This window comes from Lonchura striata, chromosome 19, assembly GCF_046129695.1.
Source record: "Lonchura striata isolate bLonStr1 chromosome 19, bLonStr1.mat, whole genome shotgun sequence".
Taxonomy (NCBI): domain Eukaryota; kingdom Metazoa; phylum Chordata; class Aves; order Passeriformes; family Estrildidae; genus Lonchura; species Lonchura striata.
The window spans coordinates 9,621,959-9,739,931 of NC_134621.1; the positions used below are offsets into that span (position 1 = coordinate 9,621,959).

General features: G+C 46.4%; 3 protein-coding genes across 4 annotated transcripts; all 3 read right to left on the reverse strand.

Moving 5' to 3' along the window:
- Window positions 1-320: 320 nt before the first annotated feature.
- LOC110474453 (ATP-binding cassette sub-family A member 10) lies at window positions 321-26,606 on the reverse strand. Its single transcript, XM_031506377.2, has 39 exons — window positions 26,029-26,606; window positions 23,909-24,018; window positions 23,294-23,510; window positions 22,707-22,865; window positions 22,387-22,487; window positions 21,939-22,165; window positions 21,339-21,477; window positions 20,795-20,980; window positions 19,718-19,865; window positions 19,084-19,255; window positions 18,479-18,537; window positions 17,963-18,073; window positions 16,899-17,074; window positions 16,494-16,613; window positions 15,619-15,757; window positions 15,416-15,506; window positions 14,978-15,117; window positions 14,287-14,406; window positions 14,004-14,193; window positions 12,375-12,541; window positions 11,548-11,675; window positions 11,047-11,184; window positions 10,433-10,546; window positions 9,895-10,065; window positions 9,437-9,547; window positions 8,670-8,804; window positions 7,361-7,429; window positions 6,896-6,987; window positions 6,336-6,456; window positions 5,903-6,020; window positions 5,346-5,437; window positions 3,947-4,119; window positions 3,346-3,421; window positions 2,998-3,092; window positions 2,162-2,281; window positions 1,860-2,000; window positions 1,536-1,615; window positions 1,400-1,455; window positions 321-853 (listed from the first exon to the last, which is right to left on the reverse strand). The coding sequence occupies exons 2-39, from the start codon at window positions 24,008-24,010 to the stop codon at window positions 755-757; spliced, it is 4,893 nt and encodes a 1,630-aa protein (XP_031362237.2). The 5' UTR covers window positions 24,011-24,018; window positions 26,029-26,606; the 3' UTR covers window positions 321-754.
- A 1,726-nt stretch (window positions 26,607-28,332) lies between these two features.
- LOC110474452 (ATP-binding cassette sub-family A member 9-like) lies at window positions 28,333-59,416 on the reverse strand. Its single transcript, XM_031506402.2, is given in 40 exon segments — window positions 28,333-28,422; window positions 28,548-28,603; window positions 28,696-28,775; window positions 28,942-29,082; window positions 30,338-30,457; window positions 31,675-31,769; window positions 32,256-32,331; window positions 33,417-33,562; window positions 34,310-34,401; window positions 34,660-34,774; window positions 35,484-35,604; window positions 37,271-37,362; window positions 37,916-37,984; window positions 38,563-38,670; window positions 38,861-38,974; window positions 39,135-39,305; window positions 39,810-39,923; window positions 40,777-40,914; window positions 42,149-42,276; window positions 42,696-42,862; window positions 43,107-43,266; window positions 43,823-43,942; window positions 44,404-44,543; window positions 45,100-45,190; window positions 45,735-45,873; window positions 47,143-47,262; window positions 47,576-47,751; window positions 48,168-48,278; window positions 49,236-49,294; window positions 49,983-50,148; window positions 50,542-50,674; window positions 51,219-51,404; window positions 51,847-51,985; window positions 52,800-53,023; window positions 53,511-53,611; window positions 54,139-54,297; window positions 55,016-55,226; window positions 56,071-56,183; window positions 59,309-59,380; window positions 59,383-59,416. Coding segments are annotated over 40 exon segments (4,887 nt in total).
- A 2,052-nt stretch (window positions 59,417-61,468) lies between these two features.
- ABCA5 (ATP binding cassette subfamily A member 5) lies at window positions 61,469-104,952 on the reverse strand. 2 transcript variants are annotated; one of them, XM_077787396.1, is made up of 41 exons: window positions 104,869-104,952; window positions 101,424-101,566; window positions 99,415-99,533; window positions 98,002-98,206; window positions 97,656-97,814; window positions 95,296-95,393; window positions 92,628-92,857; window positions 91,393-91,534; window positions 90,163-90,351; window positions 89,717-89,864; window positions 88,327-88,495; window positions 87,266-87,324; window positions 86,718-86,828; window positions 85,446-85,621; window positions 84,958-85,077; window positions 84,036-84,174; window positions 83,833-83,923; window positions 83,047-83,186; window positions 81,479-81,598; window positions 78,779-78,980; window positions 78,370-78,539; window positions 77,200-77,333; window positions 76,174-76,311; window positions 75,418-75,531; window positions 74,454-74,624; window positions 73,004-73,117; window positions 72,622-72,759; window positions 71,819-71,893; window positions 70,438-70,529; window positions 69,323-69,449; window positions 69,113-69,230; window positions 68,917-69,008; window positions 68,585-68,760; window positions 67,956-68,031; window positions 67,783-67,877; window positions 66,894-67,013; window positions 66,560-66,709; window positions 65,522-65,601; window positions 65,257-65,312; window positions 64,369-64,491; window positions 61,469-63,894 (listed from the first exon to the last, which is right to left on the reverse strand). In XM_077787396.1, the coding sequence occupies exons 3-40, from the start codon at window positions 99,517-99,519 to the stop codon at window positions 64,384-64,386; spliced, it is 4,947 nt and encodes a 1,648-aa protein (XP_077643522.1). In that variant the 5' UTR covers window positions 99,520-99,533; window positions 101,424-101,566; window positions 104,869-104,952; the 3' UTR covers window positions 61,469-63,894; window positions 64,369-64,383. The 2 variants fall into 2 exon arrangements, with proteins under 2 accessions (XP_077643522.1, XP_077643521.1); XM_077787395.1 differs by having other exon boundaries at window positions 61,469-64,491.
- Window positions 104,953-117,973: the final 13,021 nt, after the last annotated feature.

The following is a 117,973-nucleotide window of genomic DNA, read 5'->3' on the forward strand; positions in this document are numbered from 1 at the left end:
AATCTAAAGCTGCTCTCTGTCTGCTTGAAACCATCCCCCCTTGTCCTATCACTCCATGCCCTTGTAAAAAGTCCCTCTCCAGCTCTCTTTAGCTACTGGAAGGGGCTCTTGGGAATCCCTGGAACCTTCTCTTCTCCACCTGGGTGGTTTCCAAGGAAAGGACCAACAGTTACTGGTCCCAGAGTGCAGGGAGGGCAGGGCTGAGCATTTGCTGAGCCAGGTAAACATCTCCCTGCCCTCTGCAGCATCCCCATCCCCAGGGGAGGGAGCTGGAGCTGTTCCTCGGGGTCCCCAGCAATGATGACAGATGAGGATGGAACTGCAGTTTCTATAGAGATATTTATTGGAAGGGCATAAAAATGGAGTGCAAATTCCAGCAAGAACACGTCGTAGGCAGGCAGACCCAGACATGAGTGGGAGAGGAACACAGGAGGGCAGAGCATGTCCAGATTCCCTGCTGCACCCAGATCCAGAGAGATTTCATCCCCAGAGATGGATTAGGACCTTTCTTTCTGCAAAGCTTTCAGTCCTTCTGCTTCACCCTGCCTGGCTTGACAAGAGCTCTCCCCAGAGCAGGCACTGTTGGATCAGCCAGCCTTTGGAAGTGCAGGTTGGAGCAGGGCAGAGAGCCCTGCAGAGTGCAGGTGAAACACCTTCTGCTCAGAGAGGAGCCTGTTCCCCCCTCCGTGGTACACTGAGAGTGGCAGTAAATATGTGCAGTTTGGTTAATACTGAGCAATGCATACATGAGTGTTTAACAGTCCTCCTGCTGCAGCTGTTTCCAGTCAAAAGTGCCATCCAAAGTCAGATCAAAATTATCCTTTTCCTGCTCTCGGCAGAGCTCCAGAAACACCTGGAATGGGCAAGGTAAAGCCTGGGTTATTTCTCTGGGATGCTCCTTTGCAGGAGGCACAGCTCTGCAGCCCTGGGAGAGGTGTGGAGAGGCTTTTTGGGGGGAGCAGGAGCTGAGCCTCCTGTGCTCTCTGGAGTAACCAGACAGGCATCCCCTGCCTGTAGGTATTTCCATACAGGTTTTCCCCACCAAAGGATTGACTTAAACATTCCTCAGCTTTGCCACCAGCCATGTACAAGCAGCAATAAATAATCTGCTGTTTCCAGGGCACCCAGAGGGGCTGGGAAAGCTCCATCCTTGGGTGTGCTGTGAGCCTTTCTCGACCAAGTGGGGTCTGAGACTTCAGCCAGACTTGTTCCCACCATGAAAAATCCCAGCAGTAAAAAAACCAAACCATTTTCCACCACTTTGCCAGTAGAGGACCCCTCACCCACCACCCTCAGGCATTTTTTTGGTGGAACTGCCTTTTGCCACTGCACCAGCCTGGGTTTGGCTGCAGCTTTTGTCCCTGCTCCTGCCTTTACAGCATGAATAAAAATCACCTGCCTGAGTCAGAGTATTCAAGGAGAAGCTGTACTCCTCGAGGCTGCAGCTTCGTTTGGCTGTGGAGAAATGGGAAGAGGGTTAAAAGCAAGCAGTTGTTGTTCTGCCTTTTCAAAAAGTCACCTGGTTTTGCTCTTACCTTCCTCCAGCTTGGAGAAGGACTGGGACAGGGGCAGGGCATCTTTCATTGGGATCTTGTAGACAAGCAAAGAGGGGCACCTTGAGGAAACAGAAGAAAAGGTGATTCTTGCTCTGTGTTGAGCTCTTAGGTCAAAACTTTATGGATGTCCTGCTGCTGGGATCACAGGAGGGCTGGATGTGGTGACATTGTGAAATCAGATCCCCCTGCAGGGAGCTGTTCATCCCTCTCCAGCTGAGCTCCTGTGTCTGGCCAGCCCACCAGGGATGGTTTCAGGGATGAGGCAGTGCTGGAACCGCTCCTCATCCCATATTTTACAGTTACCTCTCCTGGCGGGCTGCACCTGGGAAGATCTTCAGAATCTCAGCGTGCAGAGCATCAGTGCTCTCTGCATCCTTGACCTTGATTTCCAGGAGATATCCTTTGCCAAACTTGTTCTTCAGGTACTGGATGGAGCCAATGCACCTGCAGGGCAGGGAGGCAAGGAGGTGACAGTGAAATCATTGTCACCTCAGCACCTGCTCCTTCCTGAGAAGGAAACCATGGCACACTGCACAAAAACCATGGCAGGTGAGGCTGGAGGAGTGGCTGGGTGAGTTCCAGCTCAGCCAGGGGCTGTCACCCACCGGAGCTGCCCAGACACCAGGATGGCCACACGGTCACACACGGCCTCTGCCTCCTCCATGTACTGCGTGCTCAGGAGGGCTCCTGACTCCTTGCTTTTCAGGGCATCCTGGATTGTTTTCCTGGGCATCAGAGTGAAAAAAAAATACATATATAAAAGAAAATCTAACTCTCCCCAGAAATACCATTGTTCTTTGTCCAATCCAAATGCCTTTCCCCTAAAATAAGAATAAAATTTTCACATGCAGCAACTTGATTAATGAGCACATGGTAATGCTTTGAAATAGTGACAAAAATACTTTTGGCTTGAGTTTCTTTATGAATTCTCCCAAATCCCATTTAGGATTGTCCTGAACTTGCTAAAAGGATGAAGGTAAAATAGTTTTTCTCTCTCCTTGCTCATCCCTGAGTTAGAGATAGACAAGAAACGTATTTCCCAACAGAACCATTGCAACGTGAGGGACAGCACCATCTGTGGATGGGGTAAAACCCTTTTCATGTAACTCCAAGCATCTCCTTTTGGCTTCCCGTCCCTTTCCCATGGGGGTGGCCCTGTGCCCACCAATTCCATGTAGTGGTTTTGGTTTGCTAATTGGAGATTTCTCCAATTTTGAGATTTTTCTGGCTAGTGTGCTAATGAGTGTGGTGGGTTCAGTGCTGCCTAATTACTAATGCACTCACTTCCTGCAGTGAGGTAGGATTAGAAAGGCAAAGTAGCCTCAAAACTTTTAAAGTGTACAGAGAAAAATGTATGAACAGTAAGTAAATGAAAGAGTAATAAGAATCAGGATAAAGCTCTCAGAAGGCTGATTTCCTCTCTGTAGTTTCTGCTGCTCACCAGACACAGCGCTGCCCGTTGGGATCCATGCCGGTGGAGGGCTCGTCCAGGAGCAGCACGGAGGGATTGCCCAGCAAGGACAGTGCCACGCACAGCTGTGACATGGAGAAGGGACTCAGCCAAAGCCCCCGGCACTGTCCCCACGCAGAGCTGTGGACAGCACCTCCTCATTGATGGGAGTTGTGATTTATGAAATGCGGGTTTGGGAAAGGCTCATTTCCACCACCCCGCCCAACACGAGGCTCTCCCGGGTGGCTCAGGGCATAGCCTGGTCCCTCCACTCAGAAAGGGGAGTTTTAATTAGTGTTTGAGCATTGCAGTGCTCATTGTAGGTGACCCAAAACACACCTTTCTGGTTATGCCAGCAGGTAATTTTCTGACTTTTTTGTTTAAGTAGTCTTGAAGCTGCAGAGCGTTCACAATTCTTTGGGGAAAATGAAAAAAGAACATTTTTATTGCTCCAAATCAATACTCTCATCAAGCATTCCCAAAATGACAAGAAAAAGGAACTTTTCTCCCCTTGCTCTTGATTCCTGCTTGTTTTCATTAAACATTTATTGTATTACTAAAAGGCAGTGACTATTTGAAGCAGAGTGCACTGAAGAAGCCACACGCTCTTTTCTAAACCCATCACCAATGTCAACAGCATTACAAATCCATTCCCATTTGCCAGTGTCAGCTCAGCACCCTTTCTTGTGGTGCCAAAGAGATTTCAGAAAAGCTGCCTAGAGATAACATTAAGAGGGCATTAGTGGTAAATTTATCCCCACCAAACACACTTAGGAAAATCGGCGGTTTTCTCAACCCACTCACTAAATCACAGCACAAAAGCATATTGCAGCTGGATTTCCTGCTTTTCCTTCAGGTTTCCTCTGTGAATTTAGACTCTCTGGTGCCCTCCCCATGAGTGAGGGGTGGAACACGGAGCATCCCAGCCCTCCATCTGTACCTGTGGACAGCAGCAGCCGCGTCCTCCTGCTGCAGCCCCTTGACGGCCGCGTAGACCCTGAGGTGCTGCTGCGGGGTGAGGTCCAGCCAGAGCGGGTTCTCCTGGGGGCAGTATCCCAGGAAGGCAGGAGCCTGCTCCAGGGAGCCTCCTCCATCTCCCCTCGTCATCAGCACCTGCACAACCAGGCTGGGCATTGGCCTCTCACACAGCCTTGCTCAGCACAAGGGTGTCTTGGGGTTTTTCAGGATCAGGATGGGTGTCACAGTGAGCTCATGGGCACTCTGTTTCCCCTTCCCCATTCCCTGTGACTCTGATCAGATAACCCTGGACCCCTCCTTCCTGCCCCAACAGGGTTGGTGAAGAGCCAGGGAAGCCCACCCTGTCCAAAGTCTGTACAGACCCCTGACATTTCCTGTTCGTTCTCTTTTACCCCTCTCTCCCCTTGGACACCACAGAACAAAGAGAGCTGAACCAACATATATTGGGGTAAGAGCCTCTTTTGGAAATCTTTCCCATCTCCTGATATTCCTCCCCTCACAGCCTAGCACCTCTGAGCTAGCCTGACATTCAGGGGGCTGTGCAAGGGGGGGAACATCAGGTGGGAATACTGGGATAAGCCCCTTCAGCTTTTATGGCAGCATCAGCCTCATTACGTGGCTGAGACAATTGGAAGATGGCAAAGCTCATGTACAGCCAGCAGCAGCCAAAGATTTCTTTGTTACAGAGCATTTAAAAAACTTTCTAGCCAATAGCACATTGCTGAAGCTTACAGACAATTGTTCTAGCCAGTCACTAAAAGCACGTGTACACCTGCTTCACACAATGCTGGCTTGTCTTCTTTCTATTACAACACACAATACTTCATTATTAAACTTAAAACCTTCTGCCCTCTTGCTAGGAATATTTTTCTGCACTCTTAAGGTCGATCTTGGCCAAGCCTAAAACTCAAACCATTGTTTGCTGTCCTTGCTTGCTGTACCATTGTAACTTTTCTACTTTCAGACTCTGCAGCTGCAGCTAGCTCTGAGCTCTTTTGCTCTCTCTGTTTCTGAGCCTGCTGTCACAGGTTTCTGAACTTCTTAATTTTACTATTTTTCCCACCCAAGGGGTGGTTCATTGGAAAATTATGGGGTTTAAGTGAGGAAACTCACTGGGTGGGAGTGATTTCACACTGTTCTTAAATGTAAACATGGCAATTAGGGCAGATGCAACAGCTTATCGAAATTAGAAGTAGCTCACCATCGCCTTATTAATACATTACTTAATAATAGCACGATAAACTCAGTTAAAACCCTGATCACTAACAATGCTCTGACAAAACTGCAACCTTAATAAAAATGACAGCATAGCCTGGGTGCAAGGTTTGGACTTTTGTCCCTTGTCTCCAGGTGTCCCCTACCTGCCCAGCAGTCAGGGTTGTCTCTCCAGTGATCATTTTGATAGCTGTGCTTTTCCCAGCTCCGTTGGGCCCCAGAAGTCCTAACACTTCTCCTGCAATAATACACAGAATTTCTTATGCCTATTCCTCATTCAAGAAATGTATCATATATATACAAGAATAATCATAAATATACAAGAAATATATCAATATATACAGTCCCACAAAAGAAAAAATAGAAATGGCAGCATACTAATATCAAAGATCATATAAAATAAATTGTTTTATTGTATAAAATACACACTTGGAGAGCTCTTAAGATTTCAACTTAAACTGATGCTGTGAATTGCTCCCAGGAGCCACTGCTAAAGTGGTCCTCTCTCCCCAGGATCTTTATTTTATCTTTATTTTCGATAATGGACAGTCACAGGTCATTAATAGGATGCACCATTAACACATCAAGCCCAGACTGAAGGTGCTTTAACAACAGAACAAAATAATTTAACCTTTCTGTCCTTGCTCAGGTAACTGAGAATTAACTTGGGGTTCCACACAGATTGGGCAGTCCCAGTTCTCACCTTTTTTAACACAGAAGGAAAGGTTTTTGGTGGCTGTTTTCTTCTTCTTCTTAAAAAGTGAGCCAGCTTTCTTTATTTTATATTCCTTGCACAGATTGCTGACTATAATGGCTGATTTCTGAAAGTGAGGAGGAAGGAGCAAGATTAAATTATTATCCTGGGTAGCATCAATCTTTCAGTTATTTTTTTCCATTAAAAAGGCAGAAAACCTCCTGAAGATCTTTGTTTTATAGTTCACCACAAATATGAGGTGTGACAGGACACTTTATTGTCCGGGTTCCTCTTAAGAGCTTTCTTCTCCTGAGGGAACCCAGACTTTCGGAATTTTGATTTTCTCAGTGAGATCAGCACAGCCAGAGCACTGACCTGCACTGGTTTGTGTTTTACCAGGTAGAAAATCAAACAAAACAAGAAGGACAACACTCAGGGGTACCTCCTCCTGACTGGGAGCCACCACAGCATTTCTCACTGCTTCCCTTTCAGCTCTGACATCTTCATCTTCCTCCTCGAGCTCCTTGGGGTGCTGCTGGCTGCTTTCTTTTCTTGGGGAAATCCTGCAAACCCACCAGGTTTATCTTAGGATTTTGCTCTTTACCTCTGCTCTCCACTAGTTCATTTTGGATAAACCAAGAGGGAATTTCCCTGGGATTGAATTTATACAATATTATAATGATTACTATTATAATCATCATCATTATTGCTATTGTTGGGGATGATGATGATAATGATGACATTTATAATCTTTGTTTTGTTCCAGAAGAGAAGCTGGTACATCCCACAGCACAGGCAATATCCTGTGGAGGCACTACATAGCTTAAAAGCTGTTTTATATTATCACACCACTGCAGTATTTAAGGGGCTATTAAAGTCATCAAAAGATCACCAGTATTAAAAAAAAAATATTTAAAAATAGGGACACAAATGCAATGCATTCAAGAAGAAGCAGTGGGGCAGGAGTTTAGATCTCATTTGTGCATGTGTGTTCATACAAACCTAAATATGGGGTCCTGTCTCAGCACTGCTTTTCCATATTTTAACTCCAGAAAGCGAAGAAGAAGAATGAACACCACAGAATGGATGTAAGGCTGAAAACCAGAGGTTGCCACATTAACAGCCTTGCCTTGCCTCCCACCACAGCTGGCACTGAGGTGGTGGCAGTGCTGTAAAATATGTGGGGGAAACAGAACTTGTGAAAACGGCTTAAACTCAGGGTAATCAACACTGCAGAAAGCACTAAGGGCAGAAAAAACCCCGATTCATAAAATAACAGGACAGCATGAGGTGATCTGGGCTTACTTCATTTTGCTTTTCCTGTTTCAAAGGCGTGAAATTATTCTAGCACAATGGGTAAAATGTTATCCAGACCCACCCAGATCCTCCTCCTGCTTCCTCATACCTGAGGAGGGGCTTTAGGAGACCCACAGTCCTAAATAAAAGCAACGTTAAATGTTTTCTTACTGCAAAGACAGCAATCAGTATATGACTGCCTGAAGCTGCACCAAATGACTCACTGTCCTGCATAAAATTCTGTAAGAATAAAAGAAAATACTCAATAAGGACATGCAATTCTATAGTATCATTCTGGTTAATGCAGTAACACTCAAAACTACTTTGAAAATCTGCAGAACTTCTGATTTTCCCCAGACATTCAGCATACAGATGAACAGATACAGATGTTTGGCTTTGGGAGCCATGGTCCTACAGCAGAACATGTCACAGCTCTCAGTACATGGACCAGACTCTCCTTCCAGATGTTCTGTCCCAGGAAAACCTCTCTGCTTTGGGTCCCAGTGGAGAAGAGGTGGGTGGGACAGGACAGAGGAGACTTCACCCTGCAGTAATTTATAATTTATCAACAGTCCTGCACATAGCTGGGGGGTTTTGTTAAATTCTCAGCTGACTTCCCATCACCCCTGTAGGCTGACATGGAGTGAAGCCTCTTGTGAGTATTCTAAATTTTAACTTGCATTTTTTTTTTTTTTTTCCATGCAAAGACAGATCCATGGCTTCAGATTTTCTCTTAGGATTGGTCAAGCCAAGTTGATTGACTTTGTGGCTGCTCCATCCTTGGCATTGGGCAATACCAGCATGGATGTGGCTTGGAGCAACCTGGTCTAGTGGAAGGTGTCCCCTCACATGGCGGGGGGTGGAACGAGATGAGCTTTAAGGTCCCTTCCAAACCAAACCACTCCATGATTCCATTCTATGACTCTGCATGGAAAGAATTGAGAGTTTTTACCTAATCTGCTGTCACAACTGCACAAGAAGTCACCTCCAGCCCTAATGGACAGCTGGGAAAATGAGATCTGAGCTGAAAGAGTCACTTAACAATGCACTCTGGAAAATCCCACCCAGGATGAGCCTTCCCAGACTGCAGCGTGCAGTTACCACCAGATCTTGGGGCAATTACCACCAGACTTTGGGACAGTTACCCCCAGATTTTGAGGCAGCTACCACCAGATTTTGGGGCAGTTACCACCAGACTTTGAGGCAGTTACCACCAGGCTTTGGTGCAGTTACCTCAAGATTTTGGTGTAGTTACCACCAGGCTTTGGGGCAGTTACCCCAAGATTTTGGTGCAGTTACTGCCAGGCTTTGGTGCAGTTACCCCAAGATTTTGGTGTAGTTACCGCCAGACTTTGGGGCAGTTACCCCAAGATTTTGGTGCAGTTACCGCCAGATTTTGGGGCAGTTTAGCACCAGACTTTGGTCACGAGGACCCAGGGGTTGTGTTTTAGGCCTCTCCTTGCCCAGAAGCAGCACTCACGTGGGAGTCAAACACAAGATGGATCGCAAAACCCATCAGGGGGTACACAGGAACCAAGAGGGACAAAGTGTAGAGGGAGGTGAGGGTTCCCAGGTTGTTGATGATTCTGCTGATGAAAAGAGAAATAAAGCACACCTGAAAATAAAACAAGAGGGTAACTCAGTTGATGGGAAAGGTTACTTGCTGCGCCTTACAACTGTGTGGGTCTAGCTCTGCAATTCCCTGTTGGATTTATAAAAATGAACAAAAAATTGAGAAAGATGAGAGACAGAGAAGGCTCAGGAGATCCTCAGCTGTCTCTGTGTGAGGGTTGGCTGCTGCTTTGGGCCAGCTGAGGAGACTTCTTCCCAGGACAGGGCTGCCTCAGGCAGAAAAGTCAAACATGGGATCCCATCCTGTTCATTCCCATCCCAGTCCATGCCAATAATCCACCTCCTTCCAGGTGAGGCTTGGATTATCAGTGTCCAGCCTGATGGCTCCTGTCCCAACACTTTACAACTCTTGGATGTGGGGTGTAAGCAGAGTGCTAAATTCATTTTTTGTCTCCATTCCTGCACCAGTTCATGTTGGATCCAGGTATTCCCCCAAGTCACAGCAGGATTGTGGCAACAGAACACGGTGATACAAATTTAATACAGAATTGGCCGCTATGAATCACACCCAGATTTATGCTCCACATCTCTGCTTGGTGTTTAGACATCTAACTCATCCTCAAGATCTCAGAATGTCTGCAATCCCTGTAGTGCATTATCCAACAATGTGCTCACCACTATCAGGATAAAAGACCAAAGATCACAGCTCCATTCTTTGCGAGAGTTGAAGGAGATCACGTAGATTAAGAGAACGAGGGAAATTCCATAACCCAACATCCCCGTGACCTACAGGGAAAAATGGCTTTTGTTGGAGGAAATGGAGTGAGGTACACCACCAGAAACCCATCTATAGCAACGGGCAGCAGTGGAAATGATCACAGAGTAAGATCAGGGCATTTAGAAATTGCCACAATTTTACTCTGAGGTGTAAAGGAATACATTAAGGCAAGATTTATTGCCTTTTATTTCCAGCTGGAGAAACCCAAAGGACAGGAGGTGAAACAAGAAGGTCAGTAAGAGGACCAAGAGTGTTCCAGCACCATCTGCACCCACAGTGTCTCAGCTGCCCCCACACAAAATATTTTCCCTCAATCCCTTCCAAGTAAACCAGTAAGGACCAGAATGGGATGTACCAGCAAGAGGGTGACGCTGGCATTGCCAGAAATCATGTTGCTCATGGCAAACTGGAGCCCAAGCATGGAGAAGAGCAGGATCCAGCAGAGAGGGATGTCCACCAGAGCCTGGCCACACCAGTAGGCTGAGGGAAAGAGCCCTGAGACCCGCAGCTGGGCACGAGCTCCCACCTGGGAAAACAGTTTTAAAGGGTGGTTTATTGTCCCTGCCTGGTTGGCCAACTGCACCCATGGGAATGGCCCCAGGGAATGAAAAGGGAATAACATCTGACGCTGTTGTGGGTAAAATGTGATCTCATGGGATAAAATCACTAGGGTAAAATCTGGCTTCCTTTTGTCTTTCAATATTTTGTGCTGGCTGCAAAGTTTCTCATGGATCAAAACACCCCAAGCTGCCAATCACAGGGCTGGGCCCAGTTACCTCAGAGGTATTTTCCAGCCTAAATGATTCCATTATTCTGTACTCAAACATCCTTCTGGCAATGCAGTTGTGATCCCTTCTGCCCACCCCAAACCTGCTCCATTCCAAGAAATTTACCTTGCAATCCTGTGTGTAACCCATTGCGAAGTGAGGAGGAAAACCAGGGAGTAACAGCAGCATATAAATGAGGTAAAAGGACATAATATAATCCCAGTATCCTGGATTGACCAGCTGAAAACAGAGGAAGAGAACATTTGTGGAAAATGCCTACAATTCATTTTATCATTAATTTTACTGTATTTCTCGTGGATTACAGGGCAGTATGAACAAAAAAGAGGGATTTGAAACCAAATTTGTGAAGATTTCCCCAAAGCAGAGCCTTGAAAAATGCTTGCTGGTGAGGAGAGATGGGTGGTGCAGGTCCCACTCCTCCATCCCAGATTTATGGGGAGCTCTCTCTTCCATCAACTGACAGGCCAAAGCTTGAATAACGTGCTGGAGAGAATAAGGAACCTCCTGGAGAAATCCTCCCAGCCACCCTCTCCACCCACCAGCCCTTGAGACCCACATGGGAAAAATCTGGTTTTCCTGAAGTCAAATGTGGTGGCTCCAGAGGCGCCATGAAGGAAGGTGGATTTACATGTTCAGACAGCCCTACAGGGCTCCCCACTAAAATCTGCTTAATTAGTGAGACCTTAAATGGTTTTCTGACAGCTTCTGGCTTCACTTACAGAGAAGAAGGGGTGGCTCCAGACCTGGATGTGCCTGGTGGAGTTGAGGGATCTCAGCAGGCCGTTGCTGATGACGTTCACCAGCACTGGGAAGCAGTTGATAGCTTCCAAGTGGCACAGCACAGTGAACCTGTAGCTCTTCAAAGAGCAGGAAAAGAAGGTGAGAGCTCCTGGCTTTTCTCATGTGCAGGGAAGCAGTAGAAAAGGAGCATGCCAGGAAAATCCAGGCCTGAAATAGATTTGCTTATGCCTTGTTTGCTAAAAAAACAAATTATGAGGTATTGGAAGTCTGTATTGCTGTCTAAAAATGTACATTTTGAAGTGGAAGGTCAGGGAGATAAGGCCTCCTCTAGCATGGACTTTACTGCTCAAAACACTTTCTAATTCTTGTACCTTACAAAAAGTCAGCAGGGCCATCCCATGGAGAGAGCTGATGGAGGTACCTTGCTGAATTATCCAATTGTTGTGAGGAGACTGGAGGGAGAGGAGAACAATCCTCACCTGACCTTCACGGAACAGTACGATGGCACCGTTGTGTTCCAGCTCCTCTGTGATATTTTCCTCCTTTGCTATTTCCACTGCAATATCCTGGCTCTGCAGCACATGGATGAAGTCGTCAACGTCTGTGCCTGGTGTGAGGACCAAAAACAGAGGAATCATAACACTGGAAAACAAAAGAGTCTTTGACAATTTTATTTTTATTTTTAAATCCATGGCCACCAAGCAAAAACAGAAGAAATCTAATAACCGTGGGGATCAGCCAGCACATGTGTGCTGGATTGCTGCACTTTAGTTTTCAGGAAGTTAATGGATTTCAGACTGAATTTTTGCATTGTCCTTTTCTTCCCCTAACCTCTTCTGATGTGCTATAAAATGAATTTTCTTTTGGGACCGTCTGATGAAGATACCAGTGTCATTCTCTGGCTGAATAACATGAAATATCATCCACTCATGGGAATGTTGAAGGTGAAACTCCGGAAGCAGCTCATTAATTTGACTCAGCACGAGAGAGCCTGGAGTGTGGTGCCTCCTTTGAAAATCTGAAATTGCTTGGATAGAAACCTGGATTTGTGGCAGAGAGAGAACCCTGTCCCCACCTTATCTCACCTGCTCTGATATCCTTTTGCACATCTCTCATCAGGGTCTCACCAGCTGCTGAAGCCACAGTAGATGTCCCTCACAACCCTCTAAAGACAATCCCTCCTCCCTCCTTAAAGCCTTCATCCCCCTTGTATCCTCTACATCTACACCCATCTGCTCTGTCCTGCATTTCCTTTGGAGCAGCAAGAACCCAGAACTGGGAAGGAGGAGAAGCTTCTTCCCCTCACCTGTGTGGTTGTAGACCAGGAGGGTGGTGGTCTCCAGGTAGGATCTCCTCCCCAGGGGCAAGAAGTACCGTGCAGGAGAGAGCTGCCAGGCGCTCACACTCTGCCAGCCAGCTACCATGCACACTTGCAACACCAGAGGAAGCAGAAAAACCACATAGAGCAGCAAACTGTGTTAAGAAAGAGATGAATAAACACTCTGAAAAGAGATATTCAGCAGAAGTGTGTTCAGAATGCATTTGTGTGCTGGAAATGGTGGATGATATTCAGATTACTCAATGCTCTGTTAAAAACCTTTGGCAATTTTCACAGAATATCCTGAATATTTCACAGAATATGCTGACTTGGAAGGGACCCACAATGAACCAACTCATGGCCCTGACAACCCAACAGTCCCACCCTGGGCATCCCTGGCAGTGCTGTCCAAGCACTCCTGAGCTCTGGCAGCTCCTGGGCTGTGCCCATTCCCTGGGAACCTGGGCAGTGCCCAGCACCCTCTGGGGGAAGAATCTTTTAAAATCCAACCTAACCCTCCCTGGCACAGCTCCAGCCGTTCCCTCAGGTCTTGTCACCAATGACCAGAGAGAATTTTATTTCCAGAAACCTCAAACCTTGATCATTCACCAAATGACTCAAAATGTAGCAGGGAGAGAACCTCAGATCCAGACTGCTCAGCTTTTCAGGGCCATGAAATTCCTTTCAGATTTCCATTAGCTACAAGGTTTTCATAAATTAGCACCTTCTAAATATTTTAGCACCATGAAATGCCTTTCAGACTTCCCAGGACCTCCAGCTTGAACACCAGCGGGGCCAAATGAGTTCAAACATTGGCAACATGAGAGAATTAAAAAGAAAAAAAGCAGAGGAAGCCTGAAAGTACTCTCTGTACACACTGATTTATTTTAAAGCTTCCCCCATTTGCCAAAAAGTATTTCTAAATGATGCTTTTATTGGGAAAGAAAATGGATTTCTCTTGCATAAATGATTCAGCATAGAAATGAAAATGCACAAAGGGGAGATTTTGTGTTACTGGCGCTGCAAAGCAAAAAACTTTCCCCTTCTCTGGGTCCAGATGACCAAGATCATTCCTAGCCAAGACCTCATACCAATTAATCCAAACTCTTCAAAACAGGGGTGTGGATATCGTCCCCCCTGGTGTGACCGGGTCCACTTCCAGACCTCCAGGAGAGAGCCCTGTAGCTGTGGGTTTGAACAGCCTGGGCTTTGGCATGCTCCAGCCAAACAATTTTTGGTTGTTCTTGTCAGAACCCTCTGGAATTCGTCAAGGGATATAAATTGGGACATAAATTGGGACATACTGGGGCATAAATTGTGCTAAATTAAGAAAGAAGAGGCTGAGAAACAAAACGCCAAGACCACAAGAACTAGATAAAGGCCGTGAAAAATGTGAAAGTCCGTGAAGCACTGGACTGTAACCAGCCACATATCCTGAAAAGTGTGTGCAGAACCTGTGGACAAGATAGAGGCACCAATCAAGAAATGCGTGATGGCGTGTGCAGTCGTGTTAGGGTGTATAAACAGAGCACAATGTGAACAATAAAGCGGCTTCTGCTTAGTCACATTGATTAGCCCAGGAGTCCTGCTCGCCCACAGAGCCCCTTGGGCACTTACATGGACCGCAGGTTCTTCACCGAGCTCCTGAGCTTCAGGAAGTGCACGCGTGCCGTGGCAGAGACCTGCTGCCTCCAGAGGGCCAGGCCCTGCAGCGAGGACGTGCCGGTGTCCGAGAGCAGCAGGGAGCCTGGCCTGGCCTCCTCAGGGCTTCCTGCTGCTCCCCACTCCTCCCCAGGGACGGGCTCACCTGCAGAGAGTTTCCATGTTCACATTATGTCTCAGACCAGCTTCTAGGTGGGGATTCATGGAAGGTCAAGGGGCTGTGGATTGTGAATTTTACCTTCCTGATCAGCCATGGCTTCTCCCTCCAGCCGCAGGAACACGTCCTCCAGGGTTGTCATGCTGACTCCATAGTTGACGATTCCCTGCTCAGAGCAGCTGTCGAGGCCACTGAACAGATCTGGAGGACAGAGATAAAATAAAGGTGTAAGCACAGATATCCAAACCACTCTGCCTCAGCTGAGCCAACCTGACTGGAGCATCTCCAGTGACAGAGAATGCAGCAAAGCAATGAACTTCCAGGACACAAAGGTGTGGAGGAACACAAAACTGCCAGAGCTATCCCTCATGGAAGGTGTTCTTCTGCTTAGCATTAACATTTCAGACTGTTTTCACCCTTCGTGGGATGGTCAGGCTGAAGTGATGGGTACGGTGGGTGAGAAATGGGCACGGAGCAGTGCAGGTTGTGTGGAGTTTTCTCTTATCTCTCTCTTTTCATTTATCAGAAAGAGAACTGAACTCTCAGTAACATACATGGCCCAGTTTAGCCTGCAGGGTTTGTCACTACAAAGAGTAGAAAAGCATTTGTTGCAGAGTTTACTCTTAAATGTATGGTAAAATTGTGGGGAAAACCCAAACTGCAATGGTTTTGACTCCTGTAAAAAAAATCTCCGTTTGCATTTCTCCTTCAACACATTTATCATTATTTTTTCCCCCTATGAATAATCCTCAATTATTTTCATATAAATTACCTGGGAATTTATTCACATTTTCTAAAGGCAGTTTATATCTCAGTTCATACTGGGTGTGTCCTGAGAACGTGGCATTGGGGATGTACCCTTTCACCAGGGATGTCACATTCTCCAGGTCACAAGATTCACTGACATGGATCCTGTTGTGTGGGAAAAAAAACAGATGCTTAGGTTTGGAATAAAAACAACTCAAACCCACCCTGACAAACAACATCCACCATTTTATGGATGCATAAAAAGGAAACTTCAGTTTTCTTCATTCATTCCCCACTCTGGATTAACTAACCCTAACCCTAAATCTTACTGCTGTTTTAGTTAATGGAGCTGGATTTTAATGGAGGTAATTTGTTTTGATGACATCTGCTCTGGCCTTTCATTAATTCTGGTGTCCCCTTGTACTTGCATGTTGCCAGGTATTGTTGGGGCTTAAGGAGATACCTTAAATGATAGCAAATCCCCCATTTTTTCTTCAGGAACAGAGAAGAGCCGACACACTTCAGCCTCCCGTGCGAGATGAAAGCCTTGCGGTCTGGAGAAAGGAAAAGCCAAAGGAATTTGCAGCGCAGAGCAGTCGGTGCCATCTTTTGGGGCTTTGTGCTGTGGGCTTTTCCCGCGGGGATGCCCCAGCAGGGCCCGCTCACCCGCCAGGATGTCGGCCTCTTCCATCAGCTGGGTGCTGAACAGGACCACCCGCCCCGCCCGCTGCTCCCGCAGGACGCTCCACACCCGGTGCCTGGAGAGAGGATCCAGCCCCGCCGTGGGCTCGTCCAGGAACAGAACCTGCAGGAAGGTGGGATCAGACGTCCGCCGCCGCCGGAGCAGTTGAGCGGTTTTGGAAATGCAGGCGAGCACGGTGGGAAGAAATGCTGATGTCTGACTCCAGGTCAGAAGGCTGAATGATTTCCTTATTATAACTATACTAAAATACATTAATATACAATTTAAAGGAGATACTAAAACTACAAACCTACTTTTTCTAACTACCATATATAACTCCTCCCAACTCATGACCCTGTTCTCAAGAGTCCAGCCCCAGGTGGGTTGGATTGGCCACCAGGCCCAAACAATCCTCACCAGAATCCAACTGAGCAATCACCCCAGGGAAACAATTCTCCAACCACATTCTACGTGGGAAAAACAAGGAGCAGAAATAGAAAAAATTTTCTCTTTCTTTCCTCTGTGGTCCTCTATGAAAAATCCTGAAAGAGAGAAGAATGTGCCTGCCACAGCGCATCTTTGGGGTTTGGTGTTCTAAAGGCAAGAGAGCCAGGGCATGTTTCAGACAAGGGCAGCTAGTCTGGGGGCTGTGAGAGCTCAGGGAGCTCTGCCTGCTTCAAAACCTGGCTGGCAAGGTGGGTTAGGAATTTAAAAAATGAAAGAAATTATGAAATTTATTCATTCTAATTATAAGCACTTTAAAGAAGTCTGAAATCCTAGGGCCAAATACATGGCCAAGGTTTTAATTATGCTGGACCTGAGTCCTTCCTACATCATGGAACCATGCCTGCTGCTTTACCTGGGGGTTTCCAAGCATGGCTATTCCAATGGATAACTTCCTTTTCTGTCCACCACTCAGTTTTTCAGCTTGTGTGTCTTGAATGTTGCTGATATCCAGCAGCTCCAGAATGTTTTGCACCTAGAACAGCACAAGGATATCCATTCTCAGCAGCCATTGTCCTTCCATTCTTTATTAGGTAGATTTAGATTTAAATTAGCCATCAGAAGGAAATTATTCCCTGTGAGGGGGGTGAGGTGCTGGTGAGGTGCCCAGAGAAGCTGTGGCTGCCCCTAGATCCCTGGAAGTGTCCAAGGCCAGGCTGGACGGGGCTTGGAGCTTCAATTTTCAGAAGACCCAGGGGGATTCTTTGAGCTTCCTAGTGCAAAAGGAGACTCTGTGGAATGGTGGGGAGCACACACTCACCTCTCGCTCCACCTCTTTGGACTTGATGCCCTTGATTTCCGCAAAAGTTTTCAGGTTTTCTTTCACCGTCAGGACCTCAAACTGCGGGTTGAACTGTGGGCAAATCCCGATCATGCTCCTGATCTCCTCCCTGTCTCCCATTTCAGAGAGTTTGTAGTTGTAAATGGTAGCAGAGCCTGTTCACGGGGATAAATGGGTGTCTTAGGTTGGAAATGCAAGATGTGGCTGGGGGTAGCAATAGTCTGGCCATATTCTATTGCCATCTGTCAGAGGTGGGGCAGGTCTCTGCTGTTCACTGGGCAGTTTTCTTCATCTCTGCCACAGCCAATCCTCCCTCCAGGAGATCTCTTCTGTTAATGGGCTATTAATTATTAATTATCTCCTGTTCATGGGCCAGTGAGTGTCCCTGCATGGCTGAGAAAATTCCATCATCCATGAGAGATTCTCTGCCTGGGGAGGAGCCAAACATTCCTACCTGGATACAATCTGACCTGGGAACAGCACAGCAGCCTTTGCCCCCTGCATTCCCAGAGGAGCAGCTTCCTTCCCCCTGCATTCCCAGAGGAGCAGCTTTCTTCCCCCTGCATTCCCAGAGGAGCCCAGGCCCATCTCCCCCAGCCCTGGAGCTCCAAGGAAAACTCCCCCCTTGTGCAGGATCCTGCTCCAGCAGAAGCACAGCTGGCACTGCAGGAGGGCTGAGCCCCCCTGGGATGGGGCTCAGCCACCTCCCTTACCCATGGGGGACAGGGCATTTCTGACTCTGTCTGTGATTTGTTTTCTTTTTTTTTTTTGTACTATTGCATTTTTATTTTTATATTTTCTTTTAATTTATTTTTTCCTAATAAAGAACTGTTATTCCTATTCCCTTATCTTTGCCTAATAGCCCCTTAATTTCAAAATTAGAATAATTTGGAGGAAGAGGGTTTCCATTTTCCATTTCAAGGGAGGCTCCTCCCTTCCTCAGCAGACACCTGGCTTTTCCAACCAAGACATTGGGATGAGGGGGAATGAATTGATCTTTAGAGCTTTTGGCTCAAGGCCACCGCACCCCAGCCTGCTCCTACCTGCTGAAGGGAAGCTGAGCCCACTGAGCACGTTCAGCAGCGTTGTCTTTCCAGCCCCACTGTGGCCCAGCAAGGCGGTGATCTGACCCTCATAAACATTTAAAGACAGACCTAGAACAAAAATAACATCAAGTCTGGGAAGAAAGGAGGTTTGAATTGCCCTCCCTCACTGTCAAAGGCAGGAGAAGGCAAAAAGTCCAAGAATTAAGTGATAATAATCAGCCAAAAGAGTATTGAGTGGGGCAAAGCTCTGCAAACCTTTAACTAAAGGCATAAGGAGTTGGTCTGTGTTTAGCAGAAAAGACAGAAATAAAACAATTTTAAAAATTAAAATCTTTCTTCTCTTTAGTCTTATAAAAAACAGCAAATCACTAAAAACTGAGCAAAATAGTGATCAGTCACATCAATTAATATTTGACATGAATTTTCAAGCAAGTGTTTTTTTTTCATTGACTGCCTGTTTGCACAACGGTGTTTCCTTGTCTTTAGCAGGAATAAATCTCACAGCTTTCATACCTCTTAAAGCTTCTGTCTTCTCGTCCTTCTTCTTATAGGCTTTTTTAATATTGTGAAGCCTAAAAGGAAGATAAGGAGGTTATTATTGGGGAATTTCTGTAAATGCTTTTCCCTGCTGCCCTTTGACATTTTTATGGACCTTAAGTTACAATGACAGAAATGGCATGGAGAAAATAAAAGGTGCTAAGAATCAGAGCTGAGATGTACAGGTTTGACAGGCTCTGTGCCCAGGTGTGAACATCCCAGCCTGGCACCAAAAATGGGGCACCAGGACTGGCAAAGACAAAGCCAAGCTCATTGCAACACTTTTACAATGGGTTACCCTCTTCATTCTCCCTTTTGTCCTTAAAGGACATTGAAAGACCACAACAACCAAAAAAAAAAAAAAATCCCAAAAAACACAGTTGTTTCTAAATCTAAATTTACCTAAAATTCACCTTTAGCGACCAGTCTGAATTATTTTTTTATCTCTAATTTTTCTCCGTGAAACAAAATGTTTTGCAAGAGCCTCAGGAGCATGAAAACTGCCTAGAAAACTCCAACCCAAGCTGATGTTAGGAGTGGGGAGCACTAAACCAGACACAAGCAATGCCTTCTCTCTGGACCTGATGGCCTCTTTCCCCAGGAATTTGGGGGGCACAGGCTCCACATCATCCCCAAGGAGCTCCTCAGGGTTTTCTGTGGCTCTGGGCTCGTCCCTGCTGGAGCGTCTCCTGCTCCTCATCCAGTACGAGGCCTTCAGGAAGAACAAAGGAGGGTCTGGGATCCCATATTTGCCTGCCAGGAAAGCAAAAAGATGGCCTGACATCAACCAAAGGCACAGCCAAGACACCATCCTAGGCTAAACTTTTAGGAGTTTAAATTAAGTACAAAATTGGAACTTTTTTCCTGTCAACCCCCTGCCAGGTTTGGAGCAGAAGTAGAGGAGACAAGAAGGGTGGTTTCAGGGAATTATGTAATGAATTCAGTGTTTTTTGTAATGAATTGAAGTATTATCCTACACTATTACACTATAATCTCCTAATTAGAAAGAAAAAGTATTAAATAAAAAATGTTAAATACTTTGTTGTCATTGATTCTCTGAATCTGGTGTGTGCCAAAAACAGAAAAGTCACTCCATGACATCATAAATTTATTTTAGTCCAAACCTTATTTTGGCCGAGTCCAAAAAAGGAGCACTGCATCATTTCCTTGGTATAGCCCATGCAATCCATGCAAGTAAAAATAAATCATTCCCACCTGGCAGAATTTTGTCGAAATACAGAGCCAGCAGCATGTACAAGACTGAGTCAAACACCAGCAGGATGTATGTTGAAAATAAAAAGTGTGCTTCCCCCATAAGGTTGGAAAAGGAGAAACCTATTCCATATTTCTCTAAATCAAAAATCTGAAATAAAAGAGAAAGAAGAACAAATTTCAGGCTGGAAAATATGCAGATGCCAGCAAACCATGGATGCAACTCTGTTTCTTAACCCAGAAATCATCTGCAGTACTGACCAACTGTTCTTACTTTCTTTCTAAAGAGGAAGGGGAATGAATTTACTCCATGCAGAGATCTTCATGTTTTAATCCAGAATTTTCCAGAACAATCAGAAACAGAAGAAAAGATCAGAGTTTTAGAGGAGATCAATTAAAAAAACCTGATAGGGGCACTCTTGATGTGACAGAGCTACAACAAAAATGTTATAATTTACATAATGATTGATTTAACCATATGGTGAATGAATAAAGTCAGACTTTTTCTACTGCTGCAGAAATCTCCTCTCCCAGGCAGATTTTTTTTTTTTAAATTATATAACAAGAAATCAAATATTAGATTACCAGAGCTAGCAAGAGCTGTGCAGATGTGACTAATGGGAAGCTGGGCAATAGTAGGGATTTCTGCAGGCTGGGGATGGAGGAAGTGCAGCAGCAGCAGGAACCCAGAGCTGGATTTGCACAGTCCCTGCTGCCAGGAGGAGGGGAGTGGTGGGCAGCCAGGGATGCTGTCCCTGATGTTCCCGAGGATAATGGGGCTGTTGTGTGCACGATGGGGCCGTGTGGAAGCTGCAGACGTGCACAACAGCAGATTTTTTGTGCCAAGGGCCCTGCTTGTCTCTGCATTCATCTGCTTTTGAAGCAGGGGAATGGGATGGAGCCCCTCTGTGCTGCCCAGCACAGCTCAGCTCACCTGGGGGTTTCAAACAGGCTGTGCAGAGGGAGGGACAATGCCTGGGTGTTTTCCAGCTGGGTTTTTGAGCTAAGGGCAGGAATTCCTGGGCCCTTCTCTGCCAGCAGGGGAAGGAAGGTTCAGCTGCAGGGGTAGTGCCCCCGTACCTTGGCGATGGCAGTGTTGAATGCAAAAGAACACATGAGACCAAGGAACCACTTCAGCGGCTCGGGGACATCCTCTATCAGCACCGCCAGGCCCAGGAACCCGAAGATAAAGATGATGAAGAAGCCCATGCAGCTGACAATCTTGGAGGTCCTTAAGAGGGAGCAGAGCATGAAAACCAGGTGGATCTGTAAGGACAGAAGTTTCCTTCAACCACTGAAAGAAATAAATATTCTTAACAGCAGCATTTCCATCTGCACCAGATCCCTGTCGAGCTGAGGCTGTATAATAAAATACACTAAAGCCCTTCTTAGTGGGTTGATCTGAGTTTCAAACCGGGCCTTTTGTAGCCAAACCAGAGCCTGTCAGCCCTTCAGGCTGCAAATCAAATCTCTGCTGCTGACCTGGAAAAGCCACTCAGATGTTTCAGCCAGCGTGGCCCACAAAGCTCCTGAGCACAAAGGCTCTGGAGCAATGCTTAGTTAGGCTCATCAACATGGTAATAAATCATCTGGGGAGGAAATCTGGCTTTAAAGATTGACTTACACAGGCCAGGCCATAGAGGAAGAAGAGCAGTGAGACTGCAGGGAAGCTGCTGGCGTAGAAGCGCTCCCGCAGCACGAGGGCCGTCAGCAGGCAGGAGAAGATCAGCACATAAAGGGAGTACAGCAAACTCCAGGACAGCCTGGGGAGGGAAAGCTGCCATCAGCCCTGCGGGTGTTAACAGCTCTGCTTACAGCTTCATCCGCACGTCAGAAGTGTCTACATTGAAATATTAGTTATTGCCCGTGGCAATCATTTCTCTTTCGCATCCTCAGAACAGGCAGGTGATGCAGCTTAGGAGGAAATACCCCAGGAGCAAAGGACACCACTGCCATGCTCAACCCTCTGGATGAGAAACTGAACAAAAGCAGGGATCATCTGCATCAATTAATATTTGACATAAATTTTCAAGCAATGCAAGTATGTTTTTTCGTTGACTGACTGAAATATTTGCACAATGGTGCTTCCTTGTCTCAACCAGGAATCAATCTCACAGAGTGCTGGAGAAAAGTTCTAAGCCCATTTAACTCATTAATTGGCTTCTCAAGTGCCCAGGAACGGACTGATTTTTGGCAAATGTATTCCAGGTGAAAAAGAGCTCACCAAAATGCAATGTCATGCAGGCCCATGGTCTTCATCAGTTCTTTGAGCTGCTTCTTTTCTCGTGTGACATTCCTTGATAAGAAGTACATGAAAGGGAAGAAGCACATCATGATAACCATCATGAAGTAGCTGTACTCCAGGCTGATGGAGAAGAGGATGCTTCGGGACTTCATCCTCACACCAGCAATGGATTCCATTTCTTCCCAAACAGAATGATTTGCCACCATCTAAAGGAATGCAAGGTCAACAGATCAGTAGTTTGCTTATTTTCTGCAGTGAGACACATTTATACAAGGAATATTCTGCTTCATCCTCCCTGGATTAACATTTAAAAGCAGCTTTCTTTTCTGACAAAGCCATCCCTTGCTATTCCCACACTGGAGTTTGCCTTTCCTATATTATATTTAAAATAAAAGGATGTCTCCATCAGTTCCTAAATTGGATTTACCTCTATAATGGCAGCATCAATGCTGGACTGCAGGGACAGGAAGCCTTTGTACCAGTACCTTGGGCTCTCACAAATACTCCAGGAGAAGTTGTAGCAGGTGTCTACAAGGCAAAGGGCATCACACTAAGGAAAAGTAATTAATTTCCATTATTAAATGTAAGACAAGAACACACTGGCACTGTGGGAAACTCTTCAAATGGACAGTGAGAAGAAAAAAAAAAAACCCCAAACCCACAGATTATTCTGTCATTTAACAAATGTGGATTATTCCCACCCTGTCCACACCAGGCAACCACCCTGAAATCCTCATTTTGTATTACCTATGTATCCAATGACTTCATTGGGAATAACCACATGGGTGGTAGGAAACCTGAGGTGGTAGGAGAAGTTGTCCTTAAATACAACTCCTATAGTTTCCCTATTTGAAATCCAGGTTTTCTCCATGGCTCTCTCATCATCCAGTTCCACTAGTTTTATACCTGTGAAGTGCCATAAAAATATTGCCATGAGATTTTGTGAGTGTGGAAATGCATCTATAGGCATTGAGGGAATGTTTTTCTTTCTCAGCACTGCAAATCCTCCTTTTCCAGTTCTCACTGCCCAGGGAGGCAGCTCTAAATTCTTCAGATTTCTTCAGTTGAGAAGAAATGCACCTCAAAACAATGCTTTTTAAGGTGTTTTAAAAGTATTATGGAATATTAGGTAAGGCAGAGCTTTCCAGTTCAGAAGGGCACACTGGCCTCACAGGTAGATTAAATCCTAGAGAAGAAATATTTGTGAAAACGGAGGATTTAGGATGAATTTGAAGCCATCTCCTGATAGAAGATGCTGAGGAACCGCTACAACACAGTACAGGCACAATGGGTTCAATAACGACAAAACTCAATGTTCAAAAAGCAAAACTCACCCGTCATGAGGGAGCTGGAGGCCACTTTGTTCATGATGTGCCTGGTGGTGGCAGTGGCGGGGGTGAAGGCGACGGTGACCCCGCTGGCATTGAAGGCAGGGTCATCCAGGTAGCCCAGGTGGGCGGAGGGCACCTCGGGGAGCTGGGCTTTCATCATGAACGGGGACGAGGACACCACGAACACCAGGGGCAGGAAGAGCAGGGACAGAATCCACTCCTACAGCAGGGAGGAAAATTTCATGGCAGTATAAAACCAGGTTCTTTGGGGGTTTAAAAATGTAAAGAAGAGGAATTCAGTCTTTGTGGGATTCAAATATAAATAAGAGGGATGCGCTCACATCCGTTTCTTAGGTGTGGATGAAGAGATTCTCTGCACTGTGCCCATCACCTGCTCCAAGAACCCATCTGTGCCCTCATTTGTCACAAACTAGACATAAATATCACCATTAAAAAATAAAAAGTCAGGTCTCCGAGTGTTCATTACCAGTCAGGCTTCTCAAAAGTGCTGTAAGTTCCAATTTTACCCAAAGAAGTTAGGGTCTAGAGGCAGGCAGGGATATTAGTCATTCTCGGTAGTTAGCTACTATTTTGGTTTTATTTTTAATTTTTTCTTACCTGAAAGCTCTGCATCTTCATCCTCCACTTGATCATGACATTTTTCCACAAGAGAATTTTAATCTGCTGTAATACACTGATATTCCTCTGGAGTGCCTTCATCTTTGAACCTAGAGACAATTTCTTTCTGAAAATTGCTTTCAAATACAACAAAAGCCAAACCAGCAGGTTTTATTTGCATAGTTCTTGCAGATTTGCAATGAAACTTTTTCTCCCTTTTTACAGCAAGAATGAGCTGAAGAAACCCAGATGTTGTGTGCTGAGCACCACCACCCCTGCAGCACAGGGTCTAAGAGGCCTCATCACCCTCAATACACTCCAACCATCACAGATCAGCAGCAAACACTGATAAAAATCAGAATTTCAGGTTTCCACACTTCAGCATGGGGAGTTTGGGAGGAGTTATTGATGAAATAAAAAAAAGACTATCACATTACATGACCTAATCGGCTTGGGTGGGCTCCATACCCAAGAAACAACAACAATATAGTCAATTAAAATCCCTAAAATCCTTTTGCTTGAAATTTTAATCTGCTGTAGGCTTAACACCAAGAAGTGTTGAGCAACTCCTGGCTGTGGTGTGAGCTGAGCTCTTGTGGAAAACAGCATCTGCTGAAGGGAACTCAGAGCCACGAGGGAACAAATTCTTGGAAGTGCGTGGGAGAAATGTCATTGGCAGGTTATTAATGAAAAATGAGAGAAAACTGAGTGGCCACGAGCATGCACTGGTGTGTTACTCCAACAGACAGGGCAGATTCCTCAAAATGACATGGTCCAAGCAAAACAAGGATTATTTTGCCTGGTTAAGGTTGGTGGTGGGAACTGAAAGAAGTAAAGCATAAAGCTGCCTGTCAGATTTTTGCAGATGAGATGTGTGCTTACTAACCATCCATAAAACATCCATGAGGACCTTTAATGAGCAAAAAGATTCAGTACCCCCATGTAAAAGAGCTCTGCTCATATGGCCAAACGGCTCTGCTGTCACATCTGGAGCTAAAATCTGCTTTTCAACAAAATCCTGATCTTCTCTAAGTGATTCTCAGGTAGAAAAATCGGAGCTGTTACACACCTAATCCCTTCAAGCCTTCCTGTCATAAGGAAGGAAGATTTACATTGTCCTGTTCCCCTGGGGGACAATGCCTCATGGTGCTGACAGGCAAGACAGAGTTTATCTTCCTCCAAATATTTCTATTCAGCCCTCAGGGCTGGATCTCGGTGTGGTGAGACAGCAGGCACTGGAGTGCTGGAAAAGCAGCTGCAACAAATGGCTGCAAACACTTGCCCTGGATTTTGCCATTGTCTCTAAACAGATTTTCCCTCATTGATAGCCTCACTAAACCCAGGTATATAAAAATTTGAGTTTAGCTTGTGCAATGACCTCTAGACTTCCTTGAATAAGCTACCTGCTATTATTTGGTTGCTTTTTTTACCCCACAGAAGTGAGGGTTAGGATGTTGTGTGTCACCTGTGCACATCTCCACCTCTGCCACGGGGTTTGTGTAACAGCTAAAGGTGTGCCAGGCTGTTCTAAGAGTCCCAGGGAGCAACCTCAGCAGGCTGACACTCCCAGGAGATCCTGGCTGGGGTGGAGAGGTGGCACACCAGGAGCTCATCCTGGACATGCCACACGTCCCTCCTGTGGTCACCCCTCAGTGCCCACTGACCCTGTGCTGCTGCAGGGGTTGGCAGCTGGGGGAAATGTGGCACAACTGATTTCTTTGCTCCTTTGGTATTTCAGGTGGAATTTTTTAGAGCATAATATGGACAGAACTTTTAAATTCAAACTTTAGCTTACACTGGAGGTAGGGAAAGAAATCTACTCCTCCTATGTCCTGGATAATTTAAAATACTGAGCTGAAGCTACTGCATCCTTGTAGTGCTGAGAAACACTGGAATTAAATCTCTGCCATAAGCTGAGCTCCATTTGTGTGTTATTTCATCTCAAAGTAAGATTTAGAGGATTCTATGGCTTTTTAACACCCCTAAGCTTGACTCAACCTATTAGAAAGATACCCCGTGCCTCACCCAGTGTCATTAACAGCATTATAATTTACTGGGGGTTTTTATACCTTCAAAATAACATTTGTTATTTAGGCTTAGGAAGAATGCTTCAGCCTTACCTCAAAAGGAAGATCTGAGAGGAATCCAGAGCTTGTCCTGGAGGAGCAGAGGTGCTGAGCCTCCCTGGGCTGGACTGCCCAACTGGCCCAGAGACTCACAGCTCTCCTTTGTCGTTTTTTCCCCCCTCAGGCACTTCTGCAGAAGACATTCCTCACACCATGGCTTCTTTTTTTCCCCTGGCTTCGTTCCCTTTCCTCCCTGGCAGGGCTCCAGCTTTGTTTGTGTCAGAAAAAGCAAACAGAGCACATCGCTGTTGAGGCGCTGGAGCGCGCTGTCCGAAAAGTTAACTCGGGACATTCCTGAGTGGTGACCAAGAGAAGAAAAACAACCCCACAGCAAACCAAACCACGCAAAAAAATCCTTTCTCTGACAAACTCTGCTGTGTTTCTCAGTGCAGCAAGAGGGGCTGAAGTCAACGGCGATGTCACAACTCAGGCAGAGGAGGACCAAAGGTGGCAAACTCTTCCCGTGGCATCAGCCACAGAGCAGGAACAGCAGAGAAGTGCTGCTTCCTGGATAACAACAGCTCTTCCAGCTAAAAAACATCTTGGAAACGCTGAAATAAACGTCTCCTGAGTAACTCTGCACTTCTAAAGGGGATGGGTTTGGTTTCAGCCCAGGCTCTGGAGCGTGGCTGCCACGCTGTCGCCCACAGCATCATCCCCGGGCCCATCCTGGCTGAGGGACCAGGGGTGGGAGGGAGCCTGAGCATCTGGGACAGAGGCTGGGCTTGGAAAAGTGGAGCAGCTGGATTTGCTTCCTTCCTTAGGAGTGGAAAAAAACACTCCTAAGATTTAAATCCCATTCAGACGTGTCAGAGCAGACAGCAGAGGTGCAGTAAGTCAAGGCACGGGATGGAGTTCAACCTGTCCCCAGAACATCTCCTGGGTGTCCAAACCTTCTCCTCCCCTCCTTGCAAAAGGAAAAACAACAAGCCTAACATGAAGAGGGGGAGATGCCGGGTGCCAGCCAGTGAATCTCAGTCTCCTCCCTGCCCACCTCCTTGGCAGAGCCCTGATGTTGGGAGATAGATCCACGTGGAAAGCAGAACTCCGGGTGTGGCTGGCTGCTCCGGGCGCTTCTCCTGGCAGGAGCAGCCCATCCGTGAGCCACGGCAGCCACCTGCTGGTACCTGCTTGCCCACATCCCTGCCTGCAGTGCCCAGACACGCATCCCTGTCTGCCTAAAGCACCTGCAGAATTCTCCCTGCCCGTGTCCCAGCCCAGCACCACCCCTGCATCATCCACACCAAGCAGGGCAGCTCAGGGCATGGGGAGGGCTGTGCTGCTCTGTCCTTCCCATGGGATGGCACTGCCCCTGGCCTCCAGCAGGTCCCCAGCCCTTGCCAGAGGGTGATTGGGACAGGAGAACATGGCAGAGGGGGAAACACCCGAAAGCAGGGAGTTCCTGTTTTATTTCATTTATTATTATTATTTTTTTTTATAATTTACTTTCTAACTCTAGCCCTGCCAGGCAGATAATCCAAGAGGAGATGCTGGTCTGCTCAGGGAGGATCAGGGTGCTGGTGCTTGCCCCCAGCTCCCCATCAGTTGCCCCATCCCTCCCAGGGACGCATGGTGCTGGTGAGGAGCCCCCTCTGTTCCCAAAGCAAGGCTCAGCCAGCTGTCCTTCAGCACTATTTTGGGTCAAAGCACACCTTATTTCGACTCTAATTAATAACTGTGGTTTATAGATGATGATATAAGAGCTGCCATTTTTCTCTGTATTTATCCAGCCACTGCTGAGTCCTTTCCTCTGTTCCTGGCCCCGGTGGTGGGGATGAGATGGGCCAAGTTGGCCTGAGCTGGAACTCACAGCAAGAGCAGCTTTTTGGCTCAAAATACAGCCCTGTGCCCCTCTCTCCCAGGAATCAGCAGCTCTGCTGGCCACATCCCACCAGCCAGAGGCTGATTCTCAGACCTGGTGTCCTCCTGCCATGGATGAGCGAGGTGTCAGAGCCTTCCTGGGGTTTGCTCCTGGTTCTCCCCAGGGACTGAGCCCCTTTCCCAGCCACAGTCTCCCTCACAGCCTCGGGCTCAGGAATTCAAATCTCCGTGAGCCAGTCTGAGCAAGGGCACAGATGAGCATCAGGCACCGATGTGTCAAAGGATAAAGACTTTATTTATTAAAATAACAACTAACTCTTTTTTTCTCTGTGAGGCAGAACACCTGCAGGGCTGTGCGTGCTGTGATGTTGGTCACCGAGTGCTGGGGCTGCAGCTGATCCCAGCTCCCAGTGACACTGATGAAATGCAGTAACACTGATGAAATACTCGGAATATTTCCCACTGTGGCTCCAAGACTCAGGGCTGAAGGGGTCTCTGCTCCACAGCCCCGTTGGATGCCACCTCCAGGTCGTGTTCCTCTGCATCCCTGGTGAGGTCTACAAACACCTGCAGTGGGACACAGTGGAAAGCATCCCATCATTGCCACGGACTGGTTGTATTTGTGCTGGTCACAAGTTATTTCTTCCTTTTTCACAGGCAGTTCCCAGCCTGGGGCTCCTGCATCAGCCTACCTGGTGCAAAGTGTTCAGTGACAAGCTGTACTCCTCAAGCTTGAAATTCCGTTTAGCTGTGGAGGAATGGAGAAAGCATCCTTAAAAACCAAATCCACACAAGCCATTTGAAAGTGATTTCCTTATTTAACTGATTGTTTCTTTTCACCTGCTTCCAGCTGGGAGAAAGACCTGGACAGAGGTAGTGCATCTGCCACTGGAATCTTGTAGGTGAGCATGGAAGAAGTCCTGAAAAAGTAATAAAAAAATGAATTCTTCATTTGTGAGTCAGCATTGCAGTTTGGGGGGGGGTTGTAGGATAACTGTGCTCCAGGTAAATCACTGAGCAAGGTCAGGAGGAGGAAGAGAAAATCCCACCCCAAATCCAGGCTGTGGGCAGCCCGTGGACACTGACCTTTCCTGCCGAGCTGCGTGGGGGAAGAGGTTCAGGATTTCGGTGTGGAGAGCATCGCTTCGCCCCGCGTCTGTCATTTTGAGTTCTAGGTGGTAACTTGTGCCAAACTTACTTCTGAGATCCTCAAGGGAGCCGATGTACCTGCAGAGGGGGGGAAAATATTGCTGAAACCACCATAACCAGCAAATAAATCGATGGCTTGAGGGAGCTGAGGAGCAGCTGTACATCCTCTTATTCATCAGCTCCTCATACCGTGCTACCTCACAAAACTGATTGTTACACACGTGGCTGCACCCAAACCAGTATTTTCCATTAGATTAAGAATTGAAAAAACCAAACTAACCCAAACTAACTCAAACTAACCCCAACCCAACCCCAAGCTAACCCCAAACTAACCCCAAACTAACCAACCCAACCCCAAGCTAACCCCAAACTAAGCCAAACTAACCCAAACTAACCCCAAACCCCAAACTAGCCCCAAACTAAGCCAAACTAACCCAAACTAAGTCAGACTACCCCAAACTAACCCCAAACTAACCCAAACTAAGCCAGACTACCCCAAACTAACCCCAAACTAGCACAAACTAAATGAAACTAACCCAAACTAACCTCAACCCCAAACTAACACCAACTAATCCTGACTAACCCAAACTAACCCCAAACTAACCCCAACCCCAAACTAAACTCAAACGAAGCCAAATAACCCCAATTAACCCAAACTAACCCCAAACTAAACCAAATTAACCCAAAGTAACCCCAAACTAACCCAAACTAACCCCAAACTAACCCCAACTAACACAAACTAACCTATTCTAACCTATTCTAACCCCAAACTAAACCAAACTAACCTCAAACTAAACCAAACTAACCCAAAGTAACCCCAAACTAACGCAAAGTAACCCCAAACTAATGCAAAGTAACCACAAACTAAACCAAACTAACGTAAAGTAACCCCAAACTAACCCAAAGTAACCCAAACTAACCCCAAACTAAACCAAACTAACCCCAAGTAACCCCGAACTAATTTGAACTAAGCCCAAACTAAACCAAACTAACCCAAAGTAACCCCGAACTAACCTGAACTAAGCCCAAACTAAACCAAACTAACCCAAAGTAACCCAAACTAACCCCAGACTAAACCAAAGTAACCCCAAAATAACCCATTCTAACCCCAAACTAAACCAAACTAACCCCAAACTAACCCAACCTAACCCCAAACTAACCCAAAGTAACCCCAACTAACCCAACCTAACCCCAAACTAACCCAAAGTAACCCCAACTAACCCAACCTAACCCCAAACTAACCCAACCTAACCCCAACCTAACCCAACCTAACCCAAGCTAGCCCAACGTAAGCCCAGCCAACGCGCCCCCCGCCGCAGCCCGCGGTGCCCACCGCAGCCGGCCGGCCAGCAGGATGGCCACGCGGTCGCACATCGCCGCCGCCTCCTCCAGGGACTGCGTGCACAGGACGCCCGCCCTCTCCTTGCTCTTCATGGAGGCCTCCACCATCCTCCTGGGGACACAGGGGTCACACTCACTTCCTGGGAACAGCCACGGGGAATCTCCTGGTCTGCCAGCTCCTGGTTTCTTTTCCTACCGCTCCAAGGTTGGGATTGAAGCGCTAGAGGCGGTGTTTTGTGTCCAGGCTTGGACGTTCATTATTTCTTATTGATATTACAAGTCATGGGTTCTACAGCTTGTTCTACTAACAAGCTACAAAGTGGCCAACTGTCTTTCTATACAAGGTCTTTTAAGGCCAAACGATCCAATTAAGAAATGACACATAAGTTATTTTCACTTTTAACCCAATAACTAATCACTCGAAGTCTGCCATGTGGACTTTTCTGTCCGACTACAAAGCATCACCCAAACCCATGGAGAAGAAGGAAGAAGGTGAATAAGAAGGAGCAGCCTCCACCCTAAAACCTCCATCTTGCTTTATGTATATTACTATATTCTAATATATTACTATATTCTAAAACCTTAAAGTCCAAGTTCTCCACCCTGTGATATCACACACTTCTAATCAAACTACACACCCATAATCCCAGTGCTACCAATCAATTTTGGAAGCCTTCTCCATGGCCTCAGGTCAAATACAGTATTTTCTTGTGGGTCTGTGCCCTTCAGCACAGAAAGTTTAAAATTGTCAGCATCCAAGACTCCAATACTGGTCTATGTCTCCCTCCTTAGGAACAACGTTTTAAAGTTATTAAAAAGCAGAGAACTATTTAAAAGGCTTCAGTTTTCTTGTTTAAAGATGACCTGGATGCCACTGCTATGCTGTTATTTGTCATGTCAGCATCCCTCCAAATTTTGCGCTGATGGTGTAAACTGGTGATGAAAAGCTAAAGCAAACAACAGTGCTGAATGATTAAAGGGAAGACTTCCTACAAATTTTTCTCTTGCTCTTAAAAAAACAGAAATTTGTGTCTTTTGTACCAAATGGATAGATTCAGCTAGTGCCTATTGAGATTTTTTGGGGTGTATTAATGACCTTTATGGGGTCACTTTTGGGGGTGTATTAATGACCATTATGTTACATTATTGCTGCTAGCTGAGTGAGGGGCTCAGCAAGCTCTCCTCATCCCCTGGGCATTAGGAACAAGGGATAAGACAGATCTCCACTGTCAGCTCTGCCTGCCCAAGAGTTCCTGCAGTGGGGAGGGTGAGGCCCATGCTGTTAAACCCCCCCCAGATTCCCATTTCTGCCAGGCCAGGGCTGCTCACCACATGCGGCGCTGCCCTTTGGGGTCCAGGCTCACGGAGGGCTCATCCCAAAGCATCACTGCTGGGCCTCCCAGGATGCTCAGAGCAAATGACAGCTGGAATGGGAACAACATCAGGTCAGGGCTCCTTTAGTTACCTACAAAACTGGTGCACCTTAATCCCCGTGAATTTTTCAAAGCTGAAGCTCTTGATTGCAAAGTACAAAAGGAACAGGGATTAAAAAAAAAAAAAATCCCACTTCAGGTGTTCTCAGTTAACATTTTCATCTCTCAAAATCAGATTTCCCCAGACCTCCTGAGCCTGCCCAAGATGTGAAAGTGGTTTTCCGTCCCATTTACTGGCAGATGTAGGTGGTGGGGCGTGAAGAGGTGATTGTAAATCCAATTTGTGGTTAGCACTTATTAAACACACGGTGAGGATGAATGGGAAAGAGGGAGGGAATCCTGTCAGGATGGATTCAAAAGGTATTGATGAAAATAAATGATGCCAGGAACCCATTCAGCTGAAGGTTTCCTCTGTACCACATCCAAGAAGGAGCAAGCAGGGTTTGGTTAAGTAGGGAAGACAAATCCAACATGTACCTTTCTGGCTTCTCCGGCAGATAAACTTCTTGCTGGGGTCTTGAAATGCTTCAGGAGATCCAAGGCCCTTCCTATGCTGTGGGAAATAGAAAGGGAAAAGCCTCAAGTGATCACCTTGGTGTGCAACCTCTGCGGTCAGGGGGGCTGAGGAACCCAACACTGACATGTTTGGGTTGATATCCATCACCTTGGGTTACCTGGGGATTATGCTCCTAACTTGGATGTTAAATTGAGGAATTTTGACAGAAATTCAAGGCAGGAAGTGTAGCTAATGGGAAAAGTGAGTTACTCATGCAACTAGCCATGAACTGAGGCAAATTTAATTTTTTTTCCTGAATTTTCCCAGGTAAACTTGGGCTACAGTCTTCATAGGCAAGGGACTAAGAACAGTATAAAATAGCAGACCTCATCAGGAGAAGTCACCTCTCTAAGGTGAGAGGCATTGAAGATGCTGTCTCTTAACCACACAAGCCAGTTTTGTTAACAGAGAAACCCTTCCCCACCCTATAAAATCACAGAGTGATTGGGCTGGTGTAGGAATCAGAAAAACAGAAACTTCCACAGACACTGAAGGATTTGATCTACAGCCTTAGAAGATGATTTTTTAGTTTAATATCTATGTATTGTGTTTTTATATCAGTCTAAGCTTCTTGTAAGAGGAAAGAAATCATAAACTTGTATTTTTATAGTTGTAGGTGAGAATATGCCTTAAGTAAGAAACTGTATTGATAAGAGGGTGAAGGGTTTATCATGTAAGGGTGTGCTTGTACAGAGTAGCTAGGAGTTTAGAAGTTGTAACAGAAGCATATGAGTGCAAGGGAGACAGAAGCCATTAGACAAAAGTATTCCACAGTGCAGGAGAAGTAAGTAAAGGTGGCAGGTTAGAAAAGCAAAATAAACCCTGTGACAACTGTCTGTTGGGTTAGAAAGTTCTATATTGCCTTGTAACTAAGACCTTGTGACTACTCTTGAACTATGGCCGACTGCTTGCTCCTGTAAAATCTCACAGCCCCTGAGACTGATGTTTATCTGAGCAATAAATTGTTCTTAGCTTGGAAATAGTCCCATCCCTTCATTTCTAGCGGTGACAATGATAGGCTGGAAGGCTCGCTACCTCTGGAGGGAGGGAGACCCCAGAGATCAGATAATTTGGCTTCCTACCAGCTGATGGCAAGAGCAGCATCTTCCTCCCTCATTCCCCGGACGGCAGCGAAGGCCTCCAGGTGCTGCAGCACCGTCAGGTGTGGCCAGAGCGGGTCCTGCTGTGGGCACCAGCCCAGGCCTTCATCCCGGCCCCCCAGCAGCACCTGCACAGACACACAGCTCTGCTCTGCTGGGCTCACAGGCTGCTTAGAGCTCATCCCATCCCACCCCTACAACGGGCAGGGACATCTTCCACTACCCCAGGTTGCCCCAAGCCCCATCCAGCTGGCCAAGGCAAGCACTTGTGTGGTCAGCAGCCACTTGTGAGTGGTCACCGTGGGGCTCCATGGGCAGGGTGATCCTGCTCCATCTGCCTTTTCACTTTGGGTAATATTACCAACATCAGCCAGTCTTCTCCTAGTAATACTTTCCTATTTGCAACCTTCAGTCCCAAATCTGTAAGAGCAATGGCATTTCCCCTCCCCCAGCACATGCCATTAATCATTCTGCACGAAATTAATGATGGATTGTTACTGGCCCAACGCTGCTCACATTCGTTTTCCATTTCCTGGTTTTGCAAGGCTGTTTATGGAGAGTGTTATTTTTGGGGTTTTTTAGATGTCAACAATTCTTACAGGGCTTGAGACATTTCACAATGGGTTTCCAATGCCAGCTGAAGATTTCCTGCTGCTCAAACTCTTAAATCTGTAACACTGACTTTGAGGAATATGAGAACTTATGCTTGGCATAAATCAACACTTTTTCTCAGCTCTGTAAATATCCAGGACACATAAATTTTACATAATCACACATACATCCCCTGATTGTAGGAAGATCTTGCTGGCTTATAACATCCTTAATTTTTAAAGGCATCAAGGTCATCTCTGCAGCTGCTCCAAGAAGCCACCTACCTCCCCAGCAGTCACTGCTACACCTCCAGAAATCATGTTCAGAGTTGTGCTTTTCCCAGCTCCGTTGGGTCCTAACAGACCTAAAACTTCTCCTGGAACAAATATGCAACAACTGTTAATAATATATATTGGTAATATGACTTCTCCCCTGTATTCTAGGTAATAGTCAAAAGTACAGTAGAAGAAAGGGTTGTTTTATCCACATAAATTAAAACTTTGAAGGCAGAAGCCCAGAGTGTCAGGTCACAAAGCTCACAAGAAAATTCTAACAAAAATACTTCCACCAAATGAGGCCTTCTCTTTAGATTTTAGTCAGTTATATTATAGGGAGTGCAGAAAAGTACTTGAACCTTTTTTAACACCAAAAGAGAGATTTTTGACAGCAAGTTTCTTCTTTTTCTTAAAGATGGAAGTGGCTGTCCTGACTTCGTATTCCTTGCGCAAACTGTTGACAACAACCAAGTCCTGTGAAGAGACAGAGAGGGAAATAAAAATTCTCCTACTCCATGAGACAGCTGATCTGTTCTTACAGTTAAGCAGGATTTGAAAAAGAGAAAATTTCACATTAAAAAGCAATGAAACAGAGGAAAAAAAAAAACAAACCCAAAACAGGAAAATATGCAGAATAAAAAAAAAAAATAATGGGGCCAGCTAAAGTCCTTGTGGTGCCAGGGTGATCATGGGCTGGGTGGTGACATCACATCAGAAGATCTGAGTGCATGAGCTAAGAAAGCAGATGCAGATGAAAGAATGAAAATGATGGATGTGGCAGCAGCTCTTTGGCCATAGAGAGCAGGCAGAACTTTCCCAGGCATTTTCCTGGGGAAGGCTGTGAGAAAATCAGAGAAAGAATGAGAAACAATTCTTATTTCTACTTGACCGTGCTGTTACGCATATGTGGAATGTGCCATGGAGATTTGTTTACCAAAGGGTGATTTCTTAATTGGACACTGGATGGTTTTTGGATGGATTGATCAATTAGGTCAGAGCTGTAGCGGACTGGCTGGAAGGGTTATTGAGATTGTTAATTGATATAATATAGTATAAGATGATCTAATAAAGCAATTGATCAGCCTTCAACCATGGAGTCAATGCTAATTACTCCGCAGCTGGGGCCTGTGGGGACAGATGGAGGATGGAAAGCAGAGCAGGGCAGGGGCTGGGGTGGGATCACCTCCTCCGGCTGCAGCGAGGCCAGCGCGCGCCGCACCCGCTCCCGCTCCGCCTGCACCTCGGGGGGCTCCTCGCCAGCCTGCTCCTTGTTCTGCCGGGGCGCCTCTCTTCTCCGCTGCATCCTACCAGTGCAGAAGGGTCAGACTGAGCCCTTTGCTCACCCAGAGATGGGTAACTGAGCGGCCTTCTAAAAACTTCTGTTCCATTTCGCACCCTCACAATCAGAAGTCAACTATTTCCCAATTACAATACACTACAAGCATTTATCAACCTATCAACTTTGACCACACCATATTATAAATGTCTTAACATCATGTCTAATCATCTAAGATTACCCATCATGAATCTTACTACAATGCATCTTTCATAATTCTATTTCTCTAAAGTATCTAGTCTTGTTTTCAGAACCATCTTTTAAAACACATTTCCGCTTCAGTTTCTCTCTCAACAATGTCTATCCTATGCTATAACATTTCTAAGTCAACGTTGCTTATCTCAAAGTTTACACACAGATATGAGCCTAAGTGAGCCTTCTGTCAAATTTTTTAAATTTTCTACAAATCCTTTTCCCACAGAGGAGGAGAGATGCTTTCATTCAGAATCACTTCCAAAAAAGGTTTGAATTTATAAGTTTTTTCCCAGTATAATTAGAGAGGACATAAGTGCATATTTATATCTAGAAATAAGTATAATAGTTTTCAAATTTATCTCCCAGTGCCCAGACTGGGGCCTGAACTACCCACCACAGTGGCAGGAAGGAAATAAATAAAATTCCTCAAAGCATCAAATTCCCTAATTTTTTTTATTTAATACTTTTTTGCCAGCTGAGGTTGAAGCTGGTGACACAAACATTAGAAAGGGACCCATGAAATGGCACCTTCCAGGCCCAGATTTTGCCAGGTAAGTGTTTTTGAGAAGCCCCAAACCTCTGGGGCAGTAAAATGTAACTGAGGGTCACACTTTTAGTGCTGCCACGTTTTAAATTTATTGCAGGGCTCACATTTAAACTGTGATCCCTTAAATGTATTTCACTGGCAGCACCAACAAAACCCAAAATTTATTTGCCCTTGGGGAGCTCACAGGCTCAGAGTTGGAAGGGACACACAAGGATCACTGAGCTGTTCCCCAGATGGTGTTTGCTCAAGTATTCCTGGGGAGGAAAAGCTAAAATTCTCTGTCATGGCTGAGAAAATAAAGGCCAGCTTTAGCTTTTCCTTTATCTTTAATTATTGACTGGTTCCCTGCTCCAGACGTGCCAATCACCTGGTCAAGGAGAATTAAAATACACGTGTCAGGTTTGCAAACCAATTTGGGCATTTAACCCCCACACTTGGTAACGTTTGGTAATTAAAGACTTTTTACAAATCTTCTCCCATGTGACTCAGGTCACTTGTTGTTGGTGACAGGTAAGCAGGGAGCACTTAGACAACCTCGACCTGATGAAGATTTAGGGAAGGTCTCTATCCTATGTGGAGCAGTACTGACACCTTTGAAAAGGAGTTAAAATTTTTCTCTGTCTATTTGGATATAATTTACCCCCTGTAGGGAAACGTCCTGAAATCTCAGCTATGAACCTTAAAAAAAAAAAAAAAAAAAAAAAAAGCTGAAATCACAATTTTAATCCTCTCGAGGACATAGCAAAAATTAAAAATCCTAGCTTTACCCACATGCTGACAAACAACTTTCACATAGCCCGTTTTCCCCTCCTGCTGTCAGGAGGCTGTGCAGCTCCAAGCCCACCCTGCAGACAGGGAGGGCTGTGGCTCACAAGGAATTCCTGGGACACACCTGAAGATGGGATCAAATCCTGGAACTGCTTCTCCGTATCTCATCTCCAAACAGCGCAGGAGAAAAGCGAAAATCACACAGTGGATGTATGGCTGGAAACCAGACACTCATCAGGTTTGTGTGGAGACAAGGCAACAACACACCCCGTTAATTTTAATTATAAAGGGACGCAGTAACCTAGCTCATTAATGTCAGCTGTTGAAAAGGTCTGCAGGGGCAGGGAGCTAAACTGATGCTTTGCAGACATTCCTCTCTGATATGCAGATTATTTGCAAAAGCCTTGATTTCTGACAGCAGCTCTAGCCCAGATAATCCACCTGTACCCCAACAGACATCCCATGGGATGGGAGATCCTTTCATCCTTTTGTAGATGCAGCATTGGCATGATCAGTTTATTAATAATATCTCTGCCTTCTGCATGAGCTCCACTTAAGCCCCTGCCCCATTTTTGCATCATCCAAGGGCCACATCAGGCACAAGCCCAGGATTTCTTGGAATTTGCTTCCCTTGCCAACACTTAATGGGAGATTTTGATTACAAAACCCATCCTTTATTTATGGGGAGAGTTTACAAGCCCAGTGCAAGCCCACTGCATCAGTGACAGTCATCCCTGCCCAAGCAACCATCTCCAGGTCCCCCCCTTACTGCAAAGACAGGCATGTAGATGTAATTCCATGTCTCAAAAATGGTGTAGTCATGGTACATGAGGAAATTCTGGAAGAAAAGGAGATTAGTCAATTAGAAAACTCCTCAGTGCTGTGTGTCTCAGGGCAGGGTCAGAGCAAATGTGGCAGGTAGGGATGTTTAGCTTTCCTTCAGAATGCGATAAAGGAGCTTTGATTTGTCTTTTTTAATTTGGTTCTTACTGCCTCAATGGGTTGTGGCTTCCTTGGCTACAGAAATTCAGAGGCCTCAAGCCAGTCAGGTTAAGTTGACCTTTTCCATCACAGCTTCTCTCTTCCCAGTCTTTGGCCTTCTCCCAGCCCACTTCCACCAGCTTGTTTTTCCCACTCCACCACTTTCCCCTCCCATGCCACCCTTGCTGCCAAAATACAGCCACTGTGACAGCTCTTACTGACTAAACAGACCAAAAATATCCCAATCAAACCAAAGATTAACAGGTCAAATCTTGGCTTCTTCTCTCACTAAACAGCCTGACACTTCTACTCTCTGGTGTTTTCTTTTCCCACTCTCTTTTTTTGACAGGGAATTTGGGAAGTGCCTCTTGCTTTGCCAGTTTGCACCATTAAGATATAATAATTATTGAATTTAGTAGGATGTGTTTTGCTTACTAGTCCAGAGAACATGATCCAGCCCACAGGTGGAAACATAGGAATCAGCATACAGGCGTAGTAAAGTACTTCATGATGGTCACTGTTCATAAAAGCAGCATAATTCACCTGGAATAAAGCAGAAAAACTATTTCCAATTTTAATGCATTGTTGCTGAAAAAAACAGGATATTTGTTGATTAAGGTTATTCTGCTGAATATTATAGAAATTCAAATTTCATGATGCAAATTTGAAACAAAGCCCCAAGTAGCAAGGAGTGTAAATTAAACACTTCAGAGTGAAGCTGCTCCTCACTTACCAAAATGAAAGCTAAAGACCAAATGTAACGATTGCTTCGCCCCGTGCGAAATTTGAAGGCCATTAAATAAACGAAGAGGACAAGAGATATTCCATAACCAAAGATGCAAATGAGCTGGAGAAAGAGAGAGAGACATCAGTGACAAGGAGGTGCCTGTGGGTGTGTGACCATCTGCCCAGAGGAGCCCATTGCAAAGAAACTCTTTAAAGCCAAATCCTGCCGTGCAGTGAGGGAAGGGAATTACTGCCATTCACCCATTGTGCCCAGAGCTCACCAGGGTCAGCACGGCGCGGGTCTCCAAGGGGAAGATGCGGGTGAAGAGCATCAGGATCCCACACATGAGGCAGATCAGGCTCCAGAAGAAGGGGATGTCCACCAGAGCCTGCCCACACCAGTAGGCTGAGGGGAAGAGCCCCGCCAGCCGCAGCTGGGAGCGAGCCTGGAGCTGCAAAAATGACAAAAATGAGAAAAGGGAGAGTCTAAAACATCATTCCTGCTCCTTCTCTATTCCCTTGCTCTTCTCTTCCTCTCCTTTCCAATTCTTAATTCAACCATTTTGTAAAACCATGGCATTCCTAAAAGGAAAAAGAATTAAATCGTTCAGATCTCAAAAGCTTTATTAACATCCACATTATTGTGAGCCCCAGCTGGTTTCTTGGGATGCAGAGAAGTGAACCTTGGTGCTAACCTGACTGATTTTCTTCTATCATCCTACCTAGAAACCACAGAATCATGGAATGATTTGGGTTGGAAGGGACCTTAAAGATCATCCCTGCCAGGGCAGGGACACCTTCCACTGTCCCAGGGTGCTCCAAACCCTGTCCAGGCTGGCCTTGGACACTTCCAGGGATCCAGGGGCAGCTACAGCTGCTCTGGGCACCTGTGCCAGGGCCTGCCCACTGGTGCTCTCCAGGCATTTTGCATTGCATTCACTCCTTAGGCTCCTTACCTTGTAATCCTCCACGCTGCTCATCGCAAAGAGAGGAGGCAAACCAGCAGTCAAAACCAGCAGGTAGGTGAATAAGCCAAAAAAAATGTAGTTCTTCAGCTCTGAGTTTTCTCCCTGTGGGGAGAAATTCAGCCATCCATGACTGATGCTGCCCAGGGAAAATCTGGATGGCTCGATGCTCATGAGAATGTTGAACACACCAGTGAGCAAGAGCACAAATGGTAAGTCAGTGGTGTTTAAGAACAGGAAACAAGGGAAAAAGAAAAACATAATGACATTTAGCAACCTAGAATTTGCAGAAATAATTTGGATTATTGTTGTACATTGTTGGGGATGGTGACCAACTTTTTGTTGCTGAGGAAAGGTGGGGTTTGCAAAGATCACTGTTGTATTCCCACCATGTTCATCAGCATGGCCTGGTTGGAAAGGACCTTTTAATCTCATTCCACCCCTGCTGTGGGCAAGGACACATTCCCCTATTCCAGGTGGCTCCAAGCCCCATCCACCCTGGCCTTGGACACTGCCAGGGATCCAGGGGCAGCCACAACTGCTCTGGGCACCTGTGCCAGGGCCTGCCCACCCTCCCAGGGAACAGTTTCCTCCTAATATCCAATCTCAACCAATCTGGCTCCGTGGGAAGGCATTCCCCTTTGGCCTGTCACTCCAGGCCCTTGTAAACACTCTCTCTCCATCTTTCCATCAGGGACTGGAAGGGCACAATTAGATCACTCTGAACTTCTTTTCCCCAAGAACAATCCCAATTTCTTATGGTACAAATTTCTTACGGTACCGAAACCTCACAGAACCTTTGGATGCCGCAGGAAAAAAATCATCATTAAATACCCCTGGGAACCACCAGCAGTGGGACCACTGCCCCAACCCCTTGGAACCTGCTCCCCCAGGCTGTGCAGTGCTCATCCCTTCAGCTGTCCCAGCTGACTCTGGCCCAGCAGGGCAGGGCCCTCACCGAGTAGAAGAGCTGGCTCCAGACGCGGAAGCGCGCGGTGGAATTGGAGAGCCTCAGGAAGGTGTTGCTGAGGATGTTCACCAGCACAGGGAAGCAGTTGATGGGTTCTGGGCTGCACATGACCGTGAACTGGCGGCTCTGAAGATGTCACAGAATCACAGAATAAAGAGGTTGGAAGAGACCTCTAAGATCATCAAGTCCAACCTATGCCCTAACACCACAACTAGACTGTAGCACCAAGTGCCAAGTCCAGTCTTTTTTTAAACACATCCAGAGATGGTGATTGGACCACTGTCCTAGGTTATGATATTGGGGTGTATTCCATTACCACCTGGAGCTGCAATCCCTTTCTTTCCTTATCTCGGGACTCAGGGATAAGTCCCTCCAGGGGACCTGTTCTTTCAGCCACATGGCTGAGAAGATCACAGCGTTCTATTGTGAGAGGCTCCGCCCAGAGCGAGGAGCCAAAGATGCCATCAAGGATATCAGCGGGGTTCTGCAGACAGCAAGGAGATGCCCTCTTCCAAGGGGAACAGCTGAGACCTTCTCTGCACTGGATCTCCAGAGGGAAACTCCATCAGTCTACAGGAGCACTGCTTGGACAAAACCAAATCTGCTACCACCGCCCCAGCCAGAGAGTGTCAGGTTGTGTCTCTGACTCTGTCAGTGGTTCTTCTTTTGTGCCATTGTATGTATTTGGTTCTTTGTTCCCTTTTTCCTAATAAATTGTATTTCTGACTTAGAGCCTCTCACTGGTCTTGCTTTTCAAACCAGGACAACCACCTCCCTGGGAAGACAATTCCAGTGCTTTATTATTCTTTCGGTGAATTTTTTTCCTAATATCCAACCTGCACCTTCCCTGACATAGCTGAGGCTGTGTCCTCTTGTTCTGCCAGTGCTGCAGGTGGAAGAGACCAACCCCACCTGTCTGCAACCTCCCTTCAGGAGCTGTGGAGAGCAATCAGGTCACCTCTGAGCCTCCTCTTCTCCAGGCTGAACAACCCCAGCTCTTTCAAACGTTCCTCACAGGGTTTGTTGTTCCCAGCCCCTCTCCAGCCTCGCTGCCTCCTCTGGGTGCACTCAAATATCTCAACATCCTTCCCAAACTGAGGGGCCATAACTGGACACAGCACTTGAGGGGAAGAATGACCTCCCTGCTCCTGCTGGCCACACCATTCCTAATGCAGGCAAATGTCAAAACAAAATGCCTTCATGTCCCTGAGAGGTGTGAGCAGCGCTACTGAAACTCTTTATTATGCTAAAAAAAAAAACATTCTCTCTTTTCTGGTGTGTTTATTTCTCTCATTTAAATACTTCTCAGGAAATCCTGTTGATCTTCAGGATGAAAGAAGGAAAGAAAAATATCCCTTACCTTGCCTTCCAGGGATATTTTTATAGCGCCATTATAATTTGGAAGGCTTGTGATGTTTTTCTCTGGAGTTATTTCTGGGGTTATGTTTTGAGTCTTCAAAGCAGCAATGAAATCCTCGATTTCTGATCCTGAAATCAAGTCAAGGACAGAAATTAGAGTCATTAGAGGGATTTTTTTTTTCTTTAAATAGAAACAGTTTCATATAAACAAGTTCCTACTTGCAAAGTAAAGTTATGTTAAAAACCCAAATATTGAGACTAAGCAGACACATACTTCCTATATATTTTCTATTTATTTAAACTGATTAAACAAAATATATATTTCAAACTTAGTTTATTTACTGTTTTTTTTTTAACTTGCCTGGTTCATTACTCTTTTACATATCATCTATATCATCACTAGAACTGCATTTACTTTTGCTCAAAAGAAAACACTTCTCAATGCACATTCCTTTATATATTTGTGGCATTTGCAAGGTTGCTCTGTCAATTATAATAAAATTTACATTGCTGCAGAAAGTGAGTCAGCATCACATGTTCTTCCTCACCTGTGTCATTGAAGATGAGGAGGTTTGTAGACCTATTTTGAATTTTCTCTTTTGTGGGAAGAAAATACGGGCTAGATGTGATTTCCCAGCTGCTGGAGTTGTGCCACATATGAAACATCATTAAAACCATCAGTGGTGGAAGGATAAATATTCCAAATAACAGCAATCTAGATGGAAAAACAGACCATAAGTGATGCCAGGGGAAATCCACCACTAAGTAATTGTGTGATTTATGGGGAAATTTAAAACTTAATCAAGCCAGAGTTCTCCTGCTAAGTCCAGACTACCCCTATTTTTGCAGCTTTGAAACATTTCCCACCTAATTCTCTGCTTCCAAACATCTCCAGCAGTATTTAAGCCTTCCCTCAGCTGCTCCAGGGCTGCAGGGCAGGTTGGAGCTTCTGTACTTACATGCCCCTGAGAAATTTTCCTTCGTGCTTCAGTCTGAGCAGGCGAATTCTCAGCACAGCACACACCTGCTGCCTCCAGAGCATCATCCCACTCATGGCCAGCATCCCCTGCTTGGAGAACCACGGCAGGTTCTGGTCCCTCTCCTCGAGGTCTCCCTCTCCTGTGTGTTCACCATGAAATGCCATTACCCACCAAGAGCCTTCCAAGGACACCTTCTAATCCCAAACAATCATCAAACATCTTCTGCTCTGAACAGAGGGACACTCTGATTTCTTTTTCTTTTTTTTCTTTTTTTTTTTTTTTTTTTAGAGAGACAAGAGTTAGAAGGACAGAGAAAAAGGGCCATAATTCATCAAAAATAGAATTTATATTGGTGAATTCAGACTGGCTGGTGTGGCAACACATCCAAGATCTTCACTGGCCTTGGGAAATACCTTCTGTAAACTTTATCCCTTCCTACCTCCTGGTCTGGGCTGGACAACCCTTCAAAGGTAAATAAATACCCTTTCAACACAAACCTTAATTATCACGCTTGAAACCCTTTGGGAAGCCAAGACAGAATAATTTGGGCTTCTCCAAGATGATATTCCTCACTGGGATACAACTGCCCCTCTAGGCCTATCAATATTCACATTTAGCAGAAATTTGTTAGATAGTCCATTAAAACACACGTTTAGATGGAACTTTGAGGATGCCACACTTGCAAAAGGCTTTACCTTCGGGATCGATGGCTTCCTCACCCTGCAGCTTCAGGAAAACATCTTCCAGGGTTGTCCTGGTCACCTCGTAATTAACAACCCCTGGCACGAGGCTGCTCTCGAGGTGGCTGAACAGATCTGCACGGGAGAAACAGCCAGACTCAGCCCAGGCACCACGGCCAGCGCTGAGCACAAACTCAGCCAGTGTTAATTAACAAACAGCCAATTAACACTGGATGTTCCAGCATTTGTGTCATTAATCCCCATGACCTGAAACTCATCACAAATTTATTGCGTTCTTTAGAGGTAACTAGTGGAGAAGTCTAGTGGTTTTGGTTTACATGGACCATCCTGAAAAAAGAAGAGGGTCAGTGGATTTTAGTTTGTAGATTGGTTGGTGGATTTACTTGTTTTTTTTCAATCTTCATTATTAATATTAGCATGTGCACTGAAGGCTTTCTGTAAAACTGATATTTATGCGGCTTCCTAATACCACACATTATGGACCAAGGAATAGAATTTTTCCCTTCACAGTAACTTTGGTTTCTGCTTTTCCCACCAGTGTGTTTCCCTTTAAACTCCTGGCATGGGTTTCTTACCTGGGAAGCTGTCAGTGTTTTCCAGAGGCAGCCTAAAACACAGCTCATCCCTCTTCTGCCCCTTGAGCACAGCATCAGGGATGTACTGTCTGACCATGGATGACACAAGCTCTGGATCACACAGGTCATTTATGTGCATCCTGTTAAAAAAACCCATTGTTATAATGTTAAATAAGGAATAAAATATATGTGCCTCATCTGGTTGGAGTACAGTGCGAGTGGCAGTTCTCCCATAGGGAAATCTCCAAAACTGGGTATAACTTCAGTGGGAATTCTTACATCCATCTGCAGTGCCCCTGTTTCTGCCATGCATACACAAAATTGTTGAGGTTAAGAATTATGATCCTGGACAATGCTGCTAAACCAAGGACTCAGGAATCAAACTCCTAAGAAAAAGAACTTTGCATCAAAGCCGTTGTACATCACTCTGGCACCACGGATCACCTCACTCTGGTCCCCTTTCAGCTGCAAAGTCATTTTAGCTGATGCTCAGAGCTTTCAGGGTTGGGTGCCAAAGAAAGGCAGCTTGCTGTCCAAAGCAGGGAAATTCTGGCAGCCTTAAAGGTCTTCTAAAATGAATTGTCAGGATTTCTGTTACTGTCTAGATAAACTCTACAAAAACACAGATTCTACAAGAAAACATGAGAATGAGAAGCTTTTCACAAAAAGAGTGATGACCAAAACAAAAGGTTTTACCTCAAGTGATAGCCAATTCCCCATTTTCTCTTCAAGTAGAGGGATGAGCCAACACTCTGTAATCTCCCACAGGAGAGGAAAGCTTTCCGATCTGAGGAGGAGGGAATGCAAAGGATTTAGGGGGATTTACAAGAGTGCAGCAGACTGACCTCACTCTGCTCCTTCTGAACTCAGCAGACATTTAATAATAAATCGAGAGGAGTAAAGCCAGGCCAGCCCTGAATTTTTTAATTTTTAAATCAGTGCCTTTCTCCTCAACATCATGGTTAATTCTTTCAGTTCTGCATTCTTGTGGGCTTGTAGAGAATTTCCCACGCAGCACAGGAACAATATGGAAATGGGAACAGCGGCAAGTGAATCCAGGAAAATAAACCAAGTTTTACTGACACACAGACAAATCCAGATAAAGTGGAAGTGCTTTATACTAGATAAGACTGCTTTATCCTGGAGAGGAGCATGAGCAAAGCCTTGGAGGGACGCACCAGCCCAGTTTAAACCTTTGCCTAGCTCGGCTTGGGTGGTCACTGTCAGACAAAACATGTCCAGCGAGCACCAGCCGTGCCGCAGTGGGACCCACACGTGGGCTGTGCCCTGCAAACCCCTGTGTGCACCCCAGGGTGCCAGTCTGGGCTCACCAGCCTGAGTGTCTGCCTCCTCCATGGACTGGGTGGCGACCAGCGTCACGCGCCCGGCGCGGCGCTCCCGCAGCAGGCTCCAGACGTGGTGCCTGGAGCAGGGATCCAGCCCCGCCGTGGGCTCGTCCAGGAGCAGCACCTGCAAAACACAACGAGGTCAGAGCTCCCCACGCCCCAGCCTGTGGGAGAGGTTTGATGTGGGAGTCCAGAGCTTCCCTCTGGCTGCCCTGGCTGCCCTGGGACCCTGGCAGGGGTCAGGAACCCCCTGGACAGAGCCCCTAGAGACACTGGCTGTGATCTCTGGCCATCGAAAAGAGTTTTCAATCTTACAGCATGAATTACCAGCTCTGAGGGTTTGATAGAAGTAATAATTAAGTGTGGCACGGGTGCAAAAGTAAAATTTCAGGATTCTAGATAAGAGGTTCAAAGGAGACAAAATAGAAGAAATTAAGTGTGCCTTGTCCTTTTTCTCCTTCTTCATGCCCTCCATGTCTCACTGTGGTGTTGGCATTTTTCTGTTGGTTCAGGCTGGGGACACACTGTCCAACGTAGGTGACAGATATTGGCACGTTATTGTAAATGCAGCCCAGGGAGTTTCTGGTATTTAATGTTTGTCACATCCCACTGAGGGCAGAGCCCCACACGCTGCCCTGCAGGACAGAGCTGGGCAGGGCAGCAGAACATGTGAGAGATAAACAGAATAAACAACCTGGAAACCAGCACAGACCAATTCTGGCTTCTGCTTTGGCAGCAGGGCAGAAAGACAGAGACTTTCTACGATCTTGGAATCATCAATAACACAGATTTTTACATTTTTACATCAACTTCTGTGAGCCAGAGAGGAGTTTGATAAGAGGATCCATGTTTTACCCTGGAAGAATTTCCTACGAAGGTCGCTGACACAGAAACCAAGAAAGAAAGAAGGATAAAGAGGAGTAACCTGCTGCTGTCTGTTCCAATGAGCACTTTGTTTGTCTTTCCTGACCAATGAGCAAACTTATGAGTAAGAATGTATAAAAAGCATGCATGCTAACAACAGGTTTGAAGCCTTCTGAAAATGGAGTGTTTTGCTTTGTATTTTGACCTTCTCAACTACAACACCCACTGTGTTCACCAGCTCAGCCCCACGCTTGCATCACTTGGTTTCATGCTTTTGATGGTCTCACTCAGAGAAGAGAATGCATCCTCAAGTGTGGCTCGTTTTTACTGCTCCTTCTCCTGTTGTAATACTGCCACCCTTCTAATTAAAAGTATGGCTCTGATGGAACCAGATTTCCCAATCCTTCCAATAAGTGAATTATTAGCCTGGAATAGCAGGAAAGCCCAACAGTCTCTGTGCCAAATCGAAATGCAAAGCTACATCCAAAACAACACGTGCTGTGTGTGCATAAACACAACCAGTCCCTACCTGGGGATTCCCTAAAATTGCAATTCCGAGAGACAATTTTCGTTTTTGTCCCCCACTCAGGGCTTCAGCACAAACGTTCTGAACGTCGGTGAGGTCCATCATGACGAGAACTTTCTGCACCTTGGGAACACAAGAAGACAAGAGTCACATTTCCAAAGCACTGGTCTGAATTCCTAAATGGCTACAAATATTCCAAATTCAAGATTTCAAACTTATCCACCCATAGTGGCTTTGCTTGGAGATAAATAAGACAAGTCTGAGTTTTAACTCATGACATGAGGATAAGAAACAATTGGAAAACCACTTTGCCACTAAATCAGGATTGTTCTCATTTCCACAGAACAAGATGCAGGTGATCATCTTTTATCAATAAAACACAAAGTGCCCAAGAGGCCATAAAAGAGAAGTCAGTGGATGAGAAGCCCATACCAACCTCTTCATCTACTTCCTTCCACTGAATCCCCTTGATGTGAGCAAAAATCCTCAGGTTTTCCTTCACCGTTAAGGCTTCAAAATGCAAATTACTTTGGGGGCAAATCCCAACCTTTTCCTGTATTCCTTCCATATTCCACATTTCAGAAGCATTGTAGTTGTAGATCATTGCAGAACCTGCGCAGAGGGGTGAGTGAAACACCTGACATTAATTCCAGCACCATGGATGTTTTGCAAGTGTTCAATTAAAAATTAAAAAAAAAACCAAAAAAGCAAAGTAACTGGATAGCCCAAAGATTTATTACCTTTCAAGAATATTTTAGAGCAGCAAAACCCTCCCTTACAAATAAAACCATATTTCCTACAGGTGTGCAGCTCATGGAAAGCACCAGGTCATGCAGATAGAGAAATGACCACAGTGCACACACGAGGGATCCATTATCCCTGGAGCTCGTGCAGAAGGAGAAATCTGCACTGACAACAACCCAGCACAAATGACTGAGGGAAAATTTAGAGTTTTTTTGCATATTTCCCCCTTACACTTGGAAAAACCAACAGCTCCTCCTCTTCAGCATCCAGGCCCATCATCTCACCTGCTGAAGGCTTGGAAAATCCACTGAGCACATTTAACAGGGCAGTTTTCCCAGATCCACTGTGACCCAGCAGGGCAGTGATCTGGCCTTCATATATATTTAAGGACAAACCTGGAATAAAAACAGGACAACAGTAGGATGGAAGGGAGAGAGAAGTGGAGTTGGAGCTGTAGCTGTTGCCACAGGTGACAGAAGTGACATTTTTTTAGAAGCTGAGTGGCAAAACCCAAAAAGCACAGGTTGGTTCTTCAGGAGTTAGGCCTAAGCTTAGTAAGGAATTATGTCTTCACTGAATTGAGGGAATAAATGTATTATCTTCAATATTTAAAGAACTTTGACTTTAGTTTTCTATGAGGTTCATAACATTTTATTTTAGTGTGGCTCAAGAAGAGTCCTCAGGAAGAGAAGAACCCAGAGCTTTTCTTAGATATGAGATTTCAAGACACATTTCAAAGCAGCCAGACTTTGCCCCTCCTTTTCTTTCTAAAAAAATACTTTGTCTTTTTGTGGGTGGTTCAGGTTGTGTTTGTTTGGTTTTTTCCACTCAACATAGACCTTTGAGGTCATACTGATATTTTAAATATTTTTGTATTTTTAATTTCTGATATTATCACTTGGAGTTCTTGTTAAACAACGGCATTTAACAAATACCCCATGACTTCACTCTGGCTGTGTCAAATATTTGCATTGGCAAATGCTTGGAGAACACAGCTCAGGCAGGGACAGCAGATTTGGCCATAAAATCCCAAGTTTGCCCAAAATAGTTTACATTTTGAAAGGGAGGTTTGAGAGGGGATTTCTAGAGTGGTTCATAACTGCAAGAACACAGCTTTTAAGGAGATTTCTGCTGTTGCAAAAAAAAATATAAACAAGTGATTTTCCTGGAGGGAACAGGGAGATAACGACCTGGTAGAACTTTGCCAGTAATTTACTCCTGCAGAAATAACCATTGCACAATATAATTCAACAGGCCCAGAGGCAGAATTCAGCACAGCCAGTACATTTCCAAACACTTTGGGCTCTTATCTAGTGAAAAATGAATAAAATAATTACAAAGCCTCTCCTTACCCTTTAAAGCTTCGGTGCTCTTGTTGTTCTTCTTGAATATTTTTTTAATATTGTTTAGTCTAAAGAAAAGTAAGCAAGCCATTACTTATTGAATCACAATTTGGGGCTGTTTCCCCTGCCTCAAATTAAACTTTGAAACCTTTTGGGGGAATATTTCCCAACCTCCTCCTCCAACTGGTCCTGCAGAAGGAATCAGAAGGAATCCCTTGATGTAATTAATTTCTGGTGCGTTTAAAGCAGGATTAGGCCCTGTGATTTCCTAAAAGCTGTTTAAAAGGTTTCAAAGCTAAACTTGAGGAATATTTTGTGAGTGAAGGAGGAGGATATAAATGTGGATGTTTAATTAGGAGTGATGACTTAGCTGTTATTATGGCAGATAATAATTTTCTTTCTGGTAACAACCAGAAGGCAGCACCAGCCACGAGCCCACCCAGCCCTGCAAGGATGGACAGTGCAGCATTTTCTGCAGCACACTCTGTGCTTGGAGATGCTGGGGAATGGGAACAGACTCACTGCTGAGAGGGAAATGCAGGAAAGGGAGCTGGAGGATGCTCCACATCCAATAAATGTTCAAATCCAGCTCTGGAGCGGGACGAAAAACTGAACCCCTGGCTGTGACACGTTTGAATTAATCTCATCCACAGTGCCAGCTGCCAGCCTCACCCTCACCAGTGCAGTGTGGCTGTGCTCTCCAGAGCCAAACGATCCAGGCAGAGCTGTATTTTCCTTCCAAAAGGAGCTCCTCACCTGATGGCTTCCTTGCCATCGAAGCCCACTGGCATCGGCTCGGTGTCGCCGCCGAGAACGGGGTCGTGGCTGCTGCCAGCTCTCACCCCCACGTACCCACTGCTGCCCCCGAGCCAGTAGGAGGGTCTCAGGAAGAAGGTAGGAGGATGTGGGACCCCGTACTTGCCTGAATCAGAGGCAGAGAAGGTGAAATATCAACCCCAAAACCTCCCTCTCTCAACTCCAATAAATGCCCAGCCCAGCCACCGCTCCCCCAGCAGTGGAGGATGTGAACTTCCAGCAGAGTGAAAGAATGTATAAACTCTGCAATTTAAATTGTCCATACCTGTAAATGCAGGTGGGGAATAATCACAGCCATTTACAACCTCCTTGGTCCCAAAAAATCAGAACAAGTCCTACAACACCCATCCAACCTCAGTGGTCAGGGCTGTCGGAGCAGGATCCCACTGCAGTTTTCTCTCCTCCCACCACCCCTTTGGTAACTTTCCCTCTAAAAAGCAGGGAATTATGGAAGAAAAAGCAATGAAATTTGCATTTTTCCCCTCACATTTTCACTCACCAGGCAAAACCTTATCAAAGTAGATGGCCAAGAGGAAATACAAGACACTGTCAAGGCTCAGGACGAGGTACAGGTTATAAAAAGGGTACAACTCTGGGCTAAATGCTGGTCCATATTTTTCTAGTTTTACCATCTAGAGGAGGAAAAAAAAAAGAAAAAAAAAATTCAGATGCAACATTTCCTTCAGACAGAAATATTTTGTGTGAGCTACTGCTGTGTCATCACAGCCATTTTCACTCAAAACCAATTCACTCGTGACCACGACGCTGTTTCTAAGGAGGAAAAGGGTTTATTCTGACCACAAGCACCAGAAATGCCTCAGTAAGCTGAATTTCAGACCATGCAGAAGTTACAGAGTGCTGTTTGCACAGACAGCACTTCCAGCCCCCAGTTCCTGCAGCCCCTGGTACCCACCAGCCACATCCCACTGCTCATTTTAGCGATTTAAATCTGTTGCAGTAAAATTTGTGATGCAGTTGAGTGTCCAACCATCTCTGCCACGATTTAACACAAATTTTTTAGATTTTTAGAAGAATTTTTTGGAGTCAAATTTTCTTTTGAAAAGCAGAGTGGGGTGATTTGGCTGTTCTGGTGATGCAGATCGTGGATTTTGCTGCTCTCTGGAAGAATTTTGGGGGCTGAGCTTTTGTGATGCACTGGTTGCATTATGGACATACCGTTGCAAGGCCAGCTGTGAAGGCAAAAGGACTGAAGATGTTTAAAGTCCATTCCAAAGCCCGTGGCAGTTTTTCAAACAACGTCAAAAAGCCCAGTGCCCCAAAGAGGATGTGAAGGAGAAATCCCACAAAGCTGGAAATGTTTGGCTGCTTTAGCAACGAGCTGAGCAGGAAAGTGAAGTGAATCTGCAGCAGAGAAAACCAGTAGTTAGCAGGATGCATTTCTGCTGCAATTAAAAATAAAACAACATGAAAATAGGAGCAAAATCTGAGACCCAACTGGGTTGCAGTTGTTCCCTCCAGATGAACGAGGCTTTGTCTAGCAGACAGCTCTGATATTTAGGGCATGTTTATAAGGACAGACAAATCACTCCCAGCCTCATTTTAGCACCTCTCTTTACTCTGATTTAGAGTCAGAATATCCTGAAATCTAATGTGAGTGGTATAAAAAATATACAAAAGATTACCTAAAATCTAGCCTATAAAAAATAACAATAAATCACAGTAGACTGTTTTTGTTACTTTCTCATATAATTCCAGCCCTAAAAAACTCTGCAGTCTTTCAGATATTTTAATTAGAAAAAAAAAATAAAAGGTGCATCATAGAAGGATAGAAATGTAAACTTACACATGCCATGCCATAAAAGAAATAAAAAAAATACACTTCCATAAAGCTGTTGTGATTAAAAACTTCACTCAGGGTGACCCAGGTCAGCAGGCTGGCTGTGATGGAGACGTACACGGTGTACAGCAAACTCCAGGACAACCTGTAAGAGAAGGCACAGTTACTTCTGAGCATGACAACACTTGCCATGACATAGCCAAAGTGGCATGAATTCAAATATTTTGTATTTTCAACCATTTGCAGACTGGGCAGGTGAAAATATCAGACAGGCACAGGAAGGGTGAGGGTGGAAGGGACACGGAGGGGCGATGTCTCTGCTCAAAAAGGGACATCCCAGCACAGAAATGTGTCCAGCTGGGTCTGGAGTGTCTCCAGGGAGGGACACTCCACACCCTCTCTGGGCAGCCTGCTCAGTGCTTGGTCACTGCTCAGGAAAAAGGTTCTTCCACAAATTCAGGTCTGGCAGCTGCCCAGATGTCTGCAGTGAGGGCAGAAAGGGGAGGCAGAGAATCTGCAGCCAGCACTTCTATCCATGTGCTTTCCTAATGCTGTGAAATATTCACGCCCAGATGGGTTAGGAAGCCTGTTTGGATAGACCCAGTGCCCCTCCTCTGCCTCAGCATTTAGGGGTTTCTCCAGAATTTGTTGTTTCTTCGCTTTTTCTGAGCATTCCACCCATTTTCTGGAGGCAAACCCTGCTGCACACATGCTGCTTCACAAGGAGATCTTCTCCTCTTTTTGGGGAGGAGAAGCAACAAAACAACTACAAAAAAACCTGCCTCAGACCAACAGGCTTGGGAACAAAGCAAAGAGAACCCCAGAGTGGTTTAGACACCTCAAAAATCCCCTAATTCCACCCCTGCCATGGGCAGAGTCACCTCCCACCAGACCAGGCTTGACAAATATACACTTGATAAAATAATCCCTGTAATTACACACTGATTTTGGAGGCTTACCAGAAGGCAATATCTTGCAGACCCATTGCTCTCATCAATATCTTCAGCTTCTTCTTCTCCTTGAGAACTTTCACTGATAAAAAGTGCATATATGGGCAGTAGTTCAGTATGGCACAGATAATGAACCAAAGGTAATCCAGTTTAAACAGAGGTTTCATCACAGTTTGCAGGTGAACTCCAGTAATTGACTTCATTTCTTTCCACACAGAGTGGTTGGTTTTCATCTAAAGGAAATTAGAAATTAAGTTAATTTCATTTCTGCAATGAAATAGCCGACCTCAGAACAAACAGGGGGTTACAAGCATTAAAATAACCAGTAATTAGCATCTTTTTGTGCTGGCTTGCAATAAACACTATTAAATCCTTGTTCCATTCACTGCCTCGAGCCATGAGGATGATCTGTCATTCTTTTACATTTTGAATTACACTAATTATTTAAGAAGTTGCAGAAAATCAGAATCCCAGAATGGTTTGGGATGGAGGACACCCTAAAGATCCCCTTGTTCCAGCCCTCCCACTATCCCAGGGTGCTCCAAGCCCTTTTCAGCTTGGCCTTGGACACTTTTAGGGCTGGAAAAATGAACTGGCTTGGTGTTTCTTTTGGTGTTTGAGTTTTTTTTTCCCCCCTCTATTTTTGGTTTAATCAGTTTGGGTTTTAAGTTTACACAGAAGTGAGGGAAGAACAGCAAATTCCACCATGAGCACACTTACTTCTATGACTGCTGCATCGATGCTGGACTGCACAGAGAGGAAGCCCCCATACCAGTACAGAGGAACCTTACAGTGCTTTGCTGAAAAATCCCAGCAGGTTTCTGTTGGGGAAACAAAATTTTTAAAAAATAATTAATCAATATTAATTAGTACATTTCCATATACACATACATATAAATACTTGTGCATGACATGGGTTTGAAAATGAGTTTTACCTCAGTGTGAGGAAATCAAGATTGGGGTTTACTCAGCCTTTTATTTTCAGTGTGTGGAATCTCTGGCCAGGGACATTAATGCACACACAAGTCTCATTTTCCAGGCATGATTTGATGTGTTAAGGTACAAAAGGGAGAGGCGCAAAAAGGCACTGGATGATCTCTGTGTCCCTTCCAGCCCAAACCATTCTAGCATTCTCTGACTGTGGGTGATATTTATGTTCTTACAGCTTTTTTCTCTGATATTTTTTTTTCCTTTTACAGACACAAACCCTCAAATTTTAACTCATGTTTTTCTCCAGCCAGTTGGCACATGCAGCCTTCATCCCTCTGGGGTGTCACAGCAGCACAGAAATTCAGCTAAACAGTTTTTAATGCCAAATCAAAGCTTGGGGTTTCATTTCTTTTGTTACCTATGTGCTCTAAGCCTTCATCTGGAAACACCGTGCTGCCTATTTGAAATCTGAGAGTGTAGGAGAAGTCATCCTTAAAAACAACACCAATCGTTTCCTCTTCCGAAAGTCCTTTTTCTTCCATTTTTGCCTCATTTTCTACCTCTTCTATTATTACACCTGCCATTAGAAAAAAAAAATTAATATTGAAAAAAAATAATTCTGGTAATAACATTGAAAAATAATGTGGAATAATAGTAATATTGAAGAATAATAATGAATAATAGTAATATAGAATAATAATATAGAATAATCATATAGAATAATAATAATAAATAAGAATAATAATATAGAATAACAATAATAATGAATAATAATACTATTGAATATTAATATTACATAATAATAATAAATAATAACACTATTGAATAATATTATTGAATAATACTATTGAAATAATAATATTGAAATAATATTTAATAATATTGAAATAATACTATTGAAATAATAATATTGGAATAATATTGAATAATATTGGAATAATAATATTGAAATAATGATATTGAATTAATATTTAATAATATTGAAATAATAATATTGAAATAATATTATTTAAATAATATTGAATAATATTGAAATAATAATATTGAATAATATTGAATAATATTAAAATAAAATATTGAAAAAATAATTAATATTAAAAAAACATAAAATCAGCACAGCTGAACCTCTGATTATTCAGACAACAATGAAAATGAGCATCACCACAATTAAATGGGCATCACCACAATTTTTTCCCTCAAAAATCACACGGGACAAATGCTCTTGACCCTCCGTGCCATGAGGGTGGGTGAGGTGCACTTGAGTCATGGAGGAAGATGGATTGAAGAGCTTTTACCCCTCAGCGACGAGCTGGAGGCCACTTTGGCCATGATGGCCCTGGTGGCGCTGGTGGCGGGGGTGAAGATGAGGGTGACCCCCGAGGCGTTGAAGGCGGGGTCGTCCAGGCGCCCCAGGGGTCTGTAGGGGAACTCCTGGCGGGGGTAGGACACGATCAGCCCCGCGGCGTCCCGCAGGATGTAGAGGAAAAGCAGCGAGGCCACCCATTCCTGCAGGGAAAGATGGAGGGACATGCAGGCGTGAGGGGCCCAGGGAGCTGCTGCCGCCTCAGGATTTGGCTTTTCTATTTCTCAGATCAGCGTCACCCTAAAACTCCACAGCTGCCGTGCTCCTGTTTTATCCGACAAAAAATTCCTCTCCGGGCCTGGGAATCAAGGACACCTCAGTGCCTCAGGCCTGGGGAGACGAGAACAACAGTGAACTTGGAGTAAATGACTCCATTGCCTGGAGGATTAACTCCTGATATGTAAATGGCCAAACTTATAATTGTCTGAAAAACTCATGATCATCATTAATTTTAGGTGTAGCCCCTCAGAGGCTTCTGGCTGCCCAAGGTGCATTTATTGAAGGCCTGCAATAAATACCCACTTTTATTCTCTGAATCGTGCCTCTCTTTTAGGTAACCACCCCAAGGCATCAGGGAGGCTCCTCCTAACCCAGCTGTGACCCCACTGCCCAGCCCAGCTCCAGGCCTTTCCCCCGGGCACGAGGGAGAGCTGTTCCACAGGTGTGATGGTTTTCAAATCCCAGCAAGGTTGCAGATGGAAAATATGTTTTCTTAGTCCCGGAGCCAGTGCGGTCTGTGGATAATTTGACACTGGAACCATGAATTGGACATTGTGTTCCTCTGCACAGGGCAGGATCAACAAGCAAAAAGCCAGCAGCCAGCTTTGTCACGAGGCAGATTTGTAGTGTCACAGGAAGAAGGAACTGCTGACATTTCCCAGGGAACCACAGCTGAGCCTTCTCACATCCCCTCACACAAAAACAATGCAACGTGGAAATACTTTGTAGTAGAAATCCTGATTTCCCTTTGGAAGAACAGACACTTGCCTGAAAACTTTTTGACTTCATCCTCCACACCAGAAGAATATTTTTCCACAGGAGAACACAGGTTTGCTGAAATATTTGTGAGGCTTTCTTGGATGCCTCCTGCATTTTTCCAGCTAAGATGGGAAAGAAAATTATATAATTTAGAATAAAACAAGTCACTGGGAGTTAAATACCACTTCAGAGGAAGCCAGTAACATGTCAAAGGGGGAGAACATATCTCCTCAACTTTGGACAACTCAGATTGAAAGGAAATAGACCGAGATCATGCAAGGGAACAGAGAGCTGGGCAGGACTCTGAGCTGGCTCTTCCACATCCACAGGTTCATCCTTCCTCACCCAAATTCATCCTTCCTCATCCAGGTTCATCCTTCCTCATCCAGGTTCATCCTTCCTCATCCAAATTCATCCTTCTTCATTCAGACTCATCCTTCCTCACCCAAATTCATCCTTCCTCGCCCAAATTCATCCTTCCTTGCCCAAATTCATCCTTCCTCACCCAGGTTCATCTTTCTTCATTCAGACTCATCCTTCCTCATCCCAATTCATACTTCCTCACCCAAATTCATTCTTCCTCACCCAGGTTCATCCTTCTTCACCCAGACTTATCTTTCCTTACCCAGATTCATCCTTCTTCATTCAGACTCATCCTTCCTCATCCCAATTCATCCTTCCTCACCCAGGTTCATCCTTCCTCACCCAAATTCATCCTTCCTCATCCAAATTCATCCTTCCTCATCCAAATTCATCCTTCCTCATCCAGGTTCATCCTTCCCCATCCCAAAGAGGCTTTGTGGAACAAGACAGCCGCTCACTTTCCACGTCTCACTGCAGGAAGTGAATTTGTGTCTGGCCTCAGGCTCGTGCTTTGCTGGCAAAGCACTGCTCACGTGCTCTGGGTTCTGAACCAGACCCTGAATCATGTTACAAACACTGGGCAGATGCTAAAAATAACCTAAAATAGAGGCTGCCACTGCCTGTCTTCACCAGGCTGGTAAGAGACAAATTTGTTCTGTTTTCACCCACGTATTAAGGAACTTTAATATAGTTAGAGCAGGGCAGGATTAGAACACCCATGTGCTCCTTAATATCCTCCTAAGTGCTTGGCAGGGAATATTTCTTTGGGATATTTATTTCAGCTCCAGATTTAATCCTGTGGCCCAGGAGCAAGGTCAGAGTGATGGGTTTCACCCCCTTCCCAGGGGAGCAGGGCAGGGAACCTCCCAACACGTTTTTGTGCTTTAATCCTTTCAAATGGCTGAAACCCAAAATAAAAAAAAGCCCAAAATCAAAGCAGCCTCAAAGGCAGAGTGCTCCATTCCCCTTGGACAGCCTTCTTGATTTCTTGGATTGGGCAGCTGGAGTTAATAAAGGGTTCCACTGCTCTGTTGCCATCACTGCTTGTTTTTTGGAATAATTAAATATTTGTGTACTGCAGGAGCAAGGGATCCAGGATCCCAATTTACCTTCTGTGTTATCACAGGGCTTACCTTATCTTATCTCTCTTTCCCTGCCCAAGCTTCCTCCCACACTTCCTCCCTGCTGCCTGCACTGAAGGTTAAAGGTAAATAGGAAGAGATTTCTAGGAAGTGCCACTTTTTTTTTCTTTTTTTTGTTTGGTTTTTTTTTTTGCTCAGGTCTGAATTTCAGTCATGAACTGAAAGCAGCAGCTCAGCCCAGGATGTCTGGGTAGTAAACAAAGTGTGGTGGTATTTGGATAACAAGGAAAACATGATGGTTTTTAAAAGATGCACGGAACCTCTACAGTCACAACAAACAAATTTAAAGTGATGGAGCAGATCTAAAACTTTTTAGAAAATTGTAACCAAGTTTCTACCGGTTTTACTTTACTTTTTGCCTGTGGAGCAAGGAGCAAATAGCACGAGGAGCCAAATATGAAGCCAGGAATTCAAATAAGTGATGCTGCCTAAAAAGGCTGTGGAATTTAACGTTCAGATACCTAATAAATACTATTATTAACTTTAAATTAGGTGTCTAATTAATCTATTAGATAATCATCAAAAAGGTAAAAAATACAGCCAAGAGAGAATCCTCTGTGTGGCCTGAGGCTCAAAACTTCAGATGCAGAAGGCAAAATAAACACTTCAGAAACTGGAGGCAATGATGTTTGGGAAACTTTAATCCCATTAAGAGCACCACTTGTAAGGCTGGATGTCTCCTGGGGCTCATGAAGTGCATCCAAACTTCCTGCTCTCCAGGAACTCCCTGCCAAGGTGTTGCAATCACTTTTCCTGGATCCTGCACGCAGCTCTGCTCTACCAGAAGCCGTCCCAGGAAGGCACATCCCATATAATCCCTTTATTTACTATCTCAGGGAATTCCTCTTTGGCACCTCTTCAGACTGTTTTCCTCTATAAATTCAACTTTCTGAGGTCTGTTTGAAGATGTCCTGCTCACTGTAGGGGGTTGGACTGGGTGACTTTTAGAGATCCCTTCCAACCTGCAGCATTCCCGGAGTTTATGATTTTAGTTCCTAAAATCAAGCTGCTCTTCAGGAGCTCTGGCAGGAGCCTCTCAATTTTGAGTTCAAAGGGAGAAATCCATGGTGCATCTCACACTTCCCAGAGGATCCACTGGCTTTCCTAAAGCCAAGGATGAATCCCTGCACGTGGAGAGTGCAGAGTGCTCTTTCCATCCCCTCCTCTTTGCCAGTTCTTGCTGATTTTTTTGTGTTTGCATCTGATAAATCTGAGACAGATTTGCACTGACTCCACTCCAACTCAGACTGGAACAGGTTGTTTTTTCCTACTCTCAACTTGAAAATAATAACTCTAAGCCTGTCCCTAATGAAAGCTCAACACTTCAGCTCATACAGAGAAGTGAAATATGGGGATTTTGTATTTTTAGACACCTTTAGTGACATCAAGGCAGGAGGAGGAGGAGAGCAAAGGGAGGGATTATCACCCAGTGCTCAACCTGCAGCCACAGGGAGAGCCAAAATCCACACACATCCAGAAAAGCTGAGTATTTTTGCTCCTTTTCCTGTAAAATATTTTGTTGCGAACTTAAAGTCCACCAGAAAACAGAGCTGGAAGGTGCAACTTTTATGCATTCAGTGTCAATAAATAAATACATTTATTTATTAGGAAAAACTCATCATTCCCTCATGAAAACTCAAACCCCGCATGGAGAATTTGTCCATGTCTACTTCTAAATCCATTTTTCCATCTCTACTTCTAAATGAATTAATGAAAAAAAGGAGAAATCTGCGGCTCCTTACCTGTGTTTTCCATGGGGACCAGCTGTCCTCCAGCTCTGAGGTGTCCGGGCTCCTGGTCCCTTTTCAGCCCCAGGGAGGCTCAGCCCGGTGGCCCAGCCCGGTGGCCATGCCCCTCTCCAGCCTGACGTCACCCGGGCAAACCCTCCCAAAACTTCTGGAGCGATGACCCAACCTTGGAACTGCACCTACAACCAGCTGGCCCCGAGCCTGGGGATGTTTACAGCGCGCTTTGGAGGATTCACTGCACTCCTGCAGATGTTCCCGGCAGGCAGCAGACTTGGGGTGGCCTGGGATGGGGTGAACCTTCACTCCTGAGAGGTGGCAAAGCCACTTTGTCCCTGGCCCAGCTCCTCCAGAGGGAAAACTCTGCCCTGTCCCCATCGTGCCCAGAGCCTGACCCAGCAAATGCTCCTTCCTCTGCTGAGACAAATCCTGAACCCCAGATCCAACGGGATTTTAGTTCTGCTTTCTCCTTTCCCAGTCGTTTTGAGCGGGTTTTTTCCCAATTTCCACTCCTTTTAATTGCTTTTCCAGCAGCTGCAGCACAGCTGGAAGCAGGATGGAGTGTGTTGGGCGTTGAAAAACAAAACATCTTTCCAGTGGATCTGCACTCAGAACAGGGAGGTGAGGAAATCAGAGGAGGCAGGGAATCCAAAGGAGCTGGGAGGGTGCACAGCCATGGGATAATTCAACGAGTTAAATGAATTTGACTGTCCCAGAACTTCCACAGCTCGAGGATTGTGCATCTGATTTGCAGAGCTGCCTCAAACCACAAGGTTGTTGCTTAACAAAAGGCTGAGGCTCTGCTGCAGCTGCTGATTTTCTCATTTTCAAGGCATGAGCTCATTTAGGAGAGGAGCAGAAGCGTTTTCTGGCATCTCTTCGTGTTGGGCAATAGGGGAGCAACGGGCAAGGCTCCTCGTGACTGCAGAAAGCTCATCCGAGGTGCACTTCACCAAAAAACAGCACTTTTCTGACCAAAACCTGTCCTTCAGTGTGGCACCCAGCCCTGCCCTGACTGCACATTAGCTACAGAAAAGGCTTTTTCACAGAAAAGACACCTGCTCCAGCACCTCCTGGGGTTCCCCATCCTGCTCCTGGCCCTGATGCTGAAGTGGGACCCCAAGCTCCCAGGGCTTCACTGAGCAGATATTAAAATATCATTAATTGAAGGGGACTCGGGACCAGCCTTTGTGTCTGCCAGGAGGAAGAGAGGAGCTGGGAAGGGAGCCAGGCCCTTCCAGGGGGACATGCCAAGCAGAGGAGAAAGGACAGCAAGAGCTCCAGGAAGCCCTTATCCAAGGGAAATTCAGCATGTTAAATCAGGGACTTTCTGAAAGAAGCATTATAAGAGAACGAATTAATTTTACAGCTTAAAAAACAAAAAGCATGGCACACTGCCCTTCCACAGCATCAGAAACAAAGCAGTATGAACTGCTGGGAACTGTCCCCCAGCTCAGGTTCACCTCCTTTGGGGTTATTTCCTCTCCACTGGGGAGCTCAGGGAGCAAAAACCACTTTTATTTTGCTGCACCCTTCACTGACCCATGAGGCTGGAGGTGAGCACCTCCTCCTCCTCCTCCCCAGCAGGGTCTGTCCATGGACCTGGCAGTCCCACAGGCCAGGCCAGGAGCTGGCAGTGCCCTCCATCCATCCCTCGGAGCACATTCCATGTCCCACCTCCTGCCAAACCTCCCCCATTCCACTGCCCCTCACCCAGGGCTAGCACCCACCCAGCGAATCCCCCCAAGCACAGAAATGAATTGTTCTTTTTTTTTAAGTGGGGTGAATTTCCCAGTGGCTGGGGGTGATTCAGCCCTGCAGATGGACGATGTGCCACGCCAGGAGCACGCAGCTGCCCTGGGGTCACTGCTGGCCCGGAGCTGGGCTGAAGGGACCCGCCTGCGAAGCGCCGCCGCGGGCGGTCGGATCCTCCGTGTCGCAACTCTGCAAAAATCCCCCCAGTTCGGTTTCAAATATGTAAATACTGCAGCCCCAGAGCCTGGCCGTGCCAACATATAATCCCTCTATTTATTTATAATCCCATAAAATCCCTCTGCCTGACCCCAGCCACCCGAAACTCTGGCGCACCCCAAAATCAGCCCAGGCTTTGAAAACCATCCCCGTTTCCAGCACAACAAAACAGCCAGAAAGCCAGGAGTTTAACAACCCAATCCATCTTTATTTTGGGAGTATATCCGGCTGGGAGAGGAAAATCCTCACCTTTACAAGTACAGCCAAGTGCTGAAAGAAAGGCAAGTGTGTAAAAGGAGCTGCTCGTGGTCCAGCAGCAGGAGGAGTGTCACAAATGTGTCACCTCCAGGCTGACACCCTCTGCTTCTGCTGTCAGAGCTCTGCATGTTGGCTGTGCAATAAATCTCACTTGCTGAACAAAGATACTTTTAAATAAGGACTTTTCTTGGGAACCTAAAGAAAACCAGACACGTGAAACTCTCCATAGAAAAATACAACCTTGTAGCAACAGCACGAAGTGAAGGCGTTTTCCAGGCTTTGGGTACATCACAAACCTTGCAAGGCAGCTCCGACATCTCACCTGGGGATGGGGAGCCAAACTGGCTGGATTTACCCCAAATCCCTCTAAATCCAGTTTATCTCTGGGAGCACAGGCTGGGTTTGTGTTGGATGGATGGGATTTGGAAAGTCACTGACAACAGCTGAACAAAGAGCTTCAAATGCCAGGAAAAAAGCTCTGCTGGTTCCTGGTTTAATTTTGCCTGGTTTTTTTCCCTATTCAGGCAGTTACAGACATCTTAGGACACTTTGAAACACTTCTGATATGAGGACAGTGATGTTTTGGGGTGGAATTCTGCCCCACTTTAACACATGATGTCACCAGGCCAAAAAAATCCCAACCAAACAGGGAATTAATTTAATGAGCCAAATTCCCTGTCCTGTCTGTAGCTTCACAAAAACCAGTGCCACCATCCACTGGGCTCCTCCAAAACAAACAACAGCACCAAACTGAGCTAATCTGGCTTTAATCCAAAGTGTTCCCACCTGAAATGTAAGGAAATATGGAAATACCTGAAACAGACAGCACAGAACTATTTTACAGACTATTAACTCCAAGTGAAAGAATAAATTCAAGGCAGACACCAAGGCTGCTCACAGGTCACACTAATTCCCTAAATCCAGGTGACAAGAATGTGCTGGATTGATGGGCAGGTGACACTTGGCTGAAACACCACTGGCAAAAAGAGACCAAAGAAATGTGGGATTTGGGGAAAATGCACTCAACTTGTACACACCTGCAAGGGAAAGTGCCAAGAGAATTCCGAGTCCCAATTTGCTCCAAATCAAGGCAAAAACTCAGAGCTCCCAGCCAGCAGCAGGGCTGAGGCTAAAGAAATATGACATCTGAATTTGTTTTTTTTTTTTTCTTTTCTGACAGGGAAGTTTCACCCCTGTCAGGCAGTGCTGGAGCTGCAGTTTGCTTTAATCCTGTCCTTTTAATTCTTTCCAGGATTGTTGTTCCCTGGGATGTCCAGGGCTTTCTGTAGGACTTGGGCTCAAATTTTAACTACAAACCCAAAATTATGCATTTCTATGCAACCTATGGGTACAAAAGAGGAAGGAAAAGTCTGCATAAGGAGTTCACATTTCCCTATATCAGAAACTGATGGAAACAGATTTTGGCTGAACGCAGTGATCAGCCATTATCAGACGTATCACACACATTATTGCCTGGTAACTCCAAACAGTTGGGACACACAACTCCAAATTTACCAATTTTTTTGTTTTCTCAAGAAAAAGCAAGGCCTTTTCTAACTTTAAATTGAAGACACATAAATGATATGACTTATGAAGACAATGTCTCAATAGAAAGGCATCCTTGTATCTGTTCATTGCAGAGCAAAATGAACTGGGAAGCAATCTTTAATTTCCCCTTAAAAAACGAAAAAAAAAAAGTGATGATAGCTTTGTGTAGAAAAAAACCAAAAAAATAATATACTTTCAACATACATCTGTCATATCTCAGGCTAAAGGACCACATAGTCTACTCTTTTTAGTGCTTCTATGCAAACCAAAGGCACCTTTCTTATGGGTGAGGCTGTGACCTGGGACCATTTGATTTGGGGTTTTGCAAAGGGGGTGACAAAATGGGCCCTGTGCTACTGACTGCAACCACAACAACGAGGGACTGGGAACTACTGGAGCTCATGAATGCACTGGCAAGGAAAATGCAAACATCTCCAAAGCACTGTGTGTGAGAGCAGCTGGCAGGACACGCGTTGCGACAGCCAGGGGAACAATCAGACTGCTCGGGATGGAGACAGGGCACAGCCACATCCACTCTGCCCACCCTGCGCCCCCCAGCATGCAGGACAAACCCCAGTGGCACCACATGGCAGCACACAGCTGCCACCCTGCAGGGGAGAGGACTGGGAGTGCCAGCAAAGTGCCACTTTTGATCTGCCAATGAACATTTTCAGGCTGCTGGGGCGCCGAGCCGAGCCGGCCGTGCAGTTCAGGACCCTCCTTGCAGCAGGACAGGGACTCTGCAGTGGTTTCCCCCCTCTCTTCTCAGCAGGGGCATCTTCAAAGCAGAAGCAGGCATGGCTGAGCTGGTGGAGGAGCAGGGGTGGGTGTGCAGGACAGGCAGAGTGCCCAGGGCACCGCCAGAGCCTGCAAAGCCCCGGGGCAGGAGGCTCCAGCAGAGACTGGCTCTGCTCAGACAGGCTTTTCCTGAAGGACAGCCCAGCCTCCTGCCCAGCAGAGCCAGGTGGGAGCTCCAGCCCCAGCCCCAGCTCCAGGAGATGCTGTGGCAGTGCCCTCCTGCCCAGCACAGCCAGGTGGGAGCTCCAGCCCCAGCCCCAGCCCCAGGAGATGCTGTGGCAGTGCCCTCCTGCCCAGCAGAACCCGGGGGCAGCGAGGGGAGGAGGATTCGGGGTCAGCCAGAGGAGCAGTGGGATGCTCACGGCTCCTGCGGCGTTATTCCCAAGGCCAGGAATGGTGGGACACGCTCAGGGCCCCCAAACCCAGCTGGCCTTGCCCACCCCAGCTCCAGGAGCAGAGGGAGGATTGGTGCTGGCACCCACAGGAGCACGAGGAGCTCAGAAAATGACTCGGTCCTCCTGCGTCCTCTCCCACCACAGGCTGCTGTTCAGGGTGCCAAAGCTGCTGTCCTCCTCCTCCTGCTCTTTAGCCAGCTCCACAAACACCTGGAAAACATGGGGAAAACATCATCCTCCTTGTAGGAACTTCCTTGGCCACTAATACAACTCATGCTAAAATCCTCATGAGTACTCAATGTATTGCTTCATCTCTGAGTAAGACACTTTTAGTATTTTTAGTATTTTGAGGTTTTCCTCCTTACTCCTACCCTCCCACCTCTTTTCTTCAAGAGCACAAGCTCAACACTGAAGGACATTAATTGTCAGCAATAATTAATCCACAATAAGCAATTACAAGTCTGAGCTTCACCCTCCTTCCAGCTACAAACAGCAAATGTCTGTTCTAGGAATAAATCAGAGCAGCTTTTCCACTAATACCACGCATTTGCTCTCTTCCAGTCACTGCAGTCGGCATCTTAGAGGGAAAAACGGGAATAAGGAGGAACTGGAGAGCTGGCAGATGTGATTCACTTTGCAGAAAGGGAATTTACTTTCCCAAAAATGCCCCAACAGCCTCAGCAAGCAGCCCCAGTGGCCTGAAAGCAGAGCCTGGGGGATGAGCTGCCTGCAAGGGCTCACCATTATGGACCATGGAATGCTCTGGGTTGGAAGGGACCTCAGAGCTGAGCTCATCCTGTCCCACCTGGCCTTGGACACTTCCAGGGATGGGGCAGTCACAGCATCTCTGGGAATTCCATCCCAGCTCTTCCCCACCCTCACAGGGAGGAATTTCTTCCAAATATCCCATCTACCCCTGCCCTCTGACACCTTCACCTGGCAGGGTTTACACTCACAAAGCAGAATTTAACCCACCTGTTCCAGTGTTGCTTGAGAAAAGCTGTACTCCTCAATGTTGAAGGTGTGTTTTACTGGTGAAAGAATCAATAAGAGCAGATTTAGGGACACTTCACTTACTCTTGGTTTCCCAAGAAACAGAGTTGGGGACAAACACCAATAAAATAAAACTAAGTTAAATAAATTTGGAACAGAAATGCAGGAGTGACATCACATGGCAGAAGCGTCAGTAATGGGAGACAAAAGGATTGGTGTGTGTGATGCATGGCAAGTGCTTCATTACCTTCCTCCAGCTTGGAAAAAGAATGTGAAAGTGACTGTACATCTTCTTTAGGAATTTTATACGCCAAGATAGAAGCAAAACTGGAACAAAGAAGCAAAACAAATTTAGCTTCAAGCAAAATCACTCCAAGTAAAAGTATCAATACCCCATGGAATGGATTTAAACTCCTTTTCTGAAGGTTACTGCAGGCATTCTGACTGTCACCATCCCACAGGAAAAGGGCAATGATGCAGCTCCAGGTGCATCAGCTGAGACCACCCGAGACTGCTCTAAGTTCACTCTGCTCCACTCAGATTCAATCATTTCTATTCTGCTTACTCATGGCAGATTTGCTCCCTGGAGCTCCCAGAGTCCTGAGGTTTTGGATTTCAGCTGAGCTGGGAGGTCCCAGCACGTTCTGGAAGTCTGCACATCCTGGAAGTTTGCACATCCTGGAAGTTTGCATCATGCAGCCGTTCCTGCAACCCCGACTGCAGCACAGGGAGCTGCTCTGCCCTGCACAGGGAACTCCCCTCCCTCTCTGCCTCCCTCCTTCCCATCTCCCACGTTTGAGGAAGGCTCACACTCATGATCCCTCCAGGACCACGCTCCTCTGGATGCCTGCAGTGCCCTTTGAGGAGCTCTCCAGCCCCGCAGCCAAACCCTCTGGCACGAGCTCAGAGTTGCTGGTGGAACAGCAGCCAGCCCACCCTGGAGCTGAGACCCCCAGAGGCCTCAGGCATTTCCAGGTAAGGGCAGTGAGTCAGACTCGGATTTCAGCCCTTTCCCGGGGGCCCTGACTCAGGAGGAAGCTGTCAGGCAACAGCTATGCAGAAATCCAGTTCTGCTTCCTCTGTGCCAAACATCTGCGTGGGCTGCCGGCCCCCGCCCTGCCAGCCCGGGCTCTGCTGCCTTCCAGATCCCTTCCTTTTTTTATTCTTCATTTTTTTTTAAAGCTGTGTGTAAATATTTACATTCCTTCCCCGGTGCCAAGGAGCTGCTGTGAAATCAGAGGGTTTGATGCACATCCATCTTTTCTGGGTATCTGGCACACCTCACCTTTCCTGGCGGCTGGCGTTGGGGAAGATGTGCAAAATCTGGTTCTGCAGATACTCCACCTGCTGCACATCTGCTGCTTCCCCTAATTTCATTTCCAAGAAGTATCCTCTGCCAAACTTGCTCTTCAGGTGTTGGACAGTACCTATACACCTATAAATTACAGACAGAAAATGTTGTACTCAGGAACAGCCTAACCTCAAACAGATCCTTTTTGCTGCTAAGGATTAATTTAAGGTACCAGATTTAAGGCACCAAATTTATCTGTGTTTTCAGAGAAATATATCCCAGGTGCCAGCTGCCTGTGCTCCCTGTCCCAGGAGGGATCTGGGGGTACCTGAGCTGCCCTGACACCAGGATGGCCACACGGTCACAGACAGCATCTGCCTCCTCCATGTAGTGCGTGGTCAGGATTGCTGCTCTCTCCTTGTTCTTAAAGGCTGCTCGGATCGCCCGCCTGCAAAACACAACCCAGACCCCCCCTGAACAAAAGCACCTGGCAGGGAACTGCAAATCCTGCCTCAGCAGGAAAGGAGGGCTGTGATGGACCCTCTATTTATGGTTTAATGCTCCTCCCACAGCAACAATCAACACCTGAATTTCCTAAAGACAGCTCGAATCTGCATTCCTTATATATTTTAAGGATCTCTTTCAACCTTCAGTCCTGTGATTCCCAAGCTGCTCTGGGAGGGGACACAGCTGTGCTGCACCTGGCACACAGTTGGGCTGAGGCTCCCCTTCTTGTGAGACCCCACCTGCAGTCCTGTGCCCAGCCCTGGGGCTCCCAACACAGGAGGAGCAGCTGGAGCGAGGCCATGGAGATGCTCCAAGAGCTGGAGCACTTCTGCTATGGACGCAGGCTGAGTGTTGGGGCTGTTCATCCCAAGAGAAGCTCTGGGGAGAGCTCAGAGCCCCTCCCAGGGCCTAAAGGGGCTCCAGGAGAGCTGGAGAGGCACCTGGGACAAGGGATGGAGGGACAGGACACAGGGAATGGCTTCCACTGCCAGAGGGCAGGGATGGATGGGAGACTGGGAAGGAATTATTCTGCTTTAGTGGAGGATATCCCTGCCCACAGAGGGGGGTGGAACTGGATGATGCTCATGGTCCCTTCCAACCCAAGCTGACCCGCTGTGTTTTTCCCTGGCTGTGGCTCACAGGGAGGGGTAATTGAGCAGGGCTGGCTCCCCCCAGGGCAGGCTGGCCCCTGAGCCATGGCCAGCACTCACCACATGTGCTGCTTGGCCTTGGGGTCCATCCCGGTGGAGGGCTCGTCCAGCAGCGTCACCCGCGGGTTGCCCAGCATGCTGAGGGCAAAGCAGAGCTGGGGGAAGGCACAGGGGCAGGGTGAGGACAGGGAGGGTGCTGGGGACCCTCCAGGTGACCCCAGAGCCCCCCATACCTTGCGTTTCAGCCCCATTCCCAACTTCTTTGTCGTCTTCTGCAGGTGGTCCTTTAAATCCAGCACGCTGGCGATGCTGGGGAGGGAAGGACCAGGTGGGAAAGGCTGGGAGGGGGATGGTTTGGCTTCCCCCTCACCAGAGAATGCAAAACAGCTCCTTTTGGAAGAGCTCGGTTACAAATATTTGTGTATCAAGTATAAAAAAAAGCAGAGCAAAAAGCAGAATTGGAGCTTCCATACAAAGCCACCCGTCCTGGAGGAACCTCGGTGACAACAGAAACAGCTCCAAGCTCAGGATTCCCCATCCCTGCAGCTTCTACAAAGATCACTGTTAGTACTTTATAACCTGAGAAAAATAACTCAAAAAAGCATCTATCAAAATTAAAAATCCCAACTGAATTTTGTGTGGATGAACCTTCATCTCCTCATCTACGAATTCACAACAGAATTTCAACCAAGCTTAAAACCAACCTTAAATGGAAACAAAAACTGCATTAGGAAAAGTGAGAAGAAAAAAAAAAAAAAAACACCAAATAAGCACCGAAATCCCTTCAGCAATAAGCCAGAAGATAAAAAAAGCTAAGGCAACTTCAGTTCAACCACAAAGATTTCTGTAATGAACTACTCACCGCTTGATGACCTCTTGAACATCAGACTGGCTCATGCCTTTGATGGCACCATAAATCTCAAAGTGCTCCTGCAATGTGATATCTGGCCAGAGAGGATTTGTTTGAGGACAGTACCCCACGAATTTCACTGAATCCTCCTCACTGCTCAGCCCCAAGGAATCATCTCCCATCAGAACCTGCGAGGAAAATGCCCAGACCTTAATCCAGAATATTACAAATTTCCAAACTCTTTTTGCATGGTTTTAGCAAAATGCTCTCAGGAGTGCTTGCAGTAATTACAATAAAATTGAAATACGGGTTGATTTTTTGCCTAACTGTGGCATGGAACATACCTGCCCACTGGTTGGCTCAATCTCTCCAACAAGCATATTAATTAATGTGCTTTTCCCAGCTCCATTGGGTCCCAACAAACCCAGGATTTCTCCTGAAAAAGGGACAACACAAACATTACCCACGAGATCAGATAAATGGTTCCAAGAGCTGTTGTCAAACATAAAACAGCTCAACAGCAAGCAGCTGAACTCCAACCTTTCTTCACACAGAGGGAAACATGTTTGGTCGCCACTTTCTTTATTTTTCTGCCCGGAAGAAATTCCTTCCTTTCATCAAACTCTTTGTGCAGGCTGCTGACCAGGATTGCTGGCATCTGGCAGAGAAGAGGGAAGTGGCTGCAGGTCCCAGCAGCTCTGGGGAGCCTCCAAACTCCCAGTCTGGGGTTTGGGCAGGGCAAGGTTTTACCTCCTCACTCCTGGGGCTGCTCAGGATCTCTCGGACTCGCAGCCTCTCTGCCCTCACGTCCTCGTCCTCGCTCCCCTCGTGGGGCACATCTGGGAACTTCCAGGGCTTGGCTTTGGTGAAACATTTCCTAAAAGGGAGGAAAGCAGCACGAGGCCCCGGCTCAGCTCTCAGCTTTGGTGCTCACGTGCATTCCCAGAGCAGGAGGAGCTCGGGGACTGCCACTGTGTCACCTCCCTGCTGAGCTCTTTGTGGGGTGCAGCATCCCTGGCCCTGCACTGGGAATGGCAATTCCCTTGTTTTCACATAGGGAACACCCTTACAAAATTCCTGATTTTGCAGTGATGGAACTTGAGAGGAAATTAAACTCCAAATTTCTGCACTTCAGTGACAATTCCTGATGGGATATAATGAAAGGTATTTTATTTCTCCCACTGCACAGCCCAGTTTAACCAGCACCTCCAAAACCAGTTTCTTCAGACAATGCCTTGGATAAAAACCAATCAGGAGACACACTTGTGTTGGAATCTGAGGTATTGATGATCCCGAGATTGTAGAAAGTCTCTGTCTGTCAGCCACGCTGCCAAAGCAGAAGCCATAATTGGTCTGTGCTGGTTTCCAGGTTGTTTATTCTGTTGATCTCTCACATGTTCTGCTGCCCTGCCCAGCTCTGTCCTGCAGGGCAGCGTGTGGGGCTCTGCCCTCAGTGGGATGTGACAAACATTCAATACCAGAAACTCCCTGGGCTGGATTTACAAGAACGTGCCAATATCTGTCACCTACGTTGGACAGTGTGTCCCCAGCCTGAACCAACAGAAAAATGCCAACACCACAGTGAGACATGGAGGGCATGAAGAAGGAGAAAAAGGACAAGGCACACTTAATTTCTTCTATTTTGTCTCCTTTGAACCCCTCATCTAGAATCCTAAAATTTTACTTTTGCACCCGTGCCACACTTAATTATTACTGATATCAAACACTCAGAGCTGGTAATTCATGCTGTAAGATTGAAAACTCTTTTCCATGGGCAGAGATCACAGCCAGTGTCTCTGGGGGCTCTGTCCAGGGGGTTCCTGACCTGCCAGGGAGCCCGAGGGGAGCCCTGGGTTCCCACACACCTGAAGAAGGGATCTTCTCTCACCGTCCTGCCTCCGTTCTTCAGCTCGAAGCAGCGCAGCAGGAACAGCCACAGCACGCACTGCAGGTAGGGCTGGGGCAGACAGAAACCCCCCAGGTCACCAGCCAGGCTGGGCACCCTGGGGTGACCCCACCTGAGCGACGAGGCCCAGGAGCTCCAGCCCTGCACCACCACACAAGTTGGGTTTTTTTAAGATGTTTGGTTTGAATTGATATAGTGTGTTATTTCTGTTGTAGGTTTTTATCATTTGTTTTAAATGGGGGTCGATTAGGTGGTATGCTGATGATTTGTTTGTGTCTTTTGTTGGTATTTCTAAATGTAAAACTTTGAATTAAATGTGGTTTTGTTGTTTTTTCTATTTGTTTGTTTATTGTTTGCGTGAGGTGTTTAAGGAATGAAGTGAAGGTTTTGAAGGTTTTGGTTTGATTTTTGTGTAGATGTTTTTAGGTGTTTTTGTTGATGCAGTTTGTAAAATTGTATTGTGTGTCGTACTTTTGATGTTAATATATTTTGTGGTAGTTGTTTAATTTGTTGTTTTGTATTATTATTTGGTTTTAGGGGTTTATTTGTTATTTGTGTTATGGAGATGGTTGTATTTGTTTTTTTCTGATATTTGTTTTTGAGTTTTTAAGAGTTTTTTTTATTTTGTTTTTTATATAAAAATTTGTGATTTAGTGAAAATTATTGAAATGAGGTATTTAAGATTATGTGGTGTTAAATTATATATTTTAAATGTATTTTTTAGTAATTGTTTAAATTAATTAGAATTTAGTTTATTTTTTGTAGTGTTGTTTTTAAGTTTTTTATAATTTTATAGTTTCGTTTTTTTATTTTTTGTTTGTAGTTTGTGGATTGTGAGTTATTGGTAATATAATATTGTTTATGTTTATTATATTAAAGTTTTTGTTTTGTAATTTTTTTTAATTTTTGTTTTGTTTGTGATATTAGACTCTTGTGCAAATTGTTGTTTTGATATATTTTTTGCTATTTTGGAGTGGTGGTGCTGCCAAGAAAATGAAATATATCATTATGTGCTGCTCAGTCTGTCTGAGGATGCACAAAGTGGGTTTAGATTAAAAAGCAATTATTTGGGGTTTTTGTGCAGAGAAGGGGCTGGCCCTGCTCTGGAGCTCTTGCTCCACCAGCAGGGATTCCCAGAATAATCAGAATTAACACTGGCAGTGCTGCTCAGGCCACAGGGGAGGAATGAGCTGGTGGCACAGCAGCTTTCCCGACTCTGCCTGTGCTGCAGGCTCAGCACCAGAGCCAATCTTTCCTGAGGAAGGTGAGGGACAGCAGGATGCCAGCAGGAACCCCAGGGAGTGGATTTCCAAAACCAGAGAATGCAAAGCCATGCTCACAGCCAGAACTGCCACCAGCAGCCGGTCCCAGGGGTCCTGGTACCCTGCACTCACACTCTTGCCTTTCCACGAGACCTGGGAATTCAGGGAAAAGCCTGAATTATTATCATTATTATCATTTTATTATTATTATTATTCAGGGAAATAATCACTGCAGAGACTCCATTTCCTACGCTGTGCTTTCATCTCCTTCAGGCTGAGGTGCTCAAGCACTTCCTGAGCTCTCCAAAAAACCAAATCAAACAGCTCCATCCAAACCTGGAGCTGCTCCTGCTTTCCAGCCACCCACTCCCAGTGAACCCTTGTCCCACCCCTGGCTTTGCTCGCTGAGGTTTTCCTTGGAATATCCCAGAATCTTGGAATGGTTTGGGATCTCAAAGCCCCTCTCATTCCATCCCCTGTTGCTCCCAGCCCCATCCAGCCTGGCTTTGGACACTGCCAGGGATCCAGGGGCAGCCACAGCTGCTCTGGGCACCCTGTGCCAGGGTGTGCCCACCCTCACAGGGAGGAATTATTCCCCAAAATCCAATCTAACCCTACTCTTATCAGCTTGGAGCCATTCCCCCTTGTCCTGTCCCTCCATCCCTTGTGAAAGTCCTTCTCTATCTTTCTCGTACCTCTCAGAGAAAGGAAATGTCACGGAAAACTTGCTGCTTTCCCCATTTTAAAACCAAATCTAATGGGAAAAACATGATTTTTCTCCATCTTCATGTGAAAAGTGGCTCCAGAGGACACACTAAAGACACCCACCCAACCCCAGCCATCTCCAAGGGCTCTGGAAAGGATCCCTGGAGTCCCCTTACCTTTATAAAACAGATCAGGCAGCCAATAAGGGGATAAATAGGAATGGAGATGGAGAAGACATAATGCAGGATGGTGGTCACCAGGTAATGGTCCAGGAAAAAGGACACTTCAGTGACTACTGTGCAGAGCAAGGCTGTCTGTACCAAAGAAAAGGGGAAAAAAAGTCCATTTTCATCCACTACAGACTCTCTAAGCATAAGTTAATCAATTTAAGGAACTTTTTCTTAAAGCTTTTATCACTCAGGATATGGCAGTGAGTAAAGTTTCCCATTTCCTGGGCTCTAGGGACACACAGCTCAACAAAACAACCTGGATTTTTTGCTGTGGCTTTGGAAATCACCAATCTTCCCACTTATCCCAGCTCCAGGCCAAGTCACTCACCACTGAAAATATAAATGACCAAAATTCCTTCGTGTTCTGGACTTTTTTGAAGGTGAAGGAGACCACGTAGGTGAAGAGCACAACTGAGGGGACATAACCAATCAGGCAAAAAATCTGCAGAGACAGGAAAGGACTCTCAGGGAATGTGCAGCAGGAATTTTTTTTGCATAAGGATCAACTGGAATTACCTCAGTGTGATACAAAACTCTGGATTCATCTTTGTCACTTTATGTGATGTGTTTTGCTGCCTTGGTGCATAGAGAATGTATTATTAAAGACACAAATTAAAGAATGTGTGGAGAGGCAAAAACTCCCTCCCCTTCAGCTTCCTTTAAACTCTTTCCCTTTTTTTTTTTTTTTTTTTTTTTTTGTAACAGAGGCTCCCATAAATGCTGACCTGAAGATTCTGGCAAATAGGAAGAATTCCACCATGGCATTTTTGTAGGAATTCAAACAAGGGTAGAAAAGCAGCCCTGCAGCCACATCCCAAACGTGATTAACTCAGGAAAAGCAGCTGGGAAAAGCTGATTCCTCTCAATTCCAGCCAGTATCACAGGGGAGCCTGCTCTGAAGATCAAAGCCACCAAGTCTGGTGCTGTTCTACACTCGGTCCCACCTGCAGCTCTCTGCAGAGATGGGCTCTGCTCACTGTCACCGTGCCCCTGTCACCAGCAGCAGGTGCCAACCCCAGCACAATCCTCAGCCAGCAGCAAGAAAGGAGCATTTCCTTGGCAAATCCTGCTGGTTTAAGCATCAACGAGGCTGGAAAAGAGCTTTGAGATGAGTCCAGCCTGTGACCATGCCAAGCACGGCACCAAAGGCCATTCCTTAAACACCTCCAGGGACAGAGACTCCAGCACCTCCCTGGGCTGGGTCAGAGGTGACAGATTGGGTCAGGAGGTAAAAAGATAAAAACTTTGTTTCTTTCATCCTCTCTTCTTTTATAGCTTAGTTTGCTGCAGGTGGACTTGATTTTTAATTAATAAATTTCACTTGATTGGTTAATCTAAAAAGGCACCCATTTGTAAACAATCTTGTGAGAAGAACTATTAGAAAAATACTTCTTGTAGGTTGCTTTTAATATTTGGTTGTCATTGTTTATTTTTAGCTCTTTAAAGCATTTCAGGTTGATTCTGGGAAAACTTATTTAGCTTTCTGTCTCTCTGACCAGGCTGTCACACCCACAGGCAGCCCCTTCCAGTCCCAACCACCCTTTCTGTGAAGAAATTCTTCCTTGCCCAACCCAAACCCCCCCTGGGACTGCTTGATTTTATTCCAGTCCTGAATGAAACTCCCAACTTGGAGCCATTTTCCCCATGAAAAACCTCCTTTGTTGCAGCAGCGTTTCCCCTGTACATCTATGAGGGGAAAATCAGCTGAAATCAGGTGAGGGAAATAAAAGACTTGTAGAAAACAAGGGAACCCTGCTCTCAGGCCAGCCCAGCCTCACCACAGCCAGGAACTTGCCCACGTAGAAGTAAACGCCGTAGTGGAAGGCGAAGAGGCTGCCAATCATCAGGGTGAGGATGGAGAAGAACAGAGGCAGGTCCACCACAGCCTGGCCAGCCCAGTAAGCCGAGGGATAGAGCCCTGCAATCTTCAGCTGGGTGTAAGCCTTGATCTGCAGCAGGGGAAAAGCACATCGAGGAGGTTTTTTTGTACTACAGACTTCCAGGAAACACAACTGGAACTTTTTGTGATTTTATGTTACATAGGGTAACTGCTATTGTGATGCTTTTCTTTTATGCTATAGTGTTTTCACTACTATGGACTGAAACTGTTGATAGGGTTCTTTTAAAGATATTTTGCTAAAGACTAAAAGAACAACAGTTTTTTATTTTGGGACTACAGTCTTTTTTATTTTTATTTTTTCTCTTGGGGATGAGGGTACAACAGTTTCTCATTTTTGGGACAACAGTTTCTTTTATTTTCTAAAGAGAAAATAAATAATTTCTCTTGGTGCTGAGGGTCTAACAGTTTTTTATTTTGGGGGATAACAGTCTTCTTTATTTTCTCCTCCCCTGGGGCTGAGGGTCTCAAGAACAGAGATTTTTTTTCTTCTTGAAGATGGAGGGTACTAATACACTTTCTTTAACTTTTTTCTGTTCACTCTACTTTTGTTACTCCTAGTTGTTGAAGCAGGTCACTCTTACTCTTGCACTTTTTTGGCTTAAGTAATTGCATTTTCTTAAAAATGCAGTCTCTTGTGTTAATTAAAATTCATGTTTTGTGAATCCCCTCCTGTGTTATGCCATTATTGCCAAGCTTGGCTTGGCACAGAAAAGCTTCTCCCAAATCTGCTCCAGCCAAGTGCCACCCTTGGCATTGTTTTAAGCCCTCTTTGGATCTCTCCCAGGAGATATCCCAGGGATTTGAACTCGCTGTGCCTCTCTGCATGGACACCTGGCTGTTACCTTGTGGTTTTCTGCGTTGTCCATGGCGAAGTAGGGTGGCATCCCCGTGATGATGATCCCCAGTAACACGGCTTCAAAATAGATCTCCAGCCTGAAAATTGTGTCTGGGAGATCCTGGGGCAGAAATCAGATTTATTCAGTACCAGAATGTGACCAAAAAAAAAAAAAATGCTATGTTAGGAGTTGGAACATGGCTGTGAATGCTAACATGGAAAGTGTGTGGATGTCAAGATCACCTGAGCTACAGCAGGAAGAAAAACACCTGTGGAAGTTTTGGGAGTATTTAGGTGGGGAATAAATAATAACTAAAGAACTTTTCAGAGCATTTATCTCCTGCAGCAGGTCCTCTCCTCTCCCAAAGGCCCCTCCAGCTCTGCACAGACCAAGGACTGCAGGCAACCTCCAACAAACCCATAATTAATGAATTAATTCACAGGAGCATGGAATGGTTTGGGTTGGAAAGAGCTGTAGGGATCATCTCATCCCAAGCCCCAATTCCTTCCACCAGACTGGGCTGCTCCAAGCCCCACTGAACTTTTAATTCCTGACACAACATCCTCCTGCCAAGCCCCTTCTTCCTCCCCTTCTGCACCTGCAGAGCAAAATGCCAGCACCTTTCCCACCCTCCTAAACCCTGCAGGCAGCCCCAGCCAGCTTTTCCCTGGGTTTGTGGGGTGTTCCTGCCCTCCCCCTCTCCCCTCAGGGATGCTTTGCCCTCTCCCCAGTGCTCCAGGCTGATTTTTTGGGACTGCTCACCTGAATCAAGGGGTTGCTCCAGATCTGGATGCTCTCAGTCACGTTCAAACTGCGCAGGAGGAGGTTGCTGACAATATTCATCAGAACTGGCACGGAATGCACCATGGTGCTGTTGAATATGATGTTGAAAACGTAATTCTAGGAAGAAAAATACATGCTGCATTAATCCCTCTGCCCTGAGAGGGCTCTCCTTAATTAAACCTGAGCATTGGGATAAATCTTTGCATAATCAAGTGCTTTGCAGGAAGCTCTGGGCTGCTCAGGGTGCTTGTCACACACAGGCTGATTCAGGAAATCAGTCCTGCTCTCAGAGAAGAAACTGCTGGGAATAAATTCCCAGAATGTTTCACGGAGCAGTGAGGCTCTGGCAAATGGCACTCAAGACAAGTACAGTGTGGGAAACAAAACACACGAGAGCTGCTCGGGGATGATCCTGCTAATGGGTTTAAAACCAGACAGGCAAAGATGTGCAGGAGCTGCACTGTCACACTGCTGGCAGCAGCATCAGGGAGTAAAAATGGGGACAAGAGCCAGAGCTGGCACATTGTAAAGCAGCTCCTTTGCTGGGGATTAAATATGATCCCAAAGTTCAGATCTTCCTGTTACTGTGAACATGTATAGCCCAAGAAACTGATTTTTCTTTACACATGAGAGCACTGTGGAATTATATTTCTGTCAAACTGTAATTCAGTCAGAATAAATAAATAAAAAAATCATAAACAAATTCCTCTGCCAGGTGTCCTGTGAAGCAGAATATTTCTCCTGACTTTCTGTGTCCTTGTGGGGAAGAAAAGGTGATCACAGTTTGATTGGCTTACTGTAATTGTAATTATATAATTATATAATTATGGAAGAACATTTGTTTTGCTAATATTCCCACTCTTTCCTCTTTGCAGCCTCTCCTGTAAGCAATATTATATGATATTATTTGATTCCGTGACTCCTGAGCTGCTTTTCAGGTGGGAATTTCACAAACCAGCCCCAGCAGCTGCAATTTGGGCACAGCCCAGCCAGTGTGTGCCTTACCTGCCTGGACTGGAGGGCAAAGACATTCAGAGCTGCACTGTGAGGTGCCACTGAGACATAGTCACTGTCATTGAACATCTCCCAGAGGATGTTCATGCTCCCCAGGGAGTGCACAATGTCACTGATATCCGACTCTGGGGAGAGAAAACAACGTGGAATCATTTAAAATGGAAGAAACCTTCAGAATCATCAAATCAATTCCTCCCCTGTGCTCAGCACTGGTCAGGGCACACCTCGAGGGCTGTGCCCAGTTCTGGGCCCTCAGTTTGGGAAGGACAGGGAGGGGCTGGAGCGTGTCCAGAGGAGGCAACGAGGGGCTGGGAACACAAACCCTGTGAGGAGCCACTGAGGGACTGGGGGTGCTCAGCCTGGAGAAAAGGAGGCTCAGGGTGAGTTGAAGGTCCCTGGAAGGTGGCTGTGCTCAGGTGGGGCTGGGCTCTTCCTCCAGGAGCTGACAGAACCAGAGGTCACAGCCTCAGGCTGCACCAAGGGAAATACAGGCTGGATATCAGGAAAAAGTGTTTTACAAAAAGGAGATAAAGTTCTGCAGTGGCTGCCCGGGGAGGTGGTGCAGTCACCACCCCTGGGTGTGTTTAACAAAGCCTGGATGTGGCACTGGGTGCCAGGGTTTGGTTGGGGTGCTGGGGCTGGGCTGGACTCGATGATCTTGGAGGTCTCTTCCAACCTGGTGACTCTGTGAATTCTGAAATCCAGGCACTCCCCACCTCTAAGCCACGTCCCTGAGTGCCACATCTCTGCCTTTTAAATCCCTCCTCAGCAGCAGCCTGGAGTATTTTACACAGAATTATCAATGCACAGCTCCAACAGGTGCTGGTTTCTGCTGCCTGGGCTCCTGATGGGCACTTTTAAAACATCCTCAGTTGAAACAAAAAGGGATTTTCCCAGATGTGCTCCAGCAGGATTTTAATGTTGATTTGTTTCAATGTTTCTGGCCACTTCTTTCACCTCAATCATCTTCTGACACAGCAAGAAAAAAGTCATGGAGATGGGAGGAGGATCTCCAAACCAAACCCCATGGCACACACTGACAGTTTACCACCCCTGGGCACTTGGAAACTCTTCATGTGGGTTAATTCCAAGGAAAAAGTTCATTCCCAACCCCAAAATTTGGGAAATGGAGTGAGGTGGAGGCAGGAGCTGCTGCCCTACCTGTGGAGTTCCGCAGCAGGAGCCGACTCCTGTACTTGTGATAGTTCTCTCCAGGCTTCAGCAAGTACAAATCTGGGGAGAGTTTGATAGCAGCTACAGCATTTTTGATGATGTGGTGTATGAAAAACAACAAAATCTGAACTACAAGGAAAATGAGGAAAAGCAACAACCTGAAAGATATAAAAGTTTGGGGTTTGTTACAATTCAGTGAAAGCCAACCCAGTTTTATGTGCATGCTATTAAAAAAACCATCTCCCTCACCCCGCAAAAAACCATTTATTGACAGAAATTACAGCTCCACACTTGCTATTTTTCAAATGGGGAGCAATGAAGGATAGGATGTGCTTTCTCTGGTGCCATTCAGCCAGGTTTTGGGACTCCCACACAAAGAAGGAGCCCCAGTACTCACATAACTCTGACACATTTGTTCTCCCGTTTCAGGCTGAGGAAGTGCACTTTGGCTATGGTGGCAACCTGCTTCTTCCACAGGGCTGAGTTGCTCGTGGCTGGTGCCTTGGCCTCGGAGAGCATCAGCAGGCTCTGCTCCATGTCATCCAGGGATTTCGTGTCCACCTCCTCCTGGGCTTGCTGCGAGTGGAACACGCTGTAATCTGAAACAGGGCAGGGAAAACCCAGGGAATTGATGCTCTGAGAGAGCTGGGGTGGAAATGGGACAGGAGGGGGAGCCAGGGGCCAGAGACTCCATGCTTTTCCTGTTGTAGAAGCCACCTAACCCATCCCATCCCATCCCATCCCATCCCATCCCATCCCATCCCATCCCATCCCATCCCATCCCATCCCATCCCATCCCATCCCATCCCATCCCAATCCTATCCCCATCTCAATCCCATCCCATCCCAATTCTATTCCATCCGAATTCTATCCCATCCCATCCCCATCTAAACCCAATCCCATCCCCATCCCATCCTATCCCAATCCCATCCCCATCCAGTCTCATTCCTCCCTACTCTATCCCACCCCCATCCCAATCCCAATCCCAACTCCATCCCAATCTCATCCCCAATCCAATCCCATCCCATCCCCACCTAAACCCAATCCTACCCCATCCCACTTTATTCCAATCTCATCCCCAATCCAATCCCATCCCTATCCCAATTCTATCCCATCCCCAATCCAATCCAATCCAATCCAATCCAATCCAATCCCATCCCAATTCCAATCCCATTCCCATCCCAAATCTATCCAATCCCATCCCATCCCCAATCCAATCCCATCCCCATCCCTCAATTTATCCCAAGGGCAGTGACCCTGACCCAGCCCAACCACACCCATGGCAGGTATTTAAAGCTGACACAGCAGACATAAAGGAACATTTCCTTGGAAAACCCTGATGTTTTACATCCCAGAACCAACACGGCTGGAAAAGACCTCTGGGATCCTGGAGTCCAGCCTGTGAGCACGCAGGCCATGGCACCAAATCCCCCCACAAACACCTGCAGGGACAGTCCAGCACCTCCCTGGGCAGCCCCATCCACCCAAATCACCCTTGGGCCTTGATGATTCAAACTTTTGCCACCAAAAGGTGCAGATTTGCCCCAGTTTCATACCCTGGGCCTGTGTGTGCACCTGTATCACCCAGCACCTGCAGATTCAGCTGTCAAATCCTCTTAAAGCCACACAGAAACTCTGTGCAGTCAGTCTAATTAGGGAGTATTTTCCATACCAGTTACAGAATACATGTATTTACTCATACTAATAAGTCTGAATCACACAGAAAGCTCTAGAACAATTAAAACAGCTCAAAACACTCAAAACTGACATCAAAATAAAACTGACTCATTCTGGAGTAATATAAAGCAGTCCCAACTTTTCATTTGGACTGAAAGTTAATTTAAAGTGAGACAAGCTGAGCTGCTTCAGTGCTAAGTGCAGCTACTGTTCACACAAAAGGTTGAAAATTAATTTTACCCTGCACATTTATAATTTCTTGAAAGCAAACTCCATTAGGAAAATAAAGAGCATTTTAAAAGCAAAGTAAACTGTAAAGCCAAGCAGTCAGATGTGAGCTGGTTGGATGAAAAATGAACAAGTAAAAAGCTTTTCCCCTGGATTCTTCCAGAATCTCTCCCCACCCAATTCTCTGCTTTTTCCTGGTCTCCACGTGTTGGAGTTCTGGCTGCTGAGAATTTTAGACTTTCCCTGCTGGCAGACTCTGACCCCCAGGAGAAAACTGCATTTGACCTGAGGCTGTGGAGAAAGCTTCCAAAATGAGTTAACAGCACTAAGATTATGAGTGTGTAGTTTAATTAGAAGTGTGTGATATGACAGAGTAAAAAACTTAAGAGTTTGGGGGCTTTAAAATATAGTAATATATATTAAAAAAATAGTAATATGTTTTAAAATATAGTAATATATATTAAAAAAATAGTAATATGTTTTAAAATATAGTAATATATATTAAAAATAGTAATATATATAAAACAAAATAAAAGTTTTAAAGCAGAAGCTAGTCCTTCTTTATGAGTTTAAGTATATTTTGTAATTGAATATTGAATGTTGTATATATAATATATAATAGATAACATATATGATATGATGTATGATATATATTATATAATATATATTATATGTATTATATATTTTATATAATATATAATATATGTTACATATTATATATCATATATCATATATCATATATCATATATCATATATCATACATCATATCGTATATGTTATATATGATATATATGATATGTTATATATTATATGATATATGATATATATTATATATATAATATAGTATATAGTATATAGTATATAGTATATAATACTACATAATGTATAATATTATATATAATATATATAATATTCAATATTGTATATTATTATATATATAATATATTTTATATCTATGAAATACTGAATCTCTAATACTGAATATGTAATATCAAATATAGAATATAGAATATTGTATTTGAATATTTCAACAGCCTGGAACATTGTGAGGACCAAAGGATGCCCAGGTGCTGGAGCAGCACCCTGTGAGGGACGTTTTCCTTGCTCCCTCCTTCTGGCAGTGCCAATCCCACAGGAACTGAGAGCAAAGCAAAGCTGAGGGGAGCCAAGCTCCAGCCCTGCTCCTTCCCACCTGCTTGATCAATCTCTGCCTCCACTTCCAGCTTCAGGTAAACGTCCTCCAGCGTGGTCATGGACACGCCATAGGTGATGACGCCCAGGTGGGAATGGGTGTCCAGGTCCGAGAACAAACCTGGGGACAGAGGCAGCTCTGAAACTGCTCCAGCACCTGCCAGGAGCACTGCAGGCACATCACACCCACCCCCAACCCCCCTGCTCGCTGGCAAAACCAGCAATGTGGGAAGAGCAAATAAACCAGAAGGTTGTGGTTTGAGAAGCAAGGTGAGACAGGCTCCTTTCAGCATGAAATTGTGGTCAGGAAACGTGGTTTTGCTGTAGTTGTGGTGCTTCTAAAAACTGTCTCAGCCTCCTGGGCTCAAAGGGAAGCTTCAAGGTGACCTCTCCTGGAAAAAATCATACCTAGGACAGCTCATCCTACCTAAATCCCTGCCCAGGCACAAAGGATCTTACAAATGAAACCACTGAGTCATTTTATATCTATAAAAATATACATTTATATATATTTATATAAAGGTGTTTAAGGCCAGGTTAACCAGGCAGGAGATGCTGGACAGGGCACAGAGCTTGAAGACCAACGTGAGGTTCAGAGCAGGAGAACTTCACAGCACCTTGGGGTGAAAAATGTTACTGGGTTTTTTTTGTCAATCCTATAAAAAAGGACTTAAAAAAAAGAAGTTTCAGAGCCAAGGTGAGGCTGAAGGGTAATTCAAATGTATAAAATGGGAGGAGCACTTGTATATTTGACAATACTCCTCACCCCTCCACAATTTCTCCTGTCCCAGCTGACAAGGTGTGTTCCCAACCTCAGCTTCTCCCTGAAACAGTCTGGGGGGACTGATTCAATCTCAGCCTTTTTGCAAAGCTCATAAATCATTAACTCCAATGCAACAGGGAAAAAAAAAAAAAATATTTATGGAATATCAGCTGCATGTTCCCATCAATATTGATGCTCCCTTAGCTCCCCACAGGATGCAAAGGGCACAGGATTTATTCCATTTATTTTGGGAGGAAAGCAAGGAGCCCTGCCCAGGACTGCTCAGATAATTGCTGCCATCTAGTGAAATCCTCCCCTCTGCTCCCTGCTCCCTCTCTCCATGGAATTTCAAGGCAGTCACAGGATGCTCTTTGCAGTTCCCAAGAGTTTGTAGGGGTTTTGTAGGATTTTTGTAGGGTTTTTGTAGGATTTTTATAGGATTTGGTGCTTTCCTGCTTCCTGCTGCAGGCCAGACCTGCTTTTTGGAACCCCCTGTAAGAGGATGGTGATTCTGCAGGGATGCTCAGGTGGAAAGGACTCCTCAGCACAGAAGCATCTCTCCAGCCCTTGCTGTTGGGCACCCATAACCCTCACACCCCACTGGAAGAGGCAACAAAACCCTCACTCACCTGAGAAAACCCTCACTCACTTGAGAAAACCCTCCCTGACTCCTCACCAAATAATAATAAATATAAAAACACAAAGGCACAACTGACACTTTATCAAGAACACCAGCCTAAAGCCATGCTTAATAAACACCCTCTGTTGCAATCACTGATCCCTGCAGCAGAAATCCCCAGAAATACCTGCAAACTTGTCCATGTCCCTGAGAGGGAGGCTGTACACGAGCTGCTCGCTGCTCTGCTGGATCAGGCTGGCTGCAGGGATGTGCTGCCTGATCAGAGAGGTGGTGGCCTCTGTGTTGCAGTAGGCATCGATGTGCATGCTGGAAAAACACAGCAGGAATTGGGGTTTAGAGCTTGGCTTGCTCCTGACACTGCACCAAATATTCAGCTGGACCACTCTGATGCCTCAGGTTCAGCTTTTATATTTTTCTCATCCTGTGCTGCTTCAGTGTGTGGGTCTGGGCTCCACATGAGGGGATGCTGAGCTCTCTGCACAGAGCAGGGAGACAAAACAATTCCTGCTCCAGCTGGGCACCAAGGACAAATGATCCAAACCTCAGCCCAGGAGCACAAACAGCGTGGGCTGGAGAGAGAAAAACAAGCAGGGTGGGACTGATGGGCTGGAGCTGGAATGGGACAATGAACTCCAAGGTGCCAATGGAGCAGAACTGATCCCAGGGAGAGCCCCGGGAGCGCTCGTGCATTTTGGGACCATTTTGGGTCATTTGGGTGCAGCCCTGGCTGGGCTCTGGTGCTGCCCAAGGTGGATCCATGGAGGAGATCCTTTGGATAAATCCCTACTTTAACTCTGCCCAGCCTCTGTTCTAGGTCAGCCTTCACAGGGCATCAATTCAAGGATAAAAGGATCTTTCTGGGGAGGGGCTTTCTCAGAGATTCCAACACAAAATAGTAAAAAAAATGATGCATGATGGCACCTAAGAGGTACAAAAGTGGGCACAGAATTACCTCAGGCGGTAGCCAATGCCCCACTTGCTCTTGAGGAAAAGGGAAGAGCCGAGGCATTTCAGCATCCCTTGGGAAATCACAGCTTTACGATCTGGAAAGTCGGGAAGCAGAAAATGGATCATTTCCTGCCAAACCCTGCTCTGGGTTGCACAGCAGGGCTGTCCCAGGGCTGGGGGCTGAAGCTGGGCTGGGGCAGGGCTCACCAGCCAGGATGTCAGCCTCGTCCATGAAGTGGGTGCTGAACACAGTCACACGGTTGGCCTTCCTGCTCCTCAGCAGGTTCCAGACGATGTGGCGGGAGCAGGGATCCATCCCCGCCGTGGGCTCGTCCAGCAGCAGGACCTGGGGGCAAAAACCACCAGGGCTCCTCAAAGCCACGGCCCCTGAGCTCAGCAACCCCTCCCCAGCACACCCAGAAGGGTTTGTTTGGAACCTGCCAGTTAATTCCTGTCAAATAGGAAACATCCCAGGCTAACAAGGCAGCTTTTGTCGCTGTGCTTTGAAAGCATCCAGCTCCCCTTGTGACAAATGGAAAAATCCTGTGGGAAATTAATGCCACAGCCTGCTTTATTCTGCTTCCAATAGAATTCTGTAGTACAATCACAACTTAGCCATGGATTCACTCTTTCTACTGAGGGGTGGTTAAATGCACACACCTGCTTTCAAAACCCCCAGGAAGTGTCACACACATCATTTTTAACCACAGATCTCAAAGCCACATATCTCAAACCACGTATCTCTCATACCCCTGTCCTCACAGGACAGAAATTACAGAGCTGCAACACAAAAGATCTTTCTGGCTCTGCTCCTGCTCCCAATTCCTGGATGGCTTTGGAGGGAAAGCATCCAACAATTTCACTGCTGGGGGATAAACGCTACCTGCCAGAAATTACACACAAAACTTGCCACACTGTTTATTTGATAAAGAGATCAAATCCAAGGCTGCTGCCATTACCCGAGCCTCAAGCACAAAGGCTGAGAGATTGAAACGATTGCAATTAAACCATAAACAAATTTAAAAAGGTGCTCAAAAGAACAATTTCTGTATTTTGCACATTAGTTGGTTTTGACCAAGCCTTCCATGGATCAGCAATGCCAAGCTGAGAATAATTCCATCCCTCTCACCTTGGGGTTCCCAAGAACAGCAACTCCCACTGACAGCCTCCTCTTCTGCCCCCTACTTAATTTTTTGGCTTGATTGTCCCTGATGGGCTGCATCTCCAAATCCAGCAACACCTTCTGCACCTTGAAAACACAAAAAAATACATTTTTGTTTAAAAAACCAAACCTATAAATTTTTTAAACCAGATTGTTAACAATTAACATTCACATTAACTGCTGCTGGCTCCCAGTGCGTTCTGTATCTGAACTGCACAATCTACACAAAAAGTTCAATGGTGTCTATAATTGGACCTGGATTTAAAGCATTTCATGGGTATTTTAATATTGGGAAAAATTAAAGGTTTATCCTTGTGTAAATATCTGCCTGTACCTCTTTGTCCACTGTAGCACGAAGCAGTATTTCCCTGCAAAAGGAAAATCCCTCAAGGATATTTTGATTTACACTTTAAAAACGGACATGTAAGACAACACCTGTGCCCAGGTGAGTTTACCTCTTGTATCAAATCGTTCTGAGGGATGCCCTTGATGGCAGCAAAGATGGAGAGGTTCTCCTCCACAGTTAAAATGTCGAAGTGGATGTCGGCCTGGGGGCACACCCCCGTGATCTGCCGCACCTCCAGCATCTCATCGATCTCAGACACTCTGTGCCCATAGACTGAGACAAACCCTGAAAGAAATGAACATAAAATCATGCAATGCTTTGGGCTGGAGCAGGCCTGAAAGCTCATCTCATTCCAAGCCCTGCCGTGGGCTGGTGTCTCAGGCTGAAAGGTGTAGCTAGGGGTGTATTGTATTGCCACCTGTCAGAGCTGGGGCATTATCTGGGCAGATTTTTTCATCTCTTCCACACCTAACCCTCCCTCCAGGAGATATCTTCTGTTAATGGGCTATTCATTATTCATTATCTTCTGTTAATGAGCCATTAATTATTCATTATCTCCTGTTCATGGGTCAGTGAGTGTCCCTGCATGGCTGAGAAAATTCCATCATCCATGGGGAGATGCTGTGCCCAGGGGAGGAGCCAAACATTCCTACCTGGATCCAATCTGACCTGGGAACAGCACAGCAGCCTTTGCCCCCTGCATTCCCAGAGGAGCAGCTTCCTTCCCCCTGCATTCCCAGAGGAGCAGCTTCCTTCCCCTGCATTCCCAGAGGAGCAGCTTCCTTCCCCCTGCATTCCCAAAGGAGCAGCTTCCTTCCCCCTGCATTCCCAGAGGAGCAGCTTTCTTCCCCTGCATTCCCAGAGGAGCCCAGGCCCATCTCCCCCAGCCCTGGAGCTCCAAGGAAAACTCCCCCCTTGTGCAGGATCCTGCTCCAGCAGAAGCACAGCTGGCACTGCAGGAGGGCTGAGCCCCCCTGGGATGGGGCTGAGACACCTCCCTGACCCACAGGGGGACAGGGCATTTCTGACCTTGGCACTGGTTTGTTTTCTTTTTTCTGTACTATTGCATTTGTATTTTTAATTTTCCTAGAAAAGAACTGTCATTCCTATTGTCACAAGCCCCTTAATTTCAAAATTAGAACAATTTGGAGGGAGAGGGTTTCCATTTTCCATTTCAAGGAAGGCTCCTGCCTTCCTTAGCAGACACCTGGCTTTTCAAACCAAGACAGCTGGAAACGCTCCCCTGGAAGGAGCAATCAGCAGAGAGAGCATAACAACCCTGCGAGGACAGGAATTGCTGCTTCAGATTTTATCCCAAGGAGTTTTGGTGCATGCTGGAATAAGCAGCAAGGCTCTCAGGCTTGGTTTTGCAAGCACTCACCGTCGCTGGGAGGGCAGAGCCCGCAGAGGATGTTCATCAGCGTCGTCTTCCCGGTGCCGCTGTGGCCCAGCAGCGCCGTGATCTGCCCCTCGTAGATGTCAAAGGACAAATCTGCTCCAGGGCACAGCCAGAGGAGGGGTCAGGGTGGGACCCCCACAGCCAGCTCCTGCCCCACTCAATCCCCGTGCTCACATTCCCACTCTGCCTGGGGACGTCCCACACCACTGGCGGGTGGCCACGTCCCAAAGCCACCAGAGAAAGGAGGTGACAACATCAGGGAGGTGGGCCTGGGGAGATTACATCCCTACACGGGCACTGGGAATGGGGGTGATGCCAGCAGCTTTCCTTAGGGATGAAGGGCTGGTTTTTGGGGTGCTGCTTTGTGTGAGAGAGGACACACACAAGCACATCTGGCATTCATGCTCCAGGGCCCCACCCCTCCAAAAGAAACCAAAACCAGCCTGAACTGAAACCCAAAAGATCCCTCAGCAACTCAGCCACTGCTCCTCTGCATGCCAGCAGCAGCTAAAAAGCTGAAATGTTCTTACTTCTGAGAGCCTCCACGGTTTCTCCCTTTTTCCTGAATGTTTTCTGAACACAGCTGATTCTGAAAGAAGACACGTCATGGCATAAATTATTTCAGCACCTTTACATGGCATTTTCAGTCATCAACACTCAGCAACAATCACAACAAGCCAACCAGACTGAAGTGGCACCAGATGTGTTAAAAATCCATGGGGACAAGTCAAGAGACAGGACAGGTTCTCCCAAAACTTTGCCCATCTCCACCCTGGCATTAGAAGGCTTTTCCTGGCCACCTTCTAAGGTATTGCCTGTGATGATAAATTGAATTATTTCAAATATAAGTCTCTTTCACACGGTGGAACACTGCTCTAGAGGCTTCCCAAGCTAGCAAAGGGAACAGCTATTCCCCAGCAGTTCCACAACACAACAGGAGACTCCACAGATGTGACATGGAAAAGAGGGGATAGCAGAATGGACTCCAAAGATGTTATTCCTGACAGCTCTTGATCAAAATCAGGTAAAAGGAAGCAGGTATTTTTCTTTTCAAGAGAGGTAAAAACCTTCATTCCAGCCCTGCTGTTTTGCCAAATGAAAAGAACAGCCAGTTTACCTGGAGGCACCAAATCAAGGATGGATTTTGGAAGGCTCATCACCCCAAAAATGAGGATGGTGAGTGGATTATGGAGGGTGAGTAATGGGGAGGAGAATGAGTATGAAAGCAAATAAAACTTGCACATGGAAAGATGGCAAGACTGTGTGAAACTGCTGGAGGGAAGATGTGGAAAGAACCCGGGGTGGATGAATAATACAACAACAGCCACCATGTTCTCAGGGGAACATCAGCATTAAAACTGGACTCCTGAACCTGTAGATAATGAAAACACCTTCCACTACTAAAAAAATAACTGTGTGTCTTGTCCATGTCTAACAGAAGATTACAAGAAGCACAACCCCTGTCCTTAAGTGGCTCTCCCTGGCTGCAGAGCACTGAGGATGGGGGTGAGGAGTGCAGGTTCTGCAGTCCCCGTGCTGCTGGAGCCCCAGCAATGCTCTTCAGACACCCCCGGCAGGGCAGGGGCTGCACCTGATGGCTTCCTTGCCCTGGAATTCTGCAGGCACGGGCTCCACGATCTCACTGCAGCTCAGGCTGCCGTTGGTGCTGCTCTCGTAGAGCTCCTTGTAGTTCTTCCTGTGCTTGGACCAAAAGGAGGGCTTCATGAAGAAAAAGGGCGTGCGGCGCAGGCCAAACTCCCCTGGGGACAGGACAGAAGGCAACTCCTGAGCAGCAACCACAAATATTCTGTATTATAGCCTATATTCTAGAATATTCTATAATATTCTGAAATATTCTATAATATTCCATAATAATATAATGCAAAATAATAATATAATATAATATAATATAATATAATATAATATAATATAATATAATGCAATATAATATGCAATATAATATGCAATATAATAACATATAATGCAACATAAAATAATGCAATATAATAAAACAGAATATATAATATGTTACATTATGTTATATATTACATACTATATTATATATAATATAAAATACCATACATTATACGATATATGATATATGATATGATATGATATTATAATTATGTATATGATATATATTATATATCATATAGATGTATCATATGCTATACAATATCATAGATGAACTATAATATGAAATATGGTAGATGTTATATTATGATATTTATATTATATAATTATATCATATCAAAATCATGTTATGTTACGTTATGTTATATATTACAAACCTCAGCTTTGGGCTTCCAGCAGCAACCACAAATCGTATCTATTATATTACAATATTACATAAACCTCAGCTCTGGGCTCTCAGCTCCTCCCACCGCCAGCCCACACCTGTTCCTGAGGAATTCCATCAGCCCAATTTCCATTTCAGCCACCATTCCCCATCCCCACTGCTGGCAGTAGCCACTTCTGCTGGGTATTTAAATAAATGTGCAAATCTCCTTTTATTGCAGAGAAATCCCCAGTGCTGAATGAGCAGTGACTTCAACGTGGCAGAGAGGAGAGAGGGCTTGGAGGTGAACAGAGCAGAGGGGTTAACCTGCCTTTCCTCCCAAGATTAACAACTTTATTCTGTGTTTTAGTCTCAGTTTCTTCTGCCACGGGGAGAGATCTGGAAGAGGAAGAGCAGGCTTTGATTTCCAGCCCTCCAAGAGGAAACTGGAAAGGCTGAGGTTGTAGTTAAATCAGGAAGTTTTTCCTCTACAAAGAGGGGAAAATTAAGCTTTTTAAGGCCCCCTCCTCACACCTCACACTTTTGACAGAATATAAATGATTTCAGCCAGATGTGTGAAATTCAACGTGAAAACAGCATCACCTCCTTTCTCCAGAGAATTTAGGGAGGAGATGCCACCAGCCTGGGGGGCTCAGGATTGCAGGATGAGCCTCCCAGAGCCCAATTTCTGCCAGGAACTCACCTGGCATCACCTGGTCAAGGTAAACAGCTACAAGCAGGTAAAAGATGCTGTCCAGCACCAGGAGAATCAGAGAGATGCAGAGTGGGTAAGGACCAGCATTGATGTTTGCAAATGTTGCCCCATCCTCATAATCCTCCAGATGCATGACCTGCAGGGACAGATCTCGCACACCAAAAAGGCAAAACAGCATAGCACAAAAAAACAATCCCTAAATTTGGCAAAAAACGTGGCAAAAAAACCCTAAAAATAATGATAAATTATCAAAATGGACACAAAGAATAACACAAAGCTCCTTTATGGTGCTGGATATTAAACTGCCATTTAAAAAAAGCATTTTCCCCACCATCAGATATTTTATTTTATTAAAAATATCTACTTAAAACGCTCATCAGGGGCTGTTGATAAATGGTGCATGGCTGCTGCTGCAGGGGCAGGTGGGGATTTACCTGAGCAACACCAATCAAGAAGCTGCACTGACACAAAGGGCTGAGGATCCACACGAAGGATTTGGGGAAATCCTCCAGCAGGACGATGTTGAGGCCCACAAAGCCAAAAACCAGAGTTGCCAGGAACTCCACTATCCCCACGTGCTTGGACTTCTTAAACAGAGGGGTCAGCATCAGGGCAAAGAAAACCTGAGGGCAGAGGGAAAATCAGACAGGAAAGTGCTCTAATAATAACAGTAGTGATGATAATGATAATGATATTAAAAAATGATAATAATATAGAAATTGTGTAGAAAAACTATGGGAAAATACCACAGCTGCCTCTGACCATCATGGAATTTATACCACAATATAATTTTCCTGGTGTAGTCACTACAGCACAGATTCATGGAATCATTTTCAGCTGGAAAATACTTTCAAGATCAAGTCTAACTGCTCCTCTTATCAACCCAGACAAGCAATTGGATACACAAATACATTTATGATGTGGTTTTTATCATTCTCTGACAATTTATTAGGCTCTTAGCATTAAACTCTGTAGTAACAGGAAATATTTTGAAGAGGACCTGGACTGCAGAATGGTTCTGTGGAGGGTTGAAAACTCAAAACCTGATGATTATAAACTCAGATATTTCAGGAGGGAAAAGCATTTTTCATGGCAATGGGTGACACCTGTACAACTGTCATTACTGAAGATCAAATCAGTACACAGAAGCTTGGTAAGTTTAAAAGAGAAAAAGGGCTAATTTTATTTCTGACCGTGCAATATATAGAATTCTAAAAGTGACAGTGGATTGGAGGAGGAAATTACCACCTCCCCAACCACACTGGTCAAACCAACAATCATTAATTCTCTCTTCCCACAAAGAAGAATGCAAAACAATCATTATTTACATGAGCAGTGTGCGAGAACTCCAGTAGAAATACGCAAACATCAGGAGGTATAGAAAACTTTTAAAAGAACTTTAAAAATTTAAAAGAACTTTAAAACTTTTAAAAGAACTATAAGACAAAATTTAACACTTTTACAAATCAGGGCAACATACCACATCCTAAAAACAGGAGAAAACCCAAGGAAAGGATGGGACAGCTCAGATTCCCAGCACTGCTCAACCCCCCCAGAAACAACAAATACTTGGGCAGAGGGAACAAAATCAGGGGGGAAGGGAATAAAACAATGAAACCCCCAGGGATGGGATGGCTGAGCTGCTCAGGGCCAGGAATACTCACAGAGGAGGTTCCATAGAGGAAAAAAAGGAGGAATATGACAAAGGCACTGCTCTGGGGGAAGAGGGACGAGGCCGTGGCGATCACAGCCATGAGGATGGACATGACAAAAATCAGGCTCACGTAGAGCAGCACCCAGGACAGCCTAGGGAGAAAAAAGCAGAGAAATCAATGAATCCCCAGCCACACAAACAGCAAAACCCAGCACTCTTTATTATTCCAGACAGACTTCTACCTCAAATTAATTTCTAACTCTATGTCTCTATGCCAAGAGTGCAACAAAACCTAAATAAAACATCCTGGGGTTGTTCTTGGCACACAGCGAGACCCAGGGCAGCTGAAGATGCACAGTCAGGTGATTCACCTTTATTTTTTGCATAATTAATTCCCTAGTATAGGCAAAAGAGGGTAACAGAGTCGTAGGTGTCAATAATTCAAGAAATTCTGTTTAAAATTTAATACAGGCTGCTGGGCAGGGTAATCAAATCCTGCTCTGTTGAAAAACAAAGCTGTGAGTCTGGGAGCAACTCTGATCTCAGCAAACAGGGGTGGTTTGTGTTCAGGTAGCCAAAAAAGACACATTTTCTCTAAACAACTAAAAAAAAAAAAATATCATTCCAACCACCCCAGGTGGCTTTTTCAGTGCAGATGTGAAAACCCTGCCAGAAAGGGCAAAGCAAAACCTGTTTTTATCCCCTCAGCTATCAATGATTTCAAATTAACACATCATTTGGGAGAAAAATGAAATATTCTATTGCCCAGGCCAATTTTTGTCAGGGTAAGGAAACAATTGAAGACCTGTTGCTGAGACTGTTCTGGCATGTTCAAATTACAGAGTTGGATTAATTTAATTATGTGCCAGGCTGCAGGTTACCTGTTGAGCTTCTAGGAAAGGAGGTAGCAAGCCAAAAATGCTTAAAAACCTCCATAAAACCTCACACATGATGAGGTTTAATGCCTCTAATCTGCTGTAGCTTTACATGAATAAATGCAGCAGGATTACTTATTAAAATATTCATATTTTCATGGTACTGTGTCTCTCTGTTTGTACAGAATATCTCTGTTTTTGGTTGTTTTCACTTAAAGACTGAAAACAATTTAAGAATTGGAGGGTGGGATGGAAGAGATTAACTAGAATTTTTTAATATATAATAATTTTTAAAATATAGTAATTTTTATTTGTGTATATATAATTTTTTTCTTTTCTAAGGAGCAGGTTATACCAAACACTCACATACCAGAAGGCAGTGTCATGGAGTCCCAAAATTTTCAAGAACTCCTTCAGCTTCCTCTCCTTTTCTGCCACGATGTGAATTGCCAAATAATACCCAAAGGGGGAGAATGCAATCACCAGGTAAATTAAAATGATTGCACGAGGGAAATTATCAATTTCCACCACGGCATCCTCTCCCATCACCACGGCTCTGGTCAGATCCAGCTGCTCCCAAACAGAATGGTTTGTCTTCAGCTGGAAGGAAGAGGAGGAAGAGTTATTTTGACATTTTTCCTGATTTTTCAGCCCCATCCCAACCACTCTCTGGCAGAGGGGAAATCTGAAAAGCCCAAAATCTTCCTGACCCCAAATTCCAGGCCAAAAGCAGGACTGGAAAACACCTGAATGCCTGGGGATAAAATGAGGAAATGTGGAATTTCTGTCACTTAAAGAGATGGAATTTGCTGCCACCATGAGCAGGGGGAGGAGAGGGGAATTGGGAAAATTTGCTGAGCAATAGTGACACCAAAATAAGGTAAATTCTGCAGCTCCTGGGTGGAATGGCATTTTGGGGTGAGCATTTGAGGAGGGCTGTGCTGGATGATCAGCATCTCTGGGATGCAAACGGAGGCAAAAATCCTCCTAATCCAACCCAACAGGACTGGGGAAATCCTGGGAAAACAGTCCTGGACAGAACATGGCCAAACCTGCCCCAAAAGTTCTGCCTTCTCCTCAGCTCCCAGCTGAGATCTGACCCAGCATCTCCAGGCACATTAGGGAGCCTGGGCAGCCCCTGGATCTGCCCTTTTTTGGGGTGAGGATGGGATTTTATGGGATTTTACGGGATTTTTGCAGTGGCACTTGGGCTGTGGCAGTTCATGGGGTGCTGTGGCAGTTCTGGGGTGCTGTGGGGCGTTCACGGGGTGCTGTGGGGTGTTCACGGGGTGCTGTGGCAGTTCTGGGGTGCTGTGGGGTGTTCATGGGGTGCTGTGGGTGTTCGCGGGGTGCTGTGGCAGTTCTGGGGTGCTGTGGGGCGTTCACGGGGTGCTGTGGGGTGTTCACGGGGTGCTGTGGGTGTTCATGGGGTGCTGTGGCAGTTCTGGGGTGCTGTGGCAGTTGTGGGGTGCTGTGGGGTGTTCATGGGACGCTGTGCGGTGTTCACGGGGTGCTGTGGCAGTTGTGGGGTGTTTATGGGGTGCTGTGGGAGTTCATGGGATGCTGTGGCATTCATGGGACACTGTGGGGTGTTCACAGGGTGCTGTGGCAGTTCATGGGGTGCTGTGGCAGTTCTGGGGTGCTGTGGCAGTTCTGGGGTGCTGTGGGTGTTCACGGGGTGCTGTGGCAGTTCTGGGGTGCTGTGGCAGTTCTGGGGTGCTGTGGGTGTTCACGGGGTGCTGTGGGTGTTCACGGGGTGCTGTGGCAGTTCTGGGGTGCTGTGGGTGTTCACGGGGTGCTGTGGCAGTTCTGGGGTGCTGTGGGGCGTTCACGGGGTGCTGTGGGGTGTTCACGGGGTGCTGTGGGTGTTCATGGGGTGCTGTGGGTGTTCACGGGGTGCTGTGGGTGTTCACGGGGTGCTGTGGCATTCATGGGACACTGTGGCAGTTGTGGGGTGCTGTGGCAGTTCTGGGGTGCTGTGGGTGTTCACGGGGTGCTGTGGCAGTTCTGGGGTGCTGTGGGTGTTCATGGGATGCTGTGGCATTCATGGGACACTGTGGGGTGTTCACAGGGTGCTGTGGCAGTTCATGGGGTGCTGTGGCAGTTCATGGGGTGCTGTGGCAGTTCTGGGGTGTTCACGGGCTGCTGTGGCAGTTCTGGGGTGCTGTGGGTGTTCACGGGGTGCTGTGGCAGTTGTGGGGTGCTGTGGGTGTTCACGGGGTGCTGTGGGTGTTCATGGGGTGCTGTGGCAGTTCTGGGGTGCTGTGGCAGTTGTGGGGTGTTTATGGGGTGCTGTGGGAGTTCATGGGGTGCTGTGGCAGTTCTGGGGTGCTGTGGCAGTTCTGGGGTGTTTATGGGGTGCTGTGGGTGTTCATGGGGTGCTGTGGCAGTTCTGGGGTGCTGTGGCAGTTCTGGGGTGCTGTGGCAGTTCATGGGGTGCTGTGGCAGTTCTGGGGTGCTGTGGCAGTTCTGGGGTGCTGTGGCAGTTCTGGGGTGTTTATGGGGTGCTGTGGCAGTTCATGGGACACTGTGGGGTGTTCATGGGGTGCTGTGGCAGTTCTGGGGTGCTGTGGGTGTTCACGGGGTGCTGTGGCAGTTGTGGGGTGCTGTGGCAGTTGTGGGGTGCTGTGGGTGTTCACGGGGTGCTGTGGCAGTTCTGGGGTGCTGTGGCAGTTGTGGGGTGTTTATGGGGTGCTGTGGCAGTTCATGGGGTGCTGTGGCAGTTCTGGGGTGCTGTGGCAGTTCTGGGGTGCTGTGGCAGTTGTGGGGTGCTGTGGCAGTTCATGGGACACTGTGGGGTGTTCACGGGGTGCTGTGGCAGTTCTGGGGTGCTGTGGCAGTTGTGGGGTGCTGTGGGTGTTCACGGGGTGCTGTGGGTGTTCATGGGGTGCTGTGGCAGTTGTGGGGTGCTGTGGGTGTTCACGGGGTGCTGTGGCATTCATGGGACACTGTGGCAGTTGTGGGGTGCTGTGGCAGTTCTGGGGTGTTCACGGGGTGCTGTGGCAGTTGTGGGGTGCTGTGCAGCCGCGGGGTCCCACCTGGATGATGGCCGCGTCGATGCAGGCCTGCAGCGCCGTGAAGCCCGAGCTCCAGTAGGTGACGGAGTCGCAGCTCCTGCGCAGGCTGGAGCAGGCGGCTGCGGGACACGGGGGAGCTCAGCCCGGAGCCCGCCCGGCCCGGCACCGAGAATTCCACGGGAAACCCCAAAAGTGGCTTACAGCTGCCCCACTCCCCCACAACACCACCACCAACCCCCAAAAACCAATATACACAACAAAAAAAACCAAAAAATGAAAATATGGGGTGATTTTCCAGCTTATTCCCAGGCAGGTTTACCTCTAGATTTACAATTAAATAGGGAATAACCAACTTCAGGAGCCCTTCCAAACCCATTCCACGATAAAATCCCAAATAATTGAGTTACAGCTGCCCCACTCTCTGATAACACCACCACAAACCAATATACACAACAAAAAAAACCAAAAAATGAAAATATGGGGTGATTTTCCAGCTTATTCCCAGGCAGGTTTACCTCTAGATTTACAGTTAAATAGGGAATAACTATCTCCAGTAGACTGTTAATGCCAGGCCATTCCACGTTAAAATCCCAAATAACTGAGTTGCAGCTGCCCCACTCCCCGACAACACCACCACCAACCGCCAAAAACCAATATACACAACAAACAAAAACCCAAAAAAGGAAAATATGGGGTGATTTTCCAGCTTATTCCCATGCAGGTTTACCTCTGGATTTACAATTAAATAGGGAATAACCATCTTCGGTAGACTGTTAAAGCCAGGCCATTCCACATTAAAATCCCAAATAACTGAGTTACAGCTGCCTCACTCCCTGATAACACCATCACCAACCCCCACAAACCAATATGCACAACAAAAAAACCCAATAAAGGAAAATTTGGGATGATCTTCCAGCTTATTCCCATGCAGGTTTACCTCTGGATTATTAGTACGATCTGGATTTACTATTAAATAAGGAATAAGCATCTTCAGGAGCCCTTCCAAACCAGGCCATTCCACAATAAAATCCCAAATAATTGAGTTACAGCTGCCCCACTCTCTGATAACACCACCACAAACCAATATATACAACAAAAAAACCCAAAAAAAGGAAAATATGGGATAATTTTCCACCTTATTATCAGGCAGGTTTACCTCTAGATTTACAGTTAAATAGGGAATAACCATCTTCGGTAGACTGTTAATGCCAGGCCATGCCACGATAAAATCCCAAATAACTGAGTTACATCTGCCCCACTCTCCGATAACACTATCACCAACCCCCACAAACCAATATGCACAACAAAAAAACCCAATAAAGGAAAATTTGGGATGATCTTCCAGCTTATTCCCATGCATGTTTACCTCTGGATTTACAATTAAATAGGGAATAACCATTTTCAGGAGCCCTTCCAAGCCCGGCCATGCCATTGTAAAATCCCAAATAACTGAGTTACAGCTGCTCCACTCCCTGATAACACCACCACAAACCAATATACACAACAAACAAAAACCCAAAAAAGGAAAATATGGGGTGATTTTCCAGCTTATTCCCATGCAGGTTTACCTCCAGATTTACAATTAAATAGGGATCAACCATTTTCAGGAGCCCTTCCAAGCCAGGCCATGCCATGTCAAAATCCCAATAAACTGAGTTACAGCTACTCCCCTCCCCGATAACACCACCACCAACCAATATACACAACAAGAAAAACCCCAAAAAAAGGAAAATATGGGGTGATTTTCCAGTTGATTCCTATGCAGGTTTACCTCTAGATTTACAATTAAATAGGGAACAACCATCTTCAGGAGCCCTTCCAAGCCAGGCTATTCCATTGTAAAATCCCAAATAATTGAGTTACAGCTGCCCCACTCTCTGATAACACCACCACAAACCAATATACACAACAAACAAAAACCCAAAAAAGGAAAATATGGGGTGATTTTCCAGCTTATTCCTGTGCAGGTTTACCTCTAGATTTACAATTAAATAGGGAATAACCATTTTCAGGAGCCCTTCCAAGCCCGGCCATTCCACGTTAAAATCCCAAATACCTGAGTTACAGCTGCTCCCCTCCCCGATAACACCACCACCAACCAATACACACAACAAAAAAACCCAAAAAATGAAAATATGGGATGATTTTCCAGTTGATTCCTATGCAGGTTTACCTCTGGATTTCTATTGCTATCTGAATTTACAATTAAATAGGGAATAACCATTTTCAGGAGTCCTTCCAAGCCCGGCCATTCCACGTTAAAATCCCAAATACCTGAGTTACAGCTGCTCCACTCCCCGATAACACCAGCACCACCAACACCCACATTAAAAAGGCCCAAGAAGAAGAAGGGGGTGGTTCTCAGGGTGCCCTGCGGGTACCTCTGGAGTCGCTGTAGGGGCCGGACATGGCCAGGGCGTCGCGGAAGCGCAGCTGGTAGGACAGCGAGTCCTTGAACACCACCCCCACGAAGTTGGAGGGCTTGAGGAAACTCGCCTCCTCCAGCTCCTCCTCACTCAGGTACTCCTCCGTGATCAGCCCTGGGCGCGTCACACGGAAAAACAGAACAGAAAGAGAAAGGGACATGATGGTAAAATATAATATAAATATGAAGTAAAATTATATTAAAATATAAAAAAATAGTAGAAGATAATATAACAATATAATAGGAAGGGGGAAAAAAAGGGATTTAGGGTCAGAAAAAAAAGGGATTTAGGGTGTGGATACCATCCTCAAAGTTGTCAAAAGCCACTTTTTTCATGATTTCCCGGGCCAGGGCGGTGGGGGGGGTGTAGCCGATGACAGAATCCAGCAGCACCGAGAGGTCCAGGGGACCCAGGTCCACGTTGGGCACCTCCTCGTATTTCCTGTGAGGGTGCATCATGCTCATCAGGATCAGCCAGAAGAGGAAAAACAGGGGGAAAAGCACCTCCTGCGTGGGAAAAAATGGAATATTTCAAAATTCAGTATTTCTGAGAGTCAAAAGAACTCATTATATACTCATCGGGATGAGCCGTCAACAGGGAAAGCACCTCCTGGATGAAAAAAAATGGAATTTTTTATAATTTAGTATCTCAAACTGTCAAAAAAATCTCATTATATACTCATCAGGATCACCGGAATGGGAGAAACTACAGGGAAAGCACCTCCTGTAACAAAAAAATGGAATATTTTAAAAATCCCTCCTCCTATTTCCTGTGAGGGTGCATCATGCTCATCAGGATCAGCCAGAAGAGGAAAAACAGGGGGAAAAGCACCACCTGCATGGGAAAAAATGGAATATTTCAAAATTATGTATTTCAGATAATCAAAAAAATTCATTCTATACTCATCAGTATCAGCCAGAACAGAAGAAACACCAAGGAAAGCACCTCCTGGATGAAAAAAATGGATTATTTCAAAAAATCCCTCCTCGTATTTCCTGTGAGGGTGCATCAGGCTCATCAGGATCAGCCAGAAGAGGAAAAACAGGGGGAAAAGCACCTCCTGCGTGGGAAAAAATGGAATATTTCAAAATTCAGTATTTCAAAGGGTCAAAAAAAATTTTCTATACTCATTAGGATCATCCAGAATGGGAGAAACAGAGGAAAAACACCTTATGCACCAAAAAACTATGGAATATGTCAAAATTCAGTGTTTCAAAAGTTTAAAAATACTCATTAATGTAAAAGAATGTAATAGACCTACTATGTTATATAATATGCCTAATTATAAATATATCATTACTATGCTACATAATATGCATAAATCAATAATAATAATATAATAAAATAATAATAATATTAAAATAAAATAAAATAAAATAAAATAAAATAAAATAAAATAAAATAAAATAAAATAAAATAAAATAAATAAAAATAAAATAATAATAAAATAATAATAAAATAATACTAATAATACTAATAATAGTAATAATAATACTAACAATAATACTAATAATAATACTACTAATACTACTAATAATACTAATACTAATAATACTAATACTAATACTAATAATAATTAAAAATAAAAATAAAAATATAAAAAAAATAAAAATAAAAATATAAAAAAAATAAAAATAAAAATAAAAATAAAAATAAAAATAAAAATAAAAATAAAAATTAAAAAAAAAAAATAATAATAATAATACCAGCTGACCTGCACGCTGCTTTTCTTGGTCCTGCACTTGAGCAGGCAGTTCTTGAAGAGCAGCGCCCGCGTCTGCCGCCACACTCCCGCCCCGCCGGGCGCGCCCGGGGCCATCCTCGCCGCTGCCTCTGGAGAAAAATACTGATTTTGTAGCAAATGCCAAAATAATTCCAAAGCTGAGGACAGAGACTGGAATTGGGAATGAGAGAAACTGGGAATGAAGAACGAGAGACATCAGGGATAAGGAAAATAGGCAATGAGAGAAACTGGGGATTGGGAATGAGAGAAACTAGGAATTGGGAGTGAGAAATATTGGGAATAAGAGATTGGGAATGGAAGAAACTGGGAATGGGAAAGACTGGGAATTGGGAATGAGAGAAACTGGGAAATGGGAATACAGAGAAATTGGGAATAAGAGAGATTGGGAATGGGAGATATTGGGAATTGGGAATGGGAGAAACTGGGAATGAGAGAAACAGGGAATGGAAGAAACTGGGAATGAAGAACGGGAGACATCGGGAATAAGGAAAATAGGCAATGAGAGAAACTGGGGATTGGGAATGAGAGCAATTGGGAATGGGAGAAACTGGGAATGAAGAACGAGAGACATCAGGAATAAGGAAAATAGGCAATGAGAGAAACTGGGGATTGGGAATGAGAGCAATTGGGAATGGGAGAAACTGGGAATGAAGAACGGGAGACATCGGGAATAAGGAAAATAGGCAATGAGAGAAACTGGGGATTGGGAATGAGAGCAATTGGGAATGGGAAATGGAAGAAACTGGGAATGGGAGAAACTGGGAATAGGAGAAACTGGGAATGAGGAATGAGAGACATTGGGAATAAGAGAAATTGGCAATGAGAGAAACTGGGGACTGGAAATGAGAGCAATTGGGAATGGGAGAAACTGGGAATGAGAGCAATTGGGGATCAGAGAAATTGGGAATGAAATGGGGAATAAGAGAAATTGGCAATTGGGAATGAGAGCACATGGGAACTGGGAATGAGAGAAATTGGCAATGAGAGAAACTGGCACTTGGGAATGAGAGCACTTGGGAATCCAACTGGGAATGAGAGCAGTTGGGAATCCATCTGGAATTTGGGCTGAAGATGCCTCAGGATGCCTCGGAGCCACCCCTCCACCCCAGGGCAGGACCAGCTCCAGGCCAACTCACTAGCCCTGACTTAAGCCAGGCTTATTCCATTTCTCTCCCTGTGGATCCCAATCCCAGCTGCTCCTGGGGAAGCAGGATGCCAGGCTGCTGGGGGAGCAGGATTCCAGGTTGCTGGCAGGAGCAGAATCCCAGGCTGCTGGGGGAGCAGGATTCCAGGCTGCTGGGGGAGCAGGATTCCAGGCTGCTGGGGGAGAAGGATTCCAGGCTGCTGGGGGAGCAGAATGCCAGGCTGCTGGGGGAGCAGAATTCCAGGCTGCTGGGGGAGCAGAATTCCAGGCTGCTGGGGGAGCAGAATGCCAGGCTGCTGGGGGAGCAGAATTCCAGGCTGCTGGGGGAGTAGAATTCCAGGCTGCTGGGGGAGCAGAATCCCAGGCTGCTGGGGGAGCAGAATTCCAGGCTGCTGGAGGAGCAGAATTCCAGGCTGCTGGGGGAGCAGAATTCCAGGCTGCTGGAGGAGCAGAATTCCAGGCTGCTGGGGGAGCAGGATGCCAGGCTGCTGGGGGAGCAGAATCCCAGGCTGCTGGGGGAGCAGAATTCCAGGCTGCTGGGGGAGCAGGATGCCAGGCTGCTGGGGGAGCAGGATTCCAGGCTGCTGGGGGAGCAGGATGCCAGGCTGCTGGCAGGAGCTGCGGGCAGGCAGCCAGGGCAGGCAGAGCAGCCAGCTGCCCCGGGGCTGTGCAATGGGCTGTGAGTAACCCCCTTCCCTGCTGGAGCAGGGCCAGCACCACCCGCTGCTCCTGCAGCCCATTTTAACCTTTTCATCTGCACGTGGCCTCAGGGAGAGGAAAAAGAAATGGAATTCAGAAATGGGATAACATGGGAAATGTTCTTCCCTGCACGTACCTGGGCAGCGATGGAGGGCTGGGGGCTGCAAGGGTTCTTCTCTCCTGGGTTTTGCCACCCTGACTGCTGCCTGAGGTTGGCAGTCAGGGGTCAGTCTCCATCTCCTTCTGCTTCCTCAATGTGGGAATGTTGGAACATTTCACCTGGGAAGGTGAGACAAGAGCAGGAGCTGCTCAGAGGGTGCCACAAAGCCCACCTTCAGCAACACCAGTGAGAAACTGCTGGGTGTTTGATTCTTTTCTGCCTCTGCCAAGGCCAGGATTGAAGCTCTTGGGATGGTATTTTGTGCTCAGACTCAGATGTTTATTATTTCTTGTCTAGATTACAGTCTCACAAGAGGTGAGTTCTGCAGTTCTTCACTAACAAGGCACAAAATGGCTATAACCATCTTTCTCTACAAGGCCTTTTAAGGATAAACTGTCCAATTAAGAAATGACACCTCAATTATTTTCACTTTTAACCCAATAACCAGCCACCGCTGGCTGCAATGGGGCCTTTTTTATCCAATTACACAAAACCACCCAAAACCATGGAGAAGAAGGTGAAGAAGAAGGAGCAGCCTCTGCCCTAAAACCTCCATATTGCTTTATAGATATTACTGTATTCTAAGCCCTTAAACTGTGAGTTTTCCCCCCTGTGATATCACACACTTCTATCCAAACTCCACCCCCACAATCCCAGTTCCACCATTCCATTTTGGAAGTTTCTCCACGGCCTCAGGTCAGTGCAGTGTTCTCCTGGGGGTCAGTGCCTGGCAGCACAGAAAGTCCCAAATTCTCAGTGACCAGGGTTCCAACAAGAAACTGAGTAATTCCTCAACCCTCCAGCCAAAGCACGGTGGAATTTATCCATATTCCAGCTCTCCAGCTCCCAGCAGTCCCTCCAGAGGCAGGCTGATGTTGCTGGTGCCTGTGTAGAGCATCTTTCACACACCACATGGCTCAAACTTCCTTCCCTGGCTGCATTTTAACAGGGAAATATTTTTTTTTTTGGAGCACAGACATCACCTCGGTAGCAGGACACAGGCAGTTCCTCAGATGGCAACACCACTATAAATACACAAATATTTTATACACAGAGCCTGCCTGAGCATGGGAGGGATGAGAGGAGGGAAAAGGGGATAAAAGGAACCAAATTCCCACTCCCAGACTGGCTCTGGGGTCCTTCATGGAGCAGTGATCCCATGAGGGATGTGGGATAGAATCAGTGCATGAGAATTTCTGGGAAGTATTCCCACCTCCAGCCTGGAGTGCTGCCCTCACACTGAGACTACTTCAAAAATTAAAAATAAAAAAATATTTTGCTTAAAAAAAAATCCAACTACCAAATGCTTCAACACCAAGCTATGATAGCAACCAAGCCCTGCAGGAAAAATCAGTACAACTCCTCTGGATATTTTCAGGCAAGAAATGTTTCCCAGTGACAGCAGAGTGTTTGAAAAATAATCAAAAGCAGCAGGTCTTGCTTACAGGTCATTAGGATCACTGTGCTTCTCCCCTCTGCTCACAGCAAGCCCTGCAAGTGCCACTGTTTGCACACTGCAAGAGCACTCCCAGCAACAGAAACAAGGGTCTAATCCAGCAACCCCTTCCCTCAGCCACAATATTTTAATTTAATACCAGTAATTACTGTATTTTAATCAAACCCCCAAAACTGGCAAAGACGATTGAACGAGATTCAATCACCAGTGCCAGTTACTGTTTTTCTCTAATTATTTTCTATCTACTTCTAAAACCCAAAATACTCCCACATCTCCACTGGAACTCTGCCATGCTTTCATTTGCATCAGCCAGGTTGGAGGAAGGGTCATTTGAAGAATGTTAATTAATTTTTCATATTACACCTGCCACCTCCATGAAAGCCACAGAACGATGAAGGACACTGAAGAAGCATCACTTGAACGGTGAAAAATTATATTTGGGTGAGAAAAAAAACCCAAACAACCAAAACCCTCTTTGAAACTCCAGATGCAGGGAAGGAACACAGAGCAGAAAAAGCTGCCAAGGCATTTTAATGGATTGATAGCAGGCAAAATGAAGATAGCCTCAATCTGTGAGAATCCTCCTCAGTCCAGGCACTGCCCTGTGATTTGTGCTGGGATGGGAAGTGGGTGACACACAAATGCTTGTGGGCATCTCAATCAAAGCCATCTCAAGGGAATGGCTGGGTTGGGGTTTAATTCCACCCCAGAGATGCCACCAGTGCTTTTTAAATCATGCTCAGCTGATGCTCTAAGGCCTCCCCTCCCTTCCCCAGGCACCAACCTGGCAATGGGCTTTAAAGGTCACACGGTGACAGTGCTGCACAGCACGTTTGCCTTGTCCTTCAGGCCAAAAAAACCCCAAAAAACCCCCAAAACCAAAATAAAACCAAACAAGAGGGGTGTCAGCCACAGCTAATGAGCTGTGGCTCCAGGCAAAACCAACTCATCAGTGAACAACCCCGCAGAACAGCAAGAAAATAAGATTATTGATCTTGCTGCTGCAAGGCAGCAGCCGAGGTGCTCCTGAAGCAAAACTCTGCTGTGCTCTTTACAGCACTTCAATTATTTAAACTGTGACTATAACAACACACAATAACATCAAGGCTTTATGTGGTAATTTTTAAAAAAGGGCTGCATTTTCTCAATTTTCTGAATTTTCTCCATTTTCTGAATTTTCTCCCGTATCAGCCCCTACGGGGAACACCGGCCCTGCCTGGGGCTGCGAATCCCATCCCTCCAAACTCATCCCTGTTTTCCTGCGGGGAGAAGGAATGACACGGAGCAGAGCGGGTTGGGCTGTCCCCGCACGGCTCCCGCAGCATCCTCAGCATCCCTGAACATCCCCGAGCATCCTCCTGCATCCCCGAGCATCCCCCTGCATCCCTAAGCATCCTCTGAGCATCCTCCTGCATCCCTGAGCGTCCCTGAGCATCTCCTGTATCCCTGAACATCCCCGAGCATCCTCCTGCATCCCCGAGCATCCCCTGAGCATCCCCAGCAACCCTGAGTGTCCCTGAGCATCCTCCTGCATCCTTGAGCATCCTCCTGCATCCCTGAGCATCCTCTGAGCATCCCCAACATCCCTGAGCGTCCCTGAGCATCCTTCTGCATCCCTGAGCATCCTCCTGCATCCCCTAAGCATCCTCTGAGCATCTCCTGCATCCCTGAACATTCCCGAGCATCCTCCTGCGTCCCTGAGCATCCTCTGAGCATCTCCTGCATCCCTGAGCATCCCCTGAGCATTCCCAGCAACCCTGAGCGTCCCTGAGCATCCTCCTGCATCCCCGAGCATCCTCCTGCATCCCTGAGCATCCTCCCGCATCTCCTGCGCCCCTGAGACCACCAGCATCCTCCCGCGTCCCCACCGCGCCCCAGCCCCGCGTGTCTCACAGGGAGGACACTCCTGCTCCCCACATCTCCCTTTTCCCCCGCTCCAAAGCCCTGGAAAAGCGTTTTTCTCACCGTTCTGCGCCCAGCCCCGCCGGCTCGGCTGCCCCAGCCACGGGCACCCCCGAGCACTGACGCGCACCCAGCCGCAGCCCAACTCCTCCTCTTCCTCCCCGCGCCTTCCCCTTCCCGTCCCACCCGGGCCCGGCCCCGGGACCGCCCCCTCGGAGCGGAGCCGGCAGAGCCCCGAGCCCCCGAACCCCGCCGGGACCCCCGAACCCCGCCGGGACCCCCGAACCCCGCCGGGACCCCCGAACCCCGCCGGGACCCCCCGAACCCCGCCGGGACCCCCGAACCCCGGCAGTACCCCCCGACCCCCGCCGGGACCCCCGAACCCCGACAGGACCCCCCGAACCCCGCCGGCACTTCCCGGTATCCCCGGTACCTCCTGGTACCTCCCGGTACCCCCCGGTATCCCGCGGTATCCCCCAGTACTTCCAGTACCCCTCGAGCCCTTGACCCCCCCGGTATCCCGGTACCTCCCGGTATCCCCGGTACTCCTTTCCACCCCGCCCCCGGGCCGGGCCGGTCCGCCGTGCCGGACCCCTCCCTGCTGCTGACCCTCCTCCCCTCCCGGTCACCCCCGATCCCGGGATCCCCTTCCCTTCCCTTCCCTTCCCTTCCCTTCCCTTCCCTTCCCTTCCCTTCCCTTCCCTTCCCTTCCCTTCCCTTCCCTTCCCTTCCCTTCCCTTCCCTTCCCTTCCCTTCCCCGGGATCTCTTTTTTCCTGCTGACCCCCTTGTCTGAGGACCTCCTCCTCCTCCTCCCAGGGACCCCATCCTCCAGGTGACCCCATCCCTCCTGAGGACCCTTTTTCCAGGGACCCCATCCTCCAGGTGACCCCATCCCTCCTGAGCACTCCATTCTCTGGGTGATCCATGACCCCCCCTCCCAAGGACCCCAATCTCTGGACAATTCCCTCTCCCAGGGACCTCCATCCCCCAGGTAACCACATCCCTCCTGAGGACCCCTTTTCAGGAACCCCATCCTCCAGGTGACCCCATCCCTCCTGAGGACCCCCTTTTCAGGAACACCATCCTCCAGGTGACCCCATCCCTCCTGAGGACCCCCTTTTCAGGAACCCCATCCCCCAGGTGACCCATGCCCCTGGAGGACTCCAATCCTCCAACCTCTGGGTGATCCCCCCTGCCAGGGATCTCCATCCCCCCTTTCAAGGAACCTCCCTTCTAAGGATTCTCTCCTCCGGCCCCATGCTGATGCCTCATCAGCCCTAAAATCACAAGCCAAACGAGATGAAAGTGAGGAAAGAAGCTGTTACTGTTTATGGAACGTCCTCCAGGCACACTTAGGGCAGATTGCACATGTGATACAGGGCTGTGACACTCTTACAAAGTTTAGCAAATCAGCATAATTGACAAGAGTCCCCAATTAGAAGTACACTCTTAATGAACTAATTCCCCTCTTGGTTCGGCCCCCTACTGAATCCTCCCCCTTGCTTCCAGCCCCACATTGTGTCTAAATAGATGGGAAAGTGAAATGGCCTTGGCTGGCTGAAGAAGCGAGATTAGAGCAGCATTCCAGGGATGTGTTTGCCTCACAAAGCACTGAAGTTAGCTAAGAAAATAAATGACTACACAACAATAGCCAACAGAGCCACAAATACACGAAAAATACATAAAAAGCAAATATCTTTGGGCATCAATCCCCCCTGAGGGCTTCACTCACAGGGTCCCCATCCTTTGTGGGACCACCCCTCCCAGGCTCTGCCATCCTCTGGGTGACCCCCTCCTCCAAGAGACCTCCCTTCCAAGGATTCTCTCCTCCTGGGGATCCCATTTTCTGTGTGGCCACCTCTCCTGAGGACTCCCTCCCAGGGGCCCCCATCCTCCAGGGGATCCCCCCCTTTCCAAGGATTCTCTCCTCATGGGGACCCCATTCTCCAGGTGATCTCCTGAGGTTCCCCACCCTGGGGACCCCATCCCTTGGGTGACCCCCTCCTCCAAGTGACCTCCCTTCCAAGGTTTCTTTCCTCCTGAGGACCACACCTTCTGGAAGACACCCCCTTCTTTCTGCAGCCCCCAGGGACACCCCCATTTCCACCTCCCAGCACAACCTTGGTGGGGAGCAGAGGAAAGGGGCTGGAAATATGTGCTGGGAGGTTTAAGGCTGGGCAGGAGCTGCCTCGCCCCATCCACTGCTCCCAGCTCCTGCCTGCATCCACAAGGTCGCCAGGATTTGATTCCATTCCTCAAAATATAATTAAAGCATTGACAACGCTGCCCTGAATGCCAACACTGAATTCCTGTCATTTAGAGAGGTTCCTGTGATGCTTCCCATGGAGTTATTTCCCTCTGGGATCCCCGTCACCCTCTGGATGGGCCTTTGGCTGCCTTTGGGATGTGACCAACCCCACGGAGCTGTTTGCTCATCACCCTGTGCCCAGTGCTGGGAGCTGTTTGCTCATCACCCTGTGCCCAGTGCTGGGAGCACAATCTGAGCACAACCCACGTGCTTGGATTTTTTAAGTGCCTCCTGTGAGCTGCTGGGAGAGGCTGAGCTGAGCAGGAATCCTGAATCCTGCTGCATCTGTGTTCAGGAAAACAGCCAGCAGTGTTGGAACTCAAAATGTCCCTCAGACATTTTTGGAGGTTCCAGGCCCTGGTCGAAAGGATTTGGGACCCTGGCAGGCAGCTGGAAGCAGCTGTGATTTTGGGTTTGAGCCATGGAATGAGTTACCAACCTTGCAGGAAGAGCAAGCAGTCACAAAAGTTTAGATATTAGAGTAGAAGTAGTCACAAAGTAAAGGGAAGAATTTCTTAGTATTGTACAGGGGGGTTTTAACACCTGTACAGGGGGGTTTTTACTTTGTACATGGGGGTCAGAGGTTTTAAGATGGAGGAATGTAGGCCTGCCCTGTCCTCCTCTTTCTCCTTCCTTACCTCCATGTTCTTGGTGATGTTGGCACTCACAGATTGGTTTAGAGTAGAAAATCACCATTTAATATAGGTAATAGGCACTGGGAAAAACTGTAACCATGTCACACGTAATGTCCCAGATAAAAGATAGAAAATCACCATTTAATATAGGTAATAGGCATTGGGAAAAACTGTGAACATGTAACATGTAATGTCCCATATAAAAGATAGAAAAGCACCATTTAATATAGGTAATAGGCATTGGGAAAAACTGTGAACATGTAACAAGTAATGTACCATATAAAAGATAGAAAAGCACCATTTAATATAGGTAATAGGCATTGGGAAAAACTGTAACCATGTCACACGTAATGTCCCATATAAAAGACAGCAGCAGCCCTGGCGGGGAGAGAAGAAGCAGTCGGGGTCAGAGAGGATGTCAGGGTGTGTGTGTGCCTCTGCCTGAGCTCTGAGCAAACCACAGCAGCCCCAGGAGAAAATCTTTTAGATAACTTGCAATAAACTGCCTTGAGACCCAACAACAGAGACTGCTGAGCCTTTCTTTGGGAGCTCGGGCTGGAGGAGAGACTTTTCCACCACACGGAGCCCCTGAACCAGGCCGGGGTTCCGGCTCAGCAGCTCCTGCTCCAGCATGGATTCACTGCCCAGATCCCTGCAGGGCTTGGGAATTCCTGACTGGGGTTGCTTTGTCCACAAGGATCAGCACAGCAGTGACCAAGCTCTGTAAGCACAGCATGGGCTCCACATTTTTTGGCTTGGAAAATGGAGATCAGGACACTGTGTCCTCATCTGGAAAGAAGGAAAGGATCTCACAGCGCAGTGTTAAGTGAAAAGCACTGTTTGCACGAGGAGGTTTCAGCCATGCAGAAGAATTTGCATTCTCTCCTTCTCCCACAGCAGTGGTTGGGAATATCCAGGATTGAAGCCTTGTTCAGATCAAGCCTCACAGCTCTGCCTCAGGTTCAGCTTTTCTATTTTCCCATTTTGTGCTGCTTCAGTGTGTGGGTCTGGGCTCCACATGAGGGGATGCTGAGCTCTCTGCACAGAGCAGGGAGATAAAACAATTCCTGCTCCAGCTGGGCACCAAGGACAAATGATCCAAACCTCAGCCCAGGAGCACAAACAGCGTGGGCTGGAGAGAGAACAACAAGCAGGATGGGACTGATGGGCTGGAGCTGGAATGGGACAATGAACTCCAAGGTGCCAATGGAGCAGAACTGATCCCAGGGAGAGCCCCGGGAGCGCTCGTGCATTTTGGGACCATTTTGGGTCATTTGGGTGCAGCCCTGGCTGGGCTCTGGTGCTGCCCAAGGTGGATCCATGGAGGAGATCCTTTGGATAAATCCCTGCTTTATTCTGTAGCTCTGTCCAGCCTCTGCTCCAGCTCAGCCTTCTCAATGCACAAACTTCCTTATTTTTCCCTTAGTTTCCACCTTAATCAAGAGTATTAGCTCACAGGACTCTAATTAAATAACTGCCAACAGAATACTGAATAAATACAATGACATAGCTACAACTTCAATATAAAACAAAAAAAACCCAAAACTTTTTATCTTCATCCACCAAGCATTAAACACAATAAAAGCCTGTCTGGGGCTGAATTCTTCTGGCCACTTTGTTGTGGTCTCTGTTTATACTTCAAAAGTTGTAACTCCTCATATTCATGTTCTAATTCTTCCTGGCCTAATGGAAGTTGGAACCAGAGGGTCTCCAGGGTTCCCTCCTGATGTTGGTTTGGGTTTTTTTCTCTACGTTCTCTGTATTCTTCACACATGTATTTGTAGCTCTGTCACCTCATTTTCAGTACTTTTCCATGGCCTTTCCCCAGGCAGAAAGACAAAACAGATTCCAGAGCTCCATCTCCAGGGGGTACAGGGCCCCGGTGCTGTCTGAGAACAACTCTTGGAGATCCAGAAGATCTGGGGGGGGGACTCCAGAGAAGGGGCCTGACCCAGGGGGGAATTTAATCACCTCCTATCCCCCTCATTGGTGCTTTTTAACAATCATTCTAATTTCCTAAAACCTAGAAATGTGTACTTATCCCTGTAGGGGTGGGATTTGTGGACATCTTCCCATAATTACTCCTGAAGGCTTTCATTAAAGATCTGCTCTTTTATTACCTCCTTACTAAAATTATTAATTGAGTTTCATATCCAGGTTGGAGAAATGCAACATCCAACCCAAACCACTCTATGAATTTGTGATTTGATGCTCTACTTGCAAAGTTTGGAACTCCTTGGAGTTCAGGGTATTTTAGCCCACCAACTCCTCCTGCAGAGGTTCACAGCCCCCAGGACAATTCATAGCAACAAAATGTGAGGAGGTGGGTGCTCCAAAACACCTGGCTGTGTCATCTGGGAAGAAAACATCCCCTAAAATGTTCCTGGCAGATGGGTGAGACACCCCTGGCACGGGGTGCTGCTGCAGCCAGGGAAACACCAAAGAGAATCAGCAGCTGAGAGTCCAACCCAGCCTGCACCACAGGGAGAGAACCTCCAGAGAGCCATTAAACCTAAAGCATTGTGCTGCTTTTCATCTTCAAAGCAGCACCTAATTAATTTTTACAGCAGCCCCGTGCTCAGGTGCCTCAAACATCAGCTCTGTTTGTGGGTACAAAGAGCCAAAGGTGGTGGAATTTGTTCCAGACCAAAAGGAGTCTGTGCTGAGCTGGAGGTGGCTGCTGTGTTTGCACCACAAACCTGTCCAGGGTACACTTCCAAGCAAAAGGATTTAAAAACAAAGAGGAGAATTTAACCTCTTTAAGGGGAACAGGGATCTGAACAACTCTCTCAGGCATTGGCATCAGAGGATGGCAACTTCCAGTGGCTCAGGTGCACAAAGGCTGAGGGAGCTGGGGTTGGTCACGCTGGAGCAGAGGGAAATTTTTCCAGTCCTCTTCACTTTGGGCTGATGGACTCTGTGCATCCCCCCAGGTCCAGGGCCATAGCAGCACAGGTAGAATTGGGGCATCTCTTCCCCTTTCTCTTTAGAGGATCTCCTTCCAGGGGTATTTCATTGAAACTGAAAGCTGTGCCCAGGTGCTCAGCTCAGGAACTCAGCAAACAGGACATTAGGGAAGCACAGTTCAGTGCACTGCAGAGGGAATGCATTAATTCATCCAAAAGGAAACATGACTGGCTGAATTTCCTTCCTTTTCCTTTTCCTTTTCCTTTTCCTTTTCCTTTTCCTTTTCCTTTTCCTTTTCCTTTTCCTTTTCCTTTTCCTTTTCCTTTTCCTTTTCCTTTTCCTTTCCCTTTTCCTTTCCCTTCCCATGTCTCGGCCTTTTGAAAGTAAAGAGGAAAAGGAAAACAAAAAAAGGTATTAAAATCACAAAGGACTATTCCCAAAATCTTTGGTGCATCCCTGCTCGTGCTGTGGAAAACCTTCTGTGCTGGATGTGGAGCAGAGCAGGAGGGAGGTGCCTCCAGCAGGGCAGACTCTGATTTTTGAAGGGAAATCCGGGAGGTTCTGTGCTGTGCAGGACAAGTTCAGTACAGAGACAACAAATAAATGGCCAGAAATGGAACATTCTCCCAGATTTCAGGTGGTGGATGTGGCCCTGCCATCCCCTCTGTCTGGGAAGAGCACTTCTGCTCCAGCTGCCCTTGCCAGGCTGCAGAGCCCTTCAGGAGCACAGGAATGCTGGAATGATTTTGTGCAGTGGTGCAGAAGCTGCAGGTGAACTGCAGCTGCTCTTTCACAGCCTCTTTTTTTATCAAAGCTTTCAGAGAGCCCTTTGGGAACCAGGGGCCCATCACAGAAATTGCTTGGATTCAAATGCAGAAAAACCTGAATTATTTTATATTTTCCTTTGGACTTCTGAACCAACTCGAGCCCTGTTCCTGTCTGTATCTTGAGGCTGGTTAGATCTCTTTTTCTTGTGCACACAGCTGGCTCAGGCACTGGCTGAGGAGATCTCCACATTTACTGGCAGTGATGTGTTTGCATCAATAAAGCTGTGGGTAAGCACAGGGACCATGCATTTGCATCCTCTACAGCCCAGATTCCCTGCCAGGGAGCCCCTTCAGCAGGAATCCAGAGCACCTCATTTAGAGGTGCTGGAAAGAGGCTGAAATAAAAGGTGCAAAATCCAAATTCCTCCAGTGCTTACTGCTCCAAGGCTGCAGCTGCACCAAACTGCAAAGAGTTCTTGGCCACTGTCAAAGCCCCCAGCTCCTGGCCACCAAAAATATCCTGATATTCAGACCCAGACAATTTATCCCTGGATTTAAAGGAAAGGGCTTAAAACCCAGCTGAGAATTGCAGCATTTTGCACCCCCAGAAGTGATGATGCAAAATTCAGTTCTTTAGGAGTCAGGTTTGCTCACACCATGCAGGACATGGGATTTACTCCACAACCTCACCCCCCTTCTGGAACAACATCCAGGCTGGCTCAGAATAAAATTTCATAAAAGAAATTTCAGTCTTGGCCTAAGACTTGGCACAAGGAGTCCCAGCCCAGAATAGATTTTTACGGGAAGTTAAAAACCTCTGGGGAAAAAAAAAACCAAAACAACCCAAGCTTTAAAGTGAAGCATCAAGAGAGTCTCAACAAGAGCCATGGCAGCAGTTCAGTGCACAATATATACATCGTGTGCAATGCATATAGAATGCCATAATTACACCCAGATGGGTACAAACATAGATTCACTCTGGCCATGAGTAATACCTCATGATTGCAGAAAAAAAGCAGCCAAATGCCTATTTGAAATCAGCAGAGTTTGAGGGGGGGGGGGGAAATGTGACCTCTCCCTGATGGGGATGTGACAGAAAATAAGGATTTTTTTGTCAGCCCCACTGTCGTGTGTGACATCACCCCCTGGTCCTGCAGCCACTTGCCCACCTCCAGCTGTGTTCCCTTGCCAGTGGTTTTCCTGGTTGCATTATGAAATCTGATTTCCTGCTTTAAAAAAAGCTCCTGGCTGGCTCTGCACTGCAGCACACTCCAGATATCCATGTCAGTTAAAGGAAGAGAAGTTTCCTGCTGCCATGCCAATAAAAAGATCCCTTCAGATAGAGGTGCCACCTGTCCTTGTTTAGCACTGGAGCTGCTCAGCCTCATCCCACCATGTTTTAGAGCATTTTTGCAGTGGGGGGAATGCTGCCTTAAGTTTTAGCTTTCATATTTTTCAGATTCTGTGCTGCTTTAGTGTGTAGCTGTAACTCATATTAAGTGTTAGCAAGTTCTCCTCACAGGCTGGACAGACAAAACAATCCTTTTCCAGCCTGGCCAAGGCTAACTGGTACAAACTCCAGGCCCATAAAGTAAAAATGACAGTAAACTGAAGAAAAACAAGCAGGATGGGACTGCCTGGGCTGGAGCTGGAATGGGACAATGAACTCCAAGGTGCCAATGGAGCAGAACTGATCCCAGGGAGAGCCCCGGGAGCGCTCGTGCATTTTGGGACCATTTTGGGTCATTTGGGTGCAGCCCTGGCTGGGCTCTGGTGCTGCCCAAGGTGGATCCATGGAGGAGATCCTTTGGATAAGACCCTATTCTTTAACTTAATCCTTATTCTTAAGGCTTATTCTTTAACTTCAAGAATAAATACATTATTCTTTTACTCTGTCCAGCCTCTGCTCTAGCTCAGCCTTCTCGAGGCATCAGATCCTCCTCTTCTTTCCTCTCCCTGGCTGCTGGTGAGGCCTCTCCTGCCATCCCTCAGTGTCCAGGTTTCTCCTTGCCTTGCACACTCCATATTCCATATTCCAATTTTGAGGCTGGCTGGGACCCCAGCATTGCATCCACACTCAAAAAAAAATCATTCTGCATCCCTGGGGATCCAGAGCAACAAGCAGTTTACGACTGAACCCTTGACTGAGCTGTTGAATGAACCCACAGCTCATTTTGCTGAAAAAAAAAAAAAAAAAAAAAAAAGGGTGGCATGAAGGAGTTGGGGACAAACAGAGAGAAACTGAGTCCAAGGGTCAGAGCAGTGCCTTGAGGTGAAACCCTCCCACCCAAATCCCAAATCCCAAATGCCAAATGGCAAATGGCAAATGCCAAATGCTGACATCTCCTAGGAGTGAGGGGTGCAGGGGACTCAGGGGAGGGCTGAGGCCACGTCTCCATGCAGCCACCAGTGAGGCACACAGTGTCACCCAGCAGTGTCACCCAGCACTGCCACCCAGCAGTGAGGCACACAGTGTCACCCAGCAGTGCCCCAGCTCCAGCCCCCGGGGTCCTGCCCCACCTCTCCTGCCTGGGAAGGAGGGAAATCCCTCCCCAGAAGGGCCAGGCTCCTGCTGCTCCTGATGGCACTGAAAGGTGTCTTGGCTCCAGGGCAGCCTTGACGGGGTCACTGAAAACCCCCAGAGCAGCACAAATGCTGCACCCAGCTGGGTGAGAAGTGTTGGAATCTGAGGTATTGATGATTCCAAAATTGTGGAAAGTCTCTGTCTGTCAGCCCCGCTGCCAAAGCAGAAGCCAGAATTGGTCTGTGCTGGTTTCCAGGTTGTTTATTCTGTTGATCTCTCACATGTTCTGCTGCCCTGCCCAGCTCTGTCCTGCAGGGCAGCGTGTGGGGCTCTGCCCTCAGTGGGATGTGACAAACATTAAATACCAGAAACTCCCTGGGCTGCATTTACAATAACGTGCCAATATCTGTCACCTACGTTGGACAGTGTGTCCCCAGCCTGAACCAACAGAAAAATGCCAACACCACAGTGAGACATGGAGGGCATGAAGAAGGAGAAAAAGGACAAGGCACACCCAATTTCCTCCATCTTGTCCCCTTTGGACCCCTCATCTAGAATCCTAAAATTTTACTTTTGCACCCGTGCCACACTTAATTATTCCTGATATCAAACACTCAGAGCTTGTAATTCATGCTGTAAGATTGAAAACTCTTTTCCATGGACAGAGATCACAGCCAGTGTCTCTGGGGGCTCTGTCCAGGGGGTTCCTGACCCCTGCCAGGGTCCCAGGGCAGCCAGAGGGAAGCCCTGGGTTCCCACAAGAGGGCTGGGGGTGACTGGGAAGAGTTTGAATTCCTTTTATTGCTCCTGGCTTTGGGATGGAGTCCCTGGGCATTCAAACAATTCAAAGTGAGTGCCCTCAAATGTTAAAGCCACGGGGGCTGGAGGTGATGGATCTGACCCTAAAAGATGAAGCATGCAGCAGTGCCTGCAGGGCTGAGCAGGCTCAGGGCTCTGCACAAAGAGCCTGGGCTTGGGATGGGACCCTGACAATGCAGAGATGTGAAGGGCTGGGCTGAGGCTGCACTAAGTGCTCCCAGCTGCCCAAAGGATGCATTTGGGTCCATGACTGCAGCAAAGCAAACCCAGAATCTGTTACACACAGAGAGGGCACAAAGGAGCAAAGACAAACACTGAAAAATCCCCAGCAGCATGAAAAGCCACGCCGGCAGCCAAGGAAAAACCACCACCCTCAGCTCTGTGCCTCGGTGACAGTCCCAGGGTGTGACCATGGCATGGGACCTGTGACTTGCTGCAGGGACATCTCTGTGCACCACAGAAAGAGATGGGACTGGTACAATTTCATGAAACAAAACCATCCTCAAGTGCAGAAGTGCAAGGCTCAGAGGGAAGGACAGGCAGTTTAAGACAGGCCATGTAAAAAACCACCTTTCCTCCCAGCCCCAGATCAATGATTTTATAAGTGTGAGGCTGCTTTAGTTCACCTGTTCATTCATTGGATATTTTTCTAAAAATTTAAAATTCCTGCCTGGTTTTCCACCTCTGTCCCTCCTTTTTAGGTTAACACACACAAACATCACCCTCACCCCTCCTGGAGGAGCATGCTTGACTCATCATTATTGTCCAGCCAGATTTATGGCTCTAAAACCTTCTTGTTAAAAAGCTGAAAGTCATTTTTATTTACTGGCCTCTGCCTCTTTTATGAGCTGCATGCACTTCTTGGAGCATTTTATCCTCTCAATTCCCCACTCTACAGCTGAAGAAAGATTTTACCAACACCCCACCCTGTGTGTGTGGGGCAGCACAGATTGTTTAACTTCTGAGAATTCCAGGTCCTCCTGAGCTTTCATCCATCACCTCAGGACCCAGGGAGGAAAATCGTGCTGGGAGTTAAGGGCTGCAAGAGGAGGAGACCGAGGAAATCCAGACAAAAGGTAAGATGGGGCTGAAGTGCAGGGGCTGTGTTTGGCTTTAAATTCCTGCAGGCTGCAGCTCCCGGGGAACAAAGGAATGCAGGATATCAGCACTCAGCCCCTGAGGAGCAGATGGTGCTGCTGCCATCAGCACAGCTCATTGTTCCTCACCTCCTCTCTGCCCCGGCCACATTCTCCTCCCCAGCATCTGCACCCTCTGCTTGCTTTGGTTTTTCTTCCAGCTCCTTCCCCAGACATCCCTTGGGAGGGTCTCTTTTCCCAGCTGGTCCCTCTGGTGTTGGAGAACTTCCTGCAGTTTATTCATCCTCTGCAGCAGAGAGCCTGCCTTGTCTGCTGCCACATGGGCTCATTATTTTAGGGTCATTATTCTGACTATTTTGAATTTCCACCTTGTTCCTGTGCCTTTGGAGCATTAGGGAATGGTTGCATTATCTCATCCAGCTGTTCTGTGGGGACTGACCCCTACCTGAGCTCAAAAATAATGAGAGATTTCATGAGATTCTGTCCAGAGGATGGGATCACACTTGAAAATGTCATTGTCTCGTTGCCTCTCACAGGACAGACCAAGCCAAACCTCGCTACACTCGTCCCAAATTATCCTTCCTTCCCCACAGCCCACAGAAGGGAGGGGATGGCTGGGAGCAGGATAATCTAAGAAAAACATAAACCAGAAGCAAAGAAACTGAAATAGCCACTGGATCCTTCAGCACAGGAACTGCTGGAGCCTGTCCCACCTCCTGCCCCATGAAGTTGGATCACCAAGCTCCTGTGCTTGGTTTCTCCATTTGCAAAGTGCACTGTTTGCAGAAAAAACAGAGCTTCTGTCTGTCCCTGCACAGGGCTGTCATCCAAAATACACAACAGCTTCAGAACAAAACCTATGACCCCTTCCCTCCTCATGACAGGCTGGGAAAATCCTGATTTAAGCCCCAAAACCTGGTGTTGGTGTTCAAGGATGCACCAGGAGGTCCCATGGGTGTTCTGGACACAGTTTTGCTCCTGTTTCCCACCACCTACAACAGCTGGAAATCCCACGAGAGCAGCATCTGGATTTTCCAAACAATTCCTTGTGAAGGGAGATGAACCAGGGGAAAGCAACCCCCTCCCCAGAGAAAAGGGAATGGAAACAGCCTCTGGCAAAGCTCCTGCAAGAGGGAAGCAGGAGAATCTGGGGATGCTGGAGCTCACTGCTGTCCGTGGACAGAGCTCTGGGATGAATTTCTGGAGTGAGTGTTCACACAAACGCTGACACTGAAGCCTCCAATTGTGTTTTCCCTGGACAAACCCAGCACATGACCCTGCTTGCCTCCTCAGCTCCCTGATCAAACCAATGCTGGGAACAACCTCGTGTCTAAAACAAACAACATTTCAGGGCAAACCTTCTGTTTACAGACACAGAGAGGAGATTTTTCAGCAGTGAAAACACAGAAACTGCTTGTCCAGTTTATCAGCCACAAATTTGTTCCTTAACAATGAAAGAGTGAGTTGGGAGGGGGAATAAATAAATCAGAACACTTAGAAAATTCAACCTACAGTGGGCAGGGAGTCCTAAGGAAGAAAGTTATGGCCAGACCTGTGTAGAAGTTTGAATTCTTCAGTCAATTCAGTCAGCTGTGCAATTACTCCTTCCCTTCCCTTCCCTTCCCTTCCCTTCCCCCTTTTCCTTTTCCTTTTCCTTTCCCCTTCCCTTTCTCAGCAGACAGCAGGAGGGTAGATCCCACCTGGACAAACTCACCCTGTGTGCAGAATTCAGATTTTAATCAGAACAGGCTCTGTAAAGAGGAAACTGGAAGGTGAAGGGCACCGTGCTGGAGCAAACAGGAGCAATCAAGGTAATTAAGTGTTTTGGTACCACCTGATTTGCATCTAAGGAAGAATTTTGGTTTTTTTTTTACTGTGAGGATGGAGAGACAGAGCAGCTGTGGCTGCCCCATCCTGGAAATGTCCCAGGCCAGGCTGGAGCAGCCTGGTGTGACAGACGAGGAATGCCATGCTTGACTCTCACAATGAAAAGGCAAATTTCATGTATATACGTTAAGTTTAATAGATTTATAGTTATGTTTTACACCCCTTGTGGTGTTACTATGGGGTGGCCTGGGTTTGGGACATTTGGGAGGATCAGCTTGTTACT

Coding starts and splice junctions, on each gene's coding strand:
- ABCA5 (XM_077787396.1), bottom strand. CDS start 99,519: ATGGCCCCGGGCGCGCCCGGCGGGGCGGGAGTGTGGCGGCAGACGCGG. Junction 78,540..78,778: donor AACAAATGTGTCAGAGTTAT/GTGAGTACTGGG, acceptor TATATCTTTCAG/GTTGTTGCTTTTCCTCATTT. Junction 68,032..68,584: donor GTTCAAGAGGTCATCAAGCG/GTGAGTAGTTCA, acceptor TTCCCTCCCCAG/CATCGCCAGCGTGCTGGATT.
- LOC110474453 (XM_031506377.2), bottom strand. CDS start 24,010: ATGAAGGCACTCCAGAGGAATATCAGTGTATTACAGCAGATTAAAATT. Junction 16,614..16,898: donor CCAAAGAGGTGGAGCGAGAG/GTGAGTGTGTGC, acceptor GTGCTGTTCTAG/GTGCAAAACATTCTGGAGCT. Junction 10,066..10,432: donor GTTACACACAGGATTGCAAG/GTAAATTTCTTG, acceptor CTGTTTTCCCAG/GTGGGAGCTCGTGCCCAGCT.